The sequence below is a fragment of the Megascapheus bottae genome, chromosome 3, assembly GCF_031878675.1.
Source record: "Megascapheus bottae isolate mThoBot1 chromosome 3, mThoBot2.hap1, whole genome shotgun sequence".
Taxonomy (NCBI): Eukaryota; Metazoa; Chordata; class Mammalia; order Rodentia; family Geomyidae; genus Megascapheus; species Megascapheus bottae.
Window position 1 is genome coordinate 48,433,446 of NC_143511.1, and position 113,704 is coordinate 48,547,149.

Below are 113,704 nucleotides of genomic sequence, written 5' to 3' on the forward strand. Positions count from 1 at the left end.
TTTTTTTTTTTTTTTTGCCAGTCCTGGGCTTGAGCTTAGGGCCTGAGCTCTGTCTTTGGACTTTCTCAAGGCTAGAGTTCTACCACTTAAGCTTCAGCACCACTTCTGGCTTTTTTTTTTCTATGTATGTGGTGCCGAGGAATCGAACCTGGGTCTTCGTGCATGCTAGGCAAGCACTCTACCACTAGGCCAAACTCCCAGCCCAGGCATTGCACCTTTGTGTTCCTTTCCTAAGTGTATCTTCCTTTGGTCTTGCTATATGGGACTGCCTTGAGTCTGAGATGATAATTTCTGAGATGATAATTCTACACACGGTGATATTATTATGCTTTAGCAATTTCAGATAGACTTTTTCTCCATACTTGATGACTTATATTAGTAGAATCAGGCTGAAGGGACACCACGTGACTTCCAAGAGTAATGAAACAACATGTTTAGTATGTTTGTTTTCTTCTTCTTCCTCCTCCTCCTCTTCCTCCTCCTCCTCCTCCTCCTCTTCCTCTTCCTCTTCTTCTTCTTCTTCTTCTTCTTCTTCTTCTTCTTCTTCTTCTTCTTCTTCTTCTTCTTCTTCTCCTTCACCTTCTCCTTCTTCTTTTGCTTCTGCTGCTTCTCCTTCTCCTTCCTTCCTCCTCCTCCTCCTCCTCCTCCTCCTCCTCCTCCTCCTCCTCCTTCTCTCCTTCTCCTCCTCCTCCTCCTCCTCCTTCTCTCCTTCTCCTCCTCCTCCTCCTCCTCCTCCTCCTTCTTCTTCTTCTGTGTGCATATGTGTGTGTACTGGGATTTGAACTTAGGTCTTAAGCTTCATCTTGGCTTTTTCTCTCTTCCCTCCTTCCCCTTCCTTCCTTCCTTCCTTCCTTCCTCCCTTCCTTCCTTCCTCCCTCCCTCCCTCCCTCCTTCTTTCCTTCCTTTCTTTCCTTCCTTCCTTTCTTTCTTTCTTTCTTTCTTTCTTCTTTTTTGCCAGTCCTGGATCTTGTACTCAGGCCTGAGCACTGTCCTTGTGTTTTCTCAAGCCTAGAGCTCTACCACTTAAACCATAGTTCCAGCTTTTTTTTTTTCTACGTATGTGATAATGAGGAAGTGAACCCAGGTCTTTGTGCATACTAGGTAATCATTCTACCACTAGACCAAATTACCAGCCCCATCTTGGCTTTTTCAATAAGGCTGGCACTCTACCATTTGAGCCACACCTCCATTCCCTACCCCTCTTTTTTTGGAGTTTCTTTTGTGCCAGTTCTGGAGCTAAAACTCAGGGCCTGGGCACTATCCCAGAAGGTTGTGTTTTTTTTCTTCCCATCACAATCTTTTTTTTTTTTTTCCTGTTGGTCATGGGACTTGAAATCTGGGCTCTTCAGCTCAAGGCTACTGTCCTACCTCTTCAGCCACAGCCCTACTTCCACTTCTAATGGCTGACTGGAGATAAGAGCCTGGGCTGGCTTTGATCCTTGATCCTCAGATCTCAGCCTCCTGAGAAGCTAGGATTACAGGTTTGAGCCACTGCACCTAGCTCAGTCTGACTTTTAAACTGTTAATCTTCCTACTGGGAGGTGCTAGGCTCACAGGTAGGTATTACCACTCCTGCCTGGCTTTGCCTACTTTCTTCCCTACTTTCTTCCCCCCTCCCTTCCTTTTTTTGTGTGCTGGTATCTGAGCCTGAACTCCAGGCTTTATTCCCTCCCTTGGCTTCTTTGCTCCTGGCTGGTGTTCTACATTTGAGCCATACTGAGTTTTTGGTTGGTTAGGCCTTGTGTCTTGGATTTTTCTCTCCAAGCTGGGTTTGGATCTAAGATCCCAACCTTCTAACTTGCTAAGATTATAAGTGTGAGCCACTGGTGCCTAGTTTGCTACTACTGTGTGTCATGACCCCTTAGGACACTGTTCCTAGGAAGCTAGAGAGAGAAGGCGGTGAGTAACTCCACAAGATTCTCAGGCAAGCTCACCATGACAGTGCTGAGCTATACCAGATGTGAGAAGAAAGCACACAGAGAGGGCTACACTGCATCATTTGGATATTACAAGAGCAAAGCAGGGGGCCCGGAGCATGGCCTAGTGTAGAGTGCTTGCCTAGCATGCATGAAGCCCTGGGTTCAATTAGTCAGTAACCACATACACAGAAAAAGCTGGAAGTAGTGCTATGGCTCAAGTGGTGGAGTACTAGCCTTGAGAAAGCCCAAGGACAGCCAAGGCCCTGTGTTTAAGCCCCAGGACCAGGCAAAAGGAAACAAAAAAATCAAAGCAGATTTAGTGTTTGCCAATGTCAATTTTATTTAGGGTATTTTTTGGGGGGGGGGGGCTGGGCTCTGTCCCTACGCCTCTCTGTGCTCAAGGTTAGTGTTCTACCATTTGAGCCACATTACCATTTCCAGCTTTTTCTACTTATGTGGTACTGAGGAATGGAACCCAGGGCTTCATGTATGCTAGGCAAGCACTCTAACCAGCCCTAGGGTATTTTCTAAACAGTGGCTAAGAACACTGCAGATGTGAAGAAATGGGCCTTCAAATATAAGAATTATGTTTACCAAAATTGATGAGTGGCAGACTGGAACCAAATTACCTGTCAATCTACAAATGTATTACACATTGAAAGTGGAGGCCACACCTAAGAAATTCAGAGCAAGTTATTCTGTCTGGCAAAATTAAAAAATCTATAGTTCAGTAGATTTTTTATGATGCTTAAATATGAAATCACTAACAAATGAGACTTGCCAGACGGGTTCCATATATTTTTCTGGGCCCTAATTTCTTCACTTGCCAAATGAGTTTATTAGAATAGTTTCTATCATTTCCCTTTAGCACCAAACTTATGAGTCTATAAAATATGTGCTATGCCCTTTCAGTTTTGGAAAAACTCAGGCATATAAAAAGTAAAGAACAATACAAGGAAATGTTCAATATCAACCAAGAACACTTCAACATATCCAATCTTTTTGTTGTTGGTGGTGGTTATGCAGATTGAATTCTGGGCCTGGACTCTGTCCCTGAGCTCTTCAGCTCAAGGCTACCGCCCTATCCCTTGAGCCACAGCACCACTTCCGTTAATTGGAGATAAGAGTCTCACGTACTTTAGTGCTTGAGTTGGCTTTGAACTTAGATGTCAGCCTCCTGTGTAGCTAGGATTAGAGGCATGGGCCACTGTACCTGTCAATTTCTTTGTCAATTCTGGGAGCTGTCCTTGAGCCTCTTTGTGCTTAATGCTAGCTCTCTACTACTTGAGTCACAGTGCTACTTCCAGGATTTTTCAGAGCTGAGTCTCCTGAATAGCTAGGATTACAGCCACTGGTGCCCAGTTTCCAAACTTTTTTTTCCCCCTCCGGGCGTGTGTGTGTGTGTGTGTGTGTGTGTGTGTGTGTGTGCCAGTCCTGGGGCTTGAACTCAGGGTCTGAGTACTGTCCTTGGGCTTTCTCAAGACTAGAGTTCTACTGCTTGAGCCACAGTACTACTTTCCAATTTTTCTATGTATGTGGTACCAAGGAATTGAACCTAGGGCTTTATGCATGTTGTACTCTACCATTAGGCCAAATTCTCTCGTTCCCCCCTCACACTTTTATTTTTATCACTTGTGGGACTTGAACTCCAGGCTTGGATGCTGTCCCTAAGCCTGTTTACTTACAACTCTACATTATATTCAGTAACTTTCTTTCTTTCTTTCTTTTTTTTTGCTTTTGTTTTTGTTTGTTTGGTTGTGGGGCTTAAACTCAGGGCCTGGGCACTGTCCCTGAGCCTCTCTGTGCTCAAGGCTAGTGCTATACCACTTGAGCCATAGGACTATTTCCCGTTTTTGAGTGATTAATGAGAGATAATAGTCTCATGGAGACTTTTCCTGCCCAGACTGGCTTTGAACTGGGATTCTCAGATCTCAGCCACCTAAGTAGCTAGGATCACAGGCATGAACCATGGGTGCCCAGCTAGATTCAATAACTTCTTGGAATTTGATAAAAACATGTCTCAAACAACAACAGCAACAACCACCAAAGTCTACTTGGAATTTTCCCCTATACCTTTATATTATGCTAAAGCAAATCCTATTTATGTGAAATACATCCTAACAAACTCTCTTGCATGAACGGTATTCTACAAATAATTAAAGTCAGTCTTTACACACTTCCTGAATGCCTTCTTGTACTACAGTTTTAAATACTGTCATTAAAGCATTTAAGTAAAGTCCACAAGCCTCTAAACTTGGATGACCTTATAGGATGGTAAGTCAAAAGAAGAGCTACCATTAGTGGTGACTGCTACCTTCTAGGCGTTACTGTGATATATCAATCATCCATTTCTGTGTAATGTCAACCCCTACCTCATATTTGCAACTAAAAAGCAGAAATATTTATTGTCTTATTGGCTTCTGTGAGTAAAAAGAATAACTTACTTTCAGGACTGTTACTGAGGGTCTGTTGGAAAGCTATAAACTGTAGGCTTGGGCTGCTGTCCCTTCAGGGCTGTCTTACGTGGTAGCTGGTTTTTCCAAAAGCAAGTAAAAGCAAGAGGATGAGAGAGTCCATTCCAGAGGATACCTTCTTTTTAACTTTATCTTGCTAGTGATATACATCACTTTTCGTATATTCTCTGTGTTAGAAGTCTGTAAGTCCATTCTGCATTCAAAGAATGGGAAACACCCAAAGACATAAACAGCAGGATGTAGGGATTTTTGTAAACATGAGCACCTATTACATGTCCTGAACTTCTTTACTGAACAAGCCTACTTAATACTTAATAGCAGGGCTGGGAATGTGGCTTAGTGGTAGAGTGCTTGCCTAGCATGCATGAAGCAAGTCCTGGGTTCAATTCCTCAGTTCCACATAAACAGAAAAATCCAGAAGTGGTGCTGTGGCTCAAGTAGTAGAGTGCTAGTCTTGAACAAAAGAAACTCAGAGACAGTGCCCAGGCCCTGAGTTCAAGCCCCAGGACTGGAAAAAAAATATTTAATAGCTTATTACAAATAAATGATTTTACTTTGGGAATATAATTCTACGAATTCTGAGGAAGAATTTAGTAACCTGTCCAAGGGAAGAGAAGATGAAAGTTAAATAAACATAAACTGACTTGCATCAATCACACAATCAATATGTTTACTTAATTGTTTTTTTGGGGGGGAGGGATTGTGCAGGGAAGCAAACCCAGAGCCTCATACATGCAAGATAAGTGCTCCCCCCTTTCATTTTTGTCAGTCCTGGGGCTTGAACCAAGAGCCTTGGCACTGTCACTGAGCTTTTGCTCAACGCTAGTGCTCTCGTCCTTTTGAGCTACAACTTCATTTCTGGCCTTTTGATAGTAAGAGTCTCAGGAACTTTTCTTCTGGAGGCTGGATTCCAACAGTGATCCTCCGATCTCAGCCTCCTGAGTAGTTAGGCTCACGGGGCATGAGCCACCAGATACCAACTTCGAATTATTCACACATGCAATGAAGTGAACTGACCAACAAGGTTATTATAATCGAGCAGGAAAGTGATCATTACGTACTCAATACTCAGCAGTCATGCACAAAATCATGCCAGATCGCATTTTGATCTGCTGTGGAATCCGTTCAGTTTCTGCCTTTTTTTTCTTTCTTGTTTGTTTTGGTATGGGTGTGGGGAGACCGGGAGGCAGGAGGCAAAAAAGAGAAAGCTCTGCTGCTAATTTGTTTTGACCACTTTCCTCTTCGGGTACAGCGAGGACCGCTGAAGGACGGTAATCGGAGCCTTCTCACCGCATTTGCTTTCGGAGGCCTGGGCGAGCAGCGGGCGACACTCGGGGTGACAGCAGGGGGCCCGTGATTCAAACCGGCGCCTCGGCCTTCCGAGTTCCCGTCCCCCAATCTCAGCAGACGTGGCCGGAGCGGGGCGCCGCGGGCTCCCCTCACTCCCTGGCCCCGCCAGTTTCAGTCCCGAGAAGGGAAGTCTGCGTTCCCTTCCAGAACGCTCCTCCTCAGTGACCTTGAGGAACACAGCGTCCCTTTCCCGGTCTTGAGGAAACGCGGGGAGGAGCGGTGGCCACCTGCCTGGGGCCAAGGTAATAAACGTAGGCCACGCCGAGTCCGAGCCCTACCGGGAAAGAGCGCAGAGCCCGGCGCGCTCGCTTTCTCCCCGGTTCTGCGCCGCCCCGCCCCGCCGGCGGGAAAGCGAGCTCAGCGGGGACCGAAGCCCCGCCAACTCCGCCGGGGTCGGAGGGGTGGGGGAGGGGAGCGGGGCCCGCGCGCCCCGGGGGGCGGGGCTCTCCCGCAGAGGGGCGTGGCCATCCTCGGGGGCGGGGCCTGAGCTGCGGCTCCAATAGCGCCCCGCCCCTTTCCTTCCCCATCCGCCCCCGCAGTAGGAAAAGGTCGGGGAGAGAAAGTGCGGTTCTGTCGAAAGGGGCGGAAGGAGTTGAGGGGGGAAAAAAGGGAATTGAAACACGGCGGTCAGCTTGTAGGGACAGCCGCATCGGAGGTAGCTCCTCGATCACCCCGCGCCCGCCCTGCGGGCCGTGGGAGAGCCGCCGCGCCCGCGCGAGCCGGTGCCCCGGGTCGTTACCCCGCTCACCTCCCCCTCCTGCCGCCGCCAGAGGCGCCCCTCGGGACCCAGCGCGCGCAGGCGCAGACTGGTCGTGGCGGCGGCGGCGGCCGAGGCTGCGGGAGCCAGTCCCCTCGCCCCGCCCTGCCTAGCCCTGCCCTGCCCTGCCCTGCCCTGCCCAGCCGTGGGCGCCCAGGCCGAGGAGCCGGCGCTTTCATGCCCCAGGAAGGAGCTGTGCCCGGGTGGCTGCCGCGGAGCGGGCGGCGGCAGGTGAGTCCGCGGCGCTGGGCCTCTCGCCCCGCCACGGCGCCCTGCGCTCCCGCGGGGCCGCGCTCGCGCAGACGCGGGGCGGGCTGAGTTCCGCGTCGCCGGCCCGCGAGGGGTCGCCGACAGGGGCGGGGAGCGGCCGCGGCCGGCATTCCTGGCCTGCGCTCCCCGCCGTTCCGAGAGCGCGGAGTCCCCGGGGCGGCGGGGCGGGAAGGGCCTCCCTGCGCCTCCCGGGCTCCGGAGGAGCGCCGGCGTGCTGGCGCAAGGGCCCCGGCGGGCCCGCGGGACCAGCGCGGGGGGGCCCCCTCCACCCGCGGTGGGGAGCCCGGGTGCGGCGCGGCCACCAGGTGGGGTGCGGATTGTCATCCCCGTGCCCCGGTGGATCTGCTGGAGAGCCGGGGAGAGGGGTTGGGTGGTCCGCGGGGCTCCCGGGACACAGGAAGTGGAGCGGGGGCGAGTGTGGGGCGACCCCAGGCAGGTGTCGCAGGTGAACTGACCACATTTTCTTCCTTGCCTGGCGGTGGCAGGTTCCATTCAACTTCGGAATGACTCCACACGGATAAAGCCAACTAGCCAGCCTCCCCCCCCATTGATGATTCTTATAAAAAGTTCTAACTTATTTGCAGTTGAGGATGTTGTCAAATTTTTTTTTTTCCCCTCTCGCTCGTTTGCTCTTTTTGTTTCCTGCTTCTTAGGCCTTTTCTTCTTTCCCGAAGACCTTGCTTCACCCGAACAAATACGGAATGACCCAGTTTTTCACTGGTCTCCCCCCCCCCCCAACTGTGTTAGTTTCACATGGGAAAATTTAGGACAGTTACCGTAGTTACTGGAGCAAATGTGAGCGAAAGTGTCACCTAAAACGTGGACTCCATAGAGCAGCTGCCCTGTATGCTTGTGCCGCAGAGAGCTCATCCTGCTGAGATTGCTTGTTGAGATGTTGTTGCCAGGTCCTAGTTTAGGGTGGAATAGATCCTTGTTTCCAGTCACCCTGTTCCCAGGTGAAGGGTACCGTCAGGTAGAGGGAATCCTTAGGTTGCCAGGGGCGAGGTTCTCATTAAGTAGTTGATCTGCCGTCACCACGTACGTGAGTTACAGAACCTTTCGTGTTGTTTTTCTGTGCACACGGGTTAAAGGTAAAATGCAAAAACAAACAAAAAAAACCCAAAAACAAGTCTCTTTGCATTAAAGGATGCTTTTACTTACTCAGTACAGCCTGTTCTTTTGGTACTGTAAAGAATTGGTAAGCTGCCTTCTCGGTATCAGACTTAGCACTCAGAAGGAAACTTGGATTTGTAGTCATGAATATGATCTGTCTGTCCTTATAAACTGTGTTGACTCACTTTTCTAGTAATGGCAGAGGGTTTCTTGTGCTCCCTTCACACTGACGTCTGACTTGTGTCTCTGGTTTCCATTTTGCAAAAGAGTTGATTGTGCTTTAGAGATCCACTCTGGAACTGATCATGTGTCAGTTAACTATTAATTGGCCTATAGTACCTTACCTAATGTACAGCTGTTTAGACTTGTTAATTGAGTAGCTATGATGTCAGAAATGTTGAAGTTGTATGTTGGAGTAATTTACTCCTTGTGTCATGTGAAAAATGAGAGCATTCTCCTGATGAGAGTAAATACAGTATTGTGTAGTATAAACTTGAGTTTTTATTAGAAGAAATTGGCAGCAGACTTGGTGTGAGGGGAACTATTTGTAAAAGCAAAAGTTTTAAATTATAAGGAACTCCAATGATGTGTACACTGTAAGGATTCATGGTGCCAAATTTGGAAGATTGTATGGACGAGGTCTTCCTTATAAAGAAACACACTGAATAGTTCTTTAAACTAATTCGCAACTATGCAGAGGGATTTCACATGATCAGTAACAACAAGGCATCTTTACTCTATGCCTGCTAGTTAAGATCCAATCTCTCATATTTTCATTGGAGTTCCCTGCCAAGGCAAATATGGGTTTTGCATTGGCTTTACTTCTCAGCAAAGTTATAGTGAGGTTTCATTCAGTCTTGTGCTTGTATTTTAAGAACAGGTGGTGAAATGAAAAAGAAAGCTGCTGAGTCAGTGGCAGGTTGGCTCATTTGATGTGATTTGCAAACAGAATTTTCTGGGATGAAATGAGTCTCCAGTATATGCCCATTTAAACTTACAGCACATGAAGTGTCATAATACATAAAATGTTCCCTTAGCGGATGCCATAAATTGAGCCCCCTTTTTCAGACTGCCTTTTGAATTTTGTAGTCATGGATATATTAGTGGACTGGGGAATTCCTGTAATACTTAAAACTTCAGGAAAAAGTTTTAACAAAATTAGCAGGCAGGCATTGGTGACTTGTACCTGTAATCTTAATTACTCAAGAGGCTAAGATCTGAAGATTGTTCAAAGTCAGCCCTGGCAGAAAAATCCATTGAGACTCTTATTTCCAGTCAACCATCAAAAAGCCTGAAGTGGAGCCGGGAGTTTGGCCTAGTGGTAGGGTGCTTGCCTAGTGTGCACGAAGACCCAGGTTGGATTCTTTGGTACCACATACATAGAAAAAAAGCCGGAAGTGGTGCTGAGGCTCAAGTGGTAGAGCACTAGCCTTGAGAAACTCCAAGGACAGTGCTCAGGCCCTGAACTCAAGCCCAGGACTGGCAAAAAAAAAAAGCAAAGTAGCAAAGTGGTTCTGTGGCTAAAGTGGTAGAGCACTAGCCTTGACCACAGAGAGGCTCAGGAAGAGTGCCCAAGTGCTGAGTTCAAGCCCCAGGACCAATGTGAGCACACGCACACACACCTATTTAACAAAATACAGTTGTTACAAAACAGTCTTTAGCTTCAAGTTGTAAGGAATTCAATTGGAATTCTTTGTGGAAAGAAGTTAAATAGCTTTTAAATTGAAAGGGCACTGTCCTTGAGCTTTCTCAAGGTTAGAGCTCTACCACTTGAGCCATATCACCACTTCCAGCTTTTTCTATGTATGTTGTACGGAGGAATTGAACCAAGGGCTTTGTGCATGCTAAGTAAGGACTCTGCCAGTAGGCCAAACTCCCGGTCTTAATAGTTACACCTTTGTACCCTTAAAATAACGGTATAATAAAATAAATTTGCCAATGTAAAGGCTCACATCACTTTTCAAACTTTGGGGGTTTTTTGGGTAGTGGCAGAGATAGCCTTGTTTATGCTTAAACAGGTATTCTGCTGATTAGCTGTATCCCCAACCTTTGAATTTTGGGGGCAGGGTCTTTCTTGGTAGGTAGTTCAGGCTGCCATCAAACTCGTTCGTGATCCTCCTGCCTTAGCCTCCGAAGTGCTGGGATTGCAGGTGTGTGCCACCATGCCTGGATTTTTTTGATTCTTTGGAAAGGGTAAATTTTTTTGGAACTGCTTCCTTTGCAGCGAAATAATTAACAATATTGAACTTAATGGAGAATTAAATCAAATGGAAGATTGTAGATTGAAGATTTGAGTAGAAATCAAAAGTTGAATTCAGAATTCTAATATTTGTTACAGATATCTCTAATAATTTTACTTTGCTATATAACAAGTAACATAGTTCTTATCTTTTAGTAATACTGTGGGACTTAAGTATGTCTAAGTGTTACTGTTTCAACAAACTTAATATCCACATATTCATATTAATTTTCGTAATAGAGAAGAGTTATAAAAAAAGCCTTCAGAGTTATGGAATACACAGTTATAAAAGAAATCCCTAAAATATTTTGGAAGGCTGGGCGAGGTGGCTCATGCCTGTAATCCTAGCTACTCACGAGGCTGAGATCTGAGTATTAAGGCCTAATAAGATAGTCTCATGATAAGATAAACAGTCATAGGGCCATAGTGACCTAGTGGTAGAGTGCTTGCCTAGCGTTCATGAAGACTGGGGTTTGGTTCCTTGGTACCACATATATAGAAAAGCTGAAAGAGGCTCTGTGGCTCAAGTGATAGAGCGCTAGCCTTGAGGAAAGCCCAAGGACAGTGTTCAGGTCCTGAGTTCAAGCCAAGATTGGCAAACAAACAAAAAAACCCAGTCATATATGAGCACTATCACTGCAGTCCAGTAAATATAGAATATAGCAAAAGATGAAACAGACACCTAACTGTAGATTAGAGATGGTTACAAAGTAGGAAACATTTGACCCCCAAAGAATGCTCTCAAAAGGTACACAGTAATGAAATAATGTGACAGATTTTAGGCTTAGAGTATAGATCAAGTTGTAGAGTCTAGTAAGCTTGAGGCCTGGGTTCAAACCCTAGTGCTTCCAAGCAAAACAAAATGATTTCCTTTTTTTTTTTTTTTTTTTTTTTTGTCAGTCCTGGGGTTTGAACTCAGGGCCTGAGCACTATCCTTGAACCATAGCACCACTTCCAGGTTTTTCTATGCCAAGGAATTGAACCTAGGTCTTTCTGCATGCTAGGCAAGCATTCTACCACTAGGCTAAACTAGCCCAATCCTTGGATTTTTCTCAAATCCAGAACTCTACCACTTGAGCCACAGCATCACTTCCAGCTTTTTTCTATGTTTGTGGTACCGAGGAATTGAACCCAGCCTTCGTGCATGCTAGGCAAGCACTCTTATCACTAGGCCAAACTCCTGGCCCCCAAAACAATGTCCTTTTAAAGTGACTTGCATAAGTAGTAAAGGAGAGAAGTGAGTGTGAAGCTGGAGGAAATAGAGGCTATGTCATCAGGCTTTATTTTTAGTTACTATTTTTACTTATTTATTTTTTATTTTTGCCAATCCTGGGCTTTGAACTCAGGCCCTGAGCATTGTCTTTGAGTCTCTCAAGGCTAGATCTCTACTACTTGAGCCACAGCACCACTTCTGGCTTTTTTCTGTGTGTATGGTACTGAGGAATTGAACACAGGTCTTAGTGCATGCTAGACAAGCACTCTACCACTAGGCCATGCTCCTGGCCCTTGCCTTTTTATTATATTGGTGCAGGTATGGAGACATAAAACTCAGGCCCTCATGCTCACTCAGCTTTCTTGCTTAGTGCTTGCCCTACCACGTGAGGGAGGAATAGGCAGAACTAAACAGTAAGTCAGAAAGAGGGTACAAAATTGCCTATATTAGATATATTGAAACAAAACACAAAAGTCAGAATCAAAGGGTGGCATCATCCAATAAGAAATGCACCTGATTTATGTAACTAACTCCTCTGTACATCACTTTTTTTTTTTTTTTCCGGCCAGTCCTGGCCCTGAGCTCAGGGCCTGAGCACTGTCCTTGGACTTCCACAAGGCAAGAGCTCTACCACTTGTGCCTCTGCACCACTTCTGGCTTTTTTCTATGTATGTGGTACCGAGAAATTGAACCTGGGTCTTTGTGCATGCTAGGCAAGCACTCTACCACTAGGCAAAACTCCCGGCCTTGTACATCACCTTTATAATAACAATAAAATAATTCATTTTTCTAAAAATAATCAGACCCAACCCCAAAGCAGCAACAAACATACTTTTATAAAACAATGAATTTTTTTATTCTTGTTTGTGTGTGTGTACATATACTATATATGTATACATTGTAGAAATTACATAATTCTGAGTGGAGGGTCTCTGACCCACTCAATCAGGACAGATCCCAGACAGTTGGTACTTCATAAGCCTCAAAGCATAAAGGTTTATTGCTATGGTCTCAGACTATGGGATTCTCTCTTGGTCACTGAGAGTAGAGACACCTGCCATGATCAAGTCTTCAGAGTCTTCTCTGTGGGTGATTTGAGCCACCCCTGTTCGCCTCTGTGCCAACTCTAGCATCACCATGAGAGCCTGCCCCACCTGCTCCTCTGCTGAGTGACTTGCAGGGAGTCCCAAGGCCCCTTCATTTCCTGGTTTCTAGAGCAGTAGGCTTCTGACACACTAGCCTCTGACATATTAGCTTAATGGTGCCCTAGTAGCCATTTTGAGCTGCAGCTTATGTCCTCTATGGGCAACTGCGTTGTCTGCCACACTAGTGCCTCTACTGCATGACTTGGCAGGGAGCCCCATGTCTTCTTCATTGAACACTGATAGCCATTCCAAGCAGCATCTAATCTGCCAGTGTAGCTTACGATAGTTTAAACTTCCCTGTGGACTCAGGTGGGACATCCTTTTTATTAACCACCCCTTAGGACTGACCTATATCTGAATTCTAAGATGATGTCCTGTAACTCATCACACATGATTATTCTTTGTTCCCAGGTCCTCAGAGTAACTGAATCTCCAAGAATAATCTGTTAAGATGGAATCTTATTGTTGCCCTCTAGGATAAGGGGAGCCATGGAATACCTTTTCTTCACCAAGATGTTTCCCACTCCAGAGTAGTGACTGCCTCACAAACCCATGTGCCGAGGTTAAAGCTTGTGTGTTGTGTGGACTTTTCCTGTAGTTAGAATTGGTTGTCTGTTGTGTGCTTTATCTTGTAATGGAGCCTTCAACTCCCTCCCCCTATCAGAACCAGGTTTTTGTTTTTTTTTTTACCTCCCCACTACCTCCTTAGTGGTTGATGATTCCCTTTCTTTCTTCAGAATCTAGCTTCTTTTGTGTCAGTAGATTCTTTCATTCACAGAGGGAAAGTGGCAGGTGCTTCTAATTTGCCATCTTGCCCTATCTGTTAGTAAGTATCAAGTTCTTTTAAAACTCTTTATGTGTAAATCTTAGTCCTATTTGTCCCATGTTTTAATCCTTGCTATAATAAAAGCAACACATTTTGGAGAATTACTGGTTACTGTATTAAAACTCTAGTATCTTGTACTGTCAAAAGTAAAATAACTGAGCAACAGCCCTCTTCGTGGTCCTAAGCCTGAAGCTTCAGGCATGCCTAGCTCATTTCAGCAGGGGCATTTTCATAGCAAAATAATACAAACGAAAGGAATCGTGGCACAATGGAGTTCTGAATTCTGTTATCTGTCATTGGTCCTAGGGGTTGGTACCTGTCCCTTTTAGAACAGAATCATCTTTAATTGAAAAAGTGATCAGATCATATAGCAAGTATTGACTTAGAGAATAAAAAAAGTTCTGTTTGCATGCTGGCTTCTGTAAGAAGAAAACATGATAGCTTTGAGATTGCTTGAACTACCTTAGAAACTATAATACATTCTTTTGGTAACCTTTTCAGGAGAGGAAGTAACAATTTTAATATAAACTTTAAAGCTACCATGCAAAAACTGGTTAGTTTCACCATAGTCACAGTCATTATATTCAAAACATTGAGTGAATATAGTTCTAAATAGCTTGTGTAGGCATTGAGGAAGTAATGCTTTGTGCACTGCCTTATACTGAGTAGGATTCCAAGCAATTTTCATTAACAGTTACATTATCTAGATTAAAAAAAAATTACTAAAGAATAACCGTGGTCTTCTCAGCAGTAGTCTTGGGTGTGAAATGTTGGAACACACATTCTTTGTCTTCAGAAATCTTTATGGTCATAATTAATATTCTTTAGGTGATGAACTCCATCTCTTGCTGGTGTAGCTGTCTTCTGAAGAGAAGATGAACATGTTTTGATTTTATTTTCCTGTTTCAAAACATGAAGCTGGGGCCGGGAGTTTGGCCTACTGGTAGAGTGCTTGCCTAGCATGCACAAAGACCCAGGTTTGATTCCTTGGTACCAAATACATAGAAAAAAAGCTGGAAATGGTGCTGTGGCTCAAGTGGTGGAGCTGTACCCTTGAGAAAGTCCAAGACAGTGCTTAGGCCCTGAGCTCAAGCCCAGGACTGGGAAAAACAAAACAAAACAAAAAACAAAAAAAGAAAAACATGAAGTCATTTCTTCCTCTTCTTGACTTGCCTCTTCTTTGTCTCCATTCCACTGTAAGTGCTGCATCTTTTCTACAAGGGCTGCAACCTCAAAGAAAGAATCACTGAAATACTTCTGCTGAATTGACCTGCAGCTCATTTATATAGAGACTGCCAGTACTATGTCACTGATACAATAGTTAGCAAAAGATAGAAGTCTGAATGTGTGGCCACTGGTATGGAGAATTTCTGGACTGATTCCACAGCCAAAAGGAATGAGGCAAGAGAATGATAGCAAATAGAATTTCAGAATGTACCAATTCCACTAGAAACCAGTTGTGCTCTTCAGTTAAAAAAAAAATCCCCTCAGTTCATTCTTTGATAATAAGCTGAAGTGTATAGGCTAATACTTTGTTGAGTTATCCTGAACTCTACAGTTTTTTTTAATTTTTATTTTTGCCAGTCCTGGGGCTTGAACTCAGAGCCTGGGCACTGTTCCTGAGCTTTCTCAAAGCTAGCATTCTACCACTTGAACCACAGCGCCACCCTTAGCCTCTTCTGTGTATGGAGTACTGAGGAATTGAACCCAGTGCTTCATGTAGGCCAACTATCACTAGGCCATGCTCCTGGTCCAGAACTATATAGTTTTGAAGAGTAGTCTCTAAATCATTGACCCCTTGGAGTCCCCACCAACATGAAGGACATCATTTACAAGAAGGTTCATTATGTAGCAGTGCTTACATCTTGTATCCATCATTCTAGTGGCAGTACTGTTATCGTAGGAGCAATAGCTCATCCATTGGCAGTAAATACTGTTCAGCTTCTAATAAACTTTGTAACTATTGTAGGTAGAAAACTATTTCTAATGTAATATTATCCATATAACTCAAGCCTCTTCCTTGGTAGGCAGGTGTCCTATCAAGCAGAGCCACAAACTACAGTCCTATCTATCCTATCTATCTATCTATCTATCAATCAATCAATCAATCATCCATTGTGGGGCTTGAACTCTAGGCCTGGGCACTGTCCCTGAGCTCATAAACTTGAGCCACAGTCCTATTTCTGGTTTTCTAGTGGTTAATTGGAGATAAGAATCTCACAGTCTTTAGTGCCTCAGCTGGCTTTGAACCACTACCCTCAGAACTCAGCCTCCTGAGTAGCTAGGATTACAGGCGTGAGCCATGTTGCCTGGCTTTATTTTTTTTATTTTTGCCAGTCCTGGGCCTTTGAACTCAGGGCCTGAGCCTGTCCTTTGGCTTCCTCAAGGCTAGAGTTCTACCACTTGAGCCACAGCACCACTTCTGGCTTTTTCTATGTATGTGATACCATGGAATCGAACCCTGGTCTTTGTAGATGTTAGGCAAGCACTCTACCACTAGACCAAACTCCCAGACCCTGGGCCTTTTCTTTTGAATAGGGACTCATGAACTGGCCTGGAACCTCAGTCCTTCCATTTATAGCCTCCCAAGTATCTAGGATTATACTTGTGATCCACCTCACTTAACTATGTGCTTGTATTTAATCCCACCACTGTAGTCTGCTTGGATAATGGGATACTTGTAAAGTTATTATTGAAAGGTGCTGAAGTAATTCTGGTCATTTTTTTATCTGCTCATCTGAAGAGTTTGTGTTTTTATCTTTTCACTATTTAGGATACTGTTAAGTACCTTCTGTAGTACTGGTTTAGTGGTCCTTTAGCTTTTGTTTATCTTGGAAGGTTTTTATTTCTTCTTGGATAGAGAAGGATAGCTTTGCTGCATTTGGTAATCCAGGTTGTCAGTTATTTTCTTCTAGAGCTTGAAATGCCTCATTCCATGTCTTTAGAGTTTCTGTTGAAAAATTTGTTGTAATTCCGAATAGTTTAGCTTTATAAGTGACTTGGTGCTTCATTCTTGGAAATATTCTTCTCCTTGTTCAAAATACTTACCGCTGTAAGGATGCTATGGTATGGGGCACTTTTTTTCCTGGTGTTGCCTACTGTTCTAAAAGCCTCTTGTGCATAGATCACCTTAGCATTTTTTTCCCCCAGATAAATAGAAATTTGGGGAATTTTCTAACTTTTTGTTGTTGTTTTGTTTTGGGTATGGGGCTTGAACTCTGGGCCTGAGCACTGTCCCTGAGCTCTTCAGCTCAAGGCGAGTGCTCTACCACTTGAACCACAGCACCACTTCCCATTTTGTGGTGGTTAATTGGAGATAAGAGTCTCATGGACTTTCGTGCCCAGGTTGGCTTTGAACTGTGAGCCTCAGATCTCAGCCTCCTGAGTAGCTAGGATTATAGGCATGAGCTACCAGTGCTCAGCTGAATTTTTTAACATGGTACTGAACATATTTTCTATGCCTTTAGCTGACATCCCTTTTTCTTCTATGACTGTGGTGCCCAGCGGGTTTTGCACATACCAGAGGGTCATTTGTCCCTTTTCTTTTCTTTTTTTTTTTTTTTTTTTGCCAGTCCTGGGCTTGAGCTCAGGGCCTGAGCACTGTCCTTGGACTTTCTCAAGGCTAGAGCTCTGCCACTTGAGTCTCAGCACCACTTCCGGCTTTTTTTGCTATGGATGTGGTACCGAGGAATCGAACCCGGGTCTTCATGCATGCTAGGCAAGCACTTTAACCACTAGGCCAAACTCCTGGCCCCTTCTTTTCTTTTCTTTTCTTTTCTTTTTTCTTTTCTCCTTCCTTCCTTCCTTCCTTCCTTCCTTCCTTCCTTCCTTCCTTCCTTTTCTTTTCTTTTCTTTTCTTTTCTTTTCTTTTCTTTTCTTTTCTTTTCTTTTTGTTTGTTTTCTCTTTTGTTTCTTTTTTGTGTCAGTCGTGGGCCAGGCTTGAGTTCAGGGCTTGGGTGCTGTCCTCCTGCCTCTTGGTACTTAAGGCTAAAATTCTGCCACTTTGAGCCACAGTACAACTTCTGGCTATTTCTGCATGGTTTATTGGAGATAAGAGTCTCCTGGCCTTTTGAGCCACGGTCCTCAAATCTCATCCTCCTGAATAGCTAAGATTATAGTTGTGAGTCACTGGCGCCAGTGTGTCCCTCTTGGTTTTAAACCCTAATACTGGTTTTTCTTGACCTAGTCTGCTGGCTAGGTTTTTTGTTGTTGTTTTGCTTTTTTTTTTTTTTTTTTGCCAGTCCTGGGTCTGGAACCTTGGACATTTTTTTTGTTCAAGGCTAGTGCTCTGCCACTTGAGCCACAGCACCACTTCCAGCTTTTTCTGTGTATGTGGTACTGAGGAATCGAACCTGGCTCTTCATGCATGCTAGGCACTCTACCACTAAACCAAACTCCTGGCCCCTGGCTAGGTTTTGTTTTTTTTTTTAAATATATTTTTTATTGTAATTAATAGAAGGGTTACATGATATTTGCCAGATAAATGGTGCCTTAATTCCCACATATTGATACCCTTTCACATGTCATGGTCCCCATTTCCCTTCCCCCCTCCCCCACCCCTCATCTTGTTTTCCCCCATTCCCTATCCAATTTCAGATAACCAAATACAAATATATCCGATATATCAGGTAACAAAGTGAGATAGTGTAACAATATGAGATAACCAAGGGACAGCAAAAGTGATGAGAGATAACATAGTACCTTAAGAACAACAATCATTAATTATATGGCTTATGTTTACATCATATTTTAAATGACAAGTTTAACAAACAATTGTTCGAGGAGGGAATCTCTAATTACATTCTCTGGGACTTAGTCTTTAGAACTTAATCAAAATTAGGCTAACGGTTTGCATGTCATAGAAACATATCAGTTTATGAAATAAAACATTATGATTATAGAGTCATAGGTTTTTTTGTCTATATAGTTATGTTTGTATTTCCATTACCATGTCCATTGCTTTGGGTATGCAGTTATTGAGTCCTTGCTCTTGTACACTTTGGATTTAATAACCACATATTAAGGATACCATGCGCCTTTTGTTCCTTAGGTCTTGACTTGTCTCACTCAGCATGATTCGCTCTAGATTCAGCCACTTCCCTGCGAATGCCATTATTTTATCTTGTCTGTTGGCTATGTAGAATTCCATTGTGTATATATACCACATTTTCTGTATCCATTCATCTGCAGTAGGGCATCTGGGTTGTTTCCATCGCCTGGCTATTGTGAATAGTGCAGAGATAGATGAACATAGCTGAGCAGGTGTCTTTATAATATCCTGGGTCATGCTGTTCAGGATAGATGCCCAGAAGTGGTATGGCGGGATCATAGGGAAGATCTATTTTCAGTTCTTTAAGGAACCTCCACACTGCTTTCCAGAGTGGCTGAACTAGTTTACAATCCCACCAGCAGTGCAGTAGGGTTCCTTTTTCTCCACAACCCCGCCAGCAACTGTTATTGTCTGAGTTCAAAATCTTGGCCATTCTTGTTGGGGTAAGGTGGTATCTTAGGGTTGTTTTTATTTGCATTTCCTTTATGACCATAGATGATGAACATTTTCTCATATGTTTTTCTGCCATTTTAATCTCTTCTTCTGATAGGTCTCTCTTTAGTTCCCTTGCCCATTTAGTGAATGGTTTATTGGGTTCCTGGCTAGGTTTTTACCTAGGTTTTTTGACCTGTTGTGCTTTTCATTTCCAGAATTCCAATATGATGTTTGTTTATTTGTTTTTTCCAAATTTGTCTTTATTGAATTCCCTTTTCGTATCCTTGTTGTTTCATTCAAGTATTTATTTGTAGTCTATTAGAATTTATGCAGGTATTCATCTGAGATTTCATTCATGTCACTGTCATTATTGACAATCCATTATTGTGGAACTGTTGGCTTTTGCAGGAATCATAGTATCTTGTTTTTCTTTTCCTTTTTTCTTTTTTTTTACTTTCTTTTTTTTTATTGTAATTAGTAAAAGGGTTACATGATATTTGCCATATAGAAGGTGCATTAATTCACATACATGATATCCTTTCACATGTCTTGGTACCCATTTCCCTCCCCCCCCACACCCCCCTCTCGTCTTGGTTTTCCCCCCTTCCCTATCAAATTTCAAATATCCAAATACAAATAAATTCAATATATCAGATAACAAAGTGAGATACTATACCAATATGAGATAACCAAGGGACAGCAAAGGAGATGAGAGACAACATAGTACATTAAGGACAACAATTATTCATTATGTGGCTTTTGTTTCAATATCCTGGAGGTCCTTTCAATTAGCTTCACATTATATGGCCTTATGTATCAAGATTTTGCTCTATTGCAGATCTCTGCTAGTAGAGCCCAAGGTTTCTACTGATTATGACGAACGAGGGAAACCATTGAGCCTAAGTTCCTTTGAGTCTGGCTTACTTCACTTAATATGACTTTTTCTAAGTCTTTCCATTTCCTAACAAATGGGGTGATGTCATTCTTTCTGACAGCAGCATAGAATTCCATTGTGTACAAATACCACAACTTGTTGATCCACTCATCAACTGAGGGACATCTGGGTTGGTTCCATATCTTTGCTATGGTGAATAGTGCTGCAATGAACATTGTTGTGCTAGTGGATTTAGTATGTCCTTGTTTCTGGATGGTTGGGTAAATGCCAAGTATTGGAATTGCTGGGTCAAAGGGGAGTTCTATGTTTAGCCTTTTGAGGCACTGCCACACTGCTTTCCATAGTGGTTGAACGAGTTTGCACTCCCACCAACAGTGTAGTAGTGATCCCTCCTGGCCACATCCCCTCCAGCATCTGTTGTTATTCGTTTTCCTGATCCTGGCCATTCTAACTGGAGTGAGGTGGAATCTCCTGTCAGTTGTGGGGCTTAAATTCAGGGATTGGGCACTGTCTGTGAGCTCTTTTGCTCAAAGCTAGTGCCCTACCACTTTGAACCACAATGCCACTTCTGGTTTTTGTTTTTTTGTTTTTGTTTCTGTTTTTTTTTTTTGCCAGTTCTGGGCTTGAGCTCAGGGCTTGAGCACTGTCCTTAGACTTTCTCAAGGCTAGAGCTCTAGCTCCTGAGCCACAACACCACTTCCAGCTTTTTCTATGTATGTGATACTGAGTAATCGAACCCAGTCTTCGTGCATGCTAGGCAAGCACTCTACCACTAGGCCAAACTCCTAGCCCCACTTCTGGTTTTCTAGTGGTTGCCTGGTCTGGCTTGAATTTTGATCCTCAGATTTCAGCCTCTTAAGTAGCTAAGTTTGCAGATGTGAGCTACCAGTGCTCTTTTGTTTTTGTGTTTGTATAGAAATCTGAGGGAAAATGGAGTAAATGATTATTGTTACATGCCATATGAACTTAAGACACTTTGTAGGAGGTAAAAAAAACGGTTAAAATGATAACAGCAAGTCTATAGAATGACAGTTTGATTATTAAGTCTGAAGAGTAATTGACTATTATTAACTCAAGGACTTGTTTTACTTGTCGTGTACCATGATGAAATATTTTCCTTAATTGATATTCCTTCCTTCTGTCCCCCTCCCATTTTTTTCCTTTTTAGGAAAGTGAGCAGCAGCCATGATAGAAGATAAAGGTCCAAGAGTGACAGACTACTTCGTTGTGGCAGGTCTCACAGATACATCCACTCTTTTGGATCAAGAAATAAATCGTTTAGATACTAAGTCAACAGGACCTAAGGCTCCAATTACAGATATTGCTGTTATTAATAAGTCAGCTGGGGAAACAGTACCTGAAGGCTACACCTGTGTTGAAGCCACTCCGTCAGCACTCCAAGCAAACTTGAACTATGGAAGTCTAAAAAGCCCTGAAGTTTTCCTGTGTTACAAAAGAGGGAGAGATAAACCACCCCTTACAGATATTGGGTATGGTAGCTTTTTTCTTTTTCATCACAAAGAAAATAACATCTATTACCCACCTCTTACATGTATTGGTATAGGGACTTCTCTTTTTCTATCATGAAGGAAATAACATTTAGTGTATATAGTGTAGAAATTTAAAGCCCTTGATGATTTTTTTTTTCCTTGTGTGTGTGTGTGTGTGTGTGTGTGTGTGTATGTGTGTGTCATGGGGTTTGAACTTGGCCTGGGTGCTGTCCCTGAGGTCTTCAGCTCAAGGCTACTTCGCTACTTTTTTTTTTTTTTTTGCTAGTCCTGGGCTTGAGCTCAGGGCCTGAGCACTGTCCTTGGACTTTCTCAAGGCTAGAGCTCTACCACTTGAGCCTCAGCACCACTTCTGGCTTTTTTCTATGTATGTGGTACCGAGGAATCGAACCCGGGTCTTCATGCATGCTAGGCAAGCACTTTAACCACTAGGCCAAACTCCCGGCCCATACTTCGCTACTCTTGAGTCAAGCCCCACTTCCCATTTTCTAGAGGTTAATTGGAGATAAGATTTTCAGGTCCTTTTGTGCCGGGGCTGGCGTTGAACCTTGATCCTCAGATCTCAGCCTGCTGAGTAGCTAGGATTGCAGGCGTGAGCCATCGCACCCTGCTGCCCTTGATGATTTTTATTATTATTTATTTTAAGATTAGGTCAAGTAGTATTACCTATCTATATTTATCTATGCATACATATATGTGTATATATGTTATATATATATATTTATTTTTTTAATTTTTTGCCAGTCCTGGGGCTTGAACTCAGGTCCTGAGCACTATCCTTGGGCTTTCTCAAGGTAGCAGTCTACTATTTAAGCCACAGCGCCACAGCTTTTTTATGTATGTGGTATTGAGGAATTGAACACAGGTCTTTGTGCATGCTAGGTAAGCACTCTACCAGTACACCAAACTTCCAGCCATATATGTGTGTGTATATAAAAATGCATATATATATACATATATACATACATATATATATATATATATATATATATATAGAGAGAGAGAGAGAGAGAGAGAGAGAGAGAGAGAGAGAGAGAGAGAGAGAGAGAGAGAGGGAGTGTGTGTGTATTTTGTCTGTTTGGACTCTGGGCCTGGACATTGTTCCTGAGCTCTTCAACACAAGGCTAGCACTCTACTACTTGAGCCACTGTGTCATTTCTGATTTTCTAGTGGTTAATTGGAGATAAGAGTCTCACAGACTTCCATGCCCAGGCTGGCTTTGAACCACAATCCTCAGATCTCAGCCTTCTGAGTAGCTAGGATTACAGGCATGAGCTACTGGTACCTGGATTTATTTTTATTTTTGTAAGAAAAATTTCATAGTACATTTAGTTTTTCTATCCCTAACTTGGAGATATTTCAGATGTACAGTCATCCATTAACAGATCAACAAATTATATATGATTTATCCATATAATGAAAAATTTCTTAGAAATACTATGGATAGACACTGAAATTGTTAGTGGGGTTTTAACTTAGGACTTATTGCTTGCTAAAGCAGGTGGCTCTTCCACTTAAACCATGCCTCAGCCCAATCAAACTGAATTTCTGTATTGCATTTGAATTGCTAATGAATTACTTTTCAAGTCAGTATTTTGATGAAGATACAAGACCTCAACCTGTGCATTTATTTGCTGTGTTTATCAGATAGTTTATTAAATATAAAAGAAAGAGAAGGTATAATAAAAGATACCATATATTCTAAGGAGCTACTGTGATCATATAATGAGCTTTTTTCATTTTCCTCTAAAAATTTTTTTAAATGAGAGCTGGGCATGTTGGCTCATGCCTGTAATCCTAGCTATTTGGGAGGCTGAGATCTGAGGATCAAGGTCCAAAGCCGGCCTGGGCACTAAAGTCTGAGAGACTGTTATCTCCAATTAACAACTAGAAAACTGGAAGTGGCACTATGGCTCAAAGGTAGGGTGTTAGCCTTGAGCTGAAGAGCTCAGGGACAGTGCCTAGACCCAGAATTAAAGCCCCATGACTGGAAAAAAAAAAAGAACTTTTTTTTTTTTTGTGGATGTGATTTACCTTGTCTAATATGAGTGAAGTTCTGGTCAGTCCCTATCACTGTAAAAAATAGTAATAAGCTGGGCACCAGTGGCTAATGCCTGTAATCCTAGCTATTCATGGTTCAAAGTTAGCTCCAGCATGAAAGTTTATGAGACTCTTATCTCCAGTTACTACCAAGAAACTGGAAGTGGCACTGGGGTTCAAGTGGTAGAGCACTAGCCTTGAGGCAGAAGAGCTCAGGGACAGTGTTCAGGACTAATAAGTAACAAAAGCGAAAATTTTAGTTATATTAAAAACAAGGTTTTTTCCCCCTTTTTTTCTTTCTTCCCTCCCTTCTGCCATTTCTTCTTCTCCTCACTCTTGTTTTTCTAGTAACTGTCATTTTAGGTATGTATCCTATGCCTGGCTTTTTTTTTTTCTTCAAAAATTTTTTTATTGTGATTAATAGAAGGGATATATTATACTCACCAGATAGAAGGTGAACTTCACAAACATAGATACCCTTCCCCATGACATGGTCCCCATTTCCCTCCCTTCCCCCCCCCTGCTTATCTTGATTTCCCCCCTTCCCTATCCAATTTCAAATAACCAATTAAGCACATATAAAATATATCAGATAACAAGGTGAAAAATTGTAACAATATGAGATAACCAAGGATGGCAAAAGAGATGAGCAATAACATAGTACATTAAGGACAACAGTCATTCATTATATGGCTTTTGTTTCCTTATCCTGGAGGCCCTTACATTTAGTGTCATACTATTTGGCCTTATGTCTCTAGATTTTGCTCTATTGTAAATCTCTGGTAGGAGAGCCCAAGGTTTCTACTGTTTATGACAAATGAGGGAGACTATTGGGCCTATGTTCCTTTGAGTCTGGCTTACTTCACTTAATATGATTTTTTCTAAGTCTTTTCCATTTCCTTACAAATAGGGCGATGTCATTCTTTCTGACAGCAGCATAGAATTCCATTGTGTATAAATACTACATCTTATTGATCCACTCATTAACTGAGGGACATCTGGGTTGGTTCCATATCTTTGCTATGGTAAACAGTGCTGCAGTGAACATCATGGTGCTAGTGGATTTAGTATCATGCCTGGCTTTTTTTTTTTAAGAGAATTTTCAGACTTTATTTGTATAGATACAAAAACTATTTTATTGAAATAGATTATCTGACAGATACTTTCTCCAGATTAATCTGCCTTTTGACTTGGCTTAAGATGTTATTGTCATGTAAAGTTTCTTTCTTTGCCTTTTTCTTTATTTTTTTTCTATCCTGGGGCTTAAAACTCAGGGCCTGGGCTCTGTCCCTGAGCCTCTCTGTACTCTCTACCACTTCTGGCTTTTTTTGTTGTTGTTTTTGGTTATGGGGCTTAAACTGTGGGCCTGGGCATTGTCCTTGAGCCCTTCAGCTCAAAGCTAGCATTCTGCCTCTTAAGCCACAGTGCCACTTCCAGTTTTGGGGTGTTTATTTGGAGAAAAGAGACTCACAGACTTTTGTGCCTGGGCTGGCTTTGAACTGTGATCCTCAGATCTCAGCCTCCTGAATAGATAGCATTATAGGCATGAGCCACTAGTACCCAGCTTCTGGCTTTTTCTGTTTATGTGGTATTGGGGAATTGAACCCAGGGCTTCATGCATGCTAGACAAGCATTCTACCACTAAGGCATATTCCCAGCCCAAGCACTTTTTTTTCCCCTTCCTTGGAACTGGTGGTTGAGTGTAGTGCCTTGAGTTCCTAGGCAAGCATTCTAAATACACCTTGAGCTATGCCTTCAATTCTTTATTTTAGTTATTTTGGAGCTATGCCTTCAATTCTTTATTTTAGTTATTTTGGAGATATCGTATGACCAATTCTCATCTTTCTCAGACCAGTTTTGAACCATGATTTTTCCTACCTATGCCTCCTACATCTATGTCCCACTATGCCTGGCTTACTTTTGAACTACAGTCTTTCTGTTTAGCCTTGAAGTAGATGGTATTAGTGATATGAACATCTACACTCAACCTTGAATTTATTTTATGACATAGGGTCTTCCTATGTAGCTCAGGTTAGCATAGAACTTGCTATCGATAGTTCAGGCTGTTCTTGAACTCAGAATTCTCCTGTCTTAGCCATGTGTACTAGCATTGTACATCATCACGACAATCCTTCAGCCTAAGAATGAATGAATGAATGTTTTCATTTGTTTATGTTCTGGGGCTTGAACTCAAGGCCTGGAGCCTGCTGGGCTTGCTTGCTTATTGTCCTCTACCACTCAGACCACACTTCCATTCCAACCTTTGTTGCTGTTTGCCCTTGGGGCTTGAACTCTGGGCCTGGGCACTGTCCCTAAGCTTTTGTTCAAGGTTAACACTCTACAGCTTGAGGCTCACAACCACTTCCAGCTTTTTCTGTGATTAACTGGAGATAAGAATCTTACAGGCTTTTCTGTCTAGGCTAGCTTTGAACTGTGATCTACAGATCTCAGCCTCTTGAGTAAATAGGATTATAGATATGAGGTACAGGCACCTAGCCTTTGCACCCCCTCCCCCCCTTTTCTTTTGCAAATCCTCGCAACTCAGGGCCTTAGCACTGTCCTTGGCCCCTTTCGCTCTTTTTAAAAATTTTTTATTTTTTTAAAGAAGAAAATGATCCTTGACTGGCACTGGTGGCTCACACATATATTCCTTGCTACTCAGGAGGCTGAGATATGAAAATCTCTGTTGGAAGCCAGATGGGACAGAAAAGTCCCCATGAGACGTTTATCTCCAATCAGCCTCCAGAAAACCCTAAGTAGGGCTGGGAGTTTGGCCTAGTGGTAGAGTGCTTGCCTAGCATGAGCATGCTCGAAAACCTGGGTTCGATTCCTTGGTACCACATACATAGAAGAAAGCTGGAAATGGTGCTGTGGCTCAGATGCTAGAGCTCTAGTCTTGAGAAAGCCCAAGGACAAGCTCCAGGACTGGCAAAAAAATAAAACCCTAAGTAGAGCTGTGACTCGAACTGGTAGAGCACTAGTCTTGAACCAAAGAGCTTAGAAATAGTACCCAGGCTCGGAATTCAAGTGGCCAAAAGAAAAAGAAAGCAATCCTTAACCTGAAAAGAAAATCATCCTTAATATGAACCTGTCTTTCTCTTTGTCCCTTCTCTTCCATGCAGAGTTATATATGATGGGAAAGAAAGACTTATTTCAGGATGTAACGTGATCGTCGCCACTCCCTATGGTCGCTGTGCCAATGTCAACAACAGCTCCACTTCTTCACAGAGAATCTTTATCACTTACCGAAGAGCTCCTCTAGTTCGACCCCAGAATTCCTTGGCTGTAACTGATATTTGTGTCATCATAACCAGCAAAGGAGAAACACCTCCTCATACCTTCTGCAAGGTTGACAAAAATCTAAATTCTGGCATGGTAAGAAGAAAATTGTTTAATTACAAAGTTTTCATTTGAAAGCAAACCAAAAAGGATACTTTTGAACTCCTGTTTACTGTTAGTCACAATTCTCATTTTAAAATGATTCTTACTTTTTATTTTATTTTATATGAACAGTGTTGAACAGCAAATCCAGAGCTGATTGGCTCACATTCTATGATTTATAATGACTTTCTATTTTAGTGGTGTAGAAAAAACTCTTCATACTTAATCCTATTCTGTTTAATTATGTAGAAAAAATACAACATATTTAATCTTACTTACATAGTTTGTGTTTCTGAAATAGGGTCTCACTGTGTACTTAAATATTTCCTGTATACTGGCCTCATGCAAGTACTTTGGTTATAGGTATATGTTACCCTTTCCTTCCCCTTCCCCTCACTTTCCCTTCTTCCCTTCTCCTTCCCTTCTTCCCCTCCCCTCCCAGCATCATTTCCAGATTTTTCTCTGTATGTGGTACCAAGGAATAGAACCCAGGGTTTCATGCTTGCTAGGCAAGCACTCTATGACTAGGCCAAATTCCCAGCCCTCCTTTCACTTTCTTTCTCTTTCTTTTCATTCTTTTCTTCTTTTTCTACCCCATTTAATAAATCCTGTTTCTGTTACATTAGTGATTTTATTAACTGGTTTTCAGTGGTATTTTCAAAGACAATTGCAGAGAGAAGAGTAGGGGGGAGTGCCCATTACATTATTTGTTAAAAGTATTGTATTTTTGTCTTTTTATCCCCACATCTGGTCCATGGGACTTGAACTCTGTGTGCCAATAATAGAGTTAAGAATTTCATAGGCCTTCCTGCCCTATCTTGCTTTGAACCACAATCCTCAGATCTCAGCCTCTTGAGTAGCTAGGATTACAGGCATGGGCCACTGGTGCCTGGCTTTGTAGCTTTGTTATCCTGGACCATCAACTACCACTCTTGACTTTCTTTCCTGGCAAGAGGGTTTCTTGAAAAAAACTGACCTACTCATCAGGGCCGGGAGCGTGGCCTAGTGGTAGAGTGCTTGCTTGCCTAGCATGCATGAAGCCTTGGGTTCCATTCCTAGGCACCACATACACAGAAAAAAACCAGAAGTGGTGCTGTGAGTTCAGGTGGTATAATGCTAGTCTTGAGAAAAGCCCAAGGACAGTGCTTAGCCCCTGAGTTCAAGCCTCAGTATTGGCAAAACAAAAAAACAAACTGGCTCATTGTAATCACGTTTTTTTTTTTTTTTTTGCTGTCTTGGACTCAGGACCTGAACACTGTCCTTGGGTTTTCCTCAAGGCTAGTGCTCTACTACTTGAGCCACAGCACAATTTCCAGCCTTTTCCTGTGTATGTGGGACTGAGGAATTGAACCCAGGGCTTCATGCATGCTAGGCAAGCGCTCTACCACTAGGCCATGCTCCCGACCTCTGTAATCACTTTTAATGTTTAATTTTATAACCTCTGTTTATCTTCAGTGGAAGGTAAAGTGGTTTCTGCTTCTCATATACTTACACAAACTTTAAATGATAGTATCATTAAAGACTTCTGAGTGCCAAACAAACAAAAATACTGTGGCTTTGTACACTTACTTTTTAAAAGGACTAGTTAAAAAAATTCAATATATATATTTGAATTCTACTTTTATAAGCCTGCAGTTTAATGTTGAGCTAGATTAATTTTGAAGGTTATTCTAGGTTAATCTAGTCTTGGCTGAATGTGGCACCAGTGAGATGACCATGTACACTGTTGCTCTGCATGAAGGCAGGCTGATCTTTGGGCCTGATTACCTCACTGCACCCAGGGACCCCAGGCTTCCCTAGTTATAGGTCTGCTTTATGCTTCCTTTTGCAAACACTTAACTGTAGAATTCTAAACCCTGTGAAACTTTACTGTCTTCTTACTCCTATCTTTCCTTTTAGTGTTTTCAACCATGTTTTGCTGTTTTGCTGTTCAGTAAACAAAGGGTTTAGGATTTTACTGGTACTGGGATCACATTCAGGCCCTTGTATATGCTAAGCAAGCATTTTTCCTATAAGCATTTGCCCTATAAGCATACAACTTTTTTTTTTTTTTTAAGACAGTGTTCATTATATGGCCCTAGTTTAAACTTGCAACAATCCTCCCTCTGCTTACTGAGTGCAGGGATTACAGAAGTGTGCCACTACATCTGGCTAATCATAGTCTTCTTTTTTATTTTCCAGTTCTGGAGCTTGAACTCAGGGCCTGGGCACTGCCCTTGGACACTTTTTGCTCAAGGCTGGCACTGTACCACTTGAGTCACAGCGCCATTTCTGGCTTTTTCTGTGAATGGGGTGCTGAGCAATCACACCTCGGGCTTCATGCATGCTAGGCGAGCATGCTACCACTAAGCCATGCTCCAGCTCCAGTTTTTTAAAATAGTTACTGTACATTGATGTACACAGGAGTTACAGTTGCATAATTATAGGTTTTAAATAAACTTGTATAAATAATTAAAATCCCTAATTAATTACTTTTCACCTTTTTGTCTTTTGCAAAATTTGATTTATATTTTACAGTGGGGTTCCAGTGTATTTCTTTGTTATAAGAAGTCTGTGCCTGCTTCAAATGCATTAGCCTATAAAGCTGGTAAGTGAATTAAAAATTTATCTACTATGGATAGTGGTACATATATATAGATTGGACTCAAAGTAGCAAAGTGTGTTTTCATTATGTCATTTGTGGAAGACATTTTCATAAAATTGAATTATGTATAATTTTAACATGTAAGGACTTCTTTCCTTCCTTCCTTCCTTCTTTCTTTTCTTTTCTTTTCTTTTCTTTTCTTTTCTTTTCTTTCGCCAGTCCTGACGCTTAAACTCAGGGCCTGAGCACTATCCTTGGGCTTTCTCAAGATTAGAACTCTACCATTTGAGCCACAGCACCACTACGGCTTTTTCTATGCTTATGGTACTAAGGAATCAAATCCAGATCTTCGTGCATGTTAAGTAAGCACTCTTACCACTAGGCTAAACTCCCAGCCCAAGACTTAACATTTCTTAAATATTTATCTACAAGTTATACTAATATTTCCCCTTCCCCAGTATACTATTCGCTAAATTTAAACTTGTTCCCAAAGCAGCTTATGTGGAATAAACATTCAAGTTTTTGGTCTACCCGTACAGATTTAACAATATAATGGAAAACTTTATTCTCTGGCATTTTATATTTTGGCAATCAGAAAGGTATCAAACTGTATCTTTACTTCTTGTATATTTCCTTCTCTTATCTTTGTGTGTCTGATTTGAACCATATGCTACTTGCCATGAAAGGTGGACTTGCTTCCTTTCTCCCTTGTTGCAAAGAATCAGCTATATGAAAGAAAGGAGACCTGAGAAACTTTTCTAACATGAAAGTTTTGAGAACTCTGTCACCACATTCTGACAATAAAGTGTTAAGGGCTGTAAAAAATTTAAGTGTGACCTTTTCATCCCACTGGTATGGTGGGGTAAAATTTGAAAATACAGCTATGTTCTAGTTGCAAATAGAAGAGATACTGGAATACTTCTTTGGGAAATAAAGCAGTGCCAGTTACTTTTTAATTATTCACAGGTTTGGGTTTTTTTTTGCCAGTCCTGAACTTGAACTCAGGGCTTGAGCACTGTCCTTGGACTTTCTCAAGGCCAGTGGTCTGCCGCTTGAGCCACAGCACCACTTCTGGCCTTTTCTGTGTATGTGGTACTGAGGAATTATACCTAAGTCTTCATACCTACCACTAGGCAAACACTCTACCACTAGGCCAAACTCCCAGCACATGCACAGTTTTTGAAATGAAGGAACATCAAGAAAACTCCTATCTGAAAACTCGTGTCTTCATAGAAATATTTTTGCTAATCTATTTAGTTTATAATATAAACATAATGATAAAACTTCAGTGTCATTTTCAAATTTTAGTTTAGTTTATTTTTTATTGTCGGGGTAATGTATAGAGAGAGGGGTTACAGTTACATTTGCCAGATAGTGGGTGCATTACTTCTCACAAATTGATAACTTTTAGTATCAGTTTTTAAAAGTATGGTGCTGTTAATATAGCTGTAATATATCAGCTAAATTGTACACAATTCCTTAAGGTTTTAGGGAGAGGGCATTGGAGGAGAGGTATCACTTAAACTTGCAGGAAACAATTATTTCATGTACAGACTTTTAGAGACTTAATTTGAACTCTGAATTCTACCACTTAAACTTGGTAGTTTTTAACTTGGAAGTGGTCCTTATATTGGCAACATCTGAGGCTGATGAGTTCATGTGCGGCTGCTTTGTTCAGAAGGGGCTTTGTTTGTTACTGTTATCAGAGTGTTCTCTGTTCCTGCCTCCCTAGTCTCCATCTCCAGTTCCCTTTTGTTTATGTTTCATGACTCTTATATACTGCTTCTCTCTTCACACAAGTTTAGGGCTGTAACAGCTTCTATTGCTTTGGCATTTTTTTTTTCATTAACATTCCTTTTTTCATTTTTTTGAAGACTAACTGAAATACTTGGTAAATAATGTGTATATTCTTAACCATTCTTCACGAGGTGTTAGCATGTATGGAAGAAAGGACATTTAAGATCGACAGTCAGAATTGTTTAACAAGGGAGTATTGATTTGCCTTTTGAATATGTTTCCATTGCTATAAACTCATGAGCAATATATAACAAAAATTAGCTTGTTTACTTGTTAATTTCTGCTACAGCCAGAGGTAAAATGGGTTTTTGACATTGTACATAAATGTTTCCAAGAAATTTGTTATTAATATGTCCCCTGTTAATTTGTATCATGGATAATTTATGAAAAAGTGACTTCTAAGAGAAAAATTGTCACTCTTTTTTCTCCAAAGGTTTAATATTTAGATATCCAGAAGAAGACTATGAGTCCTTCCCACTCTCCGAATCTGTGCCTCTCTTCTGCCTCCCTATGGGAGCTACTATTGAATGTTGGGATCCCCAAACCAAACATCCACTTCCAGTTTTTTCAACATTTGTTCTGACAGGTTCTTCAGCTGAAAAGGTACATCTTTGCCTTAGCAACTAAACCTTTTTTGTCTTTTTTTTTTTAATCCTATAATGTGATTCATATAAGCTTTATTCAAATCTTGTAAGTAGAGTGGGAATTTGGCTTGCTGATAGAGTGCTTGCCTTGCACGCATGAAGCCCTGAGTTTGATTCCTCAGTACCATAGATATCGAGTGTATGTTTTATATTATTCAATGTATAACATGGTATATATTTAATATACTATTTACAATATATAATGGGGACTTAGACTATCATAAAGAACAAATATTTAAATAATAGATTAGAAAAGATAAATATAGGCTTTAAAATGAAAATTTAATGAATGATTTTAACAACAGGCAAGTTATATCTGAGGGAAGAATGAATGAAATAAAAGGTTTAGGGCTGGAAGTTTGGCCTAGTGGTAGAGTGCTTCCCTAGAATGAAATAAAAGGTTTCCTTTTTAGCTGGGCACAGTGGCTTTGCCTGTAATCCTAGCTATTCAAGAGGCTGAGATCTGAGGGTCAGCCTTCAAAGCCAGCCTGGCACTATAAACAGTTCATGAGACTCTTATCTCCAACTAACCACTAGAAAACAGGAAGTGGTACTGTGGCTCAAGGGGTTGGGAGGTAGCCTTGAGCTGAAGAGCTCAGGGATAGAGCCCAGGCCCAGAGTCCAAGACCCATACCCCCCCGCCCAGAAAAAAAGAAAAAAAACACAAACAAAAAGACTTTTTTTCTTTGCTGGTGTTAGGCTTTGAACTCTGGGCTTGGGTGCTCTCCCTGAGTACCTTTTGCTCAAGGTTAACACTGTACCGCTTGAGGTATAGAACCACTTTTCACTTTTTCTTTTTCTTGTTGGTTGTGAGACTTGAACTCTGGGCCTAGGCATTGTCTCTGAGCTCTTTAGCTCAAGGCTACTGCCCTACCCCTTCAGCCACAGCACCACTTCCAGTTTTCTGGTGATTAATTGGAGATGAGAGTCTCATGAACTTTTTATAGTGCCAGGCTGGCTTTGAACCTTGATCCTCAGATCTCAGCCTCCTGAGTAGCTAGGATTACAAGCATAAGCCACTGTGCCCAGCTCAATGAGTTCTTAAAGAAGAGATCTTTAGAAAAGGGGGGAAAAAGTTCTAAGAGGTATTGTTTGGTTGAAGAATTTCCAAGAATAATGGGAAATTAAGTCTTTAGAATAAAGATGTACTGCCGGGTGACTCACTCATGCCTGTAATCCTAGCTACTCTGGCCCAGGACTGGGCAAAAAAAAAAAAAAAGTAGAGAAAGAGTTATAATAATAAAGTACTGTTTTCAGGCAACAGTATTACCTATGAGTAATGATAATTTTAAAAAATGAAGGGAACAATGCAGGCTATAGTAGCAAATTTACTGAGAAAAACAAAGCATAATTGGGCTGTGAGTACTGGTAGCCTATAGGCTTATTCATTGGTTAGGCAGTATTGTCATATAAATATGAAATTTATGGTTATAATTTGTCATAATGCGTATTAAAAAAAAAAACTGAGGCCGGGAGTGTGGCCTAGTGGTAGAGTGATTGCCTAACATGCATGAAGCCATGGGTTTGATTCCTTGGTACCTTATACACAGAAAAAGCCAGAAGTGGTGCTGGGGCTCAAGTGGTAGCCTTGAGCACAGAGAGGCTCAGGGACAGCATACAGACCCTGAGTTCAAGCCCAGGACTGGCAAAACAAAACAAAAACTCATTTATATGCCAATATTCATAGCAGTGTTATTCATCATAGACAGGTGGAAATAACTCAAGTGTATATCAGTGGATGCATGAGTAAATGAAAGTGGTAGGTCTATGCAATGGAATACCACTCAGCCTCTAAAATCATTGAAATTCAGGTATATACAGCAAATTGGATGAATTTTGAAAACATGCTAAGTAAAATAAGCAAAACACCAAAAGGACTATTATATGACTCCTCTTATAGGAGATACTGTTAGAATAGGTGAGTTTCAGAGACAAAAAGTAGAATAGGTTAGCAGGACTTGGATTGGAGATAAGGGATAGGCAGTTATAAATGTAAAGGATCTAGAGCTTTTCTTTAGTAGAGACTGGAGGTAATGGCTGTACAGCATTGGGAAGGTCAGTATGCTAAATCATATACTTGAAATGGTAAAAGTGCTGACTTTTATCTTGTATATATTTTACTACAATAAAACACACAAACATGTGTTCATTCACTGAGGACATTAGAGAACCTTCTGTAGTGGGTACTAAGCAAAAATGCACTGTAGGAAGATATATGACTTACATAGATAAATGACAAGATTATCAATTTTATGTAAGTTATATGTTTGTTTTTATAATTTTAGTGGAAAAAATGTCGAGAGATTTATTTTGAGTAAGAGTTTTCATTTTCTTTATCTGTGTGATGTATACTCACAGGAAATCTTTTTTTTTTTCCTTTTTGGCAATACTAGGGTATGAACTAGGTGCTTTGGCTTTCTCAGGCAAGCCCTCTCTCACTTGAGCCATGTCTGTGGTCCCCTTTTTTTTAATGTTTAATGAAAGTAAAAGAAATGGCTGGGATGTAGCTTGAGGTATATCTTTGGCAGAGTGTATGCCCTGTCCTGGGTTCAATCCCTAGTATCACAAATGAAAAAACATCCTGCTTATAGTATCATACATCTGTAATGCAAGCTACTTAGGAGGCAGAGACTGAAAGGACAGTGGTTTGAAGTCAGCCTGAGAAAAAGTTGGTGAGACCTTTATCTCAACCATTAAGCCCAGTGTGGTGACACAGCTTCCCAACTGAGAGGGAAGTATAGGTAGGAGAATTGAAGTTCAAGCCCAGTCCAGAGGAAAACCCCAAGCTCTACAAAAAATAACTAACGTAAAACTGCCAGGAGTATGGCTCAAGCCAATCAAATGGGAGGACCTAAAAGAGGGGAACTTAATTTAAAAAAAAAAAAAATTGGGGTGGGTCATGGACTTAAACTCTGGACCTGGACACTGTCCCTGGACTCTTCAACTCACAGTTACTGCCCTACCACTGGGCCTGGGCATTGTCTCTGAGCTCTTCAGATCAAGGCTAGCACCATACTCTTGAGCCACGCCCCACTTCCTGTTTTCTAGAGGACATAAGAGTCTCAGGTCCTTTTGTGCCCAGGCTGACTTTGAACCTTAATCCTGAGATCTCAGCTTCCTGAGTAGTGAGGATTACAGGTGTGAGCCACTGGCAGCGGGAACTTAAATTTTTAAAAGCAAACTCAAACAGAATTCTGTTACTTTATAGGTGTATGGAGCTGCTATCCAGTTTTATGAACCCTATTCTCGGGAACTTCTAACAGAGAAACAGCTTCTGCAGCTGGGCCTATTGACACCTGTGGAGAGGAAAATGGTCATCAAACCCATCAATGCAAACAAATGCATTTGTTTACTGTCACACTGGCCTTTTTTTGAAGCTTTTAGAAAATTTCTTATGTTTATCTACAAACTCTCTGTGTCTGGACCACATCCTCTTCCCATTGAGAAGTACGTGTAAGAAGTAATAGATAGAGGGTTGTCTGGTGGGAAATTGGAGGTGTAAATACATGCTTCATTGTTTAATTTGTAGCTCTGAAGTTGAAAGGGCAGGTAAGTCATACTTACCCTGCTTTGTACTTAACTCTTTTCTCTACCTGATTATTGACTGTGAACTTAACATTGAAGAGTGCTGCTAAAAATGTCCAAATGCAACTCTTGAGAATTTTTTTTTTCTTTTTTTGTGGGTCATGGGGCGTGAACTCAGCCTGGGCATTGTCCCTGAGCTCTTCACCTCAAGGCTAACGCCCTAGCTCTAACCTTGAGCCAAGCCCCACTTCCCATTTTTAGAGGTTACTTGGAGATAAGAGTCTCAGGTCCTTCCTTCCCCCCCCCCCACACACACACACTTAGGCTGGCTTTGTGTTGCATAACCAGGCACATTGGCTCACGTCTGTAATCCTAGCTACACAGGAGGCTGAGATTGGGATTCAAAGCCACCCTGGGCACTAAAAAGTCCATGAGACTCTTATCTGCAATTAACCACTAGAAAACCAGAAGTGGCGCTGTGGCTCAAGGGGTAGGGTGGTAGCCTTGAGCAGAAGAGCTCAGGGACAGCGCCCAGGTCCAGAGTTCAAGCCCCCCACAATTGACAAAAAAAAAAAAGAAAATTTGTTGCATGTGTTCAGTTTTCTTATTCATTCTCTAATAACCATGACATACACTTTCTACACAAGTGGCCAATCCAAGTTCTAAATATGAAATATCTCTAAATTGATATAGATACTAATAAAGGTAAACTAATTGATGTTAAGTGTAAGGTTTTGGTTTTATTATTTTGTTTTTGCCAGTTCTGGGGCTTGAATTCAGGGCCTAGCACTGTTCTAGGACTTTCTCAGGGGTAGAGACTCTACCACTTGAGCCACAGGACCACTTCTGGCTTTTTCTGTGTATGTGGTACCAAGAAATCGAACCCAGGTCTTCGTGCTGCTAGGCAAGCACTCTACCACTAGGCCAAATTCCTGGCCCTGAGTAAGAATTTTGAATCAGTAAGTATATTATATATAAGAAGTTTAGTGGTTATTTATTTACATTAAGAACATTCTTGGAGTTGTGCTTGGTGGCTCATGCCTGTAATCCTAGCTATTCAGGAGACTGAGATCTGAGGATTGCGGTTAAAAGCCATCCCCGCCCTAAAAAGTCTAATTATCTCCAATTAACCACCAAAAAACCGAAATAACACTGTGGCTCAAGGGGTAGGGTGGTAGCCTTTTGCTGAAGAGCTCAGGGCAGTGCCCAGGCCCAGAGTTCAAGTCCCAGGACACCAAAAAACAAAAGAGCATTCTTGGAAGTGGTGCTGTGGCGAAAATGATAGAGTGCTATCCTTGAGCAAAAGAAGCTCAGGGACAACACCTAGGCCATAAATTGAAATCCCAGTATGGACCAAGTTCTTACCAGATGAGCTAGTGTGGCTCACACCTGTAATCCTAGCTACTCAGGAGACTGACATCTGAGGATCACAGTTTGAAGCCAGCCAGGACAGAAAAGTCCCCAGGAGACTCTTTTTTTTTTTTTTTGCCAGTCCTGGGGCTTGAACTCAGGGCCTGAGCACTGTCCTTGGGCTTTTCTTAAGGCTAGAGGTATACCCTTTGAGCCACATCACAACTTCCGGCTTTTCTATGTATGTGGTACCAAGGAATTGAATCCGGGTCATCGTGCATGTTCAGCAAGCACTCTACCACTAGGCTAAACTTGTGCGCCCCCCCCTCCTCGCCCCCGCCCATGAGACTCTTATCTCCAATTAACCACTCAAAGACCAGAAGTGGCACTGTGGCTCAAATAATAGAGCATTAGCTTGAACACAAAGAGGCTCAAGGACAGTGCCCATAGTGCCCATGCCCCACAACTAACAAAAAAGAAAAATTCTTGCCTTATGGGTGTTAAGTAAATAAACATATCGTAACTGGGGTATAGTGATTTTTTATTTTCTTTTGAGATAAGTTTTCACTATGTAGTTTAAGCTGACCCTGAACTCAAATCTCAATTTAGTCTTCTGAGTGCTATGATTATAGGTATATGCTACCATGCCCAGCTACAGTGATATTTAAGGTTTGTTAAAATCTTTGCTAGATTTTATGAAAATAATTATAGTTTTTATTTCATAATCCCTCCTAGGTACATTTCACATTTTATGCAAAACATCCCTTTTCCTTCAGCACAAAGACCAAGAATACTTGTACAGGTAATTAAAAAGGAATTATTTTGAGAGTTTTGCATGTTTATTCCAATCATTGCAGAAGTGATTTTTGTAACCCTTTGAGGTGAACTAATATATGTTCATTATGTTCTTTCCTATATTCAATAACTTTATTGAACCTTTCTTACAGAGTTTTGGATCTCTGACCTATAGAATTTTAATCATAATAATTTTGATTAGTCACATTGTCATCATGGTTCATAAAGACCATTCATAGCTGTATGTAGATAATTTTAATAATTTAAATCCTCAAGTTATTCTGCAGTCATACTCTTAATATCAGGGTGACCAGTATTAAAATGAAATAGCCTGTGGTTAGAGGGAGAAACTATAACAGTCTTATAACAATGCTTCTCACATTACCTGGTAAGAACTGCTTTCCTTTTCTCTGTAATAAATGACAGACCTCGCAAAAAGGGAAAGAGGAAGGGTAAGTAAATACAATTGTACTACTTGGTATACACTATATGGAAAATGACCTATGTAACTTGGGGGCAGAGATGAGAAGGGAAAACTGGGAAAGCAAAGGAAGGGATAACATTGTCCCCCAAATAGAAATCTGCTCTTTTCCAGACTTATGAAACAGTAACTCCTCTCTCCTCTGTATAAGACCTTAACAAAATTATATTAAAAAATAAATAAATGAGAGATCTTTGCAGCCAGCTACCAGTGGCTCATGCTGTTGTAATCCTAGTTAGGAGGCTGAGATTTGAGGTTGTGGGTCAAGGACAGCTCAGGCAGGAAACTTTGTAAGACTCTCATCTCCAAGTAACTACCAAAAAAGGCAACAATGGAGCTATGGCACAAAGTAGTAGAGCATTAGCCTTAAAAGATCAGAGATAGAGCCCACACCACAGAGTAGTAGAGCATTGGCCTTGAGCACGGAAGGTCAGGGATAAAACCCACACCTTGAGTTCAAGTTCTGATTAATACCAGGAAAAAAACAAGTGCCGATCTGGGTAGACAGATAGCTTGTGACACATGTAACTTGCCAAGTAAGATTAGTATAGAGTGAACTGGTCTGAACATGTTCAGAGATGTGATTCCATGGATTGCTTGCTTGGATATAAAATCAAGGTCAGCTTGCTAGAAAAGCTGCTGAATTTTTGTTTTGTTTGGTCAGTTGTGGGGCTTGAACTTACAGCTTGGTTGCTGTTCCTGAGCTCATTTGCTCAGGAGCAACAGCTTCACTTCTAGTTTTTGAGTGGCTAATTGGAAATAAGAGTCTCACAGGAACTTTTATGTCCAGGCTGACTTTGAACCATAGTTCTCAGATCTCAGCCTCCTGAGTAGCTTGGATTTCAGGTGTGAGCCACTGGTACCTCACTTGCTGAATGTTTTAGTTCACATTTTTATACCTCTTCTTAGACACAGTTTGCATATTCTCTCTTTGAGTAGCACTGGTAAAGGAGCAAGCTAATATTTTCTCTAAGATATCTATGTTATATATGATAAGATTGAGTCAGATGATGATTGATATTGAAAGTATTGGAAAAAATATTAATATAAACAAAACAACTCTCAAGTATAAACATTTTAAGTAAGAATTTTAATCAATACAGTTGCTTAAAATGCATGTGATCAGAATTCAAATTAACATTTTAAAACAAATCATACATGGCCAGGAGCACAGCCTAGAGGTAGAGTGCTCACCTCGCATGTACAGAGCCCTGGGTTTGATTCCTCTGTTCAGTTCCTTGGTGCTGTGGCTTAAATGGCAGAGAGAGCGCTAGCCTTGAGCAATATGTGTCCAAGGATAATGCTTAGGCCCTGAGTTTAAGCCCCAGGACTGGCAAAAAAGGAAAAAAATATGATACAAATACTTTTTTTTTTTTTTTTGCCAGTCCTGGGCTTGAGCTCAGGGCCTGAGCACTGTCCTTGGACTTTTTCAAGGCTAGAGCTCTGCCACTTGAGCCTCAGCACCACTTCCGGCTTTTTTCTATGTATGTGGTACCGAGGAATTGAACCCGGGTCTTCGTGCATGCTAGGCAAGCACTTTAACCACTAGGCCAAACTCCCGGCCCAATACAAATACTTTTTAATTATTTACAAATACTTCTAAGTAACTACACTATCATTTTATATGTTAGTTTCAAAAGTATGTCTTACTACTTATTAAACTTTTCCATTGATCTGAATATTTAGGATTCAAAATTAGTTTTATTAAATTACCTTTTGTTTGTTTCAGCTGTCAGTTCATGATGCATTAATACTGTCACAGCCTGTTTCTACACCTTTACCACTAAGGTAATTAATGTTTTTTATTTCTCTCTTTGGGGACACGAATGCTAGGAATTTGAACCTAGGACCTCTTGAGTGTCTAGCACAAACTCTTAGCACTGAGCCATATCATCATCCCAAATAATGCTGTTTATAGTGTTTTAAATGCTTTAGGGGTTAGGATGTCAGAATTAAGTGTTATTTTACAAACTAGGTAAGGGTAGCCTTAATGTTTCTATTGAAGTTTGGATATAAGGAATAATTCTTTTCTTCTCATCTCCTTGTGTTCACAACTAATGTTCAAAGTATACTGTGTTTAATTTATCAAATACTGTGAATCTATTTACATTTCTTCGTTTGCATCATTAGTCTAGACTGGTTAGTGCCTACCTGTACTACTTTATCACTAATTGATCCTTTTACTTGCCTTCCTTTATTCTTTTTCTTTTTTAATCGTTGTTATACTGCCATATTCCAGTGACTCATGCCTGTAATCCTAGCTACTATGGAGACTGACATCTGAGGATCGAGGTTCAAAGCCAGCCTGACCACAAAAGTCTATGAGACTCTTAACTCCAGTTAACCACCAGAAAACCAGAAGTGGTACCGTGGCTCATGTGGTAGAGTATTAGCCTTGAGCTGAAGAGCTTAGGGACAGCACCCAGCCCCAGAGTTCAAGCCCCACAACTGACCCCCTCCCCCCCAAAAGAAAACTGTATATGTGTGTGTGTGTATAGTTATACATAATTTATATAATAATAACTATATACATAGTTATTATAAAGGAGATAGACAAAGGGGTTACAACTCCTTCACCACCACAATCACTACTACTTTTTCTTTTTATCTCCACCTCTCTCCCATTCCTCCCTTCCTCCCAGCTTCCCTCCCTTTCTTCCTTCCTTCTTTTACTGAGACTTGAAGTCAAGGTCCAGACACCGTCCTGTAACTTACCTTTTTTTTGGGGGGGGGGTGTCTTGAACTCAACCTGGGCACTGTCCCTGAGCCTTGTTGTGCCCAGGGCTAGCATTCTACTACTTGAGCTATTAGCACCACTTACAGTTTTTGAGTGGTTTATTGGAGATAAGAGTCTCAGGGGACTTTTCAGTCCCCACTGGCTTCACACATTGATCCTCAGATCTCAACCTCCTGAGTAGCTGGGATTACAGGCATGAGCCACTGGCACGTGGCATAATGTTTTTCTTTATTATTTATTTATTTTTGCCAGTCCTGGAGCTTGAGCACTGTGCTTGGGCTTTTCTCAAGGCTAGCCCTCTACGCCTTGAGCCACAGCACCACTTCTGGCTTTTCTATGTATGTGGTACTAAGGAATTGAATCTGGGTCTTTGAGCATGCTAGGCAAGCACTCTACCATTAGGCCAATCTTCCAGCCCAGTGTTTTTATTTTTTAAAGTAATTTTTTTTTGTACCAGTCTAGGGCTTGAACTCGAGGGTCTGGACGCCATCCCTGAGCTTCTTTGTGGTCAAGGCTTTTTTTTGTTTATGTGTTACTGAGGAATAGAACCCAGGGTTTCATGCATGGAAGGCAAGCACTCTACCACTAGATCATTCTCCCAGCCCTTGTTTTTATTATTTTTAAGAGGTTTCAATTTGTCCTGTCAGTTTATGGGTATAGTACATCTTGATTACCCTCCCTTAGCCCAACACATCCTCTCAGATTACCTCATTCTGTTTTCACATATGTACATTGAACATTTAGGAAATAATCTGTTATACCAACTAGTTCATACCCTTCTTTTCTTTTCTCTAGTGGAGCCAACTTTAGCACTTTGCTGATGAACTTGGGTCCTGAGAACTGTGCAACACTACTGCTCTTGGTTTTACTTGAGAGTAAGATTCTGCTGCATTCTCTCAGACCAGCTGTCTTGACTGGGGTAGCTGAAGCTGTTGTTGCTGTAAGTATAGATTTTTCCTTTTAGGACAAAATTATTGACAGAGAATTTGTACTCTAAAGACATATCTTCAAGAAAAGCAGCTTTTTTTTTTTTTTTAACCTAGTGAAAGCTTAACAGTTATAATTGAGTTGCAAAGAAAAAGGATGCAGAGGGCTGGGAGTTTGGCCTAGTGGTAGAGTGCTTGCCTAGCATGCACGAAGACCCAGGTTTAATTCCTCAGTACCACATATGTAGCAAAAAGCCAGAAGTGGTGCTGTGGCTCAAGTGGTAAAGCCCTAGCCTTGAGAAAATCCAGGGACAGTGCTCAGGCCCTAAGCCCAAGCTCAGGACTGGCAAATAAATAAATAAATAAATAAATAAATAAATGTAACAAGAAACTTAAAAAAAAAAAAGAAAAAGGATGCAGAAAAAGGGTTGATTCCATTTGAGGAAAAACATTAGTTTCTAGTTTTCTATATTTTAAGAGTTGTGCCAAGAGGAGATGTAAAACTTGTAAACCAAGTATGTTGCATTACTGAAATCTCAGTATTGTGAAGTTGAGGCAGGAGGATATGCAAACTTGGGCTACAAATTGAGATGTTTTCAAAACAAGACAAAATCTTGTTATCATATGATCAGCTCTGACTAATGAAGCTCTGACTAATTTCAGCTTAAATCAGCATTTGAATTACATGATTAATTTCTGTTCATTGGAACTTTTCTTGTGTGTTTTCCACTCTAGGTGCCTGGCTCTCATTGTAATTTTTAATAATTTTATATAGTAGTATGTACATAGGTCTTATTTTGAATAGCATAGTGTAAAAAACTTAGCTGTTGTATAAAATGTAAATAAAAACTGTCAGGTCATCCATGTTTAAAATTCTGAGGTCTTTAGTTACGCTTAGACATCTGATCACATAAAACTTTTTTGGGGGGGGGGAAATGGGAAGGTAGCTCCTGGGGCTTAAACTCAAGGCCTGAGCTTTATTTTGTTCAGGACTTTACCACTTGTGCTACAGCTCCAGTTCAGACTTTTTGGTGACTTACTGGAAACTTACTTCTGAGATTTAATTAGAGATAACAGTGTCACACACTTTTCTGTCTTGGCTGGCTTTGAACTATATTCTTCAGATCTCAGTCTTCTGAGATTTGAAGCCACAGTTTCCTGGCTGGTTTGTTTTTTGAGACAGTTTTCATTGTACAGCCCTGTGGGCCCTAGCCCCTTACTATTGTCTAGGCTGGCCTTGAATATTCCTGCCTCAAGCATGAACCACAATGCCTATGCTATTTTCCCCATTTTAAGAATATTAGTATGGCCTAGTGGTAGAGTGTTTGCCTAGCATGCACGAAGATCCAGATTCAATTCCTTGGTACCACATACATAGGAAAAGCTGGAAGTGGTGTTGAGGCTCAAGTGGTAGAGCTCTAGCCTTGAGAAAGGCCAAGGACAGTGCTCAGGCCCTGAGTGCAAGCCCCAGGACTGGCCAAAAAAAAAAGGGGGGGGAATATTAGTATAGGACTAGAAATGTGGCTTAGCTTAGTGGTAGAGTGCTTGCCTAGCATGCATGAATCCCTCAGTACCACATAAACAGAAAAAGCTAGAAGTGATGTTGTGGCTTAAGTGGTAGAGTGCTAGCCTTGAGCAAAAGAAACTCAGGGACAGTGCAGAGGCCCTGAGTTCAAGCCCCAGCACTGGCCAAAAAAAAGAAGGATGTTAGTATCATGAAAGTAAGGACCTTCTTATTTACTTATTCTCAGAACTTATTCCAGCTAGCCGGGCACGGTGGCTCATGCCTGTAATCCCAGCTACTCATGAGACTGAAATCTGAGGATCAAGGTTCAAAGCCAGCCCAGGCACTAAAGATTATGAGACTATTATCTCCAATTAACCACTAGAAAACTGGAAGTGGTGCTGAGGTTCCAGGAGTAGGGTGGTAGCCTTGAGCTGAAGAGCTCAGGGACAGTGCCCAGGCCCAGAGTTCAAGCCCTATGACTGACCAAAAAAAAAAACAACAACAAAAAACTTACTCCAGCTGCCTAGCATGGAGTAGGCAGTCAGTATTTGTTAAAACATCCACACAGGCACAAATATACACACAAACAAGTACTTGAAACAGAAAAGATACTATATGAAAGGAAATGTCCTCTTCACCTGACTCATGTAATTGTAATCTCTCTGACCATCACCTTTAAAGCAAGTTTTTTTTTTTTTTGTCTTTTTAAAGAGAAGCAAAAGACTTGGTGAGAGGAGTTTTTAACCTCCTCAAAGTAAAAAAAAAAAAACAAAACAAAAAAACAAAGCAAGTATTTGCATACTCAGTAAATATATATATGTCTCCAACAACTTGATTTGACCAGAGAACTGTTGCTAGAATTAAAAGTGATAATCTAGCTGATGAGGATGCTCATTATTATTTTCTAACTGGGAATGTTGGTGACACTTGTCATTTCAGTACAATGGATGGCAAGTTTGAAGTCAGCTTTGGTTTTGTAATGAGTTCAGAGCTAGTCTGGTCAATATAGTGAAAATACCTTTAGCAATCAAATATCCAGCAAACAAAAAGTATTACTTTTACAGGTCTTCATGCTTGTATGTGAAAGCAATATGAACTGATCAGGTTCAGAAAGTTCCCACTCAAATACTTCTTTCTAAAATATCAGTGGTTATTTATGCCTTTTTATGAGAATCTTTATGCTCTAAGTTCTTGACTGATTTCCACAATACAGTGGAAGTTCAGGTGGGGAAAGAATGCAAAGTGGAACTGGTAAAATTTTAAGAAATGCAATATTTTTACAGGTTTATGTAGCTGATATCGAAAACCTGTGTGAATTGTAGGCAAAACCATTATTAGTACATTGGGAGTTGGTGTTTAGGCAGGCTATTATTTGAAGAAGAATGACAAGGTAATAGCTTTAAAAATAAAATAATTTGAATATAAAAAAATAAATGGGCTGAGCGACAGTGGCTCATGCCTGTAATCCTTGCTACTCAGAAGACTGAGATTGAGAATCGCCGTTCAGTGCCAGCTTGGGCATGAAAGTCTGTGAGACACCTATCTCCAATTAACCATCAGAAAATTGAAAGTGGCACTGTGGCTCAAGTGGTAGAGTGATAGCTTTGAACTGAAGAGCTCAGGGACAACGGCAGTGCCCAGAGTTCAAGCCCCACAACCAACTTTCCCTCCTCCCCCCCCCCCCAAAAAAAATTTAATGGGTACTCACAGCAAAGATGGATAAAACCCGTAAGTGCTTTTTTTTTTTTCTTTTGGTGCCAGTCCTGGGGCTTGAACTAAGGGTCTGGGCACTGTCCTTGAGTACTCTATCACTTGATCCATTGTTTTATCTCTGGCTTTTTTGATGATTAATTAGTGATAAGAATCTGGATCTCAACTTCCTAGAGTTACAGGTATGAGCCATCTGTGCGTGGCCCTTAAAAATTAAAAAAAAAAAAATTCCTGTTTGTGAAGGCATTGTGGAAGTAAAGTTTAAAGCGAAGGTTGTCATAGTTCCAAGAGTTTTTTGGTTGCAGATGTAATTTATCTTTGGTTGACTAAATAACAGTTTTCACTCAAGGCAGTCCTAAGTTCTTATAGAGTCTCATGTGTTTCTTTTCCTTAGCAATCTCATCTCTTTTTCTTGGACTCTTCCCTCTTGCTCACTCTCAGCCACACTGCCCTTTTGCTATTCTTGGGGCAGTCCTCATGCCTTTGCTATAGTTGATCCTATTTGAAACACTTATATGGTCGATATCCTCTCATTGGCTAAATTTCTTACCTTCAGATTTGAGCATAGTTATCGCTTTCTTATGAGGCCTATCTGTTTGTATAATGCACCTGCTTTTAACTCATACTTTAGACTTTAACCATCTTCACTTGGCTTTAACTTTCCTTTTCCCAAAGCACTATCACTTTTAAACATAGTATTTTGTTTTGTTTTTTATTTTCCACTTCTTACTGTTAGACCAAGTATCAGCCAAAACCTGCCTTCTAGAATTTTTGCTAATAGTGACATTATATTGGACATAGCCCATTATTTGGATATTACCCATTGCAATATTAACTATTACTGCATTCATGCACGACAACAGAACTGTAACAGGGACTTCAAGCCTAAATTATTTGAATCTTTGTTTATTCAGTGTTAATGTTCTAATCATTTAAGAACAGAGCTTAACTTTTTTTTTTTTTTTTTTTTTTTTGCTAGTCCTGGGCTTGAGCTCAGGGCCTGAGCACTGTCCTTGGACTTTTCTCAAGGCTAGAGCTCTACCACTTGAGCCTCAGCACCACTTCCAGCTTTTTTTTTTCTATATGTGGTACTGAGGAATCGAACCCGGGTCTTCATGTATGCTAGGCAAGCACTTTAACCACTAGGCCAAACTCCCGGCCCCAGAGCTTAACTCTTAAGGGGCTAATATAGGAGCTGGGAGCATGGCCTAGCATGCATATGGCCTAGCATGAACATGGGTTCGACTCCTCTGTACCACATACACAGAAAAGCTGGAAATGGTGCTGTGGTGCACGTGATAGAACACTAGCCTTGAGAAAGCCCAAGGCCCAAGTTCAAGCCCTAGGACTTTTTTTTTTTAAGTGCTAATATACTTGTTAAGTAAATGATTGAATAAAAAAATCCCAATCCTGAGTAATGGTGTGGAATAACCAAAGGTTATTCTTGAAAGAGAGCAAGGAATTGTTGTTGTTATTGTTAATCGTGGAGCTTGAACCCATCTGGACCTGGGTATTGTCCCTGAGCTCTTAAGCTCAAGTATAGTGCTCTACCACTTTAAGCAACAGTGCCACTTCTGATTTTCTAGTGGTTAATTGGAGATTAGAGTCTCATGATGACTTGCCCTGGCAGGTTTTGAACAGTGATTCTCAGATCTTAGCCTCCTGAATAGCTAGGATTGCAGGCATGAGCCACAAGAGCTCAGCCACAAGAACTTTAATAGTAGTAAAAAAATATCAGTGATTAAAATTTCAGTATTAGCTGATTATTTTTTTAAAAAGTTATATAACCCCCTGCCTTTCCCCACCCCCCTTTGTACTAGTTAGTCCTGGGGCTTGAATTCAAGACCTAGACACTGTCCCTTGAGCTTTTGTGATCAAGGCTCAGAAACCCTCCACAACTTCAGCTACCCCTCTACTTCCAGCTTTTTTTTTTTTTTGGTGGGTCATGGGGCTTGAACTTGGGCTGGGCTCTGTCCCTGAGGTCTTTGGCTCAACACTACCGCCTTATCCTTGAGCCAAACCCCACTTCCCGTTTTCTAGTGATTAATTGGAGATAAGAGTTTCTGGTCCTTTTGTGCCCAGGCTGGCTTTGAACCTTGATGGTCAGATCTCAGCCTCTTGAGTAGCTAGGATTACAGGCATGAGCCACCATATCCAGCAACTTAGAGCTTTTTTGATGCTTAATTGGAGATAAGAGTCTCATGAGCTTTCCTGCCCATGCAGGCTTGAACCATGATCATTAGATTTTAGCCTCCTGAGTAGCTAGTTAAGTGTAAACTACTGGTGCCTAGCTTGTAAATCCCTTTTAAAGCACATAGGGCTGTGTCATGGAAGATTGGTAAAACTTTTTTTTTGCCTGTCCTGAGGCCTGAACTCAGAGTTGGGGCACTGTCTTTGAGCAGTTTTTCCCTCCTCAGGGCTAGTGCTCTAGCACTTGAGCCACAGCACCGTTTCTCACTTTTTCTGTGTATTTGGTACTAAGGAATTGAACCCAGGGCTAGTAGGGCCACACTCTGTCCCATGGTAAAACTTCTGTTTTTTTTTGGTCAGTCAAGGGAATTGTACTCTGGGCCTGGGCACTGCCCCTGAGCTCTTCAGCTCTACCCCTTGAACCAATCGCCACTTCTGGTTTTCTAGTGATTAATTGGAGGTAAGAGTCTCGTGGTCTTTAGTCCTGGGCTGGCTTTGAACCTCGATCCTCAGATCTCAGCACAGTGAGCCACTGTGTCTGGCTGTGGTAAAACTTCTTAAATAATGATTTATACTATTTTTAAGAGCTTCACTGAAATTGAGGTAATTTATTTTTTGGACAAGTATTCACTTGAATAGTTAAACAAAAATTTTTTTGCTTGAGATCTTCAAGTGATTGTACTATTCCCCAAAGAATAATTTTATTTTTAAAATTATTTTTGTTACATTGCTTAGGATTAAACCTAGGGTTTTTAACAGATTAAGCACATATCATGGAGCCCTAGCTACATTGTTTTTTTCAATATACTTTTTAAAATTATTACTGCTCTTATTTTAACTTTGGTTAGCCTTTAATATTAAAAATATTAAAATGCATAAATTTAAAAAAGCATACATTTTATGATTTGGGGGCACTTTATCTCTCTTTTTTGACTATTTCCATAAAAAGGGAATGTGGATTTTATATAGATTTGAGAAGAATTAACATGAAAGAACTGTTAGCATTTTTATTGTGCTTGTGGTCATTGTCATGCTTGAAATTTTTAATTGCCTTACAGTATTAAATATTTCAGTCATATTTTTTAGAATGAAATTTAAAAAAGACTTCTGTTTTTCAGTAGTCCTTTTCTAGTTGTATTAGTTGATTATCATTGCAAATTTAAGACTTGGTTAATTTTTAAAAAATTTTTTCTCCAGATGATTTTTCCATTTCAGTGGGAATGCCCATACATCCCCCTTTGTCCTCTGTCACTGGCTGCAGTGCTTAGTGCACCCTTTCCATTCATAGTTGGAGTTGACTCAAGGTATTTTGATCTTCATGACCCACCACAAGATGTTGTTTGCATTGACTTGGATACAAACATGCTGTATGTGTAAGTTGACTTGTTTTATATTATCTCCCTGAATAGTTTGACAATAGTAAAGCTTAAAAAAAAAACTGGAAATAAGCTAGTGGGGGATTTCTTTCTTTCTTTTAAAAATTACTCTGTTCATGAAAGTTGGTTATAAATTTTCATCTTTAATATAAGAATTCTCAGCTGGGCCGGGAGTTTGGCCTAGTGGTAGAGTGCTTGCCTAGTGTGCATGAAGACCCGGGTTCAATTCCTCAGTACCACATACATAGAAAAAAGCCAGAAATGGTGCTGAGGCTCAAGTGGTAGAGCTCTAGCCTTGAGAAAGTCCAAGGACAGTGCTCAGGCCCTGAGCTTAAGCCCACAACTGGCAAAAAAAAAAAAAAGAATTCTCAGCTGGACACTGGTGGCTTACCTTTGTAACCTTAACTACTCAGGAGGCTTAGCTGTAAGGATTTCAGTTGGAAGACAGGCTGAATAGACAAACCCAACAGACTGTTACATCCACTTAGCCATTTAACCAGCAAAAGCCACAGGTGCCAGTGTGGTTCCCATAGTGATTTCCGTAGAGGAGTATCAGCCTTGAGTGAAAAAGCTAAGGCACGACACAAGTTTTGTCATATCAGAATAAATATAAAACAACAAAAAGTGGCAGTTGGTATGCAGGGCAGGGCAGGTATCAGAATCTGGGAAAGCTGTATGTTTTGAAAAAATGTTTAATATTAAACTATTTTACATTATGTTAATATAGTCAGGAGGTATTTGTGTGTACCAGAAGGAATAAAGCTTTGAAAGAATAAACTCCTGCTGGGCATGGTGGCTCACACCTGTAATCATAGCTTCTCAGGAAGCTGAGATCTGAAAATCAAGGTTTAAAATCAGCCAAGACAAAAGGACCTGAGACTCTTCAATTAATCTCTAGAAAAACGGGAAATGGGGCTTGGCTCAAGGGTAGAGCGCCGTAGCCTTGAGCTGAAGAGCTCAGGGACAGCACCCAGGCCAAGTTCAAGCCCCATGACCCACCAAAAAAAAAAAAAAAAAAAAAGAAGAAAAAAAAAGAATAAACTCTAAGCTTGAAAAGTGATGTCTTTCTAGGTTAGTTCAGAATCAATGTAAAATAGGTTTACCTGTTTTGGTTGTAATCATGACATTATACCATTTTCTTAGTTGTCAGGTTTTGAATTTTACAAAGTTCTCTTCTTTACTGTATAGAAATTAATGTTAAAATCATAGTTCAAGGGCCCTGAGTTTGACCTACTGGTAGAGAGTTTGCCTAGCATGCACCAACTCGGGTTTGATTCCTCGGTATCACATATATAGAAAAACTGGAAGTGTTTCTGTGGCTCAAGTGGCATAGTGCTAGCCTTGAGGAAGAAGCCCAAGGACAGAGTTCAAGTCCCAGGACTGGCAAAAAAAAAAAAAAATCATAGTTTGTGTTTGCTGAAGACAATTAAGTATAGCAGTGCTAGAGCATAGCAAACCACATTAATAAGAAAAGTAGCTTGGGATGGAGTCTAGGAGCTACTCTCCTCGTAAAAGGGGAGGAGGATGTATAGCGAATTCTTTTAGAGTTGGCATCAACTTTCAGATCCTGGAACACTTCTAGCCCCTCAGTTTATGAGATTGGCAAAAAAAAAATGACTAGATAAAAATGTTTAGTAAGGGGGCCGGGAGTTAGGCCTAGTGGTTAAAGTGCTTGCCTAGCATGCATGAAGACCCGGGTTCGATTCCTCAGTACCACATACAAAGAAAAAAGCCGGAAGTAGTGCTGAGGCTCAAGTGGTAGAGCTCTAGCCTTGAGAAAGTCCAAGGACAGTGCTCAGGCCCTGAGCTCAAGCCCAGGACTGGCAAAAAAAAAAAATGTTTAGTAAGGCTGTTATGGTCATAATATTAGAATCAGTTGGGAAGCTCTACCTGTATGTGAGCCAAAAAATAGCTTAAAGAGGAAAGAAACATTTTTGTTATTAACTTAAAAAATAATACTGAAATAAGTATTCCATTGTGTTTTCAAGCTATTATTGTGTAGATTTACTTATGAAATGAAATATTTTTTCTTTTTCTTTTTTCGGCTCGTTTCAGGGCTTGAACTCAGGGCCTGGGCACTGTTCTTGAGCTTCCCCAAGGCTAGCCCTCTACCACTTGACCCACAACACTACTATCAGCTTTTTCTATGTATATGGTACCGAGGAATCGCACCTGGGTCTTCTTGCATGGGAGGCAAGCACTCTACCATTAGGCCAAACTCCTGGCCCCGAAATAAAATTTTAAAATTATTATTATTGTTTTGCCAGTCCTGGAGCTTGAACTCAGGGCCTGGGCACTGTCCTTGAACACATTTTGCCAAGGCTAGTGGTCTGCCACTTGAGGCCACAGTGCCATTTCCAGCTTTTTCTGTGTATGTGGTATCAAGGAATTGAACCCAGGGCTTCGTGCATGCTAGGCAAGCACTCCATCACTAGGCCCCTTAAATTATATTTTTATTACCTTTAAGTAGCTGTACAAAGGAAGAAATATTTCTCTCACTTTTTTTTTTTTGGTCAGTTCTGGGGCTTGAACTCAGGGTCTGGGGACTGTCCCTGAGCCTCTTTGTGTTCAAAGCTAGTACTCTATCACGTGAACCACAGCACCAGTTCCGGTTTTTGAATGGTTCATTGGAGATGAGTTTCATTGGGAGTTTTTTTGCCAGGGCTAGCTTCTGACTGCCATTCTCAGATCTCAACCTCCTGAGTAGCTACGATTACAGGTATGAGCCACTGTGCCCAGGTTCCCAGCTTTTCTAATGATAGGGTTTTGTTATGTAATGTAATATAGGCTAGCTTTTTTCATTATGTAATGTAATATAGGCTGGCTTTTTCTTTCTTAATGATTTATAGAATTGTTGGGTTAGGTGTACAGCATAGTTTTATTAGAGTGGTTGTTGGATCTGCAGCCCTACTGTAGTAGCACTTGAAGAGTTTAGAACTTATGGTTCTTAAAACTTATTATAAGGAGTAAGATAGTAAATGTTTTAAGTTTGCTACTCTGGCTTCCTTTTGATTTTAGTTGCTTGATAGTAAGTCTAAGAAAGTTTCTAGGGGCCGGAAGTTTGGCCTAGTGGTAGAGTGCTTGCCTAGCATGCACGAAGACCCGGGTTTGATTTCTCGGTACCACATACGTAGCAAAAGGCCAGAAGCGGTGTTGTGGCTCAAGTGGTAGAGCCCTAGCCTTGAGAAAATCCAGGGACAGTGCTCAGGCCCTGAGCCCAAGCCCAGGACTGGCAAAAAAAAAAACAAAAAAAAAAACGGTATTACTGGAAGCTTTTGTTTCCAAAATTTCAAAATCCTAAAGTATCAAACAAAGCAGATACAAAGGCTTACAGAGGTCTCTTCTACCACTTGAGCCTCAGCACCACTCCTGGCTTTTTTCTAAGTATGTGGTACCGAGGAATCGAACCTGGGTCTTTGTGCATGCTGGGCAAGCACTCTACCACTTGGCCAAACTTCCGGCCCCCAGTAATACCTTTTACGTATTCATTTTGTTTTGTTTTGTTTCTGCCAATTCCAGGGCTTCACTCAGGGTCTTATACTTGCTTAACTTCCTTATTCACAGCTGACATTCTAGCCCTTGAGTCACACCTCTAGTCTAGTGATATTTTTACGTGTATTTGTGTGTATGTGTGTGTATATTTATGAACTCAGGGTTTGGATGTGTGTCCTTGAGCCTTTGTTCTCAAAGCTGGTACTCTAACACTTGTGCCATGACTTCCAATCTGGCTTTTCGTGGTAAATTGGAGGTAAGAGTCTCACAATTTTTCTGCCCAGGCTGGCTTTGAACCAGAATCCTGAGATCATAGCCTCCTGAGTAGCTAGGATTATAGGCATGAGCCATCAAAGATACCAGCTTGTGTCTTTGATTCTTTAGTTCCTTATGGTCATAAATAATATTAATGGTGGAGTAATTATTTGTCATTTTTATTAACTTCTATTAGTTTTATAGCAGGAAATTTCATTGTTACATTTCCACACATAATCTGTTTTAATCATTATGAAAATTGAATGTATTTTGATCACTAAATTCCAATTTCAATCCCTTAGTATAGGCATCTAGTATTTTAGAAGCCTTCCAAGAAATAGCTTGAAATCTTTTTTTTTGATCACACAGCTTGAACTCAGGGCCTGGGCATTGGCCTTGAGCTCTTTTGCTCAATGCTAGCTCTCTATGACTTTGAGCCACAGTGACACTTCCAGATTTCTGCTGGTTAATTAGAAATGAGTCTAACAAACTGTCCTGCTTAGGCTGGCTTTAATTGTGATCTTCAGATCTCAGCCTCCTGAGTAGCTAGGATTTACAGGCATGAATCATTGCCTGGCTGCAACTTTTTTCTCTAATGCACCACTAATAAAAACTGAAAGTAGTACTGTTACTCAAGTGGTAGAGCACTAGCCTTGAGCAAAAAAAGAAGCTCAGGGACAGTACTCAAGCCCTGAATTCAAGCCCCAGGATTGGCACCAAAAAAAAGGAAAAAAAAAAAAAACACGTCTTAAATGGGACTACTTCTGAAATGGGACTATCAAAGTATTGCTTCAGTTTAATATTGAACTTCTAAGTCTAATCTTGAAATTTGGAGGGTTAGAATAGGAAAATCAGGTTTGCTTGAGTTTCATTGAAATGAAGAGAATGTCCTTGGAAAGCACTTACTCAAACTGCTTATCATTTGTAAAGGCAATAAAAAAAATGCTTTCCTTTTCTAAGTGTAATATAAACTTTTTAAAACAAGATGATTGGGAGGGGGTGGAGGAAGGAAATGGGGACAAAAACATGAGAAGGGGTATCAATGTGTGAGAAGTAATACACCTGACGAATGTAATTGTAACCCCTCTATACATTATCCTGACAATAAAATAAAAATTTTAAAAATAAATCTTCTGTTTGATTAAAAACAGATTTGAATAATTCATTAATTATGTTCTTATTTAATAGATCAGATGAAAAGAAGAACATGAACTGGAAGCATCTTCCTAAAAAGCCATGCAAAAATCTACTTGGTACCTTAAGGAAATTGTATCCTCAGGTTTGTTCAGGTAAATGTGAGGAAAAGAATATTTAGTGGAGAGTAGTATTGGGCATGAAACCCAAGGAAAAACTACACATACCCTTTATTATATCTCCCTCTCTCTTTCCTGCTCCTTCTCCCTCACCCCCTCTATCTTTTCTTTTTTCCACTTCCCTCCTGTGAGCTTTCTCCTTCCTCTTTCTCTTCTCTCCTCCCTTCTGCTCTCTTCCTCTTTTCTCTTTAGAAATAGAGTCTTGGCATGATAGCTTGGAAACTTGTTATCTTCCTACCACAGCCTCCCAACTGCTGGGATTAGAGAATTTTCTTTTTCTTTCCATGCTGGATATCAAATCCTGCATTTTGTACATCTTAGTTATTCTACAGCTGAACCCCAAGTCCAACATTGCTTTTTTTTTTTCCTCGTCAGTTGTGAGGCTTGAACTCTGGTCCTGGATGCAGTCCCTGAGCTCTTCAGCTCAAGGCTCCCGCCCTGCCCTTGTGCCACAGCATCACTTCTGGTTTTCTAGTGGTTAATTGGAGATAAAAGTCTCATGAGGGCCAGGAGTTTGGCCTAGTGGCAGAGTGCTTGCCTAGCACGCACAAAGACCTGGGTTCGATTCCTTGGTACCATATACATAGAAAAAAAAAGCCAGAAGTGGTGTTAGGGCTTAAGTGGTAGAGCTCTAGCCTTTAGAAAGTCATGCTCAGGCCCTGAGCTCAAGCCCAGGACTGGGTTGGGGGGAAAGTCTCATGAACTTTAGTGCCCAGGTTAGCTTTAAACGGCCACCCTCAGATCTCAGCTTCCTGAGTACCTAGGATTACAGGCATGGCCATCAGGCCCGGCTTACATTGAATTCTTGACTGCACTCTCTCTCTTCTCTTCATTCATCTATCCCTTTTCTTTTGACCCTACCTACTCCTTTCAGGTACTACCTGTTTCTTGGTACTTATTTTGCTGAAATGACTTAGTCTTTCTAAGAAATTTCACTGTTTTCCTTTTCCTTTTCCTTCTGCATATTCCAATTATGTGTCCTGCCTGCTAGCCTTCATAAATTATTCTTTTTTTGTTTCTCCTTTTTCTTACTTTTTATTTAGGGCCAGTACTGGGGCTTGAACTCAGGACCTCACATTCTTGCTTAGCTTTTTCTGCTCAAGGCTGGCACTCTAACACTTGAGCCAGATCTCTACTTCCAGGTTTTTGCTAGTTAACTGGAAATAAGAGTTTGGTATACTTTTTTCCCTTGGGTTAGCTTTGAACTTTGATCTTCAGATCTTACCTCTTGAGTAGTCTAGATTACAAGTTTGAACCACTGGCACCTGGCCTCTATAAATTCTTCCCCCCTTCTCCCCGGGCAGTCTTTTTATGTAGGCCAGGTCTTTCTTTTTTTTTTTTTTTTTGCAAGTCCTGGGCTTGGGCTCAGGGCCTGAGCACTGTCCTTGAACTTTCTCAAGGCTAGAGCTCTACCACTTGAGCCTCAGCACCACTTCCGGCTTTTTTTCTATGTATGTGGTACCAAGGAATCGAACCCAGGCCTTCGTGCATGCTAGGCAAACTCTCTACCACTAGGCCAAAGGCCAGGTCTTTCTTAAACTTCTCATTTCTTGTTTTAGAGTCCTGAATGCTGGAATTACAAGTGTATAGCCACACACTCGGCATTCATTTCTCTATTTACTGTGAAGCGGAATTCCACGAAGTTGTAGATAGTATAGACGTGGTGGCCCACTTGTGTCCTAGCACTCATGAAGCTGAGGCTGAAGGATTGAGAGTTTGAGGCCAGCTTGAGATACACAGTGATACTCAGTCTCCAAAATAAAAAAGGGGAGGTGTGAACTTGACAATTTCTATAGTCTATAAGTAATTATAGAGAGATTAATAGTAGTAGTGTTAGTAGTATAGATTATTAATGCCACTTTTCTCTTCATCAGTTCACCAAAAAACTCAAGAAGGATCGGCAATTGAAATGACTCCAATTGAAGCAGACTTTTCCTGGCAAAAGAAGACTACACAACTTGAGATGGAAACTCAAGAGGCGTTTTTGAGATTTATGGCATCTATTTTAAAAGGATATAGAACATATCTCAGACCAATTACAGAGGCTCCTTCAAATAAAGCCACAGCTGTAGATTCATTGTTTGATCGACAAGGTGTGTAGCATTGAAAATGCATTATTTTTAATTGAATTTCTACTTCGTTTTTCCTTCTTTTTAAATATTTTTTAAATTGTTGTTGAAAGGTGATGTATAGAGGGTTACAGTTACATAAGTTAGGTTAAAATGTACTTTTCTTTTTTTGGACTCAGTTAACTCTTTCCTCATGTATAGAGGTGTTTTTTTTTTTTTTTTTAAACTAGTCCTGGGATTTGAATTTTGGGGCCTGAGTGCTATCCCTGAACTCTTTTGCTCAAAGCGAGCACTCTACTACTTGGGCCACAGTTCACTTCCTGGTTTTCTGTGATTTATTGGAATGAAGAGTCTCATGGACTTTCGTGCCTGGGTTGGCTTTGAACTGCAGTGCTTAGATCTCAGCCTCCTGAGTAGTAGTAGTAGTAGTTGTAGTTGTGTGTGTGTGTGTGTGTGTGTGTGTGCGCGCGCGTGCGTGCACGCTTTGTGCATGCTAGGCAAGCACTCTATCTTAGGCCACAGTCCCAATCCTAGCATTTTATATTTTTTGCCAGTCCTGGAGCTTAAACTCAGGGTTTGGGCACTGTCCTTGGACATTTTTTGCTCAAGGCTAGTGCTCTGCCACCTGAGCCACAGTGCCACTTATGACTTTTTCAGTGTATGTGGTACTAAGAACACGAACACAGGGCTTCATGCATGCTAGGCAAGTACACTACCACTAAACCACATTCCTGGACCCTGTTCAGTATATATTTATTTACTTATTTATTGTTGGTTGTGGGGCTTGGACTCTGGGCCTGGGTGCTGTCCCTGGACTCTCCAGCTCAAGGCTACTGCGCTTTGGTTTTGTAGTGGTTAATTGGAGATAGGAGTCTCTTAGTTTTTATTGCCTGGGCTAGCTTTGAACCGTGATCTTCAGATCTCAGCCCCTGAGTAGCTAGGATTATAGGCATGAACCACTGTGCCTGGCTCTTTAGTATTTCTATGAAGAATATCCACTGGAATGTTTTGAAATTTATATTAAAATGTAATGATTTCCATGTATTTGTAATCCAACTCTGAATAACATTTTTATTCCCATTTTTCTGAAAAATTTGAAAGTAGAAGCTTCATGAAAAATCAAGGATGTTGTTTACATTTATGTTTTATACCATATGTGAATTGGGACATTGGAGAATAGTGATGGAAGAGTGACTTTGGTCAAAATGCATTGTACTTATAAACTGACATGTTGAATCAAATTTCCTTGTACAACTACTTAAAAGATAATAAAAGGAAATGCCATAACTAAGTTAACTTAGTTAAAACAAAGCTATTGACTTACCTTTGTTTCCTTAGTTTGCAGTTTTTGGCTTTGAAAGATCCCCTAACATTTTGTAGAATGAGGTATTTAATTTTTAACATTTTGGTAACTATAATTTTGTTCTAAGAGAAAATATATACTCATGATTTCAGGATATATTGTTTTATGAGCTACAGGTTTTTTGTTTTTGTTTTTGTTTTTGCCAGTTCCGGGGCTAGAACTCAGGGCCTACGCACTATCCTTGTACTTTCTCAGGAATAGAGTTCTACCACTTGAGCCACAGCACCACTTCCAGCTTTTTCTATGTATGTGGTATCGAGGAATTGAACCCGGATCTTTGTGCCTGCTAGGCAAGCACTTTACCACTGGGCCAAACTCCCGGCCTGGGGTGCTATTTTTAATTATTCTTGAGCTTTCTCAAGGCTAGTGCTCTACCACTTGAACCACAGCTCACTTCTGGCTTTTTCCGTGTGTATGGTTATGAGGAATCGAACTCAGGGCCTCATGCATGCTAGGCAAGCACTCTACCACTAGGCCATGCTCCTGCCTCCTATGAATGAAAGATTTTTGATGTTATACAGCTGTTCTTTCTGTGATAACAACCTTAAGTCTACATAAGCTTTCAAATGGAAGTTACTTATTTTGTATGCTGTTATGCAGTTTGGTTTTTGGAGAATATTGGTCCTGGAGCATGAACTTAGGGCCTGAGTCCCCTGAAGAGTCCCCTGGATTTTTCTGCCTGGGAAGGCTTGGAACTTTGTTCCTCAAATCTTAGCCTCCTGAGTAGCTAGGATTATAGGTGTGAGCTACCAGTCCTGGCTCAAAATCTTTTAAAAATAAGCACAAAGACATTTCACCTAATAATGCTTTTGTCCTTTATAAGTTCTATTTCAGGATAACTTAAATATTTAGCTATCAGTTAAGCTGAATTGGATCAGTTACTATACAGAGACAAAGAAATTTGGGTGTAAAATCTGAAATAGAGGAAAATAATCTAAAATTCTAAATTAGGACTAACACTTAAGGAAGTTTGTACACAATAATTCAGAAGTGTCAAGAATTCAGAGAATTCAAAATATTCATATTCTTCCATATGGATATTTTGTACAGCTTCACTGAGAAGAGCATGAGTTTGACCAGTGGGTAGAGATTTAAGCTAGAGAAGGCCCGGAAACATCTTAAAATACTTTATCAGGCAGAAAGGATCAACTCTGCATTAGGGTAAATTCTTAGTCATTTATAAAATCTTTCTAGCATTCTGTCTTCATAATAGGATGGGAAAATAAGCGGAGCATGGTGTCTCATGCCCACAATCCTAGCTACTCAGGAGGCTAAGATAAGGATCTTAGTTCAAAGCCAGCTCAGACACTGAAAAAGAAGAACTTGATACTCTTATCTCCAATTAATCACTAAAAAACACGAAGTGGGGCTGTGGCTCAAGGGGTAGGGTAGTAGTCTTGTGCTGAACTGCTCAGGGACAGAGCCCAGGCCCAGAGTTCAAGCACTGTGACCCACAAAAAAAAAGGATGGGAATATAACTTTATAGTTGTACATAAAAAAATTCATGTGAAGAAAGTAGCAAATGTACTTTAAAATACTATGAGAGCTGGGCCCCAGTGGCTCATGACATAATCATAGCAATTTGGAGGCTGAAATCTGAAGATTTCCACAGGAAGCTAGCCTGAGCAGATTTTTTTTTTTTGCCAGCCTGGGGCTTGAACTCAAGGTCTGGACATTGTCCCTGAGCTTCTTTTGCTCTAGGCTAGCACGCTACCATTTGTGCTACAGCTCCACTTCAGCTTTTTTCTTTTTATGTGGTGCTGAGTAATCAAACCCAGGGTTTCATACATGCTACTCTACCATGAAGCCATAGTCGCAGCCCAGTCAAGATCATTTTCATTGTCTGGTCTTTAACATCCAAGTAGATTGTCAGTTTCTTTTATTGAGAACTGAAGAAACAGAAAATGGGGAAAGAGCTGATCATCTGTTAAAAGTGTTTTCCCTTTAAAATAGAAAGGAAAAACTAGTATGTATTTGATATGTACCTGTAATAGAAACTGAAAAAATACAAACTAAAAACTAAAAACTAAGAACTATTATTAACAGGTTGAAATCCTAACCTCATGCATTGGGCCTGCCCTTATGAGAGACAAATCCATTATAAAAAGACAGATGTAATGAATGATTACTACAGAAAGATTAATAAAAAAGCTTACTGGGATAGCCAGGTGGGCACGGTGGGTAGTTGCCACTTAATGATCTTATTTTTCTCCCAAATATAAGGTATGATCATTTGAAGTAGGACGCAGAAGGATAACATTTATGAATTCTAAAGTAGTTGTGAAAGCATGGATAGAAGGGAGTTCAGTCGGCTTTAGGAATGTAGATGAACACAGGGTGGTTGATCTGTCTGTGAAGGTTTTTTCCCTCTGTGTTTAGCCATCCAGGTTCAGATTCAAAAAGAATGGGCTGTTCATTTTTCTGGAATTGGGTTATGTTAGTAAGTTTGAAGGGGGGAAAGGAGGCAAAACTAACTGAAATGCATATTAGATAGAAGAGTAATAACTGGAAGGAAGGAGTAGATAAAAAGTCAAAGGGTCGTACCCAAAATAAAAACAAAAATTTGGTAAATTAATTTTTTAGAAGCAAACCAAATAGTTGCAAATAATGAAGTAAGAATGATACGAAAATTAAAGATTTATGGGCCAGGAGCATAGTGATAGAGTGCTTGCCTAGCATTCATGAAGCACTGGGTTCAGTTCCTCAGTACCACATATACAAAGAAAAAAAAAAAAGAAGTGTCACTGTGGCTCAAGTGGCAGAGCCTTGAGCAAAAAGTGTCCACGGACAGTGCCCAGAACCTGAGTTGAAGCCCCAGGACTGGCAAAAAGAAAAAGAAAACTAAAGATTTAGGAGACAGAGCTGTTTTAGTGCTGACAGTGAGGTAAGGTAGACCATAGGGTCACTGAGGTCTTGGAATTAGGAGCTTAGCATATTCCATGGTTTGTTTATATGTTAGTAAGCTTTTTGTCATTACAACAGAATATTTTTGAGATAAGCAACTTAGAAACAATTCATTTGACTCATTGTTTCAGCCCATAGTCAGCTGGTCTCATTGCTTTTAGGCATGTGGCAAAGTGGAATAAACATGACAGGACATGGCAGAAGAAAACTGCTCAACTTAATGGCATCCAGGAAGCAGAGAGAAAGACAAGAAAGGGCAAGATACACCCTTGGAAGACAAGCTTCCAGTGGCCCATTATCTTCACCCAGGTCCAGCCTCTAACAGCCCACTTAATATGAATTTACTGATGAAGTTAGTGTCCTCATGACCAAGTCACTGTTTTTGTGATACTAGAGAGTAAATCCAGGACCTCATGTATGTTAAGCAAGCTTTCTTCATGTGAGCCAGCCACATCATCAACCTCAGTCACATCTCAAGAGCATCATAAGTTGGGGACCAAGCTTTTTACAGATGGGCCTTTTATGGGACATGTCATATTCAAGCTGTAATAGTATATATGAATGTTGTCACTTTGAATCAAGTGCCCTGTTCTTCCTGAGTGAAGGGAAAAAAAAAAGGTTCCTGATGTCAGTATATTACTATGCTCAATAGGGAGAAGAGTGGATTAGCCAGATGCCTGAAACTCAGCTGAACATCACATATGTAGGAATAATGGTCTAAGGACTTTCAGAGGAAGAATATCAGAAGCTGAGTGAAGTGGGTCAAGCCTGTAATCGTAACTAATTAAGAGGCAGAGATTAGGAGACTGCAGTTTGAAGCTAACGGAGGCATAAAGTTTCCACATTGGAAATTCAGAGAACTCAGTGAAAAGTTAATAGTTTAAGTGTATTTTTTTAAAGATGGAATCATGCAGACAGATCTATGTATTGTTACTAAAATTTTTACAAATATGTATTTGTGTAAACTGAATACCGTAGATGAATATTAAAACAGTGTTTAACTTTTAGATCCACTGTAAAATTTGAATTTTATTCTTACTGTGTTTGCTTTTCAGGATTTTTAAAAAGCCGAGATCGTGCCTATACAAAATTCTATACCCTTTTATCCAAAACACAGATTTTTATTCGTTTTATTGAAGAATGTAGTTTTGTAAGTGATAAAGATACTGGATTGGCATTTTTTGATGACTGCATCGAGAAGGTAAAAGTTTGTTCTGTATTCATTATTAAGACAAGAACAGCCATATGCCGGCGGCGGCTCATGTATATAATCTTAGCTACTCAGCAAGCTGAGATTTGAACATTATGATTTGAAGCCAGCCAAGGCAGAAAAGTTCTCATGAGTCTCCTATCTCCAGTTAACCACTGAAAGTAATAGAGCTCTATCCATGAGCAGAAGAACTCAGGGACAGTACCGGAAGCCCCATGACCAAAATACAAGAAAAAACAAAAAACCAAAAAACAATTTCGCATACATGGAGTTTTTTTTAATTATTCACTTTTATAGTTTTCCTTGTTTTAATGTCTTTCTGAATACTTTGTTACTTTTGTTATTGTTTTTATGAAGATATTTTGAAGTGTGTTTGAATAGAAAGTGTTTACTATACTTATGGAAATTTACAAATGGAAAGTGTGTGTATGTGTGTGTGCACGTGTGTGTGTGTGTACATGAGCACATGTGCATGAGTGCATATACATGTGTGTGTTTGCAGGTTTTTATTTAGGTTAAATTCAGAACATTATACTGCTTAGACTAGTGCTCTACCACTTGACCCATGCTCCTAGCTTGGATTTTTTTTTTTTATTACCAGTCCAGGGGCTTGAACTCAGGGCCTGAGCATGGTCCTTGGGCTTTCCCAAGGTTAGTGCTCTACCACTTTAGCCACAGCACCACTTCTGGCTTTTTCAGTGTATACGGTACCAAAGAATCAAACCCAGGTCTTCATGCATGCTAGGCAAGCACTCTACCACTATGCTAAATTTCCAGGCCCCTAGCTTGATTTTTAACAATGATAAATTACTTATATATGTTTTTCTAATTTGTGTGTTTATGTTGGTCCTGAGGCTTGAACTTAGGGCCCGAATCCTGCTCCTGAGTTTTTGTGCTCAATGCTAGCATTTTACCACTTGAGCCACAAGTGTACTTCTAGCTTTTTTTGGTGTTTAATTGGAGATAAAGTCTCATAGTCTTTTGTACCTAGGCTGGCAAAAGTCAAAACGTGATCCTCGGATCTCAGTCTCCCATAATCCTTAACACAGGCTTGGGACCAGGAGTATAGTCTAGTGGTAGAGTGCTTGCCTAGCATGCATGAAGCTCTGGGTTCGATTTCTCGATACCACATACACAGAAAAAGCAGAAGTGGTGGTGTGACTCAAGTGGTAGAGCACTGTCCTTGAGCAAAACATGTGCAAGAACAGAGCCCAGGCCCTGAGTTCAAGCCCCAGCAGTGGCGAAACATTAAAACACACACACACACACACACACACACACACACACAGGAATGAGCTACCAGTGACCAGTGTTTCATTATTTTTCTTTGTTTTTCCCTTTTTTTGTTTGAGACCAACCCTTGTTGTTTTTCTTTCTTCCTTTTTTTTTTTTTTGTGGGGCATGGGTTTGAACTCTGGGCCTGGGTGTTGTCTCTGAGCTTTTCTGCTCAAGGCTACCGCCCTACTCCTTGAGCCACAGTCCCACTTCTGTTTTCTAGTGATTAATTGGAGTAAGTGTCTCCAGGACTTTAGTGCCCTGTCTGACTTGGAACCTCAGTCCTCAGATCTCAGCTTCCTGAGTAGCTAGGATTACAGGTGTGAGCCACCGTGCCTGGCCAACCCTTACTTTTCTAATTTTTAATAGGCTTCTTAATTTTGCTAAGCAAATCTTGGGCTTGATTATTAATACAAAGTATAAAATTTGAGATTGTGTTGGGGCCAGGAGTTTGGCCTAATGGTACAGTGCTTACCTAACATGCACAGAGTCCCAGGTTGGATTCCTTGGTATCACATACATGGAAAAAAAACAGAAGTGGTGCTGTGGCTCAAGTGGTAGAGCTCTATCCTTGAGAAAGGCTAAGGACAGCACTCAGGTCCTGAATTCAAACCCCAGAACTGGCAAAAAAAAAAAAAAGAGATTGTGTTCATAAAAGATAGAGTATTACTATATTTTAATTTTTGTGAGTCCTTGGTAAGTCATGTACCACAGAAGACTGGAATACCTTTTCTTGACTTTGATTAGTATGATTAAAAAACTTGTGATTAGAACTTTATGCTGGTCCTGGGAGTTTGAACTCAGGGCCTGGGCAATGTCCTTGAGATTTTTTTCTTCAGGGCTAGTGCTCTACCACTTGAGCCATATATCCACTTCCAAAACTTTGTTTTTTGTCTCTAAAATTAATGTTCTAACATTTACTTAGATGGATTTAAATAATGTCAGTCACTAAAGCAGTTTAGTATAGTTTTTTTTTAAATTTGAGAAAGTCACATTCTCTTACTAAGTTAATCATCTTTTTTTGTTTGTAAATAAGGTGTAGTGAAAGAACTAATATCTGAGCGAGAGAGCACTGCCTAAAATCCCAGCACCTGGATAGGGGAGGGAATGTGAGTTTGATGCTTACCTGCTCTACATAGAAAGTTCTAGTTTTATCTAGTATGACCCTGTTGATTAAAATAAAAAAGGAAAAAACAGATCCATTTTGTACTTTTAATCTTTTTCTCTTTTTTGAGGTTTAGGCATTAACTGGACCCTGAGCTTTGGTTTGGTTTGGTTTGGTTTTCTTTTTCTTTTCTTTTGTCAGTTATAGGATTTCAAGTCTGGGCCTGGGCATTGTTCCTGAGCTCAAGGCTATTGCCCTTCCCCTGGAGCCACAGCGCCACTTCCAGTTTTCTGATGGTTAATTGGAGATAAGACTCTCATGGACTTCAGTGCCTGGTCTGGCTTTGAACCACGGTCCTCAGATCTCAGCCTCCTCATTAGCTAGGATTATAGGCATGAGCCACCTCGCCTGGCTTGAGCCTTGTTTTTTTGAGATAGGGTCCTTTGGTACTTTTGCCCTGGCTGGTCTTGAATTTATCATCCCCTTGAATAGTTGAATTTCTATGTACCACCATGTCAGGTTGTATTTTCTATTAGCTATAAGATATATACGTTTTAGCACTTTTTTTTTTCCAGTTGTGGGGCTTGAACTCTGGGCCTGGACACAGTCCTTGGGCTTTCTCACGGCTAGCACTCTACCATTTGAGATACAACACTACTTTCGGCTTTTTCAGTGTGTGTGGTACTGAGGAATTAAACCCAGGGTTTCATGCATGCTAGGCAAGCACTCTACCTCTAGGCCATGCTCTCGGCCCCCAGATACATATGTTTTAACCTAAGGCGTTGTGAAATTTTTATATCTGCTATTGAAAAAAAAGATTTCAAAAAAAGTCTGTTGCTAAAATTTCTTTTCTCCTTTTTCAGTTGTTTCCTGACAAAGGCATAGAGAAAACGGATAAGGTATTTTTTCTAAGTGTTAATAAGAAAATAAAGGAGTACATTTAAATTTATGTGTTGAAATTTTAGAATTAGATCTTACGTGCAACTTAATTTGAGAAAATACTGATTTTCAGGTTGATTTGGATTCAGCAGAAGATACCAAATTGATAGAATTAGATGATTCACAGAAAAGTGAGCACACTGTATTTATAATGCCACCTGAGCCACCTCATGACGATGGAAAGGAACAGTCACCAAAGTACAGGTAGTAGAACATTTGTTATGCGCTAACTAGATAGTTGATTTTAACTTTTTGTGAAAGTTCAATATTATTGCAGTGAACAATAGAGATGTATTTTATGCGGAAAGGCATTGTAATTTAAGAATTGAATGGCTTTGTTGTAAGAAAAGCTAGATATTGATCATTATTTACTTAGATGTTGAATCAGATTTAAATCTTACAAAGAAATCTCACTTACGAAGAAGAAAAATATTTTAACTTTTGTGAAAATCTCCTTTTTGGAGTTTTATTGTTAATATAAGCAACTATGAAATACTTTTTGTGTGTGTCTGTGTTTGTACTTGGGCTTTACTACTTAATCCATAGTATTGTGAAATTACTAAAATTACTGTGAATTAAAAAATCAAGAACACTTAAAAGTAGAGGAATAGTTCTGAGTGCTAGGAACTCCTACCTGTTGATCAGGAGGATTGCAGTTGACCGGCAGCCCAAGCATACGTTTCTTATCAACCAAGTAGCTGGATGTGGTGGCACTGACTAGTCATTTCAGCATCATGCGCTGAGATTGGGAAAATTGTGGCTCTAAGCTAGCCCCAAAAGAAACTTCCATGAGACTCCATCTCAGTCAGAGAAGCTGGGTATGGTGGCATGTACCTGTCATCTCAGCTGTAATTGCAAGCATAAAAGAGATAGATTGTGGCTCAGGTATTGCATAGGCAGGGGTAGGGTGCTGTATTTAAAAAATGACCAATATAAAGAAGTGCTATAGGGATGGTTCAGTGTGCAAAAGGCTTGATTTTAAACACCAGTACCATGGGGGAGGGGGATGGAGAAAAGGAGGGAGGAAAGAAGGAAGGAAGGAAGGAAAAGAAAAGAAAGAGAAGGAAGGAGAGGGTGAGAGAGAAAAGAAGGAAGAAAGGATAGATAAGCAGAGAAAAGAAAAAAAAAGAGGACTAGAAATCATTGCTAAACCTAAGAGCATAGGATTTAGATGGAAATTCTTAAACCAGAGTGTAAATAGTTTACAAAATAAATCAAGCAGAAAAAATAAATATCATTTTAATACCAATACTTAACATCTGATTATAACTTTATATGTGTATGTATGTATTGTATGGATAAATTCACTTCATACCTATTTATTGCAACCTGTTTGCCTTTAATGGACTGAACATTTTTTCCATGGTATAATTTTTTGTCTTAAGATTTTTAAAGACCTTGTTGCATGTCATCATTATAATTTAGTTTCCTGTATATTTGTTTGCAATTCTGTGCTGTTTATATTTTTGTGTTAGTTATATTTAATTATATATAGTTACTGACAAAAGAAATTAGCATGAATACTTTCTTAAAATTTGGAATTAATATAAAATAATCTCAGCAGGACTACCTAAGAATGGAGAATATATACCTGGAGTTCTTAAATACTATTTTGATTTCCTGTTAACAGAATTCTGTTTTACTTTGTTTTAACTTCTGTAGAGAATTTTGATAGTGATAGGCAAAGTATAAACCAAAGAGGGATAAAGTAGTATCTGATAAAGTATCTTCCAGAAGGTAATTGGCTAAGGAAAATAGATAATTTCCTATAGGAAATTCAAAAGCAAAAATTAAATATATTCAGCTTTCCTAATGCAAACCAAATTGATGAATAGAAGCATTTAAAACTCCCCTGAGAATAGATCATACTATGAGAGTATGTTTTAAGTATCTGGAAATAATTTGAGAGTAGTTATCGTATTTGGAAAGAGGAGAAGGAAGAGGGGGAGAGAAGGGAGTAAGATAGAGTGGAATACATTGTAAATATGTGAGAAATGTAATCATGAAATCCCCAGTTGTATAACTAAGCTAGTTTAAAAAAAAAGAGTTCATAGATACACATATACAGAGGTATTTATTGCTATACTCAGAAATAACCTAATAATGTCCCGTAGTTGATTAAATTATAACCCTTCCTCCAAATGAAAATATTATGCTTTAATCTATAAATACCAATCCATGAAAGGTAATTTTATGAAGAAAAAGTTAAAAGGCTAGAAATGCTATTTTTTTAACTGTGAAGCACATGGATTCTATTCAGATTGTCATTAATTGTTTTAAGTAAGATGTTAAGGATTTCTGCTCTTTTAGCTACATCTTACTATATTTTTGAAAAATGATTTCTTTATGTAAGAATCAAAGAACACTACTGGGTTTAGAGGTTTAGAAATATTTACCTAAATGCTAGATAATATGGAAAAAAAGTCAATGCATTTAAATCAGCACTTCTATTTTTGCTTTTTATTTTAGTTACAATTTCTTTCCAAGACTGGATCTTAAGCTTTTTGACAGACCACAGGAATTGAAATTTTGTTTTAGTAGACACCCTACTGGGAATAACATTGCAAACAGTCCAGCTCTCATGGCTAAAAGAACTAAACAGGTCAGATATTCTTTATTTAAAACATGTTAATTTAAAATGTGAAGTATGTATATGTTAAGACATAGTTTATAGTATAGAATTTTCCCTCTCAGCAACAATGTAAAGACCTACTATGGCTGTTAATGCATTTTTTGCCAGATTTTTTTTGCCACTCTCCTTTTTAATATTAAGGCTGCAGGTTTTTTTGTTGTTGGTTTTCTTTCTTTCTTTCTTTCTTTCTTTCTTTCTTTCTTTCTTTCTTTCTTTCTTTCTTTCTTTCTTTCTTTCTATCAGTCCTGGTACTTGAACTCTTCCTCACATCTTAAACTCTACCACTTGAGACACTGCATCAATTCTGGCTTTTTTCTATGTATGTGGTAGTGAGGAATTGAACCCTCGTCTTCATGCATGCTAGGCAAGCACTCTACCACTAGGCCACACTTCCAACCACGGCTGCAGGTTTTGAATGCTCGTGTTTGTACATTAGAGTAGAGGAAGGGAAACTTTTCTGTTAAGTACTATTTAGATAATTTATATAGTTGTAGGACTATTCAAAATAACTAGCTGTGCTATGCTCTTCAGCTCAAGGCTAGTGCTCTACCACTTGAGTCACAGCACCACTTCCAGTATTCTGGTGGTTAATTGGAGATAAGTGTCTCACAGACTTTAGTGCCCAGACTGGCTTTGAACCATGATCTTCAAATCTCAGCCTCCTGAGTAGCTAGGATTACAGGTGTGAGCTACCAGTGCCCAGCACCACAATTTTCTTGTTTAAACTTTACAGTCCAGTGGTGTTTAATGTATCTCCAGCATTGTCCAGCCACTGCCATGATTAATTTTGGAAACATGAAGCACCCGAATGAAAGCCCACATATTTTAAGCATTAAACTCACTGCCTTTATCCTCCCCTTCCAGTTGTCAACAACCCCTAATTCATTTTTTATCTCCATAAATGTGTCTGTTACTGTCATTTTTTATAGTGTTATGCAGCATGTGCTTCTTTGTGATTGTTTCAATTAACATGTTTTCATTTAGTATAATGTTTTCAAGGTCTATCCAACTTGTAGCTGTATCAGTATTTCATTTCTGACAGATTATTATTCGTTGTATTTATGTACTGCATATTGTCTTTTTTATTGTAATGTATAGAGGGGTTACAGTTACATTCACCAGATAGTAGGTGCATTACTTCTCATTGATAACCCCTTCTCATGTTTTTTTCTCATTTCCCCCCTTCCACCTCATTTTGTTTATTTTTATGGACATGTAAGTAGTTCCTCCTTTGTATCTATTATAATTAATGTTCCATGAACATTTGTATGCAAGAATTTGTGTGTATACATTATTTGACTTCTTTTGGCTGAACAGAATTGCGGTGCAATTCTGCTTAACCTGTGCCAAGCCGCCTTCAAAAGTGGGTATACCATTTTGCATTCCCATGAATATTATATGAGTCCCAATCTTAAAATTTCCTAGTTCTACTTATATACCTTTTGATTATAATGAGATTATAATGAGTATGGGATGATAATTTGGTTTTGATTTGTACTTCCTTAATAGCTGATATGGGTATTCTTTATAGTAAATACTGCATTTTAAAGGGGATTTTAGAGCTGGGAGTGTGACCTAGTGCTCCTAGCATGCGTAAAGACCCGGGGTTGATTCCTCAGTACCACATACATAGAAAAAGTGGTGCTGTGGCTCAAATGGTAGAATGCTAGCCTTGAGAAAGCCCAAGTACAGTGCTCAGGCCATGACTTAAAGCTAGGACTGGCAAATAATAATAATAATGTTTAAAAATATAGGAAATTTAAACTTAGGACAAACTAGACATCTTGGTTTACAGCTATATATTTACTAAAACCAGGGTTACTTACATATCCCAGTTCATTTTTATACTGAATGATAGCTCATTCTTCATATCATAGCACTTGAGATGTGGAGGCAATAGGATCTTTGAGTTTGAGGCGAGCCTGGGAAAGTGAGACACTGTCTCAAAAAAAAAAAAAAGATACAACCACCTAAAATGGGACCTTCTTTTTTTTTCTTTAACCAATCTTGGGACTAAACTCAGGGCCTGGGCATTGTCCTTGAACTTTCTCAAGGCTAGTACTCTTAGGGCTAGGAGTTTAGCCTCGTGATAGAGTGCTTGCCTAGCATGCGCAAAGACCCAGGTTCAATTCCTTGGTACCACATACATAGAAAAAGCCAGAAGTGGTACTGTGGCTCAAGTGGTAGAGTTCTAGCCTTGAGAAAGCCCAAGGACAGTGCTCAGGCTGAGCTCAAGCCCCAGGACTGGCAGAAAAAAAAAGAAAGAGAAAGAAAGCAAGCAAGCAAGCACTCACGCACGCACGTACATATATTTGCACACTTACCTTCAAGTCTCATGGAGAAAAAGTTCACAAGAAAAATTAATATACCAACATCCTTTTTTATTTAGTACATCATTAGTACATCGTGACAGAGGGATTTTTTTTTTTTTTTTTTTTTTGCCAGTCCTGGGCTTTGAGCTCAGAGCATGAGCACTGTCCTTGGGCTCTCTCAAAAGGCTATAGCTCTACCACTTGAGGCACAAGACCACTTCCTCGTTTTTCTATGTATGTGGTACAGAGGGATCGAACCTCGTCTTCAAACATACTAGGCAAGCACTCTACCACTAGGCAAAACTCAGCCCAGCAGAGAAATCTTCAGTGGAAAGTGTGCTATTCTGACATACCTGGAAGGTTCTCAAGTTCCTGGGTATCTGTGGCTTAATAAATCATCAGCAAATGATTATTTTTCCTCAGTCCTGGAGCTTAAACGCAGGGCCTGGGCACTGACCCTTAGCTTTTTGCTTAAGGCTATATTCTAGCATTTTGAGCCACTTGAAGTTTTCTGGGGGTTGATTGTAGATAGGTCTCAATAGACTTTCCTGGCTTTGAACTGCTATCTTTAGATCTCAGCTTCTTTAGCTAGGATTATAGCTATGAGCCACTGTTGCCCCACAAATAAATTTTTTCTTTTTTTGTCCATCGTGTAAGGGTTGAACTCAGGGCCTGTTTTTTTTACTCAAAGCATTGTACCACTTTGAGCCACAGTGCCACTTCAGCAAATGACTTTGGTAATTTACCTTTCTTCCACCTAAGACAGAATGAAAATAGAAGTAGAAAATGCCAGTCAAACTGTTAGAAGATCTGTGGTCTTTTGTGGCTATGTTGACTGCAAAAAATTACTGTTTTCACTTTTTTTTTCCCAGTGCTTCATGAACCCAGGGCTTTATGCATGCAAGTACTTTATGTATAGCAAATACATGCATGTCAGTATAGCAAATGTCGTACTATTAAGGTGAACCCCTAGACAAGAAGTAAGTTTTTTTGTTTCTTTTGTTTTTTGTTTTGGTTTGGTTTTTTGTTGGTCATGGGACTTGAACTCTGGGCCTGGACACTGTTTCTGAGCTCTTCAGCTCAAGGCTTACCCCTGGATCACAACCCCACTTCCATTTCCTAGTGGTTAATTGGAGATTATTTAGTGCCTGGGCAGGCTTTGAACCAGAGATCCTCAGATCTCAGCCTCCTACATAGATAGGATTTCAGGCTCCAGCCAAGTTTTTTTTTGGTGGTAATAGTTGTTTTTTTCTGAGATAGGATTTCACTGTTGTGTCCTGACAAACTTTGAACTCATGAACCTCCTATTTCAGTTTTCCTAAGTATCTAGACTAAGCATGTGCTACCTTGCTCATCTAGAGTATTTTTGCTTTTTGTTTTTGATACTGTTCCACAGTAAAGCTCAGGCTGCAATTGAACACTGCACTTATTTAGCCCCAGTTGGTCTTGAACTTGGTGTTTTCTTTTCTCATCCTCTTGAATGCTGGATTGGAAAGGGAATTAGTGTACTATAGCTGGGGGAGAAAGCTGAATACAAATCTTGGCAGGAAACAGCTTAGAAGATTTTCCAGTTTATCAGGGAGAAGAATAAGACTATTATTAAGATTGGAGCAGAAGAACTGTTGAATTATAAATGATAGTCTGGGTTGTGCAGTTTTAGTTACAATCTCATTCATGAAACACGTGTACTTTTCTGTATTGTGAATGTTTTTTTGTTTTTAACAAATGGTTATAAAGTAATACAGAGTATTACTGTGAATGAATGTTCAGGGAACTGCATGACATTCAATTAGAAGTCATTCACAAAAGTAAAAATATGACATGCTTGATTTTTAGGGTCAAATTTACATGAAAACTTTGCCATTTCCTTCTTTCTTCCCCACATGAGTATATTTTTGTAATCCCATAATTTATTCTTTTTCTAGGAGGTAAAGACAGCTCATAAATTGGCGAAGAGATGTTACACAAATCCACCACAATGGGCCAAATGTCTGTTCAGTCATTGTTACAGTTTATGGTTTATTTGTCTCCCAGCCTATGTTAGAGTTTCTCATCCAAAGGTCAGAGCACTTCAACAAGCATATGATGTCCTTATTAAGATGAGGAAAACAGATGTCGATCCACTAGATGAGGCAAGTATCATAAGTTCAGCCACTGTTGTAAAAAAAAAATTTCTGCCAGTGCAATGGGGAATAAAGTCCAGGAATTCATTCATGCTTGGAAAGCATTCTACCACTCAGTTACATTTATAGCCAAAGATAGTTTAAAATTGGCACTGCACACTTGCTAGGTAGGCACTATACTACTTGAACCTAGACTATTATGTTAATATTGCCTGTGGTATATGTGTTTGAATTGTGTGTGAATGTGCACACATACACGCACAGGCTAGTACTGGGATTTGAACTACAGGCCTTGCATTCATCATTATCTGCCACTTGAGCCATACTTCTGTTGCTATTGTTTTACTTGTTAGTTACAGTAAGAGTTTTGTAGATTTGTCAGCTTGGGCTGGCTTAAAAAACTATGACTCTTATCTCCCCCTTCTGAGAAGCTAGGATTAAAGGCTTAAGCTGCTACTGCCAGTTTGTGTTGGTTATTTTTGCGGTAGGGTCTTGTTTTATGTTGAGGATGGCATTGCCTTTTCTTCACTTGTGCTTATCTGCATGTGTGGATGACAGAGGTTTAAACAACCGCACCAGTGTTCCAGGGTGAGTTATATACATGTCCTATGTTTCAGATTATTCATTACAAATTGTAGCTCCTAGTTTCTTAACTTAGGCAGAATTGACATTCTGGCCAAGAAAGAATGTCAGGGCTTTTTTTTGTTTTTGTTTGTTTCTGTTTTGGAGGGCCTTCCTTTTACAATGTAGAATGTTTAGCAAAATTCCTGTCCCCTGTCTATTAGCTGCTAGTGACATCCTCTTCTCCCCAGGTCATGACACCTACAAATGCCTCCCTGCCAGTATGCCCTGGAGAATAAAATTGGCCCCTGAAAAACTGTGATTGCAAGGCTAAATCAATAGGTAAACAGTTGTGCCCGCATTCAGTGAGCAATATACTTGACATTTTCATACTTTTTTTTTCCTCTTTAAATCTTAAAACCACCTAAAAAAGGTAGGCATTGATATCATTCTGTTAACAGTTTAGGAAAGTGAGACATCTATTGCATTTCTCTCCATTATTGCCACTATTGTTTTCTCTTTTTTTATATTTTTATTTTTTTATTGTAATTAATAAAAGGGTTACATGATATTTGCCAGATAGAAGGTGCATTAATTCACATACATTGATACCGTTTCACATGTCTTGGTACCCATTACGCTCCCCCCACCCCCCCACCCATCCTGGTTTTCCCCCCTTCCCTATCAAATTTCAAATAACCAAATACAAATAAATTCAATATATCAGATAACAAAGTGAGATACTGTAACAATATGAGATACCCAAGGGACAGCAAAGGAGATGAGAGATAACATAGTACATTAAGGACAACAATCATTCGTTATATGGCTTTTGTTTCAGTATCCTGGAGTTCCTTTCAATTAGCTTCATACTATATGGCCTTATGTATCAAGATTTTGGTCTATTGCAGATCTCTGCTAGTAGAGCCCAAGGTTTCTACTGATTATGACAAATGAGGGAAACCATTGAGCCTAAGTTCCTTTGAGTCTGGCTTACTTCACTTAATATGATTTTTTCTAAGTCTTTCCATTTCCTAACAAATGGGGCGATGTCCTTTTTTTCTGACAGCAGCATAAAATTCCATTGTGTACAAATACCACAACTTGTTGATCCACTCATCAACTGAGGGACATCTAGGTTGGTTCCATATCTTTGCTATGATGAATAGTGCTGCAATGAACATTGTTGTGCTGCCACTATTGTTTTCTTTAGATTTTATTTTTGTGTCACTGAGTGCTGGTGGCTCATACCTCTAACTACTGAGGAGATTGACATCTGAGAATCTTGGTTCAAGGCCAGCCTAAAAAGGAAAGCCTGCAAGACTCATCTCCAGTTAACTACTCAAAAAGCTGCAAATGGAGCTGTGGCTGTTGGATCTGTGCTCACATTTATGTTTCTCTAGGAGCTAGTATGATAAGCTCTGTGTCATCATACCCATCTTTGTTTGTGATGGAGTCTGGAAAGTGTTTTGTCCAGACTGGCTGTGATTCCCCGCAATTTCCATCTCCCCCTGTAGCTAGGATTATAGACATGAGTTAATACCCAGAGTGCTTGTTACTTGCACCTGAGCATGTGTGTGCATGTGCCTGACTTGCCTTTTTTTTTTTTTTTTTTAAAGACATGAGTTTAAGCCGGATGCAGTGGCTCATGCCTGTAATCCTAGCTATTCAGGAAGCCGAAATCTGAGGGTCGAGGTTCAAAGCCAGCCCAGGCACTGAAGTCCATGAATTTTTTTTTTTTTTTTTTTGCCAGTCCTAGGCTTGAGCTCAGGGCCTGAGCACTATCCTTGGACTTTCTCAATGTTAGAGCTCTACCACTTGAGCCTCAGCACCACTTCCGGCTTTTTTCTATGTATGTGGTACCAAAGAATTGAACCCGGGCCTTTGTGCATGTTAGGCAAGCACTTTAACCACTAAGCCAAACTCCTGGCTCCAATGAAATTCTTAGCTCCAATTAACCACTAGAAAATGGTAAATGGGGCTGTGTCTCCAGGGCTAGGGCCGTAGCCTTGAGCTGAAGAGCTTAAGGACAGCACTCAGATCTAGAATTCAAATCCCATGACCGACCAAAACAAAAGAAAAGAAGAAAAAAAGACCTGAGTTTACAGACTTTGTTATACTGGCATCTTGGAGTTAATATCTTCAATTCCTTTAGCATAGAATTTAAAACATGGTAAGTGGAGAGATAGATATTTAATTTCAGAAGGGAATTATTTTTCATATTATGGAGAATAATCATTTGCTGTGTGGATTTACTAGCTCAAATAAAGGGCGTATCTGCATTATGTCTTATCTGATAAATAGGTTTTAAAAGTCACCTACTAAAATGCTAAAGCCATTACAAAGATAAATGTTTAACAACAGAGAATTTAGTATATTATTTTTTTAAATCTCTACAAGTTACAAACAGAATAATATATACTATTAATGGTTTGATACTATTTCTTGTTAGGTGTGCTATCGAGTAGTAATGCAGCTTTGTGGACTTTGGAGTCATCCTGTTTTAGCAGTGAGAGTTTTATTTGAAATGAAAACTGCTAAAATAAAGCCAAATGCTATTACCTATGGTTATTACAATAAGGTAAGTAGAATTGACATTAAGTAATATATCTTACTAAGAATGACAATTTTCTTTTTTTATTAAAAGGTTTGTTTTACTTTTTATGTTCTTTTGTTTTGCTTTGTTTTGTTTTGACAATCCTGGTGCTTGAACTCAGGGCCTGGGCACTGTCCTGGGGCTTTCTCAAGGCTAACACTCTACCACTTTAGTTACAGCACCAGTTCTGACTTTATATGTTTATGTGATACCAAGGAATCCAATCCATGGCTTCATGTATGCTAGGCATGCACTCTACTACTAGGACATGCTCCTGGCCATTTTTTTGTTGTTATTATTGGTTATGGGTCTTGAACTCTGGGCCTGAGGTCTTAAGGCTAGCCCTTTACCGCTTTGAGCCACAGTGCACTTCTGATTTTCTGGTGATTAATTGGAGATAAGTCTCATGAACTTTTTTTGAGAGGGTAGGGGAGGTGCCAGTCTTGGGGCTTGAACTCAGTCTAGGCACTGTCCTTGGACACTTTTTGCTCAAGACTAGTGTGCTGCCACTTGAACCACAGCACCATTTCTGCCTTTTTCTGAGTATATGGTACTGAGGAATTGAACCCAAGACTTCATGCATGTGAGGCAAGCAGTCTACCACTAGGCTATGCTCCTGGCCCTCTCATGGACTTTTTAGTGCCCAGGCTGGCTTTGAACCGTGATCCTTAGATCTCAGCCTCCTAAGTACCTAGGATTATAAGTGCGAGCCACTGCACCCAGCCTCTTTTTTTTTTTTTTTGTCAGTTTGGGGCTTGAACTCAGGGCCTGGATGCTGTCTCTGAGCCTCTTTGTGCTCAAGGCTAGCATTCTACCACTTGAGCCCACTTCCATGTTCTGACTGGTTAATTGAAGATCATAGTCTTTTGGGAACTTTTCTGCCTGGGTTGGTTTCAAACCATCATCCTCAGATTTCAGCCTCTTAAGTAGCTAGGATTACAGTGTAAGCCACTGGTACCCAGCTTAACACATTTTTAAATCCATTTGTTCATCATGAACACGTGGATTCCTTGGCTACTGGGAATATAGATACAGTAAACATAAGAATGCAGGTATCTAGGGCCAGGAGTTTGGCCTAGTGGTAGAGTGCTTGCCTAGCATGATTCCTCAGTATCACATATATAAAAAAGGCCAGAAGTGGTGCTGTGGCTCAAATGGTAGAGCTCTAGCCTTGAGAAAGCCCCAGGACTGGCAAGAAAAGAAAAGAATGCAGGTGTCTGTTTGAGAGATTCTGACTACTTCTGAATATAAAACCAGCAGTAGGATTACTGGATTGTTTGGTAGTACTGTTTTTAGTTTTTTGAGGTCCTCCACACTACTTTCCATAATGGCTATACTAATGTATCATCCCATCATCCTTTACAAAATTTCCCTTTTCTGTATATTGTTAACACTATTCTTCTTTTTTACTTATTTAATTAATTAATTAATTTTTTATGGGTCATGGGACTTCAACTCTGGGCCTGAGCACTGTCCCTGAGCTCTACAGCTCCAGGCTACCACCCTACCCTTGAGCCAAGCCTCACTTCAGTTTTCTAGAGGTTGATTAGAGATAAGAGTCTCAGGTCCTTCTGTGCGGGGCTGTCTATGAACCTCAGATCTCAGCCTCCTAAATTCCTAGGATTATTGTTCTTTTTTATAATACCCATTTCAACAGGTGCTTTATGATGTTGTAAGGGTTTTGTTTTGTTTTGTGGAAAAGAACAGTACTAGAGTTTGAACTCAGGGCCTTATCTTGTTAGGTAGGCATTCTACCTCATGATTCATGCCACAGCTTTTATGCTGTAGTTGTTTGTCGAATAAGATCTTAGTGTCCAGATAATCCTGTACTTGAGTCCTCTTCTTTATGTGTCTGTGTAATTGGAGTGATAGGTAAGTATTACCATATCCAACTTTTATTAGTTCATGTAATGTCTTAAGAACTTTCTGCCTGGGCTGGGCAAGCTTCTAAAACTACACCTCCCAAGTAGCTAGGTATTCCACTACTTGAATCACCCCTTCAGTTTGAATTACGTTTGTGTTGACTAGAGCTGTTGAGCATTTGTGTTTTGATTGTTGGTGGTACTCGAGTGTGAACTCAGGGATTGCTCGGCAGGCAGCTCTACTCTTGGAGCCAGGAGCCTCTTTGCTCTGGTTATTTTTGAGACAGGGTCCTATTTTTTTGCCTAGTCCAGCTGAGACCACAATCCTCGCATATATCTAGTCTCATCTAGATGTAGCTAGGATGGCAGCTGTACAACACTGTACCCATTTTTCTTTTCTTTTGAGATGGGGAATCTCATGAACTTTATTCTCTAGGCTGACCCTGAACAATGATTTTTTTTTGTTATATTTTGTTTTTCTCTGAGAATGGTTCTCTTTTTGCACTCCAGGCTGGTCCAGAACTAGTGATCTTCCTGCCTCAGCTTCCCAAATGCTGTGCATTGAGTTCAAGTATTTTTTTAATACCTGTGGCTAGCATAATCTTTTATATGTAATTGTGTATTTTTCAGTGATGATTCTAACTTTCATTTCACCTTTAGGTAGTTTTGGAGAGCCAGTGGCCTAGTAGTACCCGCAGTGGTATCTTTCTATGGACCAAAGTACGGAACGTGGTACATGGGTTGGCACAATTTAGGAAGCCACTTAAAAAGACTATGCAAAACTCACCAGTCTCCTCAATATCAGGTACTGTGTGATTGAGAAGAGCCTTACATTTTGAGTCACAGCTTTTTGAGCATATTAGTTTTTTATATGTAGTCGAACTTAAATTACATGCTGGTTGATATTTTCATATACAACTGAAGACAGGATACCTTAGTTCAAAAGTGTTTTTTATCAGAAACCTAGAAAGTATTGTGTAATTGTAAATGGACTTTGGGTCATTCATGTTTAGCTTCCGAGTATTAGTGCATGAGTTATTGAAGTACATTGTTCTTACCTTTAGCTCCTCAGAATGCCACAGGTGCAGGTGACGGGGACACGGGGAGCCGCGGTAGCGTGGATAGTTCTAGTGATGTTAACAGTGGCGAGCACACAGTCTTCGTCAGAGACTTAATCAGACTTGATTCCATTGATAATCATTCTAGCACAGGTACTAAATCTGTATTTTACTAACTCCTTACTCTCATGTTGAGCCTTTCCTTTTTCAGAGTTTTACAAACCTCTAGAGTTGGTGCAGTATGAATTGGAATTTGCAGAGTATATGTTAATGAGAGAAAATGACACTGTACCTAAACTGTAAAATAAGCAAGAGTGCTATAGACAGTACTAGACTATAATACTTTATATTGTTCAATATTAACTCGTGAAAGTATATGATACAGTTTTTAGAAATTGAGAGCTCTTCAGCATTAATAACACAATTGTAAATTTTTAAATGGAAAATGTATCTTAGAATGTTGAGATTATAGGTAATAAAGATTGAAGAAAATAAGCCATGTACCATGATAATAAAGGGTATTCTGTTCACTTGAAGAGACATTTAAAAGAAATCTGAGAAGTTTAACTATGGGCAAAATCTCTGTCCTCTGAAGTTAGAAATAAGCATAATTAAAGTAGCACTTTGGGCCAAAATACATGTGTTGCACATTCTTCTTGTGTTGTTTTTTGTTGTGGTGGTGGTAGTGGTTGTTAATATCTCAAACCTTTCTTTAAAAAGAATTCTGAATCTAATTCCTATGCTTCATCTGATGAACTTGTCTCAGTGACTGAAGTTTCCTTTTCTCTGCTCTTTGTTGCTCTGCTTTTTTGCTCTGTGCTGTTTCTTGGTGCTGCATTTGTCCTTGGCTGTCATGGTGTGGGTTGCAGACAGACTTTTCTGACATGGAGCTATGGATACACGTGTGCATTAATTCTACCCTTGAATGTTAACCACTTCAGGTAATTTTCCATTTATTAGGTTAAGTTTTTCTGACATTCAAGGGTGGGGGAAAGATGTCGCTTTACTGTAAATAACATTACAAGTAGAAGCAGTTTTCACTTTCTTAGCTTCAGATAAGCCCCTACTGAAAATACCCATCTAACATTTTGTGGTTAGTTTGCAAAACACATTTATTGTGTTATTTGAAAATATATTTTACTTTGTTAGAATTCTTACAAAGTTTAATTATAGCATCATTGTGAAAAATAGTGTTATTGACATTAAAGAACCCATTCACAGGTTAGCTATTGGCGTGGTTTGGAGGCAGTTTTTGCTTTCCAAAAACTAGTCAGCTTGATTTTTGTACCAAAACCCACCTTTTGATATATACAGCACCATGAATAAATCATTAATGCAATCTAAGGCTATGTATAGGCCACAATTTGTTTGTAATTAATTTTCAGTTCTATTAGTAAATGAACAAGTAGAATTTTTTTCTTTTTTTTTCATTCATTTTTTATTATAATTATTAGAAGGGTTACAGCAAGTAGAAATTTTTATGTGAGAAATTTTTAAAGCTGCTATGTTTTGTTTCTTGTGTTTATTTTCTGTAATACTTGAGAAGAATTGAGTTTCACGTATCAAAATTATTATCAGGAATGATGATAATAACAGTAGAGAATAAATCTCCTTCCCCTGTTATTCCTGTAAACTTTTAAACTTGTCTCATGTTAAGGCAGTTTAATCCTTAGTAGAAAAGCATAGTCTGCTAGTAATTGCAGGTAACTGGTGTAAGAAGTCCAGTCCTTGGGGAAGATCCTTTGCCTTCTTCGTATTTGTATTTGAAATTCTAAACATTGAACCATCACGTCTTCCACAGGGTGTCTAGTGAAGCTGTTTGATACTCTTGGAGTCCAGGTGTATGAATTGCTCATTTCATTAAGTATTATCTTGTGGGATGTTTCTCCTTGGTACCTGGTACTGAGTCACTGAGCTCTTAGGAGTATATATGAGTGTAATCAATCCACCCTGTTCCCAGACTGTTGTCCCATTTCATGTCCCCATGGTTAAGATAATCAGTTTATGCAAAGTTAGGATAATCTGAAACTAAGAATTCAATACAGTAGTGTTGGGGGGTTTTGTTGTTGTTGTTGTTTTGGTCCGTTGAGGGGCTTGAACTCTGGGCCTCGGTGAGCACCATCAAAGCTAGTGCTGTACCACGTTGAGCCATAGAGCCATTTATGGTTTTCTGGTAGTTAATTGGAGATAAGAGTCTCATGGACTTGCATGCCCAGGTTGGCTTTGAACCACAATCCTCAGAACTCAGCCTCCTAAGTAGCTAGAATTACAGGCATGAGCCACCCCACCTGGCTAAAGACTTTCTTTTGACATATGTCAAGCCTAAAGTCTAGGTGACTGTAATAAACAGCAGAATGTAAAAGATACTGCTTAATTTGTGTCATTCATTGGCATCTTTTTTGTTTAGTTTTGTTTTTGAGACAGAGTCTCGCTGTGGCTCAGGCTGTACAAAGCTTGCTCTGTAGCCCAGGGTAGCCTCAAAGTCTTGCTGCTTCAACACTCCTAAATGTTGTGTGTGCACTGCTTACACCATCATTGAGCTTTTCTCTCTCTCTCTCTCTCTCTCTCTCTCTCTCTCTCTCTCTCTCTCTCTCTCTCTCTCTCTCTCTCTCTCTCTCTCTTCTCTCTCTTCTCTCTCTTTCTTTCTTTCTTTGCTGGTACTGTGACTTGAACTCAGGAATTCATGTTCTCACTTGGCTGGATCTACCACTTCAGCTGCACCTCTTATCCCCCTGCCCGCCCCCCCCCCACACATACATGTTTTTTTTCCCATTTTTGTGGATCATGGAGCTTGAACTTGGCCTGGATGTTATTCCCTAAGCTCTTCACTTCAAGGCTACCAACCTACCCTTGAACTATACCCCACTTCCTGTTTTCTGGAGGTTAAAGAGTCTCGTGGACTTTTTGTGCTGGGCTGGCTTTGAATCTTGGTCCTCAGATCTCAGCCTCCTGAGTAGCTAGGATTACAAGCCTGAGCCACTAACCACCAAGCCCCACTTTTTTGTTGTTGGTGGTGGTGTGGTGGTCGTATGGCTTGAACTCTGCCTGGGCACTGTCCCTGAGCTCTTCAGCTCAAGGCTACCACCCTACACCTTGAGCCGCAGTGCCACTTCAGGTTTTTTGGAGGTTAATTGGAGTTAGGAGTCTCAGATCCTTTTCTGCCCAGGCTGGCTTTGAACTGCAATCCTCAGATCTCAGCCTCCTGAGTAGCTAGGATTACAGGCATGAGCCACTGAGCCTGGCTTTTTGTTTTTTGAGATGGAGTCTTTCAGACTTTTCTGCCAGGATAGCTTCCGTCTTCAGTCCTCTAATTTCCATCTCCTGGGTAGCCACTGGAGCCATTAGTAACTGGTCTTAGTTTTATTTTTTAAGTTATAGAGCATTAGTTCAAATAGAGTTTGCAGAAACCTTGTTTTGAAACAATTTCTAACTTACAGAAAAGTAGAAACTTTAGAAAAATTTGAGTATCTTTAATCTCATTTCTTTTCTGCTTAATGTATTGATTATTTTCATTATATGTGTATATATATATATATATACATATTTATTTTCCTAGATCATGTGAGTAGGATGTACATATATAGCTCTTTTACCTCTTCATGCCTCAGTGTTATTTTTTTAACTTATAGCTGAAATTAAGTTAGCAAATTCAGGAACTTTGTTATACTACTTTGATCTATGTCTATACTCCATTTTTTTGTTTGCAATTTTCCTTTGTGGTATTTTAATCACCCTCTCCTTTGTCACCTTTTACCCTAGCACAGTTCCTTTCTTCTGTCTAATATGTCCTTGCCCTTGCCGGAAAATTTGTTTTTGTTAATGTTGTAGAAAGTTACTTAATTTGAGTTTGTAGGATACTTTATTGGTATTAGTTTGTAGACATACTGCATATTCATACTGTATCTTTCTAAGATTGTTACATTTAGGAGCTTTCTGCATTTGCTTCCAGACTTTTCATAAACAGAGCTACAGTGTATATGTATGCCAATTAAAAAAAAAATCTTGGAGCTGGAGCATAGCCTAGAGGTAGAGTGCTTGCCTAGCAGGCACAAAGCCCTGGGTTCAATTTCTCAATACCTCATGCTCAGAAAAAGCTGAAAGTAGCACTGTAGCTCAAGAGGCAGAACTGGCTTTGAGCAGAAAGTATCCAAGAACAGTGCTCAGGCCCTGAGTTCATGCTCTAGGACTGGCCAAAAAAAAAAAATCTCCAATCCAAAGTCAGTTGACTTAAAAACAAACAAAACCCTTTGTTTTGTCCCATAGTAAGAATCTTGTCTTCCAGCAACAATTTGCTCAGTTATACTATACACTTAAAGCTATTACGGATTCATTCCACTCATTCTCCTGTGAGAAATAAGCCTGCTGAGTTATTCTGGGTCTTTTATTCCCAGGCTTTGTATACATACTCAAATTGTTTATTTGGAGGACTAGAAGGCATAGCTGAAGTGGTAGAGTGCCTGCCTTGGGAACATGAAGCCCTGAATTCAGTCCCCAGTACTGCCTACCACCAGCTCACAAAATTTTTTTGGATTTATCCTCTGCTAAACCTTTGTATGTGATTTTAACATTTCCTATGAAAATGTGTTACATCTCTAATAAAAACAACATTTAAATCATACGTAAACAGTTTTCTAGCCGGGCGCAGTGGCTCACACCTGTAATCCAAGCTACGCAGGAGGCTGAGATCTGAGGATCAAGGTTCAAAGCCAGCCTGGGCACAAAAGAACCTGAGACTCTTATCTCCAATTAACCTCTAGAAAACGAGAAGTGGGGCTTGGTTCAAGGGTAGGTGGTAGCCGTGAATTGAAGAGCTCAGGGACAGCGCCCAGGCCCAGGGATAGGGTGGTTGCCTTGAACTGAAGAGCTCATGGACAGTGCCCAGGCCGAGTTCAAGGCCCATAACCCACCAAAAAAAAAAAGTTTTCCTTTTTCTTTATTTTTTTCCATCTTACATTACTCTGTGTTATATAAAATTTTTATTGCTTTTTAGTTTATCATTCCATTATTGGTTTTTGCAAAGCATATATATGTGCTTTCTTAGAAATAGGTGGCATTCTACGGACATATTCTATAAGACGCTTGCAAACATCTTATGCACATTGTTTTAATTTACCATGAAGAAATTAAGATTCAGATAGTGCTTCAGACATGGCATGTCTTCAGTGTTTGATATTCCAGTTTCTAATGTTCTTTGCTTTTCACTGTTTTTAAAATGTGTGCCTTGTGAGCTTCTTTGTCTTTCTTTTCTCTGAGTTTGCCTGTATATTTCAGTGGGATTTCTTTTTATATTTTATGAATGGATTGTAAATATATGATAATAATTACAAGCTTACATTGTTTTTAACAGGTGGTCAGTCTGACCAGGGCTATGGGTCTAAGGATGAACTGATAAAGGATGATACAGAAACTCATGTGTCTAAAGAACAAATGGCACAAGTGTTGGTAACTAAAACAGAAGTTCAGCTACAAGGTAAAGTCTTAGTGCTTTTGGCGTATATTCACTAAACTGTCTATTACTTAAAATGTTATCCTGATTGATAATTCTAGTGATAATATTCTGGGAATAAAGGTTAATTCATAGGCATCTGTATTATTATTAATGTAGATTATGACAGTTTCTGAAATCAAGAATTTAAAATCAAAGAGCATTTAATTTTGCAGAAAGGCACTATCTATTGAGAGATTCATTTGTCAAAGTTATATGGGTATTTTGTGACAAGCAGAACTAATTTTTTTTTTTTTGGTGGGTCATGGAGCTTGAACATGGCCTGGGCACTGTCCCTGAGCTCTTCAGCTCAAGGCTACTGCCCTACTCATGAGCCAACCCCACTTTCCGTTTTTCTAGAAGTTAGTTGGAGATAAGAGTCTCAGGTCCGGGGGAGGGAAACGGGTACCAAGACATGTGAAAGGGTATCAATGTATGTGAATTAATGCACCTTCTATCTGGCAAATATCATGTTACCCTTTTACTAATTACAATAAAAAAAAAAAGTCTCAGGTCCTTTTGTGCCCCCAGCTGGCTTTGATCCTCAGATCTCAGCCTCCTAAGTAGCTTGGATTACAGGCTTGAGCCATTAGGCCCAGCAGGACTACTTTTAAACCATCAAATTTGTATTCCAGAGTTCCTTTCTTTTTTTTTTTTTTTGTCAGTTGTGGGACTTGAACTCTGGGCTTGAGTGTTGTCCCTGAGCTTTTCAGATTAAGGCCACAGGCCCATTTATTAACTTATTTACTTAGTTAATTTATTTATTTATTAATTTATTTATTTATTATTTTTTTGCCAGTCCTAGAGCTTGAACTCAGGGCCTGAGCACTCTCCTTGGACACTTTTTGCTCCAGGCTAGTACTCTGCCACTTGAGCCACAGCACCACTTCCAGCATTGTCTTAGTATGTGGTACCAAGGAATTTAACCCAGGGCTTCATGCATGCTAGATGAGCACTCTACCATGAGGTTATGCTCCTGGCCCCAGCCCATTTATTTATTTATTTATTTATTTATTTATTTTTTTATTTTTTTTTTTATTTTGCCAGTCCGGGGCTTGAGCTCAGGGCCTGAGCACTGTCCTTGGACTTTCTCAAGGCTAGAGCTCTACCACTTGAGCCTCAGCACCACTTCCGGCTTTTTTTCTATATGTGGTACCAAGGAATCGAACCCGGGTCTTCATGCATGCTAGGCAAGCACTTTAACCACTAGGCCAAACTCCCGGCCCCCCCAGCCCATTTATTTTTAAAAGGCTTTTTCACTAGCCTTCACTAGCCTTTTTTTTTTTTTTTAAAGTAGTAAAGGGGCTTAAACTCAGGGCTTGTGCACTGTTCTGAGCTTTTTTGCTTTGAGCCCTAGCACTACTTCCAGTTTTCTGATGGTTAATTGGAGATACAAGTCTCTTTGAATGTCCTACCTGTTCTGGCTTCAAACCACAATCCTCAGATCTTAGCCTCCTGAGTAGCTAGGATTAGTCTCCAGTCACCTGGGCTTCCCTACCTTCAAATATCTTGTGGATTTTTTTCCCTGATGTGTCAGAAATAGTCTTTGTTTTTTTTTTTTTTTCTTTCCCTCATTCCTGGGCTTGAACTCAGGTCTGAGCACTGTACTTGGGCTTTCTCAAGGCTGAGCTCTACTACTTGAGCCACAGCACAACTTTGGCTTTTTTTTTTGTATGTGGAACCGAGGAATCAAACCCTGGTCTTTGTGCATGCTAGGCAAGCACTCTACCACTAGGCCAAACTCCTGACCCCATTTTCTTTGTTTTTATAGGATTCATTGAGGTAGAGATGATTTATTGTAATAATTTTATGGAAATTCAAGAAATACTTTGGTATATGGTAATAAGATATTCTCCCATTGCTGCTTTAAAAAATTTTTTTTTCTTTTTGTGCTAGTCCTGAGGTTTGAACTGAAGAGTCTGGGCACTAACCCAAGGCTTTTTTGCTCAAGGATATCACTCTACCAATTGAGCCACAGATCAACTCTTGTCTTTTGGTGATTAATTGGAGATAAAAGTCACACAAAATTTTCTTGTCCAGGCTGGCTTTGAACCACAATCCTCAGGTCTCAGCCTCCTTAGTAGTTAGATGATAGGCCTGAATCACTGGTGCCCAGTGTGCTGTTGTACACAGAAATGTATTTTATTTACTATTTCTTATTTTATCCTCCATATTTCTGTAGAATTGAATCCTTTTTCTGTTTATCAAGTAATAACAATTACAACTGAAAGCCAATTCACTCAGAAGATTTAGGATTATTAAATGCTAAAAATCAAACTTCAGTCAGTAGTGGTAATGTTTATGACTGTCATAAGTTAAGCCAGTCGGTAATAAGTTATGTACTTGAATTAAAAATATATATTCAGGCCAGGAGTTTGGCCTAATGGTAGTGTGCTTGCCTAGCATGCATGAAGACATAGGTTCAATTCCTCGCTACCACATATATAGGAAAAGCCGAAGTGATGCTGTGGCTCAAGTGGCAGAGTGCTAGCTTTGAGAAAGCCCAAGGACAGTGCTCAGGCCCTGAGTTCAAGCCCCAGGACTGGCAAAAAAATAATACATGTATGTATGATTATATGTGGTGTGTATATATATGTACGTACATAAATGTACATGTAGGTTTACTCTGGTATTGGCCAAAGTTAGAACGATAACATCTAAGTATTTTTTTTTTCCAGATATCTGTGATGTATCTGCTATGGTAGCAAAACATTCACAACCTACTCCAGAGACTCAGAGTCCTATTGACCCTCCTGCTTGGGGCAGCAGTATTGTGAAAGCTCCATCTGGAATATTTGATATCAATAACAGGAAAGGTAGCACTGGTGAGTCTTTATTTTATTAAATATCTAGGCTGTGTTTAAATAAGTTAGTAAACTAACTCAATTGTACTAGACATGTTAGAAACCCAGAAGTGAATCTGAATCTAATAAATTGGCTAAGTAAGAAGTTAAAGTCTTGTTTTTTAAAGATGTGGTTGGGAGCTATATGTGGTAGTAAGTGCCCATAATCTCAGCAATTAAGAGACCAAGACAGAAGGATCTTGGGTTTGAGGGCTGCCTATCTCAAGCTATCATGAACTACATGGAAAGACCCTGTCTTACAAATAAGCTAACAACAACAAAAGATACAGTTTTGCCTCTCTGTTTTTGGGTTCTGCTCAACACAGCATAGGTTGAAAATATTAGAAAAAAATTTGTATCTATGTTCAGACTTTCTTATTGTTATTATTTATCCAACAATAAGATATAACCTTGTATGAGGTTGGGTTTTTTTTTTTTTTTTTTTTTTGGTCTGTTGTGAAGCTTGAATTTTGGGCCTGGGCTTTTCAACTCAAGGCTAGTGCTCTACCACTTTGAGCCACGGTGCCACTTCTAGTTTTCTGGTGGTTAATTGGAGGAGATAAGAGTCTTACTGATTTTTGTAGTTGAGCTGGCTTTGAACCACAATCCTCAGATCTCAGCTTCCTGAGTAGCTAGAATTACAGGAGTGAGCCTCCAGCACCCAGTTGTATGAGATATTCAAAATAATCTAAAGATAAGCTAACGCATATAATAGAGTATATCTTAACTTACATGTAAATATGGTGCCATTTTATATGACTTAAATATAGGTGTATTTTAGTATTTATAGGATGCAAAGAGACATCTGCATTTAATTTTTGTGTGTGTATATGTGCACACATGTGCGCGCACCAAATTGGGACTTGAACGTGGGGCTTTGAACTGTGAACTTCAAATCTCAGCCTCCTGAATAGCTAGGCTTATAGTCATGATCCATTGATGCCTAGCATTGCATTTATTATCAATGTTCAATGAGCTATACTCCTGTACTTTTTAACTCTTTTGCGTTTATTTATTTATTCATTCATTTATTTATTTGTGGATCATGGGGCTTGAACTCGGCCTGGGTACTGTCCCTGAGCTCTTCAGCTCAAAGCTACCAACCTTACCCTTGAGCCACGCTCCACTTCCCGTTTTCTAGAGTCAGTTGGAGATAAGAGTCTCAGGTCCTTTAGTGTCTGGGCTGGCTTTGAACCTTGATCCTCAGATCTCAGTCCTGAGTAGCTAGGATTACAGGCATTAGCCACCGTGCCTGGCTGCATTTAATTTTTCAAAGGATAGCTATGCATATTATGTGGATTGTCTTTCCTCTTGTAGTACCTAATCCCAGTTTGGCCACTCTTTTTATAAATCATAGGAGTATATTGTACACTTATACTTGTCAAAAACACACATGTGGAGCCGGGCATGGTGGCGCACACCTGTAATCCTAGCTACTCATGAGGCTGAGATCGCAGGATCGAGGTTCAAAGCTAGCCGGGTACCAAAAAGACTTGTGAGACTCTTATCTCCAATTAACGACCAGAAAACCTGAAATGGGGTTGTGGCTCAAGGGGTAGGACAGTAGCCTTGAGCTGAAGAGCTCAGGGACGGTGCCCATGCCCAGAGTTCAAGTCCCACTACAGACAGAAGCACGCGCGTGCAGGCACGCGCACACGCAAACACACACACACATGGTATGGTGGCACATGTTCATGAAGGAGACATACCTAGGAGGATCTGAGACGAAGACTTTCTGAAAAATAACTATGAAATGGCCATTTTTATTTGAAAATTGAAAATAAAGCATGCCATAAATTCCTATAAATAAAATGAGAGCCAATACTTATAAAAATCTATTTTTCATATGTTGGGAATAGTTTTGAAAAAAGTTTGTTTTTTTTTAAAGGTCAAAAAGAACCTTGAGACTAGAAGTATAGCCTAGTGGTAGATTGCTCCCCTAGCATGTGTCAAGCCCTAGATTTGATTCCTTGGTACCACATACACAGAAAAAGCCGGAGATAGTGCTGTGGTTCAAGAGGCAGAGCGCTAGCCTTGAGCAGAAAGTGTAGGCCCTGAGTTGAAGCCCCAGGACTGACAAAAGCATAGAATCCTGAAGGCTAAAATGTGATTCAGGTGAAAGACCCTGAGTTCAAATCCTTAATACTGTTTCTCCCTCCACTCCTTAAAAAAAAAAAAACAAACAACAAAACCCAGCCAGAATCCTACATACTCAGGAAGCTGAGATCTGAGGATTGCTGTTCCATGCCAGCCTGGCAGGAAGAGACTCTTATCTGCAATTAACTACCTCAAACCCCAGCAAACCCAGAAGTGGAGTTGTGGCACAAGTGGTAGAGCATTAACCTTGAGCCAAAAAAAATCATCAGACAGCGCCCAGGCCTTGGTTTCAAGCACAACTGGCATGCATGTGCACACACACACACACACATGTACGTGCACACGCGCACATACACATACACACTCATGAGCACATCCTGAAATCAGTATGGAAGATTTAAACAGATTGTAGCTAGGTATGGTAGCATAACAGAGGCCTGAGATTTGAGTTTCAGGTCAGCTTCAATTATATTTGCAAGACCCTGTCTCAGAAAAACAAAAATAGACCATAGTGTAACAGAGATAACTTTTCCACAAAAACTTTTAAATCTTGGTTTAAAACACACTAAGAATCTTGGGACTGGAGGTACAGGAACAGCATCAGACCCTGCATTCAGGACGAGGTCTGGGAAGAACCAAAGAAGAGAATCTCAAATATGAGTAAGTGGTGTTTTAGTTAGTTGAAGGAGTGTTTTATAACAATACCATATCACGAGGTGACTTACAAATAACCAGGTCTATGTTTTCATACAGTCTTTTATATGCAAACTGCCTGCTTTTCCTGGAATCATGTTGTAGTTGAAAGCTAGTGATAGTCTGTGGAGTCTCTTTTTAAGGATATTAATGCTGTTATGAGAGTTATACCTTACAACCAGCGATCTCCTAAAGGCCTTCCCTTGGGCTGTGAATGTGGCTTAGTGGTGGTAGGCTTATCTCGCATGCATGAAGCCCCTCAGTACCACATAAACAGAAAAAGCTGGCTGGGAATGTGGCTCAAGTGGTAGAGTGCTACCCTTGAGCAAAAGCTCAGGGACAGTGCACAGGCCCTGAGTTTGCTTTTGGTCTTAGAGTAGGAAAAAATTGGGTAACATCAGGGTCTTTTTACTTACTTGCTTCTTTCAAATCTGGAGTTGTTTTGTAAGACTAGTGGCATATTTTTAGTTGCTTCATGAAATACTAGATCTTTGAGAGTTGGGCTTAATGTCTGCTATTTATTTACCATTGCTTTCCTAGCACTTCACAGTTGATAGCTTTCTGATATTTGTTGAAGGAATATATTGAAAAATATTTTTAAAACACAAGATTTTATCAGCCTTTTTAGAATTTACCATCTAAGATTCAGTTCTTGGTTTTGCCACTTGAAAGCAATTCTTTTACTTAAAAATAGGTTTTCTGAACATTTTGCTTTTTATCAGGTGTCACTTTCATAAAGAGAAAAGAATGAATTCATTTTTAATATTGTACTGTCATTTTTAGGTAGTACATCAAATGCATTATTTTCTACTCAAGATCCACTTGAAGATACAGTATTTGAAGTTACTAATTTCAAGAAGATTGGTGACAAAGGAGAAAGAAGACATAAGCATTTCTCAGAGAGGAGTTGTAGTTTTAGTTCTGAAAGTCGAGCAGGAATGTTACTTAAGAAAAGCAGTTTGGACTTGAACTCAAGTGAAATGGCTATCATGATGGGAGCAGATGCCAAGATTCTCACAGCAGCGTTGACATGTCCTAAGACTTCTCCACTTCACGTTACAAGAACCCTCAGCTTTGAGAATGCTAGTGGTCATCTAGTGGACACCAGGACTCATGTATCTGAAAGCACTTGGGATTCTGAACATAAATCATCTGTGTTAGAGATGCTTGAGGAAGGCCAAGAATTCTTAGAGCCTGTCGATGATGATGTAGCTAAAATTTCGTCACCAGTTACATTTGACAGTCTTCAAAATGATAGTAACAGCAGTCAATCCAGAGACTTGAAAGCAGGATCCAAACAATTAATGAATAAGCGAAGCAGTTCACATGGTACAGTTAAGGCCATTGAAAGGGAAGATGTTGAAACTGGACTAGATCCTTTGTCTCTTTTAGCTACTGAATGGACAGAGGAAAAATCTGATTCTGAAGAGAAGATGCTTTCTCCTGTTATTTCAAGGAATCTGGCTGATGAAATTGAAAGCTACATGAACTTAAAAAGTCCCCTGGGGAATAAATCTTGTAGTATGGAGTTGCATGGAGAAGGAAACACTGGTGTTGCTGGTAATCACCCTTTAGAAAGGAGGTCAAGCCTACCTTTTGATCATGGACCACCAGCACAAGAAAATCCAGACAGTGAAAAGAGCTCCTCTGTAGTGTCCCGATCTAAAACTTTTGCTGGGCGTTTTAAGCAGCAAACTCCATCTCGAACTCATAAGGATCGTTCAACATCTTTATCAGCATTGGTACGATCTTCACCACATAGCCCACTGGGCTCTGTAGTAAATTCATTGTCAGGGCTAAAGCTGGATAATATACTCTCGGGACCCAAGATAGATGTCCTAAAATCTGGTATGAAACAAGCAGCAACAGTAGCCAGTAAGATGTGGGGGGCTGTAGCATCTGCCTATAACTACTCAGATGATGAGGTAAGAAAATTATATACATGTCTGTCTGAGATAGGCATGTTTGTGTGTATGTGTTCTATTTCTTAAAATAATGTAAACATATATGTAAGAAAACTGTGTAATCACTGGGTGCAGTGGCTCATGCCCATAATCCTAGCTATTCAGGCGGCTGAGATCTGAGGATCAAGGTTCAAAGCCAGCCTGGGCACTAAAGAATGTGAGACTCTTATCTCCAATTAATCATTAGAAAACGGGAAGTAGGGCTGTGGCTCTAAGGGTACCTAGGGGTACGGTGGTAGCCTTGAGCTCAAAAGCTCAGGGACTACACCCAAGCTCAGGGGTAGGGCGGTAGACTTGAACTGAAGAGCTCAGGGACAGCGCCCAGGCCCAGAGTTCAAACCCGATGGCCAAAAAAGAAAAAGAAAACTGTATAATGTAGAAATAACACAATAAGATAACTTTGTAATTGTATAGATAAATGTAAGTTAAATTTTAAATATAAGTTAAGTTTATTTTGTTGAAAGTACTAATGATTTGTATTTGAAATTAATACTTCAATAATACTTTACTCTGAACTAGCATTTATTTTATATTATCTCCTTAATACATTGTTCTGCAGCTTAATTCACAGATGTTACATTGCACAGCAAAATTATTGCCTTTAGAAATTCATTGTACATAGAATTATTAGATTTCTTAGTGGGGTGCGGTGGCTCCCGCCTGTAATCCTAGCTACTCAGGAGGTTGAGGTCTGAGGATGAAGGTTCAAAGCCAGCCCGCACAAAAGGACCTGCGACTCTTATCTCCAATTAACCTCTAGAAAATGGGAAGTGGGGCTTGGCTCAAGGGTAGGGGGTAGCCTTGAGATAAAAGAGCTCAGGGACAGCACCTAGACCAAGTCAAGTCCCATGACCAATCAAAAAAAAAAAAAGATTTCTTATGAAAATACAAGTGAAGAAATCTTGCTTACTTAGTAGAACATTAAAACTCACAGAATTATACAATTCTAGATTACTTATCTTTAATTTTAATAGCATCCCTATGAAGGTAGTAGTATTGTTGTCATTACTTTGTCAGAGATGTTAACTTGCCAATTTCATACAAGTAGTGAGTGACAGAAGTAGGAATTGGAAGTTATGAGATTAGCTGTGGAATCCATGCCCTTATGTTAGCATTATCTTAAGACATTAAAAGAGATTCATGTTGAAGACTGTGCAGAAAAACGAACACTAAATGATATCTAACTTGCACTTTGAAGGATCTCTTACAAAATTTTGATTAGTCATAATGATAAGGTGGCAGAATGGTATATCTGAGAGAATAGTATGAAGAGATATGCATTTAAGATAATATCATTTCAGATTGCTAGAAGAGATACAGGAAAATAAATTGGACAAATGAAACTTAATATGCTATTTGGAGGAGAGCTACATAGAACAAGTATCAACAGAGGGACCATCTAATTGCCTTATGGTTTTGAAAAAAATCCTTTCACTTCGTCATTTGTACTTGGAATGTGACCGTGTAAAATTCCATATAGTCTTTAATCTTTTCTTGCCATAGACCTGGTATCAGTAACACTGCCTACCAAAGGACAAATAAAATATGCTGAATAATTCTTTGCAAATGAAATAGTGAATTAAAACTCTACCTTGGTATCGGTGATTCATGCCTGAATTTCTAGCTACTTGAGGCCAGGATCCGAGGATCACAGTTTGAAACTAAAACATCAAAACTACTGTGTTGGGCTGGGAGTTTGGCCTAGTGGTAGAGTGCTTGCCTACCATTCATAAAGAACTGGGTTCAATTCCTCAGTACTACATACACAGAAAAAGCCAGAAGTGGTGCTGTGGTTCAAGTGGTAGAGTTCTAGCCTTGAGAAAGCCCAAGGACAGTATCCCAGGCTCTGAGTTCAAGCTCCAGGACTGACAACAAAAAAAAAAAGTGACTCAAGTCAGTGACTCAAATGATAGAGTACTATAGAGTACTAGCCTTCAGCTAAAACTCAGGAACAGTCCCCAGGTACTGAGTTCAAGTCCCAGGACTGGCACAAAAACAAAACAGCAACAAACAAAATAACCCTCTGTGAGATACTTATAAACTTAAGACATAGAGATATGAATAAAAATGACTTAGAGCTTTTGGGGCCAGGAGTTTGGCCTAGTGGTAGAGTGCTTCCCTCGCATGCACGAAGACCCTGGTACAATTCCTTGGTACCACATACATAGAAAAAAGCCGAAAATGGTGCCGAGGCTCAAGTGGTAGAGCTCTAGCCTTGAGAAAGTCCAAGGACAGTGGTCAGGCCCTGAGTTCAAGCCCAGGACTGGCAAAAAAAGAGAGAGAGAAAGAAAAAAAGACTTAGAGCTTTTTTTGTACAAGTTTTAAAACTTTTTATATTTAAACAGCAGGGGATTAATTATATATATAGTACATCAATAAAGCACATTGTTTATAGGAATTGAAATATAGTGGACATATTTAGGGGTAATAAGATAAATGAGGGCTGGGAGTTTGGCCTAGTGGTTAAAGTGCTTTCCTAGCATTCACGAAGACCTGGGTTCGATTCCTTGGTACCACATACATAGAAAAAAGCCGGAAGTGGTGCTGAGGCTCAAGTGGTAGAGCTCTAGCCTTGAGAAAGTCCAAGGACAGTGCTCAGGCCCTGAGCTCAAGCCCAGGACTGGCCAAAAAAAAAAAGTTTAGAAAAGAGAGAAGTTTGTGATTTCTATGTGGTTAAATGCCTAATAAATGACAGAGAGCCTAGAACTCTTCCAAAGCATCTACCTTAAATTATACTGGTATCTTTTTTGGATGTAGCTTTTAGCATTCTTCCATTTTATAATGAATATTGAGACACCAGACCTTCTACACACCTGTTGCATGGTACAGTGTTATCATCTTATAGGTCATTTGCTAAATGTATTCAAGTATGAGAGAAAAGTTTTAAATAGTAGTAGGATGAGTTTATGGCTTTGAAAAATGAGAGATAGTTTAAGATACAGAGTTTTATGTAACCAGTATATGTGTGGTTTTATTCTTTTCCATTAAAGGAAGAAACTGATAAAGATTATAGCTTTCCAGCTGGCCTAGAAGATCATATTTTGGGGGAGAATATGTCAACTAACACAAGTATTTCAGGGTTGGTTCCCAGTGAACTTACCCAGAGCAACACAAGTCTTGGAAGTAGCAGCAGCAGTGGCGATATTGGAAAAACACATTACTCAACAGGTATGAATTACATGTGTATTATGTGTATATAAATAAATATGTACTTGGGGATAAACGGGTGCTTTACCACTAAGCTCTGCCTGATTTAATAACCCTGCCGTAACTCTCCGTTATTTTAAATTCCCCTTGTTACGATGATCTGAAATTTTTTTTTTAAAAAAATAGCCATTTCTACTAATTACAATAAAAAAGAAAAAAAAATAGCCATTTCTACTACTCTGATTTTATATGAGCCACAAGTACTCCAGTTACCTATTGGGTTTAATTTTAGGTATATATATTGATGAATTATATCAGTTCTCAGGCTTTAAGATACATAAAAATCACTACGATTTTAAAATAAGTAGTTATCTAGTTGAATATCAATGGCTTATAAATATAATCCTAGCTACTCAGAAGGCTGCAACCTGAGGATCGGTTTGAAGCCAGCCCACGCAGACAAATTTAAGAGACTCATCTCTAGTTTTGCAGCAAAAAGCCAGAAGTGAGGAGTGGCTCAAATAATGGTAGAGTGCAGCCTTGAGCAAAAAAGCTAAGCAAGAGCTAAAGGCCCTAAGTTTAAGCTTCAATGCTGATAGGGGGGGGAAAAAAGCACAACAACGACAAAACTATGCAAACACACATAGTGACTAAACTTTAGCCTTAACTGAATTTATGGGATGGGGCTTTGGAAATAAGTATTTGTAATCTGTGTCTGGTTGATAACTATTTGGCCAGATTTTAAGGATCATTAGAATTTCTTAGCTTTGCCGAGCGCAGTGCCTTACGCCTGTAATCCTAGCTACTCAGGAGGCTGAGATCTGAGGATCAAGGTTCAAAGCCAGTCCACGCACAAAAGAACCTGACACTCTTATCTCCAACTGACCTCTAGAAAACGGGAAGTGGGGCTTGGCTCAAGGGTAGGGTGGTAGCCTTGAGCTGAAGAGCTCCGGGCCAGCACCCAGGCCAGAGTTCAAGCCCCATGACCCACCAAAAAAAAAAAAGATATTAGTGCCTCATACCTGTCATCCTACCCACTTAGTAGGCTAAAATCTGAGGTTTGAAGTTCAAAGCCAACCCAGACAAATGAGTCTTTGAGACTCTTCAATTAACCAAAAAGAAGCTGGAAATAGAGCTGTGACTCAAATGGTGGAGCAGGAACAGAAAAGGCTGAGGGAGAGCTGAAGGGCCTGGTTGAATTCATGCCCCAGTATCAGCATACAAAAATGAAATAGGACTTTTTCTTCCCCACCCCTTCTTTTTTTTTTGAGGCAGAATCTCACTAAGTAGTCCAAGCGAGTCTCAAGCTCACTGTCTTCCTGCCTGAGCCTCCTCCATTCTGAAATTGTAGCTGTGTGCCACAATATTGAAGGGTTGTTTTGTTTGTTTTCTCCAGTCCTGGGCCTGAGCACTGTCTGGGCCTGAGAGCTTCTACCACCTTGCCTCAGCACCTCTTCCTGCTTTTTTCTATGTATGTGGTATGGAGGAATCAAACCTGGGTCTTTGTGCATGCTAGGCAAGCACTCTACCACTAGGCCAAACTCCCAGCCCCTGAAGTTTTTGTTTTTGTTTTTTTCTCTATTTTTTTCTTATTGTGAAAAATTCCAAATTGAAAGAATTGAGGGCCCCGGGACTGGCAAAAAAAAAAAAAAAAGTAAATTGAGTAAGTAAACAATTATATATTCTCTACTTAGACCTAATTAACGTGTGTATGTGCATATGCCAGTATTGGGACTTGACCTCAAGGTCTTACATTCTAGCTTGGTTTTTTTTTGCTCAAAGCTGGGGCTCTAGCATTTGAGCCATGTAGCTCCACCTCAAGAGTCTTCTGGGGCCCAGAGTTTGGACTAGTGGTAGAATGCTTGCGTAGCATGCACAAAGACCTAGGTTCATTTTCTTGGTGCCACATACATAGACAAAAGCCAGAGAAGGGAGGCCAGGCGCGGTGGCTCATGCTTGTAATCCTAGCCACTCAGGAGACTGAGATTTGAGGATCATGGTTCAAAGCCAGCCTGCGCACGAAAGGACCTGAGACTTATATCCCTAGAAAATGAGAAGTGGGGCTTTTCTCAAGGGTAGGGTGGTAACCTTGTAGCACTCAAGCCAAGTTCAAGCCCCATGACTCCCCCCCCCCCCAAAAAAAAAGCTAGAAGTGGTTCTGTGATAAAACTTTAGCCTTGAGAAAACGTGAGGACAGTGTTCAGACCCTCAGTTCAAGCCCCAAGACTGGCTTGAAACCTGGATTCTTAGATTTTAGGTTTTTGAGTAGGAATATGGTGGACATGATCCACAAGCAGTCGGCCATAGACTTAATGTTATCTACATAGTTATATGTATACATCATTATATATTGTATATAACCATTTGAAAATAAAGCAGATTTCACAGCAGTCCCTCCTTAAATACTTTGACATTTATTTCCAAAACATAAGAATAGTTTTCTACATGTTTTGGCTGTTTGTGGTCTTGGAGTTAAACTCAGGGCAAGCACATGATAGCAACAAGCACTATACCACTGAGATTTGTTCCCAGCATATAATGTGTTACACTTACTCTCTTCTCTAGGTGAAGTTCCATTTCCAAGAGGAATAAGGAGGCAGGACTTTGAAAAATCAGACCATGGTTCATCTCAAAATACCAGCATGTCTAGCATCTATCAGAATTGTGCAATGGAGGTAAAAGTTCTGTCTTTGCCCATCTTTATATAAGACAATGAAATGATAATTTCTCCTATAGTGTAATAAAGCTATTAATTCCAGATATGACCAATAGAATAATTGAAATCCTATTTATGTCAAGAAAATGTCCTGTAAAATTTGATTTCGATTTTCAGTGTTCTTGTTTTTCTATCAGGTTTTGATGTCAAGTTGTTCACAATGTATAGCTTGTGGAGCATTAGTTTATGATGAAGAAATTATGGCTGGGTGGACGGCAGATGATTCAAATTTGAATACAACCTGTCCATTTTGTAAAAGCAACTTCTTGCCTCTTCTCAATGTAGAATTCAAAGACTTGAGAGGCTCTGCAAGGTTAGTAATCTCTGTGTTCTCCCAAGAGGTAAGTGCTCCTTGGAAGGCATGACTCCTGGGGCGAGAGAATAACTCTCATAGCATGTTCCAGGTCTGCCTGTCATTGTCTCTTTCACCTTTCGTAGTAGATTAGAGGATATTAGGAATAAAGTGCATACTGCTTTTTTTTTTTTTTTTTTTTGGCCAGTCCTGGGCCTTGGCACTGTCCTTGGACACATTTGCTCAAGGCTATCATTCTGCCACTTGAGCCATAGAGCTGCTTTGGCTTTTTCTGTGTATGTGATTCTGGGGAATTGAACCCAGGGCTTCATTTATGCATGCTAGGACTAGCAAGCTACCACTAGGCCAGCTTATACTTTTCCTTTTTTTTTTTTTTTTTGCCAGTACTGGACTTGACCTCAGGGCCTAAGTGCTATTCTTGAGCTTTCTCAAAGCTAGCGCTCTACAACTTGAGCCACAGCACCACTTGGAGCCTTTTCTATGTATGTGGTACCCAGGAATCTTACTTGGGTCTTTGTGCATGCTAAGCAAGCACTCTGTCACTAGGCTAACCTCTCAGCTCAACTTTTCCATTTGTGTGTGTGTGTGTGTGTGTGTTTGTATCAGTTTTGGGGCTTGAACTCAGGACCTGGGCAATATCACTGAGTTTTGTTTGTTCAAGACTAGCAGTCTACCACTTTGAGCTACTTGTGATTTTTTGGTGGTTAACTGGGAATAAGAATCTCATGGACTTTCCAGGTGCAAGTCCATGTAATAATCCTAGATACTCAGAAGGCTGAGATCCGAGGGTCCAAGTTTAAAGCCAGCCTGTGCACGAAAGGACCTAAGACTCTTATCTCCAATTAACCTCTAGGAAACAGGAAGTGGCTCAAGGGTAGGGTGGTAGCCTTGAGCTGAAGAGCTCAAGGACAGTGCCCAGGCCTAGTTCAAGCCCCACGACCCACCAAAAAAAAAAAAAAAATCTCATGGATTTTCCTGCCTTATCTGGCTTTGAACCTTGATTTCATCCTCCTGAATAACTAGCTTACAGATGTGAACCACCAACACTTGGCATGCTTTTCCATTTTAATGTTATTTTCAGTAGAATTATTCTTGGAACTGAACTTTTTAGATAATTCAAAACTCTTCTGTTGGGCCAGGAGTATGGCCTAATGGTAGAGTGCTTGCCTAGCATGCACAAAGCCCTGGATTCCATTCTTCAGTACCACATGCACAAGAAAAAGCCAGAAATGGTTATGTGGCTCAAGTGGTAGTGCACTAGCCTTGAGAAAGTCCAAGTACAGTACCCAGGCCCTGATTTCAAACCCCAGGGCTGCCAAAAAAGTTAGGGGTTGTTTTAAGCTTGTTTTTGTAACCTTAGTTATATCTCTTTAATTGTTGTCACTCTTTTACAGTCTGATGGTAGAAACTAGGGTTGGGGGCATGGTGAGTTGATAGAGCACTACACAGTAAACAAAAGGTACACCTTTCTGCGGTAGCTTCCTAATGGCTGGGACTGTAGGCATATACCAAAATGTCCATCTGTCTTTTTTTTTTTTGTTTGTGTGGGTCATGGGGCTTGAACTTGGCCTGGGCACTGTCCCTGAGCTCTTCAGCTTAAGGCTTACCGTTCTATCCCTGGGCCTCACCATTGTCTCTGAGCTCTTCAGCTCAAGGCTACTACCCTACCCCTGAACCAATGCCCACTTCCCATTTTCGAGTGGATAATTGGATATAAGAGTCTCAGGTCCATTTGTTCCCAGGCTGGCTTTTTGAACCTTGATCCTTAGATCTCAATCCTGAGTAGCTAGGATTACAGGCATGAGCCACCGCACCTAGCCCCTGTCTTTTTTTAAATTACTGTTTTTAATTTTTTTAATTTCTTCATAACTTTAGTACTCAGAAACTGTGACACAGTCTTTTGTCAAGCTAATCTTAGAAGAGGGAAACAGATTGAAAACAGAAGTATGTTTGTAATAGGCAGTCTTTCCCTTATCAGTTAATGCATTCTGTATCATAAAATAATAATTGTAAATACAAAAAAAATTAAAGACTTCCCTTTGCTTCATTTTAGCTTTTTCTTGAAACCAAGTACTTCTGGTGACAGTTTACAAAGTGGCAGCATGCCATTGGCCAGTGAACCCTTGGAGCACAAACCCGTTTGCAGTTCAGCAGAACCTGACTTGATTAATTTTATGGATTTCCCAAAACATAACCAGACCATAACGGAAGAAGCAGGCCATACAGTTGACTCAAGGTAGGAAGCAGAGAACTCGTTATAATAAGTTACTCTTGTAAAAAAAATTATATAGCTAATAGCAACTTGAATCTAATAAATTAGGACATTAATAATTAATAAAATAGGGCAAAAATATTTAATCTTGATGGCCTTTGTAGATTACATTTGTAATCCTGGCTCTCACGAGCAAGGAGCTGGAGGAGGATTGTGAGACTGAGGCCAGTCCAGCTATGTAGTATATTCAAAGTCAACCCAAGAAGTGTGTATTTTATTTTATTTTTTCCTGTTGGCAATACTGTGGTTTGCAGTCAGAGCCTCACTTGCTAGAAAAGCAGTCTACCTGTTGAGCCAGTCTACTCAGCTCTTGCTTTTCCAGATAAAATCTCATAGCTTGGCCCAGGGCTAGCTGAAGACATCTTCCTGGATCTGTCTCCATGCCCAGTTGTGGGTTTTTGTTGTTTTATTTTTTCCAGTGCCTGTCCTACAGCTTGAACTCAGGTACTGTGTGCTATCCTTGTGTTTGTTTGTTTCTAAAGGCTTTTGCTCTACCTCTTGAGCCACAGCTCTATTTCTAGCTTTTTGATGGTTCACTGGAGATGAGAATCCTCTGTGCTCAGGCAGGATTTGAAGTGCAGTCATCAGATCTTAGGCTCTTGATTAGCTAAAATTACAGATGTGAGCCACTGGTGCCTAGCTGCCAGTTTGTTTTTTGGGAGACAGATCTCACTAATATATTCCCTTGAGTTGGCCTCTCGTTTGCCACCTAGGTATTTGAGATTTCAGGTAAATATCACCATGTTCAGCTCATATTTTACTTTTTGGCAGAAATGCAGTGCTGAAATTTTGAACTCAGATATGCAGTCTTGCTAGGCTAACTTTTATTACTTTTTTTTTTACCTGAGTCAAATCTGAGTATGATTTCATCTTTATTTGAAAATATTATAGCATTCAGGTTAGTTATCTACAAGATTCAATGTCAGGCACAGCCTTAAATTTATTAATCAGCCATCATATCTGTAACTGAAGTGATTTCTTCGATAATGTATCTTCAAGGCAAGGGAATATTTTGACTTAATTAAAATGAAAATGTCGGTTGATGACTCTGTCTTCTCAGAAAATGTCTAGAACAGAAGACATTGCCAGGATTATTGTATTACAGTTGCTCTGTCATTCTGTTTATCAGTTCAAATTCTCACATATGAAATTACTTACACATTAGCATCCCAGAGCCCTTCAGAATGTCTAAAAACAAAATTCAGATTTCTCAAAAAAGAATTTGTTCTTCTCTGAGGGTCCATGAAACAGGTGTTAGGTTTCAGCCAGGCCATAGATTCATGTTCCAATCCTGAAAACTTAAGGGTCTTTAACTGTTGTTTCAGGAGCTTTTCTTGTTAGCCTTGCCATCCCCGCTTCCCCCCTTCCCCCCCTTCTTCACTAGTTACTGAATGTTATCTACTTGTTTATCAGCACTTATCTGGATCACTCCTAGTCTTCTTGCTCAACCAGAGGTGAGACCACGTTTCCTTAAATCAGAGCCCCGTGGTTATTACTTTTTTAAAATAAGATCTTGTGTTTGAATAAAGCAGTGGAATGGGCACATAACCTTGTAAGTTAGGTCACAAATTCTCTTTTCAGTCATCTTTACCACCCATGTTCTTCTGACCAGTGTTGTAAAACAGTGTGAAGAACACTGAGGCTCTTGAGTTGGTAGTATTGAACATAGGGGCATAGGTAGGAGTCAGATGCTCTACCACCTCGAGCCTCACATTTAATCTTCTGGTGGGAGTGGAGGGGAAAGGATTGAGAGAGGATATCTCTGTGTGGCCCAGGATGACCCCAAGTTTCAGATACTCTTGCCTCAGCCCCTCAGCTAGGATTGCAAGTAATACCACCATTATCTGGCATCAGATTTAATTCTTAAAAGGAATTGGTAGTTCTTGTACATTTAATAGACTTAAAATCTATTGAAAAAATTCATCTAGCTCTCTAGATTTAGATTGATTTTCATGACTAACAGCATTTCATCATTTTTTCAAGTGGTGAATTAAAGCAAGCCACTGGAGATGTGCAAACTATGAAAATTTCATCTGTGCCTAATAATTCATCAAAACGAAATGTATCTTTGACGCGAAGCCACAGTGTTGGAGGCCCTTTGCAAAATATTGACTTCTCCCAAAGACCATATCATGGCATTTCAACAGTCAGTCTTCCAAACAGTCTGCAGGAAGTTGTGGTATGTAATACTCAGTCATACGCATTCTCTTTGACTGTTCAGAATAGACCATTAAACGATTCTGTAATCAACTTCATTACACAAAAAGTGTTATACAGAGGGGACCGGGAGTTTGGCCTAGTGGTAGAGTGCTTGCCTAGCATGCACGAGGACCTGTGTTTGATTCCTCAGTACCACATACATAGAAAAAAGCCGGAAGTAGTGCTGAGGCTCAAGTCGTAGAACCTTGAGAAAGTCCAAGGACAGTGCTCAGGTCCTGAGCTCAAGCCCAAGACTGGCAGGAAAAAAAAAAAGCTGGAAATGAAAAAGGTGTGTGTGTGTGTGTGTGTGTGAAATACAGATTTCTCACTTCACAGAATAAATAAATACGAGCAGCTAATCACCAGTCTACTATAAACACCATGACTTGAAGACATTCTTCAGGTCAAGTACTCTCACTTTTTGATCCTCTGCACTCTCCTTTGTCTTCAGCCACCTTTACTGTCTCTCTGGAGTAAATGAGCAGAAGGTAGGCAGTTCAATAACTGTTTAGTACCTGCAGGGCTGGTTTCACACAATTCAGTTTATCCAGTTGCTTTAAAACCCTATCTACCATCCTTATTCTGCAGCCCTTTCTGTGTGCACCAGGTCTGAGTTACCTACTACTGGCATATTGGCCCCGAAGCAGTTCCTGCTTCCTATCCCAGCCAACCCTAATCATTCTGACAAGACACTCTGTTCATTTAGTTTGAACCACCAACCAGATTCTGGGAATTTGAATATATTAACTTTCTAATTTAAGCATTTAAAAATAGCTATTTATGGGGCCGGGAATTTGGCCTAGTGGTTAAAGTGCTTGCCTAGCATGCATGAAGACCTGGGTTTGATTCCTCGCTACCACATATATAGAAAAAAGCTGGAAGTGGTGCTGAGGCTCAAGTGGTAGAGCTCTATCTAGCCTTGAGAAAACCCAAGGACAGTGCTCAGGCCCTGAGGTCAAGCCCAGGACTGGCAAAAAAAAAAAATAGCTATTTATGCTCTGTATTGGTGGTGTAATCTTACCTACTAAGAAGACTAAAATCTAAGGATTGTGGTTCAAAGCCACCTCAAGAAAGAAAGTCTGAGATTCTTATCTCCAGTTAACCAGTGAAAATCTGGCTAAAGTGGTAGAGTGCTGGACTTGAGCAAAAAAGCTCAAGGACAGTGTCTGGGGCTTTAGTTCAAGCACCAAAATGGCACACACACTCACAGTTTATATATCTTATTGATGTGTTAACTGTTATTTCATTTTCAGTCAGCTCGACACTTCTAGAAGTTAGCTTGCTCTTGACACAACTGGTAGCATTTTTGAAATTTGTTTAATGTTTCTTTTTTTTGAGTCAGGGTCTCACTATCTAGTATAGGCTGATCTTGAATTTCAGATCTTATTGCCTCAGCTCACAAATACTAGGATTACAGGCACATTGTTTCATGCCAATGCTTTGTAAGTTCTTTCCCTAGAATCAGACATTTCTTTTCAGAAGGCTTGGTTCTTTTTAGAGATAAATGGAATTTGAGACCTTAGTTTAGGCACTATTTAACTCTTCTAGCTGTTGTTGCAATTAAATGTAAATAAATTTGATATAATTTTCAAAGGACAGAACAATGAGTATTAATACAAAGAATGTCCTATTTTTTTAAGAGTTGTGAAAATAAGGCTATTATAAACCATGTAAACTATAAACTCATCATAAATGATATAAAAATGACATGTTTTATATAAACTGAGAAAAAATAATAGATAAATATATTACTTGATATAAAATTAATGTTATTTTAATATGTTTATTGAAATAGATATTTCTCTTGCAGTAGTTTATAACTTAAGGGCAATGAAGTAGCTTAAAGAAAGCTTAAGCAGAGAGTTTAAGGTTTTCACTTACTAGGAGGTTCTGTTACATATACTAAGGTGCTCCAAAATAACAGTACAAATGGAGAAATGTAATATCCTTGGAAAATATTGGTAAGCATGTAAAATTAAATAATGTTCACTTCTTGTATTTTTTTTTAAAGGACCCGTTAGGGAAAAAACCTAATCCTCCCCCTGTGTCTGTGCCATATTTGAGTCCTCTGGTGCTTCGTAAAGAACTTGAATCTCTGTTAGAAAATGAAGGTGATCAGGTGATTCACACGTCTTCTTTCATCAATCAACATCCAATCATTTTCTGGAACCTTGTGTGGTATTTTAGACGTTTGGACCTTCCTAGCAATTTGCCAGGACTTATCCTCACATCTGAACATTGTAATGAAGGCGTACAGGTAGGATACCAACTTCTATACTTATAACAGTAGCTTAACAAGATACTAAGTGTATTTCTCTCTCACTGAGAAGCTGAGTGATAGTACACTGTTGGGGACCTTATATCTTTTTACTTAGCTGTGCATGGCTTCCATTTCCAAGGTCTTTTCTTGGTCTAGAATTTATTCCAGTCTTTCTTTTTTTTTTCTTTTCTTTTTTTCACTCCTGGGGCTTGAACTCTGAGCCTGGGCACCGTCCTTGAACTTTCTCAAGACGTGCTCTACCACTTGAGCCATAGCACCACGTTAGGCTTTTTCTGTGTATGTATTACTGAGGAATCAAAACCAGAGCTTCATGGAATGCAAGCACTCTATCACTAGGCCACACTTTCGGGCCTCATTATTTGACATTGTAGGCAGTGGTAATGAGACAAATGAATGGAAAAGTGTGTGTCTTCTCTCTGATAGTGAAGTTGTAAAGTATTTCCACATGTACACATGTGGCCTGAATATGGTCATATCTAGCTGCAGAGTTACATAGCTCTAAATGTTTTACCTTGGACATTGGTGGCTCATGCCTAAAATCTTAACTACTCAGGAGGCTGAGTTCTGAAGATCCTGATGAGAAGTCGGCTATGCAGACAATCTAAGAGCCTCTTATCTCCCAGTTAATGAGTATTCGGGCCCTGAGTTCAAGCCCCAGTATCAGAATTACCTATAACTATTTAGTTTAAAAAAAGAAACACCCAATTTGACTTACCTTGCAATTTGTTGTGACCTTTTATCTAGTCTTGTGCTAGTTGACAATTTGTCATTCCAGTTCTTGAAAGTCAGAATGCGAAACCTATATGTCAAAACAGCAAGGACATTTTTCATCAGACATTATTGTTTAAAATTTTGCTCAAAATTGTATGGCCACAGTTTTGAATTAACTCATTTATATATAATCAAGCTGTGTAATGTAGAATCAAGCTGTGTAGGCCCACTGGTAATTATTTGGGATACTAGTATTTTTTATTGTCTTTTAGCTTCCTCTGTCATCTTTGTCTCAAGATAGCAAACTTGTATATATTCAGCTGTTATGGGATAATATCAATCTTCATCAAGAACCAGAAGAACCTCTGTATGTTTCTTGGAGGAATTCTAGTAAGTAAAATAGAATTGAAAAAATATATTTTCATAGGTAATGGATAAAGCAATTGTGTACCATCCATCTGCCTAGTAGAATAGTACTAGTCAGTAATAAAGAAGAGTGAAAAAAAGGGAAAGAATAGCATTAGAAAGAAGGCTGAAATAGTAGGCTCACAATTTCCAGGCAAGTTTGAGCAGCAAAGCAAGACCAAACAAAAACCAGGAATACAAGTGATTTTTATTATATTAGTTCAAATTGATTTGCTGTTCTACTGATACTTTGTGCCAACTATCACTAAGTTGAGGAGTAATTTTTTATTAAATAGCAATTGTGCTAGTTATTTTGAGAATAAATTTCTGTAGTGGAAAAGTAATGTTGACATATTGATATAAGATTATAAATTTTTGCTGAGTGAGGTGACTCACAACTGTAATCCTAGCTACTCAGGAGGCTGAGCTCTGAGGATCGCAATTCAAAGCCAACCAATTCAAAGCCAGCCTGGGCACCTAAGCACTAAAGTTGGTGAGACTCTTATCTCCAAGTAACCATCAGAAAACCAAAAGTGATACTGTGGCTCAAGGGGTAGGTCGGTAGACTTGAGCTGAAGAGCTCAGGGACAACGCTCAGGCCTAGAGTTCAAGTCCCACAACCGACCTCCCCCCCCCCCAAAAAAATATATATAGTAAGTTTTCAACTTAAAAACTCACTACAGGGGCCAGGAGTTTGGCCTAGTGGCACAGTGCTTGCCTAGTATGCACAAAGACCCAGGTTCGATTCCTCAGTACCATATACATAGAAAAAGCCAAAAGTGGCTCTGTGGCTCAAATGGTAGAGCTCTAGCCATGAGAAAGCCCAAGGACAGTGCTCAGACCCTGAGCTCAAGCCCAGGACTGGCAAAACAAACAAACAAACAAACAAAAAACCCACCTCACTACAAAGCTTTTATATTGATGGAAGTATGGCTTGCAATGAGGGATGGGGTAGGGTGATAGTGATCAAGATGCAGTGCACACAGAAATGGTGGAATTTACTTGTACTCCCTGTCCTCAGGAGGAGGAGGATCATGAGTTCAAGGCCAGCCTAGGCTACCTAGCAAGACCTTAACTGCCTCTGAAGAGAACAAAAATGAAAGGGAAAAGGAGGGAGATGAGGAAATGTCAGTGCTGAAAATTACTCTGCCAAAAAAACATGAAGTCAGTCTATAGAGTAGAAGGACATGTGCTTGTAAATTATATATCCTGAACATATTTTTTCTTAGAGAACTTTTACAACTCACTAATAAAAAAAAAAATGACTTTTAAAAATGGATGAAGAGGGGCCAGGAGTTTGGCCTAGTGGTAGAGTGCCTGCCTAGCATGCACGAAGACCCGGGTTCGATTCCTTGGTACCACATACATAGGAAAAAGCCAGAAGTGGTGCTGAGGCTCAAGTGGTAGAGCTCTAGCCTTGAGAAAGCCCAAGGACAGCGCTCAGGCCCTGAGCTCAAGCCCAGGACTGGCAAAAAAAAAATAAAATAAAATTTAAAAAAATAAAATAAATTAAATTAAAAAAAATGGATGAAGAATCTACTAAAGCTGCTGAGATCTGAGGATCAAGGTTCAAAGCCAGCCTAGGCACAAAAGGACCTGAGACTCTTATCTCCAACTACTCTCTAGAAAATGGGAAATGGGGCTTGGCTCAGGGGGAGGGTGGTAGCCTTGAGTTGAAGAGCTCAGGAATAATGCCCAGGCCAACTTCAAGCCCCATGACCCACAAAAAAAAAAAAGAGAGAGAGAGAAACAGAGAGAGAGAGAGACAGAGACAGAGAGACAGACCAGGGGCTGGGAGTTTGGCCTAGTGGTAGAGTGCTTGCGTAGCATGCAGGAGGACCCAGGTTCAATTTCTTCGTACCACATACAAAGAAAAAAGCTGGAAGTGGTGCTGCTGCTCAAGTGGTAGAGCTCTAGCCTTGAGAAAGTACAAGGACATTGCTCAAGCCCGGAGCTCAAGCCCAGAACTGGCACAAAAAAAAAATAAAGAGAGGACCAGACTTTATGCTTTGTAGGAGAGCCGTAATACAAATGATAATCAGACCTACAAGAGATACAGAAAATTTGGAATCTTTATCGACTGCCGATGAGAATAAAAACAGTGTTGCTGCTTAGAAAAAATTTCCCAAATCTCAGAATGGTAAGAAGAGTTACTATATAATCTAGCTAGCAAGCTAGCTAGTTAGCTATCAAAATATATAAGGTTTGTTTTTTCTTTTCTTTCCATTGCCAGTCCTGGGGCTTGAACTCAGGGCCTGGACACTGTCCCTGGGCTTTTGTGCTCAAGACTACTTCTTTGCCATTTGAGCCACAGCTCCACTTTTGACTTTTGGTGATTAATTGGAGGTAAGAATCTCTCAGGTTTGTCTGTCCAGGCTGACTTTGAATAGTCATCCTCAGCCTTCTGAGTAGTTAGGATTACAGGTGTGAGCCATTGACAACTGACTGGTAGAATAATTTTTACTAAGCATATTGCCACATGATGTTGCTATCAACACTCTGTTGAGAATATTTACTAGATAGCTAGAAATTGACACAACTCTGGAAAAGTAAACATTAATAATTGGAAAAAATCTGTGTTCTTATTACTAGATTCTGAAAAGAAATTATCTCTTCTGTCAGAGGAACAAGAAGCCACAAGCACCTTAGTAGAAGCTATTAGGCAAAGTATTCGGCACAATGATGTACTCAGACCCATCCACCTGCTTTCCCAGCAGATGAAGCCAGACATGAAAAGGCAAAGGTAATAGCCCTTCTCTTTTACTTTGTGCAACTCAATTTCATCTTTTAAATCTATACACTATTTTAAAAATGTTTGTAAATGAAATACATACTTGTTGCCTAATGTGTAATTTTTGATAAATGTCACCCAAATATATGCATCCATAATTGAGCACATAGATACAATAAAAATACCTGTACAACATATTAAATTTTAGGATAATAAGTCATTGATTATTAAGCTACATTGGATATTTTGGAAACTACTACACATCATTTGAAATGATTTGTGAATTTATTAACAGCAGTAAACATACATGCTACTCTGCCAGGCCCTGTGTTTAGACACAGATCTTTTTTGTTCACTGTAAAAATATGAAGGGTGGGAGGCATGGCTTAGTAATAGAGCACTGGAGTAGGAGTGGAATACGCATTATATGTAATATGGGATTATGATTAGATGTAGAGGCAATTTAGGGAAGTAATAGAAAATAGTATACTATAAAGGATGTGAAGTATCTTGGTCCTTCAGTGTCAGCTAAATTGTTAGGCTCAGGACTGATCCCTGTCTGTTTTACTGAGTGAAGATTAACTTAGTAGAAGCTTCTAAAAAGGAAACACTCTTATTTATACTTGCATGCTTCTAATGGTTTCTTTGAAGATAAACTCAGAAATGATAGGGCAAGAATTAACTGAAAATGAATGGATTCCCTGGCCATCACAACTATTGAAGTAGACATGGCCTCTTTTACAGTCTAAAGAGCATCTTGCTTCATGTGTCTGTAGTTTATTAAGGGTAGGAAATAATATTAGAAATGGCATGTTGGATTTCTGGCTTTTGTAAAGAAAGCTACATGAGGTGTCATGGAATTAGCACTAGTTGTTGGGCCTGTAAATATTTCTTAAGTTTTTACCTCATCCTTATTTTTATTTTTTTTAATTCTGCTCTGCTGGAGATATTGAACACAGGGCTTTATTGCATACTAGGCAAACACTGTTTCACTGAGCTCTTATCTGTATTCTTAGCAATTGAGTTGTGAGGACTTTCCTTGCCCTTTCCCCTTTCTTTTTCCTCTCTTTTTCCTTTTTTTTTTATTTTCTACTTGCTTTGGGGAGATTTTGGTTGGTTTCTTTTTTTTTTTTTTTTTTTTTTTTTTGATTTATAATCTCATTATATAGCTCAGGCTAGCCTTGAACTCCAAATTCTCTTGATTTGGTGTTCTAGTGAGCTCTACCAGACCCAACTGCACATCTCATTTAATGCTTAATTTTGTGACTTTTATATGTTCAGACCATCTAAGAGTAATTTGATTGATTCTTTACTATTGGGTTGAGCAAAAAAGAGGCAATACCACATCTCACATTTTGGCCAAGTATTAAAAGACCCCATGATTCCAAAATGGTTGAATGGCAAGAGACTTAAGACTCTGCTCTTATAAATTTTAATTATCAATTTGAGTTAAATATTACTATATTTTTAATTGAAATAAAGTTACGTGTTACTTTTGTCACTGAAGTAAGTGAAGCCTTATGTCTTTTACTTTTTACCTTCCTCCCTTTCCCCTTTCCTTCCTTTTCTTCTCTTCCCCTTGCCTGGCAATCAAACCCCAGACCTTGAAAATGTTAAGTGAACATTATACAACTGAACTACATCCCCAACTCTCAACTAACTTTTAGAATTTTGAAACAGATATGGGACATTGCAAAAATAGTAAAGAACTCCAGCCTCCTCCAAAGATGATCTTCCATATACCTGTAATATACTAGCTAAGCCAGGATGATGTTTATGTGGTTACATAACTGCTAGTCATGCAACATGCTACAGAATGTAATTTGTTTTCATCATTTTAAGTGAGTCTACATCTGTGTATACATGTTTTTATATTATTTGCCCGTTAACTTTCAAAATATATCTATTTTATAGGAGTTTATACAGAGAAATCCTTTTCTTATCGTTAGTGTCTCTTGGAAGAGAAAATATTGATATTGGTAAGTTTTGGTTTTTTTTTTTTTGCCAGTCCTGGGCTTGAGCTCAGGGCCTGAGCACTGTCCTTGGACTTTCTCAAGGCTAGAGCTCTACCACTTGAGCCTCAGCACCACTTCTGGCTTTTTTCTATGTATGTAGTACCGAGGAATCGAACCCAGGTCTTCATGCATGCTAGGCAAACACTTTAACCACTAGGCCAAACTCCCGGCCCCAATATATTGGTAAGTTTTTGAAGTGAGGGATTATCAGAGTGGGTCTTTATTTGACAAAGTTTTGTTTTTTCCTGAGCTGGGCCTTGTTGCCTCATGTCTGTAATCCTAGCTACTCAGCAGGCTGAAATCTGAGGATGGCTGTTCAAATCCAAACCTGGCACTAAAATCCTGAGACTTTTTTTTTTTTTTTTGGTTGGTCATGGGACTTGAACTCTGGGCCTGGTCCCTGAGCTCTTCAGCTCAAGGGTAACACCCTACCCCTTGAGCCTTGCAGATAAGTCTCACAGACTTTAGTACCTGGGCTGGCTTTGAATCACAATTCTCAGATCTCAGCCTCCTGAGTAGCTTGGTATTTTTCTTGTTTTCATTGGATAGCCAATAGTAGATTGCTTATGTGGTATACTCAAAGCTCGGGTGGTATACTCAAAGCTCCGGGTTCAACCCAGCACTGAAAAACAAACCTGATAGCTGATAGTGATCTTTTTAAAAGTAACTATTTATCTATTTATCTACATTTACAATGTTTCACTTGAATATGCATAATTTTATTATGTGCAGTTTTTAGACAAAAAATTTACTAATCCATTACAACTGCATTTTTGAAAATGTCTTTCAGAGGCTTTTGACAATGAATATGGACTTGCATACAATAGTCTGTCTTCAGAGATTCTTAAAAAGTTACAGAGAATTGATGCTCCACCAAGTACCAGTGCAGAGTGGTGCAGGAAATGTTTTGGAGCTCCTCTCATTTAAGTAAAAGAGTCATCTGGATTCCAACAAGTGCTAGAGGAACAGATTGTGTCTGGAAGCATAAGAAGTGCTTTTCAAATCCTAAGAATTGGTGAAAAGTGAATGGTAATTCATACTAAATTGTCTCAAAATGCCATTAAAAATGTCCTTTAGGTTTATTGATTTTGAAAAGTTTCAACTCCTAAACAGTTTCTCTACTGCAAACATATTTTTGGATTTCATAGTATTTGTAGTAGTTTAGTAGTAGTGAAAAAAAATCCAGTCATCTTAGGCATTTGTTTATATTTGAGAGGTTTGGGGAATGGCAAATCAAACTTGCCTAACCTCAAAACAAATGAAATATTTCAATTGTAAGAGCAACTAGTGTGTGACTATATATGTAGGGGAGCTGTATAGGTATGTGTATAACTGTATATTTATTAAAATACCTAAATTGCGTGTTGCAATAGTTTTCTGAAAGGGTTGTCTCATTGCTTTTAAATGACTACTGCTAAAGTAACCTGTAGTCATTAATCCCTAAATTACCTAAAAGTCATGACAACTGCCTTCCTTGATTTAAAAATTTAATATATATATCATCTTTTTATTATGAACTATTTTGCTTAATGAATTTTATCTTTAATATCCAGGTACTTCCATCTTCGTCCAATACTGTGTTAATTGCAGTGGCCTTAAAAATTAACTTCATAACAGTTATTTGAAACATGCCTAAAATGCACAAGTGTACAGCCTTCTGTCCTGAAATCTTTTCTTTTTCAGGCACAAATATTGGTCACTTTTTTAAAAACCTGTGGGATAAACTTGCACTGCAAACTTGTTTTATTCTTGTACAATATTTAGATTTATATGCTTTTGAGTAAAAATGTGCATTTGTAAATACTGTTCTTTTCTAGGTTGAATTGTCTTAAAACTAAAGCTCATTGGGCTTGTTGCCAGTAGGTTTAAGAAAATTATGACCTCACATTGCCTTACTTTTGACATTTATCATGCTTTTTGTTAAAAAAAATCCACTAAGAGTATGTTGCCTTAACTACATGTTTTAAAACCCAACAGTTCCTATGTGTGTAAATTCACAGTAATTATACAGATGACTAAATCAGTTGACACACAAAATAATTACCTCTATCTGGTATACTTAACAGCACAAACCCTTCTGTATGGTATAACCTTTTAAAACTTATTGTATCAGTGTTTCAGCATTTAAAGTTCAATATGACCTATGCAGAATTCTAGTGTGAATTTGTCAGAAAGCTAAAAAGTTTATCAGAAATTGTGTACAATCTTTAACTTCAAAGAGGAACTTTTGCACTGTCTCAGGAGTATATATTTTTGCAACTTGTAACACTTGAATTGACCCAACAAAGTTTCAATTTAACTTGCATATAAAACTTGAGGCTGAATAAAATGAAAAATAATTTTAAATTCACTGTGCTTGTCTGTTAACATTTGTAAGGATCTTTCAACCTTTAGGTAGAATTGTTAGAATCTCAGTATTGTTATTGCCTTTTCTTCATAGCTTGAAGTAACTTGTTTACCTAAGAAATTATTTACAAACCTGTGTAAGCAACAAGTCTCTACACATGTAGAAAAAAATAGGAAAGCATGGTGGCACATACCCATCCCTGTGAAGTTAAGGCAGAAATCTGAGTTAGAAGCCAAGGAAAGACAAAATCTTTTGTGTGTGTTGGGGGTGGGGGGCGGTGTCTGTGTTGTGGGGCTTGAACTCTAGGCCTGGGCGCTGTCAGAGCTCTTCAGCTCAAGGCTACCAGTGTACACCCTTGGAGCCACAGCCTTACTTCTGGTTTTCTAGTGGTTAATTGTCTAGTGGTTAATTGGAGGTAAGTGTTTCAGCACTTAAGTGCCCTTGAACCTCGATCCTCAGATCTCAGCCTCCTGTGTAGCTATGATTATAGGTGTGAACTACCTTGGCTGACAAAATCATTAGTTATATTTTTTAAAAATGAATGTGACTTGAACTCATTGCCTATGTGCTGTCCCTCAGCTTTTTCACTCAAGATTGGCCCTTGACTATTTGAGCCACAGCTCCATTGTAGTATTTACTTCAAGATGTCTTACTGGGGTTTCCTGCCTGAGGTGAATGTTAACTGTGACTATCAGATTGCTTAGCAGAACCTTTTATTGTTTGAGCTTGGTATTGTGATGTCTTTAGTTTTATTTTATAGCTTGACCATGGCACCCGAAAAAAGATAAAATGAGCATAAAACTTTTTTTTTTTGCTGCATAAAAAGTATTTTAGCCGGGAGTTTGGCCTAGCGGTTAAAGTGCTTGCCTAGCATGCATGAAGACCCCGGGTTCGATTCCTCGGTACCACATACATAGAAAAAAGCCAGAAGTGGTGCTGAGGCTCAAGTGGTAGAGCTCTAGCCTTGAGAAAGTCCAAGGACAGTGCTCAGGCCCTGAGCTCAAGCCCAGGACTGGCAAAAAAAAAAAAAGAAGTATTTTAGCTGGGTGCAGTGGTTCATGCTTATAATCCTAATCAGGAGGCTGAGATCTGAGAATCTTAAGTTCAAAGCACAAAAGGACCTGAGACTCTTATCAACTCGGGGACAACACCCAGGCCCAGGGGTAGGGCAGTAGCGTTGAGCTCAAGAGCTCAGGGACAGCACAGTGACAGCATTGACCCACCAGAAAATATCTTCTGATATCTAGTGGCTCACACCTGTAATCCTAGCTGCTCAGGAGGCTGAGATCTGAGGATTGTGGTTCAAAGCCAGCCAGGGCGCTAATCTATGAAACTTATCTCCAATTAAACACCAGAATACCAGAGGTATACTGTGTTTTCAGGGGAAGGGCACTAGCTTTGAGTTGAGGAGCTCATGGACTATGTACGATCAGGATGAGTTAAAGCCCTACAATCGACCAAAAGCAAAAAGCCTTTAAGGAAATTACCAGTTTTTAGGGCATTTTGTTTTGAAACCAGCTCAGGAAAGTTTTATTTAAATTATCTTTACTTTTCTCCAGCTTGCTTTTGGCATGCTTCTAATGGCATCAGAGCCCCTAACAGAATCACCTGGACCAGTGATAGCCAGTATGCACACACTAGTAAATGGCCCTGTACTGCCTAGCGCTGTATTGCCACTGTAGTGACAGACACCAGTTCTGGCCAGCATGGCATAGTGCTGTTTCAGTTTTTCTCAGGGCTGGGCAGTTGTTGGTGAGGATAAACAATTTCCCATTGCCCTGCATGATCATCTTCAGTCTCCTTGTACCCCAGCATGTAATTTCCACTTTTATCTTGGAGTCCAGTTGATCCACTCGAGAAACCTCTTCATCTCCTTGGCAGCCTCTTAGGAATGGGAAAGCTCCCAAATTGAAAGCAGCAAAGATGGCTAAAGTAAATTTTTGCCAGTTCTAGGGCTTGAACTCAGCAGGGCTTTCTCAAGGCTAGAGCTCTACCACTTGGGCCACAGTATTTCTGGCTTTTCAAGCCCCATGAGCCCCCCCCCCCCCGCCAACACACACGAATGCACGCACGCACGCCCCCAGGCATAAGAATCTATAACTCTTCAACTTCTCCAATTAACCAGAAAACTTTAAGTGATGCTGTGGCTCAAAGTGGTAGAGTACTAGCCTTGAGCCAA

General features: G+C 39.9%; 1 protein-coding gene across 3 annotated transcripts; it reads left to right on the forward strand.

Moving 5' to 3' along the window:
* The first annotated feature begins 6,643 nt into the window (after positions 1 to 6,643).
* On the forward strand, positions 6,644 to 111,528 carry Dennd4c (DENN domain containing 4C). Of its 3 annotated transcripts, XM_090330041.1 has the most exons (33): positions 6,644 to 6,731; positions 20,855 to 21,176; positions 26,357 to 26,609; positions 29,133 to 29,202; positions 31,430 to 31,599; positions 34,849 to 35,087; positions 37,251 to 37,317; positions 39,521 to 39,579; positions 41,324 to 41,468; positions 48,059 to 48,234; positions 53,173 to 53,273; positions 55,172 to 55,390; positions 60,689 to 60,834; positions 64,087 to 64,122; positions 64,236 to 64,366; positions 66,632 to 66,764; positions 71,032 to 71,238; positions 74,243 to 74,371; positions 76,909 to 77,053; positions 77,313 to 77,459; positions 82,654 to 82,776; positions 85,470 to 85,616; positions 89,208 to 90,349; positions 93,379 to 93,556; positions 96,101 to 96,210; positions 96,389 to 96,564; positions 98,618 to 98,800; positions 100,820 to 101,015; positions 103,047 to 103,292; positions 104,300 to 104,417; positions 107,025 to 107,175; positions 109,078 to 109,142; positions 109,969 to 111,528. In XM_090330041.1, exons 2-33 carry the CDS (start codon positions 20,872 to 20,874, stop codon positions 110,103 to 110,105), a joined length of 5,850 nt encoding a protein of 1,949 aa, XP_090186167.1. In that variant the 5' UTR covers positions 6,644 to 6,731; positions 20,855 to 20,871; the 3' UTR covers positions 110,106 to 111,528. The 3 variants fall into 3 exon arrangements, with proteins under 3 accessions (XP_090186167.1, XP_090186168.1, XP_090186169.1); XM_090330042.1 differs by lacking the exon at positions 77,313 to 77,459; XM_090330043.1 differs by lacking the exon at positions 71,032 to 71,238.
* The last annotated feature ends 2,176 nt before the right edge of the window (positions 111,529 to 113,704 follow it).

What these genes read in the sequence shown, in the direction of transcription:
- Dennd4c (XM_090330041.1), top strand. Translation starts at nt 20,872, where the DNA reads ATGATAGAAGATAAAGGTCCAAGAGTGACAGACTACTTCGTTGTGGCA. An exon ending in CATCCTCTTCCCATTGAGAA is followed by an intron (nt 35,088 to 37,250) that starts GTACGTGTAAGA and finishes AATCCCTCCTAG; the next exon opens with GTACATTTCACATTTTATGC. An exon ending in CCTATGGTTATTACAATAAG is followed by an intron (nt 74,372 to 76,908) that starts GTAAGTAGAATT and finishes TTTCACCTTTAG; the next exon opens with GTAGTTTTGGAGAGCCAGTG.